This window comes from Malaclemys terrapin, chromosome 1 (assembly GCF_027887155.1).
Source record: "Malaclemys terrapin pileata isolate rMalTer1 chromosome 1, rMalTer1.hap1, whole genome shotgun sequence".
NCBI lineage: Eukaryota > Metazoa > Chordata > Testudines > Emydidae > Malaclemys > Malaclemys terrapin.
The window spans coordinates 248,368,324-248,512,502 of record NC_071505.1 but is presented as its reverse complement, the minus strand read 5'-3'; the positions used below and the strand labels follow the sequence as shown (position 1 = coordinate 248,512,502).

The following is a 144,179-nucleotide window of genomic DNA, read 5'->3' as shown; positions in this document are numbered from 1 at the left end:
AACACATCTAAAAGTCTTTGCAAGATCAGGGCCAAAAAGTGGGAAAGAGACAACTTTTTGAAGAAGGATTTTTCTTATAGTGAAGAAAAGAACAGATTCTTCAGATGAGGATCTGGACAAATATTCTTCTCCAATCAGTCTTTTAAGATTAACTTTCTGATATTTCCTTTTTTTTTTTTTTAACCTTTTATTTCCTGGCACTCTTTCTGCTCCCTCTCTCTCCCATTTATTCAAATAGGAATGGGCCCAAACCAAAAACACAGATTCAAACACTCCCTAACTTTGGAAACATACATCTCTAGATCCAAATAACAATCCTGATTCTTTAAGATGCTGAGCACCTTCAGAAAAGTCCTGAGTGCTCTCAATTCCCATTGACTTCAATGGGACTACTTATGTGCTTAAAGTTATGTATATACTTACATACCTTGCTAAATCAGGCGCTTACTTAATAGCACTACTTACATATTCAAAATTAAACACATAAGTTCTTAGGGCCTCACCATATGCAAACATATGTTATTTTAGTGGTAATAAATTGTTCTTCTGGTTTTGTTATTTATGAGGTGGCTTTCATATGACAGACTAGCAAACCTGATGCATAACCCTGACCAGATTGTAAACTAGAGTTGTCAGGCACAGTCTAGTACAGACTTCATCTATCAACATGTAATGAGTCTATAGTGTACAATAAACATGGAAACAGTTTGTAGATGTCTGTGGACTAGATGAAGAAAATAAATGGTAATCGGTCCTTGTTTCAGTACTCAGATATCTTAACTTTGCACCCTGTAGTGAATTAGAAATTCAAACAAACTTCAAAAGAAAATATATATTCCCGGAGCTAAGGCATATGTCTGCCTGGGGGCAATAATGTTTGAAGACAGAATACACCATAGAGTAGCAGAAATTGTGTCAGAAACACCTACACCTTTGAAGGCAATATCAGATTTCCGCATTTAGTTGTTAATACAAACAATAATGTTGTTGCTTGGAATATAAAGGAGAAGGGTAATAACATTTAAAATAACTTAGAGAGACAGACAAGGAGCAACATAAGATAAGGTGACTGCAATTCCATAGAATGGAGGGGTGTATACATGAATAACGAATGTATACTCAGTCATAAATTACAAAATACTGATAAGGAACTGAAGTAGTTGTGGATATAATTAAAGTTTTCTTCATAGTGCATTCATTTATCCTGCTAGCAAAAGAGATGCAAAATCTTGCCTAGATTATAAACTAGACTTTTCCAGGCACAATCTAAAATTATTATTCCCTTAAGAAGTACTTGAGAAGAACAAAAAGGTATTGTCCGTAATACCAATTATTGCTTTACATAATTTTATTGTTGGTTTCTAACATTTTATTAGGAACATAAATAAACAATCTTGAAGGTTTTTCTACAGATATAGAGTAGAAGTAGATGTTGATGATGTAGATGTACGAGAGAAAAGGTGGGGTAAGGTCTAACCTGAAGAAGAGCCCTGTGTAAGATCAAAAGGATGTCTTTTGGACCAACTGAAGTTGATCCAATAAAAGATATTATCTCACCCGCCTTGTTTCCCTAATATCCTGGGACCAACATGGCTAAAACAAGAACACCGCATACATAGAACGTCAAACAGTTATTGTTAGATGAAAGGTATAAGAAACATCATTACTATTTCAATGGAAATAACAAATATAGCCTCATAAATACTTATAAAGTATACAAAGAGAAAATTTTAATAATTTAAAACTCAAACCTACCACATTTACTTTGGCTACCAATGGAAAGTGGCCTAACAGGAATACCTACATTGAGTTTTTCAGTTTTGCTGGTACTCAGGCAAAGCAGTAACAGGCATATAAGTAGATCATTGAAAGATACAGAATTACATGCACATATTATTTAAGGAGAATTTTAAAGTGTCTTTGAAGGAGGAAAGTTACATCCTTGAAATTCTGATGTTAGCTCAAAAGCATAGCCCCCTTGACAGTGTTGGGTTTTAATTTTTATATAATAAGAGTGGGACTATTGTAATGAGTCTTCTGGCAGAGGCAATGTGCTTCTGCCTGTCAGAGAAGATCAGTGCTTCTGGGAAGTTTTCAGTGTCACAGCTAGCAGTGGCAAAAGTGGAGTCCATATTGATCTAATTTTTATGCTGATCTTAACACAGTATTTGAATTCTATCCAGCACTGGATTGGGAATCCAATAATGTATAAACTATTTCCTGGATAACATCAGTTATTTTAATTAAGAATCCATCCAAATATGTCATCACTTAGATCACCATTTGTTTGTACAACATACTTTTTACAATAATATTTCTTCAAAGTAAATCACGTTAGAACAAGCTTTTCCATGCTTGACTGAACAGTTTTGATTACTCAAAATAAGCAAGACTCGATGTTTAGTCAATAGTATAAGAAAAATAGGATCATATGTACTGCAGTGAATTGTAGGATGGGTGAACATTCGTAGGTCTGATTTGCACAAGTGAGTTCTCACTGGCGTCAGTTGGAGTGGTGGAAGCTCAGCACCTCTGAAAATCAGGTTTTGAGTGTCCATCCACACTAAGAAAATGATCCTCTGCTAACAACGGTTGTCTGCAATAGGTTCTTCCTGACCCATCTCCCCAAACTGTTGTTGAAAACCAACTGCTACAAAACTATGTTCAGCATCATTATGGAAAGCATGAATGAGACTTAGACCTCGTCTACCTAAAAAGTTAGATTGACCCACACCCCTGAGCAACATAGTTAAGCCAATCTAACCCCTAGTGTAGACAGTGCTAGATGAACAGAAGAATTCTTCTATCAACCTAGCTACCACCTTCCAGGGAGATGGATTACCACCTCCCGGGGAGATGGATTACCAACAGTGACAGGAGAACCCCTCCTGTCAGTGTAGGTAATGTTTACACTGTAGCATTTCAAGTGTAGACAAGCCCTAGGGGAACATTCTCTCAAACACATTTTCTCTAATTGTGTTGAAAATGGTTTGGTCCACTTACACTAGCAGTTGAACAGCTTTCAAGGCCACTTGAGGAGAAGTAGAAATGGATCCTTTCCCTAGTGTAGTACACGGGGGCAGTCCTTTAGCTGAGGCATGTCACTGAAGTTCTTTCTACTTGAGCTGGTGAAAATTAAAGATCCTATGGGACTTTTCAAAGAGTATGGGAAAAACCCCAGTGCCTTGGCCAATGTTCCCTCTCCCAGTAAAAAGAGATCCATATCTAAGGCTCCAATTCACCAAGCATTCCTTTTCAGGTCTGCGCTTAAGCATGTTCTTTCGTGCTTACCTGAATATGGGCCTAAGGATGTGTTGAATGTATGGGCACTCCATTTGCCCACAGTTACTGCACTGACAGCATGTAATTCATTCAGCACCTTGGGATATGAGACAATATGTAAAACTATTGTACAAATTTCTCCTGTTAAGATTATATTACTCAGATGTTTAAAATGTTTTCCTTTTCCACTCATGTTTCAGAGGTATTTAGAGTACACTTTCACTGTCTCGCATGTGTATACAGGTTGTTTACCTGCATGACAGTTCTGCATTGGCTAAGCACCCATCTGCCAGACTTGCCTTTATTTTAAATCATATTTTTCCAATCCACTTCTCGATGTATCACTTTACCTAGAGTGCCTGGAGATGCTTTCTCAAAAGGAGTACATCAGTAATATTGCTACAGGCTATTGACTGGGCAGCAGGAACAGCATATGCAGAATTCAATTTTTTAAAATAATTTTGATGGGTAATATCAGTGTTAATTTTTAAGCATTTTTATTTTTATCCATGAACATTTTCAAAGTTGTACAAAATTATGGGTTTTAAGCATTTTAGATTTTTATCTATTTGAATGTTCACAGTCATGGGAATTATAGGGAGGGTCGGACAATTATTTAATGACAATAAACGTTGAGAATCAAAATGTTAAAGCTTTATAAACCATCAAAACAAATTGTCAGTATCACATGTCAAAATATACAAAGTAAATATCTTTAAATCAACATATCACAAATGTTTTTAAGATTCATTCACTAGTCCATATGTAACAAGCCTAGTTCAAAGTTGACTTTAACACTAATAAATTCTCAAGCAGTACTTTTCTTTCTTTGCCTACCTTTAAATTTTGATTATCAATGAAAATATTGTTTTGTTGATTTGTGTGTGTCTGGTGAAATTGATATTTACTGATAAAAATCAAATCCTTCCAAGCCTATATATACTGTACACAGAGGAAGTCAGCCTTTCATAGGAATTAATTGCAGTACCTCTTTGATTAACTTAGCCTTTGCTGGCAAAATCCTAGTATTTTGAATGTGTTCTAATAATTGAGGGCTTACATCTATTTTAAACTAGTATAGAACTGCCAATTAAGCAATTTACTGATCATTTGCATCCTACAAACACACAAGTAAAGCTAGGTACATGTTGGATTTTGGCTTCAGTGGGACTACTTATGAGGGTTATGTTAAGCATGTGCAGAAGTGTTTGCAGAATAGGGGCCTTGTTTTACATAGAATGCAGATCACTAATGGGGTAGCAATTGTGAGGATGCTCAAAAATATATCTAGCAACCAAATTTCTTGTAAGCTATTTTTACTTTATCTGTTAATCTTGCACAATCAAAGTTTATATTTTTTAATTACTGGATTTTTCATGTTAATTCGAACAGTTGGAGACAACGACCCAAAAGAAGGAAATTCACTAAAAAGATGTAATGAGACTACTTGTAAATAATTGAAATCTCTTATCAATTAGTAAATAAAAAGGAGTTTAACTATGTGATATTAACTGCTGGAGAATTATTTGTTCTGTGAATCCATGACTTCCAGAGATCTCTGTGACATTCTCTGCTTCAGCCCCAGGGGCTGTGGTACTCTGGAGCTGGCAGCCAGCAGGGCCCTGGCAGGGTTCCAGTGACAGGGGGCCCCCTGCAAGGTTCCAGTGACAGGTGACAGACTCCGGTTCCAGCAACGGGTTACAGCCTCACGTGGGGGTGTGGGGGAGCGGGGACACATGCCTCAGGCGAGCGGCTGGGGGTGTTCTGTTTTCTTTTTGGGAAATATGGTCACCCTGCAGCTCCCAACTGCTGTGGGCAGAGGGGGAACCCCACAGTTTCCAGCCACCATGGTGGCAGGGGAAAGCATGGAGACGCAGCAGCAAAAGTCACAGACAGGTCACAGGCTTCCGTGAATTTTTGTTTATTGCCTGTGACCTGTCTGTGACTTTTACTAAAAATAACCATGACAGAATCTTAGTCTTATTTATGATATCCACAAACATTTATGAAATATTAGGTTTAAATTTTAGCAAACACAGTTAGTCTATTTTAAAAACTTACAGTTCATAAACCATTACTAATTTATCTTAGTTTTAATTTTCACATAGTAACATTAGAACACAAAACAACCCCCCATAGGATAGGAGATATTTTCTCTCATGCCAGTCAGACTGATAACAACATGTCAGCATGCGTTCTCATACCTGAGGTTTTAGTACATTATAATAGGATGAAATACAAGTCAGCTATTTAACACTTAGAGAGACTAAACAGACTTAATCAAGAACAAAACTACTTAAGTCTACAGGCTGACTTGCATTTAACTGAGATTCCATCATACATTCTTAAACTAAGACCAAACTGCACAGTAATGCTGCCGTTCATCTTTCAAAGCACAGCTGTGAACTCTTCCATTACCAGACTATCACATATCCATTTCGTCCATTTGGATTCATTTGGCAAGCTGCTTTACTTTCAGGATTGCATAATGATGTTTTCAGCCTTCTCCTGGATCAAATGACAACAAAAATCCTTGTAAAATTTCAGAGGAATATAAAGAAACAGACCAAGCAGAAATAGTGGCCTAAATTATCTGTATTGCCCTCACCTTCCCACCTTTTTGTTTTGCGGGAAACAGGGTTTGCCACAGAAACTGCTTCTGAGGAGACTGGATCAAACCGGTCTGGACTCAAACTTTCACGACACAGAAGGCATAAAAGGGCTGCACACCCTGTCAGCGGGGCTGTTTGTCTGCAAGGCAGCCAGTGACTGTCATGTTTGCGCAGGCATCGAAGACTCCCTTCACCATCTTACCTGATCTATCCCACTGATCCGGGTATCTTCCACCTGAATCCACTTACCTTATTCCTGGTTCCAGTGATTCCCAACACCAGCGGTCTCCTGGTTCCTGGTTCCAACGCAGTGAAGGTCCTGAGCTCCTCCAGTCCCCGGTAACCACTGGGTGTACAGTTGCAGTTGCAGGTCCCTATGAACCCAAGCAACATAGGGCTTGTCTATACTTACCGCGCTGGTTCGGCGGCAGGCAATCGAACTTCTGGGTTCGATTTATCGCGTCTAGTCTGGACGCGATAAATCGAACTCAGAAGTGCTCCCCGTCGACTCCGGTAATCCTGCTCGCCGCGAGGAGTATGCGGAGTCGACGGGGGAGCCTGCCTGCCGGGTCTGGACGGGGGTAAGTTCGAACTAAGGTATGTCGACTTCAGCTACGTTATTCACGTAGCTGAAGTTGCGTACCTTAGTTCGATTTGGGGGTTTAGTGTAGACCAAGCCATAGAGATTATTACTTAACACCCGCAGCTGATCCCACTCGAGATCCATCCTTCGAGATACAGTACAGTTCTAGGGTACCTTGGTTTAGTTTGTTTTGTTAGAAGTGTAAATTTCCAAAGGTTGTATTGGGGACTGGGCTTCAGGCCCATCTTTGGGCAACCACATTGCTATTTTATGGTTTTAACCTGTTTTATTCTCTCCCCCCACCCTTCTTCTGACATTGTTATTAACCGTTTTAATAAATTTCCTGTTTGTTTTGGAAGAATTTCCCTCTCTAGTCTTCTGTTACCTACCTGGTGGTCGGTGGGAAGATTTTAGTTAACTTACTCGCAAGTATCAGAGGGGTAGCCGTGTTAGTCTGAATCTGTAAAAAGCAACAGAGGGTCCTGTGGCACCTTTGAGACTAACAGAAGTATTGGGAGCATAAGCTTTCGTGGGTAAGAACCTCACTTCTTTTTGCATCTGAAGAAGTGAGGTTCTTACCCACGAAAACTTATGCTCCCAATACTTCTGTTAGTTTCAAAGGTGCCACAGGACCCTCTGTTGCTTTTTACTCGCAAGGTGATTAGATACTGGTATTGCCAGTCAAAGAACCTGGCCCTGTTACCTGAGACCATATAACAAGGCATGCCAGCTTTCCACCCATTGAAGATATTTTTACAGCAAGGGAATGCCCAATTGGGAATATGTAACTAATTTCCACTGCCCAAGTGCTGGCCAGAGAATCTGGCCCAGCATTCAAACCACGTAAGGAAAGAAGGATGGTTTTGTGGGTAAAACACTAGGCTGGGATTCAAGATATTTCAGTTGAATAGCCACCTCTGTCACAGACTTCCTGTGTGAATTGGAGCATATTATTTAATCCCTCAGTTTCTATTAAATCTGTGATTAAAATTAGTTTAATAGTACTTGCTTTGCTTATATTGTGAAGTCTTCAGGGTCAGGATTGTCTCTATGTGTTTGTGGAGTGACTAGGACAATGGGGCCTTGCACACTGTTGGGGTCTCTAAGCACTAATGGAATAGAAACGATTTTAAAAAAGAATGGTGGTAATGTATAGGCAGGTCCAGCAACAACATTAATCTAACAGAATATTAGATGAAAATATTACTAGTGACAAAGAAGTCTGAATAAGTCAATATTGCCACCTTGAAAGACTTGAAGAACTCTTTTCTGGCCACATTTTCTCGAACAAGGGAGTGATAGAGAACTGAATATTTGTAAAACAGGCATCAGCTACAATTGCATTATCAGTTTTATGTATGTTTCCATTACAAATGCTGCTGCCTGTTATTTTGGAACTGCCTCCCACTTGCTACACACCCAATGCTCTCCCTCTCTCCACTGAAATCTCTTCTTAAAATACATTTCTTCTCTTAAACCTTTCAGGGATGACCTCTTTCTTTAACACCTCATGCGCATACCATCACTCAGAGTATCAGCTGTGTCTAAACAGTCTGGTCTGTGCTTAAACTAAACTACATTATTTGGGAAAGGGCCACATTTCCTTATATCTGTATAGACCAAGCACAGAGTTAGGGCTCAATAAATAATAAAAGTGTGAGCACTGGCTTGCAAGCAACACCAAATTCACAGTGACAAAGGCCTGGTATTGAGGATAATTTAGAGGACAGATTTGTTTGGCTCAGTGATTTTTTTACTGTCCTGCTATTGCTTATTCCTTTTATTTCTTTTTTCAGCTCACTGACTTTTGGAGAAGTATCTCTCTCTCAAAATAATCTGACATGACTAGGCCACATCTTTGAGAATAGCTGCAGAAGATGCTTGTACATTAGTCTAATGGATGCTAGTTCTTTTATGATATTTCTCAAAGTGGTGGATTTGGAAAAAAGAAATAGACACAGTATAATGTTGGTTTATCATACTTTAGTTAGCTGTAACTCCTGATAAAGTCAAGTTAGATTATGTCTCCCAAGATTGTACTATGCTCTTGGATGATAATGCCAGCTGGCTTTGAGTACTGACTGGCTTTAAAGGATCACACTTTAACTAGCATAGCCCATTTAGAGCTGGCCAGCCTTCAAAGCCAGCTGGTGTTCTCACTGCATTCCGAAGTTGAGAACTCTGAGTGCAATCATTTTAGGCCTTCCCACTGGTTCCCTCATCATCTGAAACTCCATTTATCCAAAAGTTTTGGGCATCCACTAAAACTTTTGGATAAATAAGGCTGTACAGTAGTTCAGATCCAAAGGACATTATACCAGTTGCGGTAGCAGTCAAATTTTGGTGCTTAAACAGTTGACTGTTCCTTTATACATTTTTTGCTCACCTAAACAAAAAGGTGTCTGATATAATGACCCCTCTTGTACATTGGGTGCTTCTTAAACAAGTCCCAAGATTTTCTCTCTGCATCTGCTTCTTTGTAATGTGTGCTTGTAAATTATAGATAAATAATTCATTGGCAATATGTTTAAAACTTCTGACATATTCGTTTTTCACACGTTAACTGTCCAGATTGTTCAGGTTCAGAAAATGCTTCTTTTCCACATTTTGATTGTTTCACACCTAGCTACTATACCCACACCAAATCATTTCTGTTTACCTTCTCTCCCCCAATATATTTTTCTACAGTCATGAAGAGAGCTGGACAAATATAACAAAAAAGGATATACGACTATTCTCTCCATTTAAAGCTCTTTGTCCTAATAATGATAGTTGTGTTAAATGTCCTTCTCATTGTATTGATTTATCTATTTGTTTGAGGGCTTGTCTGCAAAAATAAAGAATTAAAAAAAAAAACAAAAAGTATTTGTGATGCCATTTACTCACTTCCCATATATATATTTACAAGCATATTTTTGTATGCAGTGTCATGAGTACTACTGCAAATATTCATGGGAATGCATATTGGCAGGGATATTCACACTGAAAATGTTTGCTTGGCCTTCTTGAAATGTCTTTGTTGGTTTATGGGTTGGAAGGTCATGCAGTTAGGGAACAGAACAATACAAAGTAACTTAAATGACCAAGTAAGTGACTGGCAAATATTGAATTCTCCTGGTGCCTAGCCCATGAGCAATCAACAGGCTGAAATTTCTTCACACAGAATATTTGCCAAAATGTTGCAAATAGAAAACACGTTTATAAAAATCATTTTCTGATTGCAGAAACTTTGGAAACCTGAAAAGGGCAAATAATATTAATTGTAAATTGTTCACACAACTCCTAACTACAGCTGTTATAGCTTGCATCTTCAAAAGTGACTAATGATTTTGAGTGCTGCAGGTTTTTGGTGCCCAACTTGAGATGCCTTAAAGGGGCCTGATTTCCAGAAAATGTTGCAATCAGAAATTACTGCACACCCACCTCTGAAAAATCAGCCCTCTTTAAGGTGTCTCCAGATGGGCAACCAACAACTGAAACACCCAAAATAAGTAGTCACTTTTTGAAAATGTAAGGCACTATTAATGAAATCCTGACCTATTAAAGTCAATGGCAAAACTGCCATTGACTTCAATGGGGCTAGGATTTCACCAACTCTTTAATGAATACATTTTACACAACTGTTATAGGAGACTTACAAAATATATCTCTTTCTCAAATGTAATATTTTAACTGGCACATTAGCTTTCTTGTGACATTTCAACATGCTCCATTGCCTCAAATTCAGAACTCCGTTCTTTGGACTGTATATCTTCTTCACAAGATTAAACTAAGCCACATGTATCTTAGTATATTAATAGGAAATATCTTCCCCTCATGGAAACCCTTCACTGAGGTAGGTAATTTCTATTTTTAGTTGAACTATCTCGTACAGGTGTTTAGTTTCAGATTTGTAACATAGTAGACTTTAAGCAACCACCAACTTTCTGAGTATGTCACTGAGTGACAACAAAATAGCATTTAGTTCAGCATATATTAGATTCAATTTTAGGTTTCTAAAATGCTGCCAATTTCATGTGTGTGTATATACTTTTTTGTTTTTTGTTTTATACTAAACAAACACAACAAAAGAAGAATCCACATTCTTCAGAAAGAAGGTAATATCAGTCTAATGATCCCAACCTTCATGCCTCAGGCAAAAGCCTGGGAAAAGAGATTCTGTTCTATTCTCTTCAGGTTCTTTTACTATTCCCATCACCCTGGTATCGGAGTGCCTTCCAGAATTGCATTAACTGATGTGACTAGGATCTGTCACACGTTCTTCTTTCTTTTCCCTTCCCTTTGTATCTTATGTCTAATGTGTTACATGTTTTATTGTTGAAGACAAAGTCACAGAAATGCACTTTGCAGTATAAACAGAATGCAACAAGATCTTTGGTGGTTCTTAGTTCCTGTAGGAGCTCCTGTGGGAGTTTACTCTTGGACTAGCACCGACTAAACTCTGTCTCTGGCATACATGATCTTTTCCTTGGAGTAAGCTCCACAATGCTTGAGAAGTGGAGTTGTTGATCATGGTCATTGTCCTTGATCAATCTTTTAGGTAACCATTTAGGTTTGGGCCATCTTTATCTTGAAGATAAAGACTGAGGCCTTAAATTTGACTTGATATTCTCTGGGAAGTGAATGTTGTGAATGGAGGACAGGTTTGATGTGCTCATGGTAACCATGCTGCACAATGCTAGTATTCCTGCAGTCCAGTTGGAAGGTGATGAAAACATGTATAATTTAGGCCAGGTAGAATAGTTACTGTGTGAAAGCTCAGCATCAACAGAACATCCAATAGTACTCCTAAACTACTGACTCAACAGACCAGTTGTGGATGTGTATTCTCAACCAAAAGAGACTACACTGTAGCTGCAGACTCCTCAATCCTTTGTCCACTGACACAACCTCAATCATGCTTGGGTTCAGATTTGACTAGTGGTTCTCCATCTACGCATTGGTCTTGGCCAAGCACAGGGTGAGCTTGAAGACAGTGCATCTAATCATGACATTAACGCTTGATAAGCAAGTACTAAGTCCCCCTTTTATGGTGTTTTTAATTTTTTTTTCATGGATGGGGAGTGAGACAGGGCCAAGTTCATTCCTGGTGTAATTTCATTGCAGTAGAACTACAGCAGGGATGAATAGACTCAAGAACAAATTCATCTTTGATGTAACCCCACTGGCTTTAGTGGAATTGCACTAGGGATGAATTTGGCCCAGTGAATTTAACAAAGGTGAAGAAACAGTTTGTGGACATGTCTATTCTGCAATCTCACAGGAGTATGACTGTCAACACATAGTTCATTAAATACCATAGACAGAATACAATAAAAGGAACAAGTCCTTGAGGAACATCCTTTCTAACAGTCCCGGTGATGTCAATCAAAAGTCCTCTTTCAAACTGTTATTATTTATAGAGAGTACCTAGGCCACTGCCTTGAGGAGCTTACACACTAGACAAAACAAAACTGAAAAAAACAAACAAAAAACCCACGATATTAACTTCAAATGACAATAGGGAGTATGGAGACATCAGTGATTAGATCACCCGCAGAAAATATTGCAAAAGAAATTGACTACTAAAGTGCATCTGAGGCTTGGTCTACACTACCCCCCCTAATTCGAACTAAGGTACGCAACTTCAGCTACGTGAATAACGTAGCTGAAGTCGAAGTACCTTAGTTCGAACTTACCTTGGTCCACACGCGGCAGGCAGGCTCCCCCGTCGACTCCGCGGTACTCCTCTCGCCGAGCTGGAGTACCGCAGTCGACGGCAAGCACTTCCGGGTTCGACTTATCGCGTCCAGACTAGACGCGATAAGTCGAACCCAGAACTTCGATTTCCAGCCGTCGAACTAGCTGGTAAGTGTAGCCAAGGCCTAAGGGAGTAAGCCCAGCAGTCTTCAACATGTAGAGGTTGACATGGAAAAAGGCAAAGCCAAAAGTGAGGGGAGAAGACAAAGGGTGAAATCCTTTCTCCAATGAAGTCAATGGCAAAACTTCCATTGACTTTAATGGGCCAGGATTTCATCCATAGGGAGCAGTAACGAGCAAGAATATGGAGAAGTTTAAGGAGAAAGAGGTAGTTAATTTTGATCATCCTAGGACAAGATAATGATCATAATACCAAACATAAGTTTCAAATATCCAATTTTGGAAAGAGTAGTACATGGATCATTTTGGGTTCTATTCCTGCAACCCTCATTCAGATGTCTAAGGGCTGCAGGAGCAGGGCTTTATGTTGCTGTCACTGTGCCTCAGAGCTGAGGATGCCAAATTCAGGACAAACTGCTGAGAAATAGGGCAGTCACACTCCAAAATGGTGGTTCTTCTTCGAGTGCTTGCTCATATCCATTCCATTAGGTGTGTGCGCGCCGCGTGCACGATCGTCGGAAGATTTTCTACCCTAGCAACACCGGCGGGTCGGCTGTGGAGCCCCCTAGAGTGGCGCCTTCATGGCGCTGAATATATACCCCAGCCGACCCGGCGCCCCCTCAGTTCCTTCTTACCGCCCCTGACGGTCGTTGGAACTGTGGAGCGCGGCATAGCTGTTCTCCACTCTCCCTAGCTTAGTTAGTTATTCGCAGTTGTAGTTATAGTTATAGTTCTAGTGTTTGTAGTTTAATAGTTAAATAGTTTTTAAAGTTGTTAGATTTGTTATAATAGTCCAGGGGACTAAGGGGGTCGTCGCCCCCTTTCTCCCCCGGCCGCGGGCCCGGGCTCATGCCCAGAGCTCCCGGCTTCAAGCAGTGCGCCTCCTGCGCTAAACCTATGCCCACGAGCGACCCGCACGACTCCTGTCTGAAGTGCCTGGGAGAGTCCCACCAAACAGATAAGTGCAAGATCTGTAAGGCCTTCAGACCAAGGACCAAGAAAGAGCGGGACTTTCGGCTCCGGCAACTCCTGATGGAGGCGGCACTTAGCCCGGACACTCCTTCTACGAGCCAGGCCCCGGCACCTAGCGCCTCGGTGCGCAGTGCCCCAGCAGCACCGGCAATGCCGACAACGCGGGCGGTGTCGGACAAACCTCCCCGGCACCAGACCTCGTCGGCACCGCAGCAGGCACCTCGACGCCGGTCCTTATCCCCGGGGCATAAAAAAGCCCATAAGACGGGGACCTCTGTGCCGAAGACGCCGGCTCCCCCAGTGCCGGGGGTAGAGCCGAGTGCGCCGGTGGAGCACCGGAAACAGGTGCCTCCAGCACTGTCGACTCCGGCACCGAGGCCGTTGAGTCCGGTGCAGATAGCGTCTCCACCGAGACCGGCGGTAATACAACTCCCGTCGACTCCGGAGACCTTCGTGGCGGCGAGAGACTTGATAGCTCTCACGGAGCCGGCACCGCCTCAACCACTGGCACCGACGGCACCGTTGACCCGCCCGGTCCAGTCAAGGGGGAAACCTGCCTTGATGCGCCCTCCATCACAAGGGCTGGAACCTCGGCACCGGTCCAGGTCCAGAAGCAGGTCCCCACGCCGCTCGCAGTCCCGGCACCGAATATCACCTCGGCACCGGTCGTACTCGCGGCCAAGATCTTCGTCGCGGCACCGTTCTACGTCTCGGCACCGCTATGATCGTCGGCACCGATCAACGTTGAGACGTAGTTCTCGGCACCGCTACGGTCGACGCTCGACGTCGAGAGGCCGCTCCCGGCACCGGGCATACTCCAGGTCCTCGTCGAGGTCCAGATCCGGCTCCCGGCACCGACGAGGTCATCGGCACCGATCGCGGTCCCGGCACCGTTCGCCGGCACCACGCAGAGATAGATCATCTCCGGACCGGTACCGTGCGGCACCACAGCCCACGGGGATCGTTTCATCTCTCTCGGCACCGCCATGGCCGTCAAGATCGGTGTCTCGCTCCTCGGAGGACCTGTCGAGATCGGCATACCCCCCTCAAGGGCAAGCCGAGGAACGGAACTTGGGCCATTGGCAGGAGATGGCAGAGGACCACTCTCATGGACCATCTCACTGGTCATTTTGGACCCCGTGGGCGTACCACCAGGAGCAAGGGGCTCCAATACCATCGACCTCTCGCTCGGGTCACTCGGTTAGAAGGGCCCCAGAATCCACCATCTCTCGGCCTCCGCCAGGGGGCATGGAGGCTTCCGTGTCCACGCCACCTGACACCATAGACCCAAGTACAGGTGATGCTCCGGCCCAAGAGCAGGGGGATCAGGACCCCCCCTTGGATCCAGTACCACCGGAGGCATCTTCCTCCTCCTCTCCGGATGAGGCAGTGGCGGGCACTTCATGTACGGGTCCCCCTCCGATAGATCTTCGGGCTCACCAGGATCTCCTGCGTAGGATGGCCCGTAATATGGACCTGCAGGCGGAGGAGATAGTGGAAGTACAGGACCCTATCGTGATCATCCTCGGAGCGGATGCCCCATCGAGGGTGGCGCTACCCCTGATCCGCACGATACAAACCAATGCGGATACGATATGGCAAACTCCTGCCTCTATCCCACCCACAGCGAGAGGGGTGGAAAGGAAGTACTTTGTCCCGTCTAAGGACTACGGGTACTTGTATACCCACCCCCAACCGTGTTCACTGGTGGTGGCATCAGTGAACGCACGAGAGCGCCACGGCCAGCAGGCTGCAGCGCCTAAATCAAAAGAGGCTAAGCGGCTCGATTTGTTTGGCCGTAAGGTTTACTCAGCCGGAGGGCTGCAACTTAGAGCGGCGAACCAACAGGCGCTACTGAGCCGTTACAATTTTAACTCCTGGAACTCTATGGGGAAGTTTAAGGAGTTGATTCCCCAAGAGTCCAGGGAGGAGTTTGGAGCCATGGTAGAGGAGGGTAAGAAGGTGGCTCGGACCTCCTTGCAGGCCTCCTTGGACATAGCAGACTCAGCTGCGAGGACCCTGGCTTCGGCTATCGCTATGCGGAGGATCTCCTGGCTTCAAGTTTCGTGTTTGCCTCCGGAGCTGCAGCAAACCCTACAGGATCTGCCCTTTGAGGGACATGGATTGTTCTCGGACAAGACGGACTCTCGCCTGCAGAGCCTCAAGGACTCGAGAACAATCATGCGCTCCCTGGGGATGCATGTTGTGGGCCCTCAGCGCAGACCATTTAGGCCGCAGCCTCAGCGCTTCTACCCACCCCCCCGCCTCGTCAGAGACAGGACTCGACCCGGAGGCGAGGGCGAGGTGGTAGAAGAAGGTGGACCGGCCCTCAACCCGGCCAAAACCAAGGGCCACCTAGACCACCTTCAGGCCCCAGGCAGAACTTTTGAAGGTGCGGTCGAGGACGGCGCCCCAGTCATCCCCCAGGATCCAGCCCCCTCCTTCCGGGATCGCCTCTCCCACTTCCACCGTGCTTGGTCCCTTATAACTTCGGACCGCTGGGTCCTCCGCACGGTGGAGAAGGGATACGCTATCCAGTTTTCTTCTATCCCCCCCTCCCACTCCCCTTCCCCGTCCCTCTTCAGGGACCCTTCTCACGAGCAACTTCTTATACAGGAGGTTTCTACGCTCCTGGCCATGGGGGCCATAGAGGAGGTTCCGATAGAGTTAAGGGGCAGAGGATTTTATTCCCGTTACTTCCTGATCCCCAAGTCCAAAGGAGGTCTGCGGCCCATCTTGGACTTGCGCGGACTCAACAAATTCGTAGTAAAGTTGAAGTTCCGCATGATCTCTTTGGGGGCCATTATCCCTTCCCTCGATCCTTGAGACTGGTTCGCCGCCCTCGACATGAAAGACGCATACTTTCACATCTCAATTTACCCACCTCACAGACGCTTCCTGCGATTCGTGGTAAACACGGTGCACTACCAATTTGCAGTCCTTCCTTTCGGCCTATCCTCGGCCCCAAGAGTGTTCACGAAATGTATGGCTGTCGTGGCAGCGTACCTTCGTCGGCAGGAGATACAGGTGTTCCCGTACCTAGACGACTGGCTGGTACGCGGTCGCACCAAAGAGCAAGTTCAAGCTCACGTCCACAGAATAGTGCACACATTCAACGAGTTGGGCATCCTACTCAACAAGGACAAATCCACTCTAGAACCTACCCAGAGAATAGATTTCATCGGCGCAGTTCTAGACTCCAGACGTGCACAAGCCATCCTGCCAGACAACCGCTTTGGCACCATCACGAGCCTCATTCAAGGGCTACAGGCCTTCCCAACTACCACGGTGAGGTCGTGCCTTACCCTGCTGGGTCACATGGCTTCCTGCACGTACGTAACCAGGCATGCCAGACTTCGGCTTCGCCCACTCCAGACCTGGGTGTCATCAATATACCGTCCACATCGGGACAGCCTGAACATGGTGGTCACGGTCCCGAACTCGGTCCTGACCTCCCTCACCTGGTGGCTAGATCACAATGTGGTCTGCGAAGGGATGCCATTTCACGCCCCACAACCCTCTCTGCATCTGGTCACAGACGCTTCATCTCTGGGTTGGGGCGCCCATCTCAACGAACACCATACCCAGGGCCTGTGGACTGCACCCCAGTTAGCCCTGCACATCAATGTTCGGGAGCTGATGGCGGTGCGCCTGGCGTGCCAGGCATTTCTCAATCAACTACGTGGCCGTTGTGTGTTAGTTCTCATCGACAACACCACGGCCATGTTTTACATCAACAAGCAAGGAGGAGCACGTTCGTCAGTTCTATGCCAAGAGGCCATTCGCCTGTGGGACTTCTGCATCGCCCACTCAATCCATCTCACGGCATCGTTCCTCCCTGGAGTCCAGAACACTCTAGCGGACCGACTCAGCAGGTCCTTCCAGACACACGAGTGGTCTATCCGTCCGGACATCATACATTCCATCTTCCGGAGGTGGGGGTTTCCCCAGATAGACCTGTTTGCATCTCGAGACAACAGGAAGTGCCACGTGTTCTGCTCCCTACAAGGTCGAGCTCCGGGCTCCCTCTCGGATGCGTTTCTCCTTCCCTGGAAAGACCACCTGTTTTATGCCTTCCCTCCGTTTCCTCTGGTCCACAAGGTACTGCTAAAATTGCGCAGAGACCAGGCACAGGTAATTCTGATCGCTCCAGCGTGGCCGAGACAACATTGGTACACCACACTGTTGGAACTCTCGGTTCAAACACCGATCCCGCTTCCATTATGTCCGGATCTCATTTCTCAGGACCACGGTCGGCTGCGTCACCCCGACCTGCAATCACTCCACCTCACAGCGTGGCTGCTCCATGGTTCACCCAGGCAGAGCGGCAATGCTCGCACTCTGTCCAACAGATTCTGCTGAGCAGTAGGAAGCCCTCAACACGGACCACGTACCTGGCCAAGTGGAAACGGTTCTCATGTTGGTGCGAACAACGAGCCACGCCCCCGTTGCAGGCACCTATTCCTCTCATTTTGGAATATCTCCTCTCCCTAAAACAGCAAGGGTTGGCGATATCTTCAGTCAAAGTTCACCTGGCTGCTATATCAGCCTTTCACCCAGGGGAATTCGCGTCCTCGGTATTCTCTAACCCGATGGTCGTTAGATTCCTCAAGGGCTTAGACCGGACGTACCCACAACAGCGTCAGCCCGTCCCGACGTGGGACCTTAATCTGGTTCTCTCCAGACTCACAGGTCCTCCATTTGAACCACTAGCCACCTGTTCACTTTTGTATCTATCCTGGAAGACAGCCTTTCTCGTAGCCATTACCTCAGCAAGGCGCGTTTCTGAACTCAGGGCGCTTACATCCGAGCCCCCTTATACAGTTTTCCATAAGGATAAAGTGCAGCTTCGTCCACATCCTGCCTTTCTCCCTAAGGTGGTTTCTCTATTTCATATCAACCAGGACATATTTCTCCCGGTCTTTTATCCCAAACCACATGCCACTCGCCAGGATCAACGTTTGCATTCCCTGGACGTACGAAGGGCCCTGGCCTTCTATATTGACCGCACAAAGCACTTTAGAAAGACGACGCAACTCTTCGTTGCAGTGGCCGACCGAATGAAAGGCTCACCGGTCTCCTCACAACGCCTATCCTCCTGGATTACGTCTTGCATCCGGACTTGCTATGACCTGGCAGGCGTCTCAGCACCGCACCTCACCGCTCACTCCACGAGGGCCCAAGCCTCCTCGACTGCTTTCCTGGCACATGTTCCGATACAGGACATTTGTAGAGCGGCGGTTTGGTCATCAGTCCACACGTTTACAGCTCACTATGCACTAGTGCAGCAGTCCAGAGACGATGCTGCATTCGGGTCAGCGGTTTTGCACACAGCAATGTCTCACTCCGACCCCACCACCTAAGTTGGGCTTGGGAGTCACCTAATGGAATGGATATGAGCAAGCACTCGAAGAAGAAAAGACGGTTACTCACCGTTGTAACTGTTGTTCTTCGAGATGTGTTGCTCATATCCATTCCAAACCCGCCCCCCGTCCCCACTGTCGGAGTAGCCGGCAAGAAGGAACTGAGGGGGCGCCGGGTCGGCTGGGGTATATATTCAGCGCCATGAAGGCGCCACTCTAGGGGGCTCCACAGCCGACCCGCCGGTGTTGCTAGGGTAGAAAATCTTCCGACGATCGTGCACGCGGCGCGCACACACCTAATGGAATGGATATGAGCAACACATCTCGAAGAACAACAGTTACAACGGTGAGTAACCGTCTTTTATTCTTCCATAAAATATACCAAACCAGTAACACTGGTAACATCAAATATAAGGTCCTTCTAATCCCAAGAGATCAGCCACCGCCAGGTCAATATGTAACTCAGATCTTACCCAATAATCACACTGTTGCTAATCCTTTAGTCTCTAATATCTAAAGGTTTATTTATAAAAGAAAAGAATAAGGAGAGAGTTAAAATGGTTAAGGAAATCATATACAGAGATCAAAACAAGAAAGAGGCAAAATGGGGATGCTTCCAGGGTCCTTTATACCTTTTCCCATGTGGAGGGGACTCTCTCAGTCTTAGTTTATGGAAAATTATAGGCAGAAGATGGAGTCCAAGGTCACATGAGCTAGTCACATGCCCTTGCATGTTTTGATAACTCATAGGAGCATCCATTTCTCATATTCTGGCTAAAATGTCCATAGGAAGGCTAACGGGGACAAGCTTCATCTATGGCCCATTGTGTTCTTTAGTAGGCCATCAGCTTGAATGGGCCATTCACAGTGTGCTGGCTACACTGGATGTAAACTACCTTGTGGACACATAACTTGCCACATAACCTCAGCCATGCAGAACACAACGCCATCTACAGCCTCAGAAACAACCCTGACATCATAAACAAAAAGGCTGACAAAGGAGGTGCTGTCGTCATCATGAATAAATTGGAATATGACCAGGAGGCTGCTAGACAGCTCTCTAACACCACATTCTACAGGCCATTATCCTCTGATCCCACTGAGGATTACCTAAATAAACTACACCATCTGCTAAAAAAACTCCCTGACAAAGCACAGGAACAAATCTGTACAGACACATGCCTAGAACCCCGACCAGGGGTATTCTATTTGCTACCCAAGATCCATAAACCTGGATATCCTGGACGCCCCATCATCTCAGGCATTGGCACCCTAACATCAGGCTTGTCTGGTTATGTAGACTCTCTCCTCAGACCCTACGCTACCAGCACTCCCAGCTATCTTCGAGACACCACTGACTTCCTGAGGAAACTACAATCCATCGGTGATCTTCCAGAAAACACCATCCTGGCCACTATGGACGTAGAAGCCCTCTACACCAATATTCCACACAAAGATGGACTACAAGCTATCAGGAACAGTATCCCTGATAATGTCACAGCTAACCTGGTGGCTGAACTTCGTGATTTTGTCCTCACCCACAACTATTTCACATTTGGGGACAATATATACCTTCAAGTCAGCGGCACTGCTATGGGTACCCGCATGGCCCCACAATATGCCAACATTTTTATGACTGACTTAGAACAACGCTTCCTTAGCTCTCGTCCCCTAACGCCCCTACTCTACTTGCGCTACATTGATGACATCTTCATCATCTGGACCCATGGAAAAGAAGCCCTTGAGGAATTTCACCATGATTTCAATAATTTCCATCCCACCATCAACCTCAGCCTAGATCAATCCACACAAGCGGTCCATTTCCTGGACACTACTGTGCTAATAAGCGATGGTCACATAAATACCACCCTATACCAGAAACCTACTGACCGCTACACTTACCTACATGCCTCCAGCTTCCATCCAGGACACACCACACGATCCATTGTCTACAGCCAAGCTCTAAGATATAACCGCATTTGCTCCAATCCCTCGGATAGAGACAAGCACCTACAAGATCTCTATCAAGCATTCTTAAAACTACAATACCCACCTGCTGAAGTGAAAAAACAGATTGACAGAGCCAGACGAGTACCTAGAAGTCACCTCCTACAAGACAGGCCCAACAAAGAAAATAACAGAACACCACTAGCTGTCACCTTCAGCCCCCAACTAAAACCTCTCCAGCGCATCATCAGAGATCTACAACCTATCCTGAAAGATGATCCTTTACTCTCACAGATCTTGGGAGACAGACCTGTCCTCGCTTACAGACAACCCCCCAACCTAAAGCAAATACTCACCAGCAACCACACATCACTGAACAAAACCACTAACCCAGGAACCTATCCTTGTAACAAACCCCGATGCCAACTCTGTCCACATATCTATTCAAGTGACATCATCATAGGACCTAATCACATCAGCCATACCATCAGGGGCTCGTTCACCTGCACATCTACCAATGTGATATATGTCATCATGTGCCAGCAATGCCCCTCTGCCATGTACATTGGCCAAACCGGATAGTCTCTACGCAAAAGAATTAATGGACACAAATCTGACATCAGGAATCAAAATACTCAAAAACCAGTGGGAGAACACTTTAACCTGTCTGGTCATTCAGTGACAGACCTGCGGGTGGCTATATTACAACAGAAAAACTTCAAAAACAGACTCCAACTGAGCTAGAACTGATATGCAAACTAGACACAATCAACTCCGGTTTGAATAAGGACTGGGAATGGCTGAGCCATTACAAACATTGAATCTATCTCCCCTGGTAAGTATTCTCACACTTCTTATCAAACTGTCTGTACTGGGCTAGCTTGATTATCACTTCAAAAGTTTTTTTTTTCTCTTAATTAATTGGCCTCTCAGAGTTGGTAAGACAACTCCCACCTGTTTATGCTCTCTGTATGTGTGTATATATATCTCCTCAATATATGTTCCATTCTATATGCATCCGAAGAAGTGGGCTGTAGTCCACGAAAGCTTATGCTCTAATAAATTTGTTAGTCTCTAAGGTGCCACAAGTACTCCTGTTCTTCTTTTTGCGGATACAGACTAACACGGCTGCTACTCTGATACCTTGTGGATGTTACTCCACGAGCAAACACATTTGAAATACTGCTATATAGTCAATATTCATAACTTTAGAAGATACATGCATATGAACAGGAGAATCATCTTTGATAGTTTGCAACTTTTCCATTGTTTCCTTACATGACATACTTTGTACAAGGTTTGTTGCAATTGTCTAGCAGTGGCAATATTAATGATATAAATGGCCATATTCCAAACATACAGCATCACAGTTGCTGTTTATTGTTCTATCCTTTTTTTGTATAGTGCACAGAACTGAAGCACTGTATAGTTCTGTAGCTTAGGAGACGATTCTGTCATCTTAATTACATAAAATAATTCTTTACTCCATGAGTAGTTTCATTAAAGTTGATGGGACTATTCACAGAATAAAATATTATTCAGTCAGTGTAAGGTAGGTAGAATATGGCCTTTAGTGAGCAAACTGTCTGCTACATAGAATGCACAGAATAGATTACTTCAGAAGTGCAACAGCTGATTTGATGGTTTGAAAGCTCTGTATGATAAATCTTATGAAAGAAAAAACAGGCTTGCCATAATCAAAGACACACAGTGAATCTCCTTTCAACAGTGCCAAGGAGTCACATAGGTTACATTTTTAATTTTGTTTAGGGAAGGCTTTATAAAGAAGTTTCACCGTTGTTTATGTTTATAACCTGTTATATGAAAACAATTGATTGGCAAAGAGTACAGAGAAGATTACTGGCTCCACATGAAGTGTAGATAAGGATATATGAACATTGTTATAACCCTGATTTCAGGCCCCTAATTTCTGTCCTGGATTCAATGGACTTAGGAGAGTTGGCCAGTCGTAGGATTTTAATTGGTCACAAATCCGCAGCAGATGACTTTTTGTAGAAGCATACCTCTGGTAGTATAAGAAGTTACAAAAACAATCATTCAACAATTGGAGGATTTTGATATATTTTCCTTTATTTATTTAAAACAAAACAAAAATCACAATGGTTGTCAATATGTATGTCTTGGAAAATCAGAACTGTATTGAGTTAATTAAAAATCTGTAGTTTAAATTCAAGGCACAATATCCCAGAATTGAAAGGGTTAATAACACATAGTAAAAGGCACCTTACTGTAATAGTTTTAAGGTCAATAATACACACTTGTAGAGTAGTATTCTCTAGTCCTTACAGCATCACATCCTTATAACAAAACTGCAAGCATTCGAAGGGGGGTAGGTTTAGCGGATAAAATAAAAAAAGAACAAGTTAAAAATCACTTAGAAAAGTTAGATGCCTGCAAGTCACCCGGGCCTGATGAAATGCATCCTAGAATACTCAAGGAGCTAATAGAGGAGGTATCTGAGCCTCTAGCTATTATCTTTGGAAAGTCATGGGAGACGGGAGAGATTCCAGAAGACTGGAAAAGGGCAAATATAGTGCCCATCTATAAAAAGGGAAATAAAAACAACCCAGGAAACTACAGACCAGTTAGTTTAACTTCTGTGCCAGGGAAGATAATGGAGCAAGTAATTAAGGAAATCATCTGCAAACACTTGGAAGGTGGTAAGGTGATAGGGAACAACCAGCATGGATTTGTGAAGAACAAATCATGTCAAACCAATCTGATAGCTTTCTTTGATAGGATAACGAGCCTTGTGGATAAGGGTGAAGCTGTGGATGTGGTATACCTAGACTTTAGTAAGGCATTTGATACAGTCTCACATGGTATTCTTATTGATAAACTAGGCAAATACAATTTAGATGGGGCTACTATAAGGTGGGTGCATAACTGGCTGGATAATCGTACTCAGAGAGTTGTTATTAATGGTTCCCAATCCTGCTGGAAAGGCGTAATGAGTGGGGTACCGCAGGGGTCTGTTTTGGGACCGGCTCTGTTCAATATCTTCATCAACGACTTAGATATTGGCATAGAAAGTACGCTTATTAAGTTTGCGGATGATACCAAACTGGGAGGGATTGCAACTGCTTTGGAGGACAGGGTCATAATTCAAAATGATCTGGACAAATTGGAGAAATGGTCTGAGTTAAACAGGATGAAGTTTAACAAAGACAAATGCAAAGTGCTCCACTTAGGAAGGAACAATCAGTTTCACACATACAGAATGGGAAGAGACTGTCTAGGAAGGAGTACGGCAGAAAGGGATCTAGGGGTTATAGTGGACCACAAGCTAAATATGAGTCAACAGTTTGATGCTGTTGCAAAAAAAGCAAACATGATCCTGGGATGTATTAACAGGTGTGTTGTGAGCAAGACACGAGAAGTCATTCTTCCGCTCTACTCTGCTCTGGTTAGGCCTCAGCTGGAGTATTGTGTCCAGTTCTGGGCGCCGCATTTTAAAAAAAATGTGGAGAAATTGGAAAGGGTCCAGAGAAGAGCAACAAGAATGATTAAAGGTCTTGAGAACATGACCTATGAAGGAAGGCTGAAAGAATTGGGTTTGTTTAGTTTGGAAAAGAGAAGACTGAGAGGGGACATGATAGCAGTTTTCAGGTATCTAAAAGGGTGTCATAAGGAGGAGGAAGAAAACTTGTTCACCTTAGCCTCTAAGGATAGAACCAGAAGCAATGGGTTTAAACTGCAGCAAGGGAGGTCTAGGTTGGACATTAGGAAAAAGTTCCTAACTGTCAGGGTGGTTAAACACTGGAATAAATTGCCTAGGGAGGTTGGGGAATCTCCATCTCTGGAGATATTTAAGAGTAGGTTAGATAAATGTCTATCAGGGATGGTCTAGATAGTATTTGGTCCTGCCATGCGGGCAGGGGACTGGACTCGATGACCTCTCGAGGTCCCTTCCAGTCCTAGAATCTATGAATCTATGAATCTATGAAAATAAAACTATCATATGATAAAAGTGAGAATTTTGTATTTGTGCTGTCATCATGCTAGCTGTTCATTAAAAACACCATCAGATTTTATACTTTATGAGGATACTTCCAGTTCTGCAATTTTGTCTCCTCCAACCACCAGTTTTGCCTAAAATATACTTTGCTACAATATGATGGAGGATGACTTCCAGATCTTTTTTTAATACCTTCTCAGCACCTTGCCTTTGAAAAACAAGTAAATAAACCCAGCAAGCATTACTGCATCACCAACAATAAACAATGTTTGATCTCCCTCTGCTGGCTCTGAAGCAGCAGTTCACTAAGCAAACACTTTCCAGAGATGTACTGATATCATGAATGGGGCCTGTGCATAAATTAGAAAATAAACGTAAAGGGCCATGTTCATTTCAACTCTATTATAAATAAAGGGAAAAAATAAAAGCAATATCAAATGAAAAGTGATAAAATGGCTTAAAAATTACAAGTTTTGTTGAAGGTTTTTCAAACACCTGAAAGTAAAAAAATGTAACAAAATGGTTCATAAATTAAATTTTAAATATTTTTGTATCAAATCCAATGTAATGATTCTCAATAATTTTGAATAATGAACATAGCACAAGAACTAGAAGTTACCCAATATAATTAATAGGCAGCAGGTTTAAAACAAACAAAAGAAAGTACTTCTTCACACAACACACAGTCAACCTGTGGATTTTTTTGCCAGGGGATGTTATGAAGGCTAAAATTATTACAGGGTTCAAAAAAGAACTAGAAGAGTTCATGGAGGATAGGTCCATCAATGGCTATTAGCTAGGATGAGCAAGGATACAACACCATGATCTGAGTGTCCCTAGTCTCTGTTCGCCAGAAGCTGGGAGTGGATGACATGGGATGGAACACTCGATAATTACCCTATTTTGTTGATTCCCCCTGAAGCGTCTGGTATTATCCACTGTTGGAAGACAGGATACTGGACTAGATGGACCATTGGTCTGACCCAGTATGGCCATTCTTATCTTCTTATGTAAAATTAATTACAATAATAAAAATATTTAGTACAGAAACTCCCCAAGATAACAACCTCTCAAAACAGCAACAATGTGAGAGAATGACCTTTGAAAATAATGTATTTTAAAAATCTTGGCCTCCTAGGAAATGTATATTTATATCAGTTTCCCAGTCACAAATCTAACATTCTGGAGATCTACTACTGTTGTAGCAGATGCATTGTTTAATGACCCAAATGATTTCAGCAGTAGAGTTTCAAGAGACAGAATGGCGATAGTCTTCTCTGAACTTAGTAGAAAAAGTAGTCCACCAGCCTCACTACTTAGATCCATCTTGATAGATACTTTCCAAAGCCAGTAATAATGGTTGCAGTAATTTTAAGACAACAATCAGGGATCGCTCCTGAAAAAGCCAGAGGGTTTTGCCAGGTTGGACTAATTTGAACTTCCCAGTGTATCTTCTATTTTTTTCCAAGATGTTCAGTCCCTTAAGACTCTTGCTGGAAAAAAAAGTAAAAAGATGTTAAATTTATGGTTTTTTTAATGTCTTTTGAAGATTCTGCAGCTCATACTAGTGCTAGTTGGAGTAGATGGCTTCTGCGGTGTGTATAGGAGAGATTAGGGTTACACAGGAGAGCTGTTACCCTTCCCTTTATAGTTATGACAAGGTCTAATAATAATATTTGGCACTTTTGTAATTCACTGTCCAACATGTGTTTTGTGCCCTCCTCTGGTGGATTTTTAGAGGGTAACTGTATAGCTACCAGCTAAGGGAATTATATCTTGAACTCAAGTAGTAGAAGCTCATGCTTTTAAGTCTGGATGGCTCGGGTTCAATCTTTGGTGACTAGCTATGATGGAGGTTGCTACACTTATAATCCCTTTAATCAGAGGTTCTGAATATGCTTTGTTGTAGGCAGAGCTAGCCTATAGTTAAGCAACCGAAAATTTAGAATGGGAAGTGTTGAAATGTTGGGAAGCCTTATAATTTTGCCAGTCTGGAATGAACATCCCATCTGAGGGATGGGGGCAGGGATAGAGGAGAGTGAGGCCTGGTCTACACTACGAGTTTAGGTCGAATTTAGCAGCGTTAACTCGAATTAAGTCTGGACATGTTCACACGGCTAAGTCCCTTTTTTCGACTTAAAGGGCCCTTTAAACCGGTTTCTTTACTCCACCTCCGACGAGGGGATTAGCAATAAAATCGGCCTTTGCGGGTCGGAATTGGGGTAGTGTGGACGCAATTCGACGTTATTGGCCTCCGGGAGCTATCCCACAGTGCTTCATTGTGACCGCTCTGGACAGCACTCTCAACTCAGATGCAATGACCAGGTAGCCAGGAAAAGCCCCTCGAACGTTTGAATTTCATTTCCTGTTTGCCCAGCGTGGAGAGCACAGGTGACCATGCAGACCTCATCAGCACAGGTAACCGTGATGGAGTCCCAGGATAGCAAAAGAGCTCCATCATGGACCGAATGGGAGGTACGGGATCTGCTTGCCATATGGGGAGATGAATCAGTGCTAGCTGAACTCTGTAGCAGTAAACGAAATGGCAAAATATTAGAAAAGGTCTCCAAGGCCATGAAGGACAGAGGCCATAACAGGGATGCACAGCAGTGCTGCGTGAAAATTAAGGAGCTAAGGCAAGCCTACCACAAAGCCAGAGAGGCAAAAGGAAGGTCCGGGGCAGAGCCGCAAACATGCCGCTTCTACATGGAGCTGCATGCCATGCTAGCGGGTGCAGCCACCACTATCCCAACCGTGTGCTTTGACTCCTTCAATGGAGAAACACACAGGGAAGTGGGTTCGGGGTACGAGGAAGATGGGGATGAAGATAATGTAGATAGCTCACAACAGCACGGAAGCGGAGAAACCTGTTTCCCCCACAGCCAGGATATGTTTATCACCCTGGACCTGGAACCAGTAACCCCCGAACTCACCCAAGGCATGCTCCCAGACCCTGAGGGCACACAGGGGACCTCTGGTGAGTGTACCTTTGTAAATATTATACATGGTTTAAAAGCAAGCGTGTTTAATGATTAATGATTAATTTGCCCTGGCAATCGCGGCCAGTACAGCTACTGGAAAAGTCTGTTAACGTGTATGGGGATGGAGCAGAAATCCTCCAGGGACATCTCCAGAAAGCTCTCCTTCATGTACTCCCAAAGCCGTTGCAAAAGGTTTCTGGGGAGGGCTGCCTTATCCCGTCTGCCATGGTAGGACACTTTACCACGCCAGGCCAGTAGCACGTAGTCTGGAATCATTGCATAATAAAGCATGGCAGCGTATGGTCCCGGTGTTTGCTGGCATGCAGACAACATCCATTCCTTATCGCTCTTTGTTATCCTCAGGAGAGTGATATCATTCACGGTCACCTGGTTGAAATGGGGCGATTTTATTAAGGGGACATTCAGAGGTGCCCGTTCCTGCTCTGCTGAACGGAAATGTTCCCCGCTGTTAGCCATGCGGTGGGGAGGAGGGGTGAAGTGATCATCCCCGAGAATTGGGTGTGTGTGGGGGGGAGGGGGGTTAGTTGGGTTTGTGCTGCATATTAACCCGGAAACCGCAGCCCCTCCTTTTACATTGCAAACCCATTTTAAATGGCCAACCCAACGGGTGCTTGGTATGGGGAATGAGGGCACTACTGTTAGAAACCATTCCCACATGTAAGAAAGTTAAAAAAGCCAAAAGACTGTGGCTTACCATGGCTGCCTGCAAGCCAAAATCTGTTGCCTGGCACTGCGTGAGTGATCTCTCACACCAAACCGGCAGGCCCTCAATATAAGAGGAAAAATGCGACCTTGTAACGAAAGCACATGTGCTGTGTAATGTGAACAGCAAAATTTAACGTGAAAGAATGTACCCATTGTTCTCTAAAATGTCTTTTTTAACCACCTCTCCCTTCTCCTCCACCAGTTGCAAATGTTTCTCCTTCACAGAGGCTAGTGAAGATTAGAAGGAGAAAACGGCGGACTCGGGATGATATGTTCTTGGAGCTCCAGATGTCCTCCCACGCTGACAGAGCACAGCAGAATGCGTGGAGGCAGTCAATGTCAGACTACAGAAAAGCACAATGTGAACGAGAGGAGAGGTGGCGGGCTGAATCGCGGGCTGAACAGAGCAAGTGGCGGGCTGAAGAGGATAGGTGGTGTCAGCTTGCAGACAGAAGGCAAAAGTCGATGCTCCGGCTGCTGAAGCATCAAACTGATATGCTCCAGCGTATGGTTGAGCTGCAGGAAAGGCAGCAGGAGCAGAGACTGCCGCTAGAGCCCCTGTGTAACCAACAGCCCTCCTCCCCAAGTTCCATAGCCTCCTCACCCAGACGCCCAAGAACACGGTGGGGGGCCTCCGGCCACCCAGTCACTCCACCCCAGATGATTGCCTGAGCATCAGAAGGCTGGCCTTCAATAAGAGTTAAAGTTTTAAACTGCAGTGTGTCCTTTTCCTTCCCTCCTCCCCCACCCATCATGGGCTACCTTGGCAATTATCCCCCTAGTTGTGAAATGAATTAATAAAGAATGCATGAATGTGAAGTAACAATGAATTTATTGCCTCTGCAAGCGGTGCTCGAGGGGGGGAGAGGAGGGGGAGTGGTTGGTTTACAGGGAAGTAGAATGAACCGGGTGGCGGGGGGCGGAGGGTTCATCAAGGAGAAACAAACAGAAGTTTCACACCGTAGCCTGGCCAGTCACAAAACTCGTTTTCAAAGCTTCTCTGATGTGCACCGCGCCCGGCTGTGCTCTTCTAACCGCCCTGGTGTCTGGCTGCGCGTAATCAGCGGCCAGGCTATTTGCCTCAACCTCCCACCCCGCCATAAATGTCTCCCCCTTACTCTCACAGATATTGTGGAGAGCACAGCAAGCAGCAATAACAATGGGGATATTCTTTTCGCTGAGGTCTGAGCGAGTCAGTAAGCTGTGCCAGCGCGCTTTTAAACGTCCAAATGCACATTCCACCACCATTCGGCACTTGCTCAGCCTGTAGTTGAACAGGTCCTGACTACTCCAAATTGATTCCCGACTGACCGGTAGCTGTCTGGCGTTGCAAGCTTCCACAGGGCTATCGCCACTCTCTTCTCAACTGTGAGGGCTGCTCTGATCCTGGTATTCTGGCGCTTCAGGCCAGGGGAAAGCAAGTCACAAAGTTCCATGAAAGTGCCCTTGCGCATGCGAAAGTTTCGCAGCCACTGGGAATCGTCCCACACCTGCAACACGATGCAGTCCCACCAGTCTGTGCTTGTTTCCCGGGCCCAGAATCGGCGTTCCACGGCATGAACCTGCCCCAGTAACACCATGATTTGCACATTGCTGGGGCCTGTGCCTTGTGAGAGGTCTTTGTCCATGTTAATTTCCTCATCACTCTCGTCGCCGCGCTGCAATCGCCTCCTCGTCTGGTCCTGGTTTGCTTTGGCATGTCCTGGCTCTGCATATACTCCAGGACAATGCGCGTGGTGTTCATAGTGCTCATAATTGCCGCGGTGATCTGAGCGGGCTCCATGATCCCAGTGCTATGGCGTCTGGTCTGAAAAAAGACATGAAACTAGTATCTGACGGACGGAAGGAGGGAGGGAGGGGCAAGTGATGACATGGCGAACAGGTACAGGGAATTAAAATCAACAAAGGTGGCTGTGCATCAGGGAGAAACACAAACAACTGTCACACAGAATGGCCCCCCCAAAGATTGAACTCAAAACCCTGAGTTTAGCAGGCCGCTGATTTCATGGAGGGAGGGGGAAGCAAATGAATACAGAACAAATCTATTTTTTACATCTTAAGCTGGCAGCCAACGGTGCAGCATGACTGATAGCCCTCGGCATCTTCTGGGTGCTTGGTAGAAAATACTGGGCGCTTGGCAGAAAATAGTGTACTAAGACTGATTGCCATCATCGTCAAGATGGTTCGATAGGACTGAGCATGTCTGCCCAGGTGTCCATGATTGAACTGCAATATGACGACGATGGATATCAGTCTTAATACACCATCTACTGCCAAAAGGCAAGGGGCTGCTGCTGTGTAGCAATGCAGCCCCACGTCTGCCAGCACCCAGATCGCCGATGAAGGCTACCAGTCATACTGCACCGTCTTCTGCCAAAAGGCAATTAGTTAGCTGCTGCTGTGTAGCAATGCAGTACCACGTCTGCCGGCACCCAGAGGACATATGGTGACGGTGAGCTGAGCTGAGCGGGCTCCATGGTTGGTGTGGTATGTTGTCTGCACAGGTAACCCAGGTAAAAAGACGTGAATCGATTGTCTGCCGTTGCTCTGACGGAGGGGGAGGGGCCTGACAACATGTACCCAGAACCCCCCGCGACACTGTTTTGCATCATTCAGTCATTGGGATCTCAACCCAGAATTCCAATGGGCGGCGGAGACTGCGGGAACTGTGGGATAGCTACCCACAGTGCAATGCTCCGGAAGTCGACGCTAGCCTCGGTACTGTGGACGCGGTCCGCCGACTTAATGCACTTAGAGCATTTTATGTGGGGACACACACAATCAGCTGTATACAACCGATTTCTATAAAACCGACTTCCATAAATTCGACCTAATTTCGTAGTGTAGACATACCCTGAGACAGGACCAGGAAACTGGGATAAGGAATCCAGAGTGGTAGTGGGGGGCAGTTGAAATCAGATGAGGAGCTGGGGTGGGTTAGACAGCAATAGGATAGACACAGACTGGAGGGGATGGGGAAGAAGGGTCTTTGACTACTAGAGACCACTCCATTCAGGAGCCTGGAATAGACCCAGGATTCCTGAGTTTCACAGTTCCTCTTCTGTCAGCAGATATCTGTGAAACCCAATGGCAAAAAAAGTGGAGCATCCCCCTATAGAGCTGATCTATCACATATAGGATGACAACCTACTGCGTCTGCCATCACTTACTCCATTAGCTCAAGTGGCAGAAGTCTGTGCAGTGGATCTAAACGTTCATCGGCAGGGTTGGAGCCATGCGAGTTTCACGATGATTCCACATGACAGAATTTCTGGGGCAGTTCAGTTTTGATTTTTACAAAAAAACCTGGGGAAATGCATACAGAAGTAGGGTGACCAGATGCTTAAATAGGGGAATCTCAAGCAGGAGTAGAGAAGTTATTTTATCTCTGTATTTGGCACTGGTGCAACCACTGCTGGAATACTGTGTCCAGTTCTGGGGTGCACAATTTAAGAAGGATATTGATAAATTGGAGAGTGTTCAGGGAAAAGAGTCACAAGACTGATTAAAGGATTATAAAACATGCCTTATAATGATCGAATCAAGGACCTCAATCTATTTAGCTTAACAAAAAGAAGATTAAGAAGTGACTTGGTTATAAACTGTAAGTATCTACATGGGGAACAAATAGTTAATAATGGGCACTTCAGTCTACCAGAGAAAGGTAGAGCATGAGCCAACGGTTGGAAGTTGCAGCTAGACAAATTCAGACTGGATAGAAGGCATACCTTTTCAATGGTGAGAGTAATTAATGAATAAGAATATACTAAGGGTCATGGTGTTTGTCTAAAAGCTTTGTCTAAAATCTATCCTCTAGGAATTATTTTGGGAAAGTTCTATGTCTGTGCTATACAAGCAGTGAGACCAGGTGATCACTGGCTCCCTTCTAGCTTTATAATCTCAGAACTAGATATATCAATTCACATGCAAAATTCTCATTGAATTCAATAGGTGTCCTTGCCCTGTGGCTTGTGGTGCAGGCTGCGGCAGGGGTGGTACAACCCGTCTCACAGCTTCCTAGGGCCGCCCCCCCATGGCTCTGTGCACCTGTGTCTGTCATTGTCGTCCTCGCCCCTCCCCACACCCCGCTCGCTCAATGTGTCCTGATCTTTCAGTCTTGCGATCTGGGCACCCTAGGCTCTGGGCAGCTAGACCCCAGCCGCAGCGCGTGACACCAATGAAATTCAACCGCCCCTGCCGTTCTCCCCCTGAGTGGCCCGCGAACCGCCACACGCCGGCTCCCACTCGGATCCCTCACTGTCGCCCCGCCCCGCCCCTCTGCAATCCCAGCGCCCTCTCTTTCCTCGCGAGGTTTTTATATTCTCGCGACATTTCAGGGCCGCCATCTTACCTGTTCGTGTTGCGGCTACGGGGGAGGGGCAGGGGCCGCGCGTTTGGGAGCCACGATCCGTCCGTGGGTACTTCGTTTGCCCGGGATTTTCCCCGTGTGGTCGGGATCTTCGGGGCTGTTGCGCCGGGCTCCCCGGGGAGGCTGCGGCGAGAGCGGGGGCCCGCAGAGCGCGGCCCGCCGGGTTCCGAGCCCTCCGCGGCGTCGGGCCCCTGTCCCGTCCCCGGGGATCTAGACAGAGCCGGGCAGGCAGTTCGGGCGAGGGGCGCGGAGGAGCCGGGACCCGGCCTGCGGGCGGGGCGAAACCGCCGCTGCTGCTGCCAGGGAGGCGGGGGGCCCGGGCCGCTCTGGATGGTGGCGAAAATGATCATAGAAAACTTCGAGGCGCTGAAATCCTGGCTCAGTAAAACCTTGGAGCCCATGTGAGTAACCGGGGTTACCCCTCCCCCGGGACACCGCCCCCCCCCATAGAGCCCGTGTGAGTAACCGGGGTAATCCTCTTCCCCCCCCTCTCCCCGGGACACCGCTCTCTCTAGAGCCTGTGTGAGTAACTGGGGTAACCCCCTGGGATAATACCCTTCCTTTCTCCTCAGAGCCTGTGAGAGTAACCAGGGTGACATCCTCTCTATAACAGTCCATGGGGGTAACTGGGTAAACCCTGCAGCACTCCGCATCCCTCCCATATAGAGCCTGTGGGAATTACTGGGATAAACCTTCTAAAACACCCACCCCCCCGCTGAGCCTCTGTGCTTTGACAAATGCTCATCGGGTTTTAAGGGCTCTAAGTATAAGAGATGTGGGCTGAAAGCTCTTAGATGGAGGATAATTCTTTAGCAGGACATGTAGTTGTGTACCACAGGCAGCAACTTAAGTGAAGAAAATAATTAGAAATGTATCACCAGAGTTAAGATTTGTTATTTTTATTTTTGAGTTGTTTTTCAGGAAGCTTAATTTTTAATTTAGGATTGGTTAAAAACTAGCTTTGAGTTATTTTGTGTGTGAACATTTCTAAAAAAGGGGCAAAAGGCTTTGCTGGAGAAATGGTGCATAATTATAGTATGAGGCACTGTATTATATTTCTTATATGCACATAGAGGGAATTGCTGGAAGTCCTCTGAGGACTAGTGGCACTCAAGTGGGGCTACTCTATGTCCACAACACACATGTAGTCGTAGTAGCAGCTGCTGAATTGTGCTACCTCAAGCTTTAGCCTGTGCTTCTTGACAAACCATCCAACTGGTACTGAAATTACCACCACATGGTAATTAAGAGGTTATGTGTATGGAAAGAACTCAAGTTAAAGGCAATCAAGTTATAATTCAAGTTAATTTTGCGATGAAGACACACTCTTAGATAGACCTACAGGACTATCTAGTTATCCCAAAACTGTGGAGCTGCCAATTCAGATGGTGCAAACGAGTTTTAGAGTCATCCTAGCCGCCAAAAAAAAAAAAAAAAAAAAAACACCCATCCCTCATAGCCCTGGGCTGTGTTGTAGGCAATATGAAGGTGGAACTCTTAGGACATGTCTACACTACAGACTTGTGTCAGTATAACTACGCTGCTCAGGGGTGTGAAAAATCCACACCCACTTCTCCCGTCAACATAGCTACCACTTCTCATGGTGGTGGATCAACTACGCTTACAGGAGAAGCTCTCCATCAGGGTAGCACATCTTCACTTAAACACTGCCCGTACAAGTGAAAGTGACCCAATAAAAGAAATATTTTTATTAAAGCTAATGCTAAAATCATATAATACACAGGTTGAGAAAAGAGTGTCTGTGCATCTGGATATAGTGCTTGGATTATCCACAAATACAAAGGACTTCCAGCAATTCCCTCTGTGTGCCCAGAAAGGACAGAAGTTCTCCCACAATTCCCTGGGGAAGAATTCATAGTGCCTCTCAGCTTATTGCAGTGCAAAGAATGTACCATGGAATATCCTCCTAGAAGTCTTAGTGTCACACATGAATGAGTGTAGTGCCAGTGTGTACACAGCAGCTCCAGTGTTGTTTCCCCGGTGTGGCTGCTCTCACTCAAACTGGACTAATGAGGGGATTAACTTGGACATAGATAAATGGAGCTAACTATAGTGCAAACATACCCTGTGGTTAATGCAGCCTGTCTCCACCTGCTTATGAACTACAGCACCTCCTGGTCTTTGTAATGGAAATACTGTGTCCCCGTCCCTGGCATATCTCCTACACAGGGCTTGCTTGCAAAGGGGCCTTCAGAAGACAACCTTAGGTCAGACATTTGCAGTTCCTGTGGTTGGAGAGTCTCCTCCCTGGCCATATCTCTGGCTTTTAAAGCCCCTTTGTGCCACTCCAACCTATTCATTTTTTGTAAAGGGGCTGAAGTGTAGGCGAGGATATCATCATTAGTGTTTAACATCCACTAGAACCAAGTTCTGGTTTAGCAAAGGTCTAAGCAATTTTTATAGCATAAATATGCCGTGTTTTAATTACCTTCTTGTAAATCAAAATTAATTGAAATCTTCTGTTGGCGCATTGACTTTCCTCCGTACATGGTTTAAGACTCCCAGATATTTAATTTTTTTTTCTTTTGGTTTTGGATCTTTGTGCAGGCTTACTTGGGTTGCTAGTTCAGATTTATAGAAAAAGTTTACTGTTCAAAATGTGAATTAAAGTAGAGTTTATATGCCATAAGGGCATAGCCTCATAAAAATGGAAAGTGTTCCTTTCACTGTGCTATGGGATTATGATATTGTAACTACTTACTACAAAGAGAATAAAAAACAAATTGTTTAAACACCATTCCTAACTAATATATAATACTTTTATTTACAACATTTCATGGCAAAGAATCTGTCAAAGCACTCTGACCATTCATTATTAGTTTCTAAAGTCTTTCCTTATTTCCATTATTTTACTGTCGTCCAATTCTATCTTGCTAGCTTTTCTCAATTAACTGTACTCAAATTCTTGCTCAGTCCCAACTCTTTTGTAAATTTGTAAATTAGGTGAGTGCTGTGGTCTGCCCCACTCTGTTGCTTAATAGAATTAGCAAGCCAACTGTTTAATGACCGTTAAGGTTGTGGCAGAATACCACCCAAAACATTAAAAGATTGGACAATCTTAAATTGAAAGACTTGTGCATCCTTTCTACCTTTGTATTACTACTATGCTAATAATTAACATTATCATCTAACTTTAAAATGCCTCGAAGCTTTCGTTTCAATCTCTGATAGATACCGAAAAGCGGTATGTACCCCAACTTCATCAAACTTGCATTGTAACACAGGGGTCGGCAACCTTTCAGAAGTGGTGTGCCAAGTCTTCATTTGTTCACTCTAATTTAAGGTTTCGCATGCCGTAATACATTTTAACGTTTTTAGAAGGTCTCTTTCTATAAGTCTATAATATATAACTGAACTATTGTTGTATGTAAAGTAAATAAGGTTTTTAAAATGTTTAAGAAGCTTCATTTAAAATTAAATTAAAATGCAGAGCCCCCCGTACCGGTGGCCAGGACCCAGGCGGGCAGTGTGAGTGCCACTGAAAATCAGCATTCATGCATGCCTACCCCTGTTCTAATGTAAACAGTGAATTTATATCAATACTCGCAACAGATCAGCACATCTGACTGTCTCAAGGCTTGTCTATACTTGCCTCTGTAGTGCTTCAGTGTAGGTAATCCACCAGATTATCTACACTGGCGGTAGCCAGATCGGCAGAGGAGTTTGTCTGTTGACCTAATGCTGGCACGGGGCCTTAGGTTGTCTTAACTATATTGCTCAAGTTGTGGATTTTTCACACTGTTGAGTGACGTAGCACTTTTTAGTGTAGACCAGGCCTCATACCCTGTAACGTTGGAAAATTACTCTACATTAACGCTGGACTTTACTGGAGTGTGTCATGCTGCAGTCTTAACTTCCATTAAACATAGTTTTTGTTTGTTAATTTCCCGGTTTTATATACCTCTTTTGTGCACCTCAGTGGACAGCTCTCTAGAATCAGGAAAAAGGGAGCTGTACCTACTTGGGAATCAGGGAGAAACTGCTGAAGCTACTGCTCGTTTCCCCTCCTAAAGAGTGAGAGTGGCTGTGAAGTGATTTAATAAATTCTTTGTTTATAACACTTCATTTCCATTTAAAAGTTTACTGAAAGTGAGCACAACAAGAACAGCCCTGCACTTGAGCATTGACAACATAACTTGTCAATTGGAGGGAACCTTTGTGAAGGAATCTATCATTGCTCTTATCCCAAAACACACTCATGGATATCTGGAAATTGGATACAACTAAGAGTGGTTGCAGCAGCAGGTTGGGTGGTCCTGCATTACACCAGCAGGTCTACCAATATGCCACCGCCCCCACACTTTTCCAGTATGATGCATACCTCTCTTACATTCCAAGATACCAATGTGGGACATCTGCAGGTGTCATCTTGGCTGAAACTGGGGTTTGAAACCATGATCGCCAAAGATAAAAGCATGCATCTTTACAGTGTGTTAGAGCCAGACTCTTAAGCTGAGAGCCACCACAGGAGTCTCATCCTCCGTGGACTGGGCACAGAGTGGTATGCATAACACATACTCTGATAAGTGAGCCACTTTGTAGACCAGCCACTGTGGGAAGATTGACACACGTTTCTAGTGTGTTACACAAATATTTAGCATTTAGCAGTAGAATATTGCTGATCAGGAACCCCAGATTGTATCATTGGCTCTGGGAAAGTGTAGGACTTACAGTGGTTATAGAGGTAGGTTAACTGAAACTGCTTTAGTGACTTTGAAAGAAAATCTGGTGCATTGGGATAAGATTGGCTTTTTCATGTGAGAGACCTGGGTTCTTATGTAACCTCTTTGATGCGGTATGAATCAGCATTCATGTCACGCTCCCCATCAGTTCCTGGCCTGGGTCAAGGAAACTAACGATCCATCCAGCAGACCAATCCTGATCACGGGCCACCTTGTGGTACGTTGCGCCTACGCTAAGAAGACTAATTTAAAAAATAATGGGGACTGTTCAGGAGCTGTTCCTTTTTTTTTCCTGAGTTGAGGTTCTTGACCATAGTCAATAATAAAGAGAGTGAATTGCATTGGAATGTTTAAAAAATTACCTTTATAGTACAGGGGTATTTGGTGAAGGAATCCGTCGGTCTCTTCCCCTACTTTCCTAAGTGAATGACAGTGTTCGTGCTGTGTTGACAAAAGAAAATTAGGTTCAGTTTGGCAGATGTTTTCCATGGTGGCTAAAAAGCTTAATATTTTGTAAACAAACATTACTTATGTATAACTAATTCTAGGAGTTGGCACAAGGAGCAACAGTGTGGCCTGGTGGTCAGGTCCCAGAATGTTAGATTTCTTGCAGAAGGTACAAGAAAAGTGAGATAATCCAGTGAAAAATTGCCCCAAGAGGTGGCTTTCAAAGTCCTATTATTCTTGCTGTATCAATTTGTTTTTTATCAAAGCATCATACATTTAAACAGTATCCAAAGTTTATATTCTGGTTTTAGTTTTTGCCATTTCCATGAGATCTTAACAAAACGAAGGTTGAGCACTCCTGTTAAAAATGAACTTTGTACCACCTACTGATGCACCTTAATAACAGGTTTCCCTAAGTGCTTCAAGAACAAAATCAGGTAGATGAAGTTAAGGGGAAAATGAGGGTGCTGAAATTTTGACCAACAGATGAAAACTATTGATGTTCATATATTCAAATCTTGAGCAAATCTGAGATTACATTAGGTATGAATAATTTAATGAAGTGATGATCTATAGTACTCACAGGCTGTGGAATTCAGAGGTGTTGACAGTTCTGTGAGGTTAAAGGCTGATGGTGACCCAATACCCCTTTCCTTTACAGGTAGCAGCTGCAGTCTGAGCTGGGAACTGAGAAAACATTCTTTCCATCTAAATGTTTCAGGCTTTTCTTCATGTAATGACTTAAATAGTAGCTTAAATGTTTCAGCTTAATATGTACATTGGCAGTTTCTACGCCCTTGCCTCCCTCCATGCTTTGCCAGGTTAGAAAAAATTTGCTTGAGAAATAAAGTTACAAAGGAATTAGAACAATGCATTGTTCATTCTGTGCAAGTACAGAATTAATCTCCCCTACAGACTTTTTTTTACCCCTGCAGAAAATAGATTCTGCTGTGGAGGTGCTGCAATTACACCTTTCACCCACCAGGGGCTTCTGTGGCACCAGAAGAAAGGGGGTAGCAGGCTAAGGGTTGGAGCAGGCAGCTATGAAAAGGGAGGGAGCAGATGCTGCTTTCCTCACAGCACCTTGTTCGCAGGACCAGGTGAGGGTGTGTGTGTGTGTGGAGGGGAATGGACAGAGTGGGACACATGGGGCTGGTGGTGTGTGTGTGTGTGTGTCACCTAGACTGGGGTTCAAAAGGGCTAGTGGGAGGGGACAGAGAGGGGCAGAGGAGCTAGTGGGGTGACAGCTTTGAGCCAGGGCCTGAATGGGAGTGCAAAGACACATAGGGATGGGGAGAAGGAAGGGTGCAGGGACACACAGGGACAGGAGTAGATGTGCTTGACTGAATGGGAGAGGCTAGAGGGTCAGCCAGGATCTGCATGGGGGAGACTCTCCAGCTCCGTAACAATCCCCTGCTCAAGCCTCCTCCCCTCCCCCCAAAAAACCAAACAAACCTGTTCTATACTTCTTCCACCCACACCCAACCATCTTCCAGGTTCACTCCCAGGCTCCTTCCAGACAATTACTTCACTCTCCCTCAGCTCCTCCTTTACCCCTGACTCCCCAAAGCCTTTGCACTGCTTCTGAATACAGAATACTTTTCTGTATTGTAGTTTAAATGAATTATTACTCAGAGTTGTGTATTAATATGCTTAGTAAAGAATCTATTTGTCAAAAATCATTTCCTGAATCTTTTTTGTAGTCTGTATTGTTACAGAGATAGCTGCTGAAAGCTATTTTGAAATAAATTATCAAAATAATTGAAACTGGTGTGATTCTATTGTATTATTTTGACAAAATATGCAGAATTTTAAAATATTGAGCACATTTTTTAAATTTTTTTGGCACAGAATTCCCCCAGGAGTAGTTACTGTCTGTAACAACTTTAAACGTTCATCAACTGTATCCCCTTTTGTTGTAATAGTATAATCTAGACTTGGCATAACTGTTTTAATGGATGCATGTTTCATAGAATTATAGAAATTTGGGCTGGAAGGGACCTCAAGAGGTCATTATTCCAGCCACCTTCATTGAGGCAGGACCAAGTATACCTAGACCATCCCTGGCAGGTGTCCAACCTGTTCTTAAATCTCCAATGACGGGATTCTACAGCCTCCTTTATAAGCCTATTCCAGTGCTTAACTATCTTTATTGTTAGAAATTTTTCCTAATATCTAATCTAAATCTCCCTTGCTGCAGATTAAAGTGATTACTTCTTGTCCTATCATCTGTGGAGGTGGAGAACAATTGATCGCCGTCTTCTTTATAACAGTCCTTAATATATTTGAAGACTCTTATTAGTCTCACCTCAGTTTTCTTTTTTCAAGACTAAACATGCCCATTTTTATTAAATGAATCTCTATAACAGAACCATTTATCGCTCTTGACCCTTCCTGCGTCCTGGCCAGTCCTCTCTAATCCCTGAATTGTTTCCCTCACACCTTGCCTTAAGAATGCATTAAAGGGGCTCAACAGTCTGGTGGTCTTCCTATGGGGTCTTGGTGCCTACATATCATAGTTTGTTTGCTGTGGGGCTTAGATTCCTGAAAGTTTGCAGTTTGCTGTATCCGGTCCAACAGAGGTTGCCAGACATGTTGGTCCCTTTCTGATGTATTCATTTTAAAATCAAGATTGGATATCCTTATAAAAGTTTTGTTTTAGTTCAGTGTTTCTCAACCTTTTTAGGTTTGAGATAGGGATGTAAGAGTTTAACCGGTTAACCTATAAGCTTGATGTTTATTGGTTTCTGGTAACGATTAAACTCCGCCCAGGGTCTCCCACCTCCAGTTGCCAGTTATGACTCACCAGTTGAGAAACCATGGTCTAGTTCAACCACAGATTATTGGATTCAGGGCAAGAATTATTGGGAAAAGCTTTGCTGACCTGTTCTACAAGAGATCGGACTAGATGATCATAGTGCTCCCTTCTGGCCTTGAAATTTTTATATCTGAGAACCTGTATTTGTGTTTTGGTGAACTAAGGCAGGATCATTTGAATTCTGTGGCATGTTGAGTCCAAAATTTGTGGTAAGAGTCTGGATTCTGTAACAGTTTGTTAAAAATTGAGTATTAGTGAAAGTAATATGAACATGAATAATGCAGTCCAGTGTCCTGTATTTTGATAACTGAATTTATTTCACATTTTCCCCAAATTTTTAGTTTTTGGTATGCTGCAGCAAGTTCTGTACTAGCAGTATTTAACTGCAATGTAGGAACTATCAGAGGAAACCTGGAGATTTTGGTAAATGGGTAAAGGACAGATAAGGCTTTTGTCACCTGGAAGGGCAGAGGAAGCATTTTGGTATTGTGGTTAAACTGTTACTTGGATGCTTCTGAAATGATTAGCAGTGAAATAGTTAAGTGCTAACATTAAATAGTCCTTTTTAGGTTTCAGAGTTCACAGTCTAGTGAAATCAATGGAACAGTTATATCTTTTAGAGCTATTGCTCCATGCTGTCTGCAGACTTGGGGAGAGATTACTGCATGGTTTATGCTTGGTTCAAATTTTCAAAGTAACTTAGCTTTGTTACCCATAAGGGCTAGAAATACAATTTAAAAAAAAAATTAAATTTTAGGCCTGGTCTACACTAGAAACTTTTGCCAATATAGCAGTATTGGTTAGGGGTGATGGTGGTGGTGTTATTTTGGCAACATTTCTATACAGGTAAAATCCCTTAGTGTAGATGCAGTAATTCTAACATAAAAGTGCTTTCACTGGTATAGTTTATTTCACTTGCAGTATATGTTCTGGCAAAAGAACTTTCTTGCTGGAATAAGCTTTCTCTCTACTAGGAAGGTTTGCTGGTTGTCTGACAGAGTGGGCTGGCACCTGAAAAGGGGAGCAAGGTCCAGGGCACCTGTAACAGATTACCTGCTGGCTATTTCATGTCTTGAACAGTACTGCCAAAACCAAGTATTCAAAAACAGTGGGGTCAGGTCCCCAAAAATCATGGCTAAATTAATTTTTTTTAAACGTTGGGCTTGTTATTTACCTTTGGTTTCTGAGTCTTTAGGGTACACTTGAGACACATTTTTCAGCTTTTCACTGCCACCATGAGAGCTAGAAAGTTACTTAAAAAAAATAAAAATTGAAGCCGAGATGTTCACATTATGTCTTTGCTCCGGGAGCTGGAGCTTTAAGAAGAAAAAATATCTCAAGAATTGCAATAAAATTTTCAGGAAGTCAGAGGCAGCAGAGCTTTTAAGCCTCTTAGACTGAACATAAGAATGGCCATACTGGGCCAGACCAAAGGTCCATCCAGCCCAGTATCCTGTCTACCGACAGTGGCCAATTCCAGGTGTCCCAGAGGGAGTGAACCTAACAGGTAATGATCAAGTGATCTTTCTCCTGCCATCCATATCCACCCGCTGACAAACAGAGTCTAGGGACACCATTCCTTACCCATCCTGGCTAATAGCCATTAATGGACTTAACCGCCATGAATTTATCTAGTTCTCTTTTAAACCCTGTTATAGTCCTAGCCTTCACAACCTCCTCAGGCAGGGAGTTCCACAGGTTGACTGTGCGCTGTGAAGAAGAACTTCCTTTTATTTGTTTTAAACCTGCTGCCCATGAATTTCATCTGGTGGCTCCTAGTTCTTATATTATGGGAACACGTAAATAACTTTTCCTTATTCATTTTCTCCACACCACTCATGATTTTATATACCTCTATCATATCCCCCCTTAGTCTCCTCTTTTCCAAGCTGAAAAGTCCTAGCCTCTTTAATCTCTCCTCATATGGAACCCGTTCCAAACCCCTAATCATTTTAGTTGCCCTTCTCTGAACCTTTTCTAATGCCAATATATCTTTTTTGAGATGAGGACACCACATCTGTATGCAGCATTCAAGATGTGGGCGTACCATGGATTTATATAAAGGCAATAAGATATTCTCCGTCTTATTCTCTATTCCTTTTTCATTGATTCCTAACATCCTGTTTGCTTTTTTGATTGCTGCTGCACACTGCGTGGATGTCTTCAGAGAACTATCCACAATGACTCCCAAGATCTCTTTCCTGATTAGTTATAGCTAAATTAGCCCCCATCTTATTATATGTATAGTTGGGGTTATTTTTTCCAATGTGTGCATTACTTTACATTTATCCACATTAAATTTCATTTGCCATTTTGTTGCCCAACCACTTAGTTTTGTGAGATCTTTTAACTATCTTGAGCAGTTTAGTATCATCTGCAAACTTTGCCACCTCACTGTTTACCACTTTTTCCAGATCGTTTATGAATAAGTTGAATAGGATTGGTCCTAGGACTGACCCTTGGGGAACACCACTAGTTACCCCTCTCCATTCTGAAAATTTACCATTTATTCCTACCCTTTGTTCCCTGTCTTTTAACCAGCTCCTCAGTCCATGAAAGGATCTTCCCTCTTATCCCATGACAACTTAATTTACATAAGAGCCTTTGGTGAGAGACCTTGTCAAAGGCTTTCTGGAAATCTAAGTACACTATGTCCACTGGATCGTCCTTGTCCACATGTTTGTTGACCCCTTCAAAGAACTCTAATAGATTAGTAAGACATGATTTCCCTTTACAGAAACCATGTTGACTTTTGCTCAACCATTTATGTTCTTCTGTGTGTCTGACAATTTTATTCTTTACTATTGTTTCAATTAATTTGCTCGGTACTGACGTTAGATTTACTGGTCTGTAATTGCCGGGATCACCTCTAGAGCCCTTTTTAAATATTGGTGTTACATTAGCTATCTTCCAGTCATTGGGTACAGAAGCTGATTTAAAGGACAGGGTACAAACCATAGTTAATAGTTCCACAGTTTCACATTTGTGTTCTTTCAGAACTCTTGGTTGAATGCCATCTGGTCCCCGTGACTTGTTACTGTTTAGTTTATCAATTAATTCCAAAACCTCCTCTAGTGACACTTCAGTCTGTGACAAATCTGAGGAATTGTCACACCTACAAAGGATGGCTCAGGTTTGGGAATCTCCCTAACATTGTCAGCCGTGAAGACTGAAGCAAAGAATTCATTTAGTTTCTCCGCAATTACTTTATCATCTTTTAAGTGCTCCTTTTGTATCTCGATCGTCCAGGGGCCCCACTGGTTGTTTAGCAGGCTTCCTGCTTTTGATGTACTTAAAAAACACTGAGGGTAGGTCTACACTACCCGGTAGTTCGGCGGCAAGCAAATCGAACTTCTGGGTTCGACTTATTGCGTCTTGTCTGGACGAGATAAGTCGAACCCGGAAGTGCTCGCCGTCGACTGCGGTACTCCAGCTCGGCGAGAGGAGTACCGCGAAGTCGACGGGGGAGCCTGCCTGCCGCGTCTGGACCGAGGTAAGTTCGAACTAAGGTACTTCGAACTTCAGCTACGTTATTCACGTAGCTGAAGTTGCGTACCTTAGTTCGAATTGGGGGGTTAGTGTAGACCAGGCCTGAGTTTCTAGTTTTGCTCTTTTCCCCTTTAAGCTTCTTCTTTTTGGTGCATGTGTATTTTGTTTATTTAAATAAAACCAAGAAAATTTCATAAACAAAACCAATAAAAAAGTTGCGTAGTGAAAAACTTAAGTCAGCAATATAACAGTTAATTGGGAGTGTAGTCGTAACACTCCTTATGTATGTACAGTACATTACATTCTAATTATGTGAATCATATACAATTTCTTATAGATTGTTTTGCGTCCTAAAACATGTTCTTGTATTTTAAAAAAATATGTAAGAATTGCCATATTGGGTCAGACCGGTAGCCCAATATCGTATCTTCCAGCAGTGGCTGGTACCAGATGGTTCAGAGGGATTGAACAGAATGGCAATTATTGAGTGAGCCACCCCTTGTCATCCAGTCCCAGCTTCTGGCATTCAAGAGGGGACACCCAGACTCTGGGGTTGTGACCCTGACCATCTTGGGTAATAGCCATTGATGGACCCATCTTCTATGAACTTATCTAATCTTTTTTTGAACCCAGTTATAGTTTTGGCCTTCACAGCATTCCCTGGCAATTAGTTTCACAGGTTGACTGTGTTGTGTGAAGAAGTACTTCCTTATGTTTGTTTTAAACCTATTGCCTATTAATTTCATTGGGGACCCATTTTTTGTGTGTTTTGTGATGAGGTAAATAGCACTTTCCTATTCACTTTCTTCACACCGTGATTTTATAGATCTATATCATATCCCCCATTAGTTGTCTCTTTTCCAAGCTGAACAGTCTGTCTTTTTAGTCTCTCCTTGTATGGAAGCTGTTCCATACTCCTAATATTTTTTGTTGCCTTTCCCTGTTTTCCAATTCTAATGTATCTTTTTTGATATGGGGTGACCACATCTGCACGCAGTATTCAAGATGTGGCCATACCATGGATTTATATAGAGGCAATAGGATATTTTCTGTCTTATGATCTATCCCTTTCTTAATGATTCCCAGCCTTCTGTTAGCTTTCTTGACTGCCGCTGCACATTGAGTGGATGTTTTCAGAGAACTATCCACAATGACTCCAAGATCTCTTTCTTGAGTGGTAACAGCTAATTTAGACCCCCCATCATTTTATATATATAGTTGGGATTACGTTTTCCAATGTGAATTACTTTGCATTTTGTTACCGACTTATGAGAGGACCTTCCTTTTTATCCCATGACTGCTTAATTTACTTAAGAGCTTTTGTTGAGGGACCTCGTCTAAGGTTTTCTGGAAGTCCAAGTACCCTACATTGACTGGGTCGCCCTTGTCCACCTGCTTGTTGACACCTTCAGAGAATTGTAATAGATTAGTGAGGCATGATTTCCCTTTACAGAAGCTGTGTTGACTCTCTCACAATCTACTGGATTTGTGAAGAACAAATCATGTCAAACCAATCTGATAGCTTTCTTTGATAGGATAACGAGCCTTGTGGATAAGGGTGAAGCGGTGGATGTGGTATACCTAGACTTTAGTAAGGCATTTGATACGGTCTCTCATGATATTCTTATCGATAAACTAGGCAAATACAAATTAGATGGGGCTACTATAAGGTGGGTGCATAACTGGCTGGATAACCGTACTCAGAGAGTTGTTATTAATGGTTCCCAATCCTGCTGGAAAGGCGTAACGAGTGGGGTTCCGCAGGGGTCTGTTTTGGGACCGGCTCTGTTCAATATCTTCATCAACGACTTAGATATTGGCATAGAAAGTACGCTTATTAAGTTTGCGGATGATACCAAACTGGGAGGGATTGCAACTACTTTGGAGGACAGGGTCATAATTCAAAATGATCTGGACAAATTGGAGAAATGGTCTGAGTTAAACAGGATGAAGTTTAACAAAGACAAATGCAAAGTGCTCCACTTAGGAAGGAACAATCAGTTTCACACATACAGAATGGGAAAAGACTGTCTAGGAAGGAGTACGGCAGAAAGGGATCTAGGGGTTATAGTGGACCACAAGCTAAATATGAGTCAACAGTGTGATGCTGTTGCAAAAAAAGCAAACATGATTCTGGGATGCATTAACAGGTGTGTTGTGAGCAAGACACGAGAAGTCATTCTTCCGCTCTACTCTGCTCTGGTTAGGCCTCAGCTGGAGTATTGTGTCCAGTTCTGGGCGCCGCATTTTAAAAAAGATGTGGAGAAATTGGAAAGGGTCCAAAGAAGAGCAACAAGAATGATTAAAGGTCTTGAGAACATGACCTATGAAGGAAGGCTGAAAGAATTGGGTTTGTTTAGTTTGGAAAAGAGAAGACTGAGAGGGGACATGATAGCAGTTTTCAGGTATCTAAAAGGGTGTCATAAGGAGGAGGGAGAGAACTTGTTCACCTTAGCCTCTAAGGATAGAACCAGAAACAATGGGTTTAAACTGCAGCAAGGGAGGTGTAGGTTGGACATTAGGAAAAAGTTCCTAACTGTCAGGGTGGTTAAACACTGGAACAAATTGCCTAGGGAGGTTGTGGAATCTCCGTCTCTGGAGATATTTAAGAGTAGGTTAGATAAATGTCTATCAGGGATGGTCTAGACAGTATTTGGTCCTGCCATGCGGGCAGGGGACTGGACTCGATGACCTCTCGAGGTCCCTTCCAGTCCTATAATCTATGAATCTATGAATCTACTCTGATAATTCTCCTCTTTACTATTGTTTCAACCAGTTGCATGGCACAGAAGTTAGGCTTACCAGCCTGTACTTGCCAGGATCGCCTCTGGAGCCTTTTTAAAAAAATCAATGTTACATTGAGTATCCACCAGTCATCTGGTACAGAGGCTGTTTTAAGGAACAGGTTACATACCACTGTCAGTAGTTTTGCAATTTCATATTTGAGTTCTGGGTCTGGGTGACTTATTACTGATTAATTTATCGGTTTGTTCCAAAACCACCTCTATTGATACCTCAGTCTGGGACAGTTCCTCAGCTTTATCTCCTAAAAAGAAAGGCTTAGATCTGGGAATCTTCCCTCACATCCTCTGCAGTGGATGTGAGGATCCAAAAAATTAACGTCTCCACAATGTTCTTGTCTTCCTTGAGTGGTCCTTTAGCAACTCGATTTTTCAGTGGCCCCACTGATTGTTTGGCAGGCTTTCTGCTTCTGATATACTTTAAAAAAAAGTGCCATTGGTTTTTGTGTCTTTTGCTAGTTGCTCTTCAAATTTTAACTGCTAAGTCACTCACTTTATATGCCATTTTTGGAAAAATGTCTGTCTTGTAAAACTAAAAATATAAAAATTAAAGTTATTTCATCTTCTCTAATTCTATGTAAAAATGTTGTAACTTTATTAAGACTAGTGAGGATAGGTACTATTAAAGATTTTTTTAAAAATATTGTGGTGTGTTCCATATAATCGCTAGACAGTTATTTCTCTTAGGAGTAACTGGCATACACCTTTTGAAGAGGGAGGGACAAAAATCTTGCTTATATGTGAAGTGACATTATTAAAATTGCATTAAGGAACATTAAAATATTAATCTTGCAAAGTCAAGCACTCCAAAGGTAGGAAATACTAGAATTAAGAGTGCTTAGGGAAACTGCATCTCCACCACTAGACTCCTCATTTGTGTTAGGCCCACAAAGATCAGTTCTCCCTTTGGCCCTATTCAACATATGGATGCAGCCACTAGGTGAACTGGTCAGGTGATGTGGACTCAAGTGTCAGCAATGTGCAGATGAGATACAGTTCTACTTATTTCTCACCATTACTCCTGAGGGCATTCTGCCCTAAAAAATTTAAAATTCTGCACACAATATTTTAAAATTCTGCAAATTTTATTTGTCAAATAAATGTGCAGGCTCCAGCATGGCATTGGGGAACATAGGATACTGGCTGCACAGAGGTGGGAGGTTACTGTGCAGCTCCCCCCTCCCAGGACATGGACTCATTGGTGAGGCTGCACCCAACCCTGACACAGCGCAAGTACTATGCCTGCCCCAGAAACACCCCAGAGCCCTGCCCCTCCATGCTAGGTGTACCAGGTGTGGGCAAGCAGGCTCAGCAAAGCAGCATCCAAATGTGGGGGGAATCCAGATGTGGGTTGAGAGGGTTCTGTGTGGGGCAGTCTGGGTGTAGGCAGTTCAGTGGGGGATTTGGGTGCGGGGGGATCTGCATGCACAGGGGCTTGTTGGGGAGGTTCTGGGTGCAACGGTAATGGACTTTGCAGGGGGATCCACATGAAGGTTGTTGGAGCTCAGTGGGAGGGGTCTGAGTGTGGGTGGGGATAGAGCTCAGCAGGGGGGGTCTGGATGTGGGGGGCTCAGTGGGTGGTCCAGATGCTGGGGGAGCAGGGCTCAGTAGGGTTGGGATCCAGGTGCAGCTGTTTGGAGCTCAGTAGTGTGGGGATTTCCAAAGGGGTCTGCACCGCTGTTTGAAACTTTTTAGGTGTCCGCAAATGAAAAAAAGGTTGAAAACCACTGCTGTACTGTATACATGTTTCCTCTTGGTGAAAGGATGAGAGAGCAAACAATAAATCACAGATGTTAGTCAACTCACTTAATATAATACTGGACAATGCTCGTATCCTACAGTGATGTGTGGTATAAGAACCTACATATCTTAGAGTCTTAATTCAGCCCCATTGTGCGTATGCATTATGATAGCCTTACCCAATGTCATATAGAAAGTTTATGGTCAAGCCTGGAAAACTATTAAACTATCCCAAATGCCAAGCCAGATGTTTAACACAAGGGCATCTCTTCTTAATCACTGTCTATCCATTGAATGAAGACGAGTTCTGTAGGACAAATAGTATGTGATAATGTAAATTAAGACTGCATCATTGTGCATATGCATTGAGGGTACTGAATAACATTTGCAGGAGCATCTTTAATTTTTGCATTTCCCAATTTTTGAGTGCTTGATCATGTAACTCTAGCATCATTATTTTAGCTTAAGCTTTATGTATTTCCTTGTTTTTTTTTTAAAAATTAAAAAAACAAAACACAGATTTCATCATGTGGAACCATATTGACATCCCTTCCTCCACAGGTCATCCCTCCTGCCAAATTTCAAGTCCCTGCTCTAAAACATGGGGGCCCTAGAACATCTCAAAGAAACAGCTGAAAGAATTTTTTTAATACTGACAATTTATTTTTCTCTAACCTCCTTCTTGGAAACAGATTAGCTGGGTTTGTGGTTTTTTTTTTTTTTTTTTTTTTTTTTTTTTTTTTTTTGCTGAGTCTTTAAAATATGTATATAAAATCCACCTGATATAGAGACTTGGCTGGGCTGGACATCGTGTGCGGATATCACAAGCTGGGAGGAGCAAGCCACCAACTGACCCCACTGGCACCACATCCTCCCAGCAGGCAGTGACCTGCTTTGAGGAGAAGTGTCCTGCCCTCGAAGCTGAAAAGAGAGAAGGCAGGAAAAAGAAAGAACTTTCTCCCAGCAGGCAGCTGGCTGACCAGGAAATGTCTGTACCTACAGTGGGCGGATCTGTGTTTTCCAGGATTGAACTCCTGAGTTATCTCAGGACCCATATGTAAATCTGTGGTAGAGATCATTCTCAAATTGAGGGATCGCTGCTGCTGCTGATCTACACTGGAGGTTAGGTCAGCTTACCAACATTGCTCGGGGTGTGGATCTTTCAACGTAGCTGTGTCAATCTAACATATTTAGTATAGACCTGGCCTTTGAGTGCTTTACTTGAAGGCCTGAACTTTTATCCTTTGTAGCCTTTGCATTAATGTTTTTGATTATTTTTGGCTCAGTGCTTCAATGCTTTTCCTTGAAAACTCCCCCCCCCCCCCCCCCCCCGCCCCCTTCCCGGCATTTTGAGCTTTCATTGAAACTTGAACACCTCATTTCTCCCATGTGTTGGTGCACTTGCCTTTATGTAGTAATGGTGTATGAACACTGTTTACAGGGGTTTTGAAAACAGAGTTTTAGCCAACTTAGTCTGTTACCAAATACATGACAAAATAAGACTAGCTAAAGTGCTAGAAAATATAGGGTAGGGGTTCTCAAATGTATGTATAATGTAGATAATTTTAATACAGTCTTGTGGTGCCCCATTCTACCCATTTGTGATTATGCAGATCATCTCTCTTCCCATTCACTATTTGACTTTCCCTATGGCAACTTCAGGAATTCCTACATGAAAAAGTAGGGGAGTTTATTGTGTTTTTAGTTTCTTTTAAGGCCATTTAGCAGCTGGAAAAAGATCTGGTACAATGTTAACTGACTAACTGTGCACATTGCTACCAAGAGCTTTATGGTCTACAGTTTGAGAACCTCTGCTCTAGGGAACAATCCTCCTTTGGCAATGTGATGGAACTAAAGGATGTTAGAATACAAAGAATCTCTCCTGCTTTAACTTGCTATTCAAGACAACATTTCTGTCTTCCTTACATTTGAAGAGGAGTGAATAGAACTTTTTTCACAGTGCCATTACTTAATTGACCCAAGATCTCAGTTAGGTGGGAGGTGTTCTCTCTGTAGCATTTTTAGCCCTTTTGGTAAAGGGATCAAGAATAGGATACTAAATATCAAGGGTGAAATCCTGGCACTATTGAAGTCAATGGCAAAATTTCCTTTAACTTCAATAGCATCCATATTTCACCCCCCAAAATTAACCTTTACTTGTCATTACAATTCATGTTGCCTTCCTAATTATGCTATTACTATTTTTCACTTTAGTAACACTTCAACACTGATATCTAGATGGCAACAGGTCCAAAATAATGTTTGTGGTCAATGCTGAGGGGCAGTCTGTGTTTTGTAGAGCAGGTAGAAATAGCAGCTATAGTTAATATCCACATATCGCAGAAAAGTTTACATTAATCAGGTGTAAATTATTATCTCCTGCTGTAATCTTATGTTTTGAGATGAACTGCAACATGGTTATTAATATTTGTTGTCTACTGTGCATCGGTACAAACGTGGCAGAGATGTAAATTAAATTAAATTAAATTAATGGAGATATCCCATCTCCTAGAACTGGAAGGGACCTTGAAAGGTCATCGAGTCCAGCCCCCTGCCTTCACTAGGAGGACCATGTACTGATTTTGCCCCAGATCCCTAAGTGGCCCCCTCAAGGATTGAACTCACAACCCTGGGTTTAGCAGACCAATGCTCAAACCACTGAGCTACCCCTCCCCCCCACTTCATTTTTCTGTGAAGGAGGTTAAATGATAGTATCTTCTTGTGTAGCGTAGGTAGATGAAGATGAATTGCTAATATCCAAAAGATTAGATATTTTAAGATAACTTTGGTGGGGTTTTTTGTGGCCCAATCTTATCATTTCCTATTGAAATTGATTGGAAGTTTAATTGACTTTAATAGCAGCAGAATTGAGTCCTAGATGTGTGTATTGTGCCAGGTTCGGGCAGTCTTGAGTTTTTCATTACTGAATTCTATATTTTTATCAATTATTTACAGATGTGATGCAGATCCATCAGCCCTAGCTAAATACGTTCTTGCCTTGGTAAAGAAGGATAAAAGTGAGAAAGAGCTTAAGGCATTATGTGTTGATCAGCTGGATGTATTTCTTCAAAAGGGTAAGAAGTCTTCGCTGTGACTATAAATCGCTGTGATTTGCTTTGCTTATTGATGTTTGTGTACTCAGCTTAATTTAGGATTAATTGCTATTTATCTTTTTTATGAGCCTTTGTTAAGTGCAGTTAATTCAGTTGCATGAAGAAAATAATTTATGAAATTTAACAAAAAACAGCAGTATTGTATGATATCAGTATAATATATATCCTGGGTACAGTTTAAATTTTCCACCAATTATGTAAATAAGGACACTAAAGTTTTTTATCATAATAGATATACTGGAACTGAATATATATTTGGGAGTGTGAAATATATGTCCCTTTACCTTCCTCCCAAAATTAAACTTGAGATAAGCTTGAGCGCATACATCACTAATTTTAGGGTAAATTGAGGTAAGGTTGTAGTAATTAAAACAGTTTGGAAATACAAGAAAGTCATTACGTTTAAATTTAAAAGAAACACAAACATTTTTGATTATGGCAGTGCCTTATAAGACATTCAAATAACCTTAATTCTGTTCCTTCTCAGGACATGACTACAGAGGGCAACTCTGAGACAATCTTACCCACCCATTTCAGTTCTTTTAATTTGTCCAAGTTTTCATCCTTTGTACACTTATGTGCCAACCTTTTAGCCTCCGTTAAAGTCTCTCCTTAAACCAGACTTCTGTTTACCCATTCTTTTGTCAGTATGCTGTATGAGTTAGAAGGTAAGATCTTTGGGGTAGGGACTACGTCTTCCTCTTTGGTATACAATATGAGGGCATATTGTACTTACTGTACAATTAACAATAAGCCTTCTATTATTGCTTCCAAGTAGGCTTGTTGATCACTAAGATTACATCATTTTGGGGATCATATTTCCATTGTGTGTTTGGCAGCGTAAGCACACTACCTACTCCCCCTCTTATTACGAAAATACTTCTGATTTGGAAAAAAAATAGCAGGAATACAAGGCTAGCTGTGTTAGTTGACAAGTCATCTTTAAAACTCCATTCCAAAATGTTTGTACCATGAACCATCTTACATGGAGACGGACTTCAGTGATTGTATACTTGCTAACATTTGGTAATAATTTCACCATGTTGACTCATAAACTTCAATGTTATGATCACCTAGTCTGGCGACCTGCACATTGCAGGCCACAGAACCTCACCCACTTCTGAAATGAACTCCTAACCTCTGGCTGAGTTACTGAAGTCCTCAAATCATGGTTTAAAGACTCCAAGTTACAGAGAATTCACCAATTACACTAGTTTAAACCTGCAAGTTTGACCTGTGCCCCATGCTGCCGAGGAAGGCAAAAAACCACCAGGGTCTCTGCCACTCTGACCTTGGGGAAAATTCCTTCCTGACCCCAAATATGGCTGTCAGTTTGAATCTGAGCATGTGGGCAAGACCCGCCAGACAGATACCTGAGAGAGAATTCTCTGTAGTAACTCAGAGCCCTCCACATCTAGTGTTCCGTCTCCAGCAGTTCGGGATTTTTGTTACTGACAGTCAGCAGTGGGCCACATGCCACTGTAGACAATCTCATCATTCCCCTCCATAAACTTATCAAGCTCAGTCTTGAAGCCAGTTAAGTTTTTTGTTCCCTTCCCCCCCCGCCTCCAAACTTCATTCCTCTGATGGCTTGTCTAATTTCAAGCCTAAACTTGTTGATGTCCAGTTTATAGAAGTTAGTTCTTGTGTCCACATTGGCACCTAACTTAAATAACTCCTCTCCTTCCCTGGTATTTATCCCTCTGATGTATTTATAGAGAGCAATCATATCTTCCCTCAGCCTTCTTTTGGTCGGGCTAAACAAACCAAGCTCTTTGAGTCTCCTTTCGTAAGGTAGGTTTTCCATTCCTTGGATCATCCTAGTAGCCCTTCTCTGCACCTGTTCCAGTTTGAATTCATCTTTCTTAAACATGGGAAATCATAGTTGCACACAGTATTCCAGATGAGGTCTCACCAGTGCCTTGTATAGCGGTACTAACACTTCCATGTCTCTACTGGAAATACCTCACCTGATGCATCCTCAGACCGTATTAGCCTTTTTCATAGCCTCGTCACTTTGACAGCTTATAGTCATCCTGTGATTAACCAATACACCACCACCTCTCTTACTTTCGACTGATAAGTCCCTAGCTTTTAGCAAAAATTCTTGTTGTTAGTCCCTAAATGCATGACCTTGCACTTTGCATTATTAAACTTCATCCCATTTCTATTACGCCAGTTTACAAATCATCCAGATCTTCTTGTAAGATATTCCTTCCCGCAGCCCCCATTGGCCTGGAATGGCGAACCGTGGCCAGTTGGAGCTGCGATTGGACGAACTTGCGGACACTGTAGGTAAACAAAACATCCTGGCCCGCCAGCGCTTTTCCCTGATGCGCCACATGCCAAAGGTTGCTGATCCCTGACATAGACCTACCTTTGACTAGTGATGGCATGATTTGCTGACCTTCCTCCTGTTCTTTGTGGCTGCAAGTCTTCTTATCTTTTATTCTCCCTTATAAACTTCTGCAGGTCATCCTGTATCCTCCCGTGGCTCTGAATTCTGGGTATCTCCATTGGCTCTTCCTTTTTTCTTACAGGACTAGCCATTCTACTCTTCTTCCTTGCCCTCCTTCCTTCAGTTGCAGCCTGCTGTGCCCCTCCTTCATTATCCAACTCAGCAAACCTGTTCCTGAGCTCTATTTCTCTTTCACTAACTGATATTTTCCTTTGCCTGTTTCTTGTTGTCACATGCTTCCACTGACCAATTTCCTCACCCAGTAGTCTCCCCTCTGAGTTTTTCAGTCCAGTTTGCACATGCTAGTCGTGACTTTTCCTCTTGCCTTTGCTCCATCATTACTCAAAACCCCTTCAAAACTCAATCATACTTTCCACCTGCGTTTCCAAGCCTCGAGTCTTCTCTTCCATGAGCTCTATCAAGCAGCACTTCATACAAACGAAGCTTTTTTCAGGTACCTGCTCTAGGCTCATGTACATTCTGCAGCTTCCACATCCAATCATATTCATTGTCTCTTCCATGGCTTCAGTCACTACCACTGCTGCCACTGTACCTTTCATAGCCTTCCTTACTAAATTCCTGCCAAGGGGGAAAAATAAAAACCATCAAAGACCAAAACAAAATTAGAACACCACATACACCTCATTCCCAAACTCCCACTCAGACTCCCCTGTTTACAGATCTGTTTGCTGCTCCTGAGCCACTGGCTGACTGTTTAGTTGCCTTTATAAGCCCCCTAACCATGGAAGCCCCGCCCCTAATCAGGGCTCTGCTTCTCTCACAGCACACTGCCCCCTACTAGCCTTGACAAAATGAACAACGGGGGTGGGAGGGGGAGACATACACACAAAGCAGAAAAAGACACTACACCCACAAAAAACTCACTCACTGCCCCTAAAGACCAGAAGCTTGTTTCCTCCCTTCTCCAACAGAACTACCATTCAAACTCCCCTATTTACAGCTCTATTTGCTACACCTGTGTCGCTGATCTTAAACCAGTTGTATTAAAGATCCACTTTTTAAAGTCTTTAATCGGAGTAAATGCCCTGGTGAAAAAAATCATCTCTAAATGTTTTGCAGTGCCTTATTTAAAGTACCATGTGTATCTATGGTCCTATTAAAATCATATTTATGATCTTGATTCTATTTTCTTTGCCCCTTGGTTGTCCAGGAATGGAAGATATCCAAAACTGATCTTTAAATACATTTGCACTGCCTAAATTGTTCAGAATTTTAGAGTAATTTGTTTTCTAGCAATTAAATGCAGGGGAAAAAAGCAGTCTGCTACATAAATTATCTCCATTTAAGTTAAATAACTTTCAACAATGCAGTTTATACTGTTATGAAACAATTCCTGGTGAGCTATATATTTGGAAGATTAATCAGTATCCATTATTTTCATTGCCAATAAAAGCATAATACACCTCACCCCTGATATAACGCTGTCCTTGGGAGCCAAAAAATCTTACCGCATTATAGGTAAAACCGCGTTATATCGAACTTGCTTTTATCTGCTGGAGTGCGCAGCCCCGCCCCCCTGGAGCACTGCTTTACCGCGTTATATCCAAATTCGTGTTATATCGGGTCGCGTTATATCGGGGTAGAGGTGTACTTCTAACTAGTATTCAGTGGTTTGTAAATGTAAGCAAAGGGGAAGAGTTGCATTATATTTAAATGGACTGCAGAGGGTTGAAATAGCCAGCTATTAGAGGAATTCATTCATGAATTCTTGGTATCTTTGTTTTTCCCTTAATCTTTAGAGACCCAGATATTTGTTGAAAAACTTTTTGATGCTGTGAATACAAAGAGCTATCTACCTCCGCCAGAGCAGCCATCGTCAGGAAGCCTAAAAGTTGAATTTTTTCAACACCAAGAAAAAGACATAAAAAAGGAAGAGGTAAGAATTTAAATCATACTTTGCAGTGCAGTCTCTATCCCTGAACCTGTAGCAGTTTTACAAGATACTTCCACGCTCCTTCTCCTTATCAGTTTCTTATCAACAACTTCCCCTTCTCAGTGCCTATTGGTGCTGCAGGAAGAGGAGCCTGAGCAGTAGCATTGTGATATCAAAGGTAGGTCAGCCAGTCATCACTAGACCTGTGCTAATTGGTTTTTTGGTTTGCTGTTAATTCCCTAATGAAACCAAAATTCATTTTGGGTTGACCTGAAAATGAATTTTTTAAAAACTTATAGCAAGTAACACACACAAAAAAATTGTTTTGACCTGGAACAAAACCTTAAGCTCTAACACTCGTGCCTGCCTTGGTGTCTCTCCCTTTGACAGTACCCATTTTATAACAGTTATGACTAGGCAAAACTTTGCTACTCCTGAGTCAGACATAGTGTGGACACAGTGAAAGGGCAGATCTCCTAAACCTGTTCAATATAAGCTTCTGATCTGAAATATTTCCTGCTATTCCAGTCCCAAACCCTGTGCCTCCCAACTCTGTCCAACCACCTCAATCCTGATCTGCAGTGTTATTTCTGGACTCATTTCAAGAAATGGGATTGAAGTATGGAGATAAAATGGATGGAGTGTCACAATGTTCCGCTAAATGGGCATTGTGGGAGTCAGGCTTTTCTGGTTTCTAGTGTTCCAGTTTCCAGCTGTCATCAAAATAATAGGGTTCTCCTATTGATGCTCAGAACATTCCCTGAAATTTTGGAATAGATTGGGCACAGTCTTAAAAAGTTATCATGTTTCAGAGATGCCATCGAGTTGAGTGTTAGGCCTCTCTTCACTTAGCCAAAACTGAATTTCAGATTCTTTTATTCTAGTTATGTCTGTTTAAAAAAGCTCTATGTGTTGTGCTTATCTTGGATTTCCTGTTTACACTTTAAAATCCAGATAATTAAAGAGGAAGAGAGAGAAAAAAAGTTTTCTAGAAGACTAAATCACAGTCCTCCTCAGTCAAGCTCTCGGTACCGAGAAACTAGGTAATTATAAACTTAGTTTGACTCTTGCATTATATCAAAAACCAATTATGTTGGCTTAAATTTTGAAAGGTTTTTTCTTTTGCAGTGCTGACATATCAAATGTTTTATTTTTCTGTAGTGATGTGCTTCTAAATGTTAATAGAGTACTTGTGAAGCAAGCACTTTTGTGGATTGCTTTTTTTATATGCAAACTTGAGATAAGTACAGTTTACAAGTAACAATGAAGACTGTATTCAGATTTTTATTAACTAAAAATCATCAGAACTCAATTTAAGAAATGTTTACAAAGCAGAGTTAAGTGTAAATGGTTGGTTATATTACAACATATAACCCATCTAATTTTGAAATGTAATCTGAATACTTTGTTTAATACAGCACTATCATTCTCTTCAGTATCTCTCAGTTGTGATTCTGTTACCTTGGTGAAAATGCCCTACTGGGAAAATAAGTCCTGGCACAAAAGCAATATTTTACCCACATTTTCTTGATATGGTGGTAGGCTTTTATACAACAAAAAATTACACAATCAGATGATTGAACAGGTCTTTTTGGAAGAAAGGAGGACTGATAGTTAAAGATTTCATACTCTGTTAGAGGCATGCATTCAAAATGAATCAGAACTGCACAAAAGTCAGTAACAAATGTAGCATCAGCTTCAGATGTGTATGTGCCAGTATTCTCTAGAAACAGGGCTTTTTAATACCTGCACTTATTACAGGTTTACATTACAGTGCAGAACATTTCAATGTTTCATTTTCCTGTTTTAAGCACTTACAAATACTGGAAAAATTCTGTTCTTCGAGTATGATTTTTGATGAGATTTTAGTAGCCCTTACAAGATTTGAGTTTACATTTTAAATTATCTTTTCAAAATGTTCTTATTTCTAAGTAACAATTAACTCCCCAAATATTTAGAAGCCGCGAGGAAAGAAAAAAAGATGAACGTTCTCGCAAGAGAGATTATGATCGTAACCCCCCTAGAAGGGATTCATATAGAGACAGGTACAACAGAAGAAGAGGGCGGAGTCGGAGCTACAGCAGGAGTCGAAGCAGAAGTTGGAGTAAGGAACGATTGCGGGACCGGGATAGGGACAGGACCCGGAGCAGAAGTAGAAGCAGAACACGAAGCAGAGGTAGGTGTTTGTTAGTCTTTAAAAATATGGGTTGATGATCAGTATGAAAAACAATATTTATCTTGAAGTACAACAGCTCTTTACTTAATAAACTTATCTACAAGACTGTAGGTCAAAATGTTAAAACTTGGGTGCCTAAAGATAGATTTCATAATCTTATTTTAGGCACCAAGAATCCTGATTTTTTTTCAGAGCTCTGATGTGTGTCAAGTGAATGAGAGCTAGAGGTGTTCAGCACCTTTGAAATTCAAGTTACTTTTATTTATGTGCCTAAATGGATTTAGGAACCTAATTTTTAGGCACTAGGTTTGGGAATTTTGGCCAGAGCACAGGTGCCCATTTTTCTGGGGGCCCCCAAATTGGCCAGGGCCCCTGTGTTAATCTGTCGGGACTAGCAGCTAGGAGCCTCCAGCTGAGGTGCTCCCAGCATCTTGGACCCACCTCCGTCTCTGGGAATCTCCTCTAGCTTCAGGAAGCTTGGTGGCTGCTGCCTTCAGATCTGGGCTCTGAAGGCAGCACAGAAGTGAGGGTGGCAATCCTGTGTCATCCCCCTGCCCCCCAACAACAACTTTCAACACCCACTTCCCCCCTCCCCATTAATCCCATCTTGGGTTGGGACCCCCACGGTTACAGCACTCTGAAATGTCAGATGTAAATGTCTGAAATCGTAAAATTGACTAATTTTAAAACCCTCTGGCCGTGAAATTGACCAAAATGGTCCGTGAATTTGTTAGGGCCCTATGCTTTATAAAGCTCTACGTGAAGTTCTACCTTACAGTATTTGCGCATAAAACTCCCACTCCAACTGACCATTAAATTCTCGATTTAATGGTGTGTATCCTCATCACTTTATATAATGATCTTAGATCTAAAGCACCTAACAAGGTGCTTTGATAACTTTAATATTTTTTCTGATTGATAATTCCTTGCAAGTTTGAAAGTACTATGTGTTTACTTTCCATATTTATTTTCTCTAGCATCATATACAGGTTAGAGTTGCTCACGAGTGCTGGACTGTGGTGGTGCATTTATTCCCTGACTACAAAAGTACATTGAAATTGTTCCCTCCCTCTTTCTTCCTCTTCTCCCCCTCACCCCAAGGGTGGGGAAGAAAGAAACAGTATATAAAGAATTGTATGCATTTTACAGACACATACAAATCCAACAGTTGGTCTAATTTTGGAGCTTACAATCTTTGACATTTTGTTACTTTTAAACAAGTATATTATTTTCTTACAGAAAGAGATTTGGGAAAGCCAAAATATGATTTGGATAGAACAGATCCATTAGAAAACAATTATACTCCAGTTCCGTCTGTAACAAACATTTCATCTGGTCATTACCCTGTCCCTACGCTGAGTAGCACTATTACAGTTATTGCTCCTACTCATCATGGTAATAACACTACTGAAAGTTGGTCAGAGTTCCATGAAGAACAGTTGGAGCACAACTCCTATGGAAGACCTCCACTGCCAAAGAAACGCTGCAGAGACTATGATGGTAAGTTCAGATACTTAAACATATATGCCACAATAGTGGCCAGTCACTGATGTTATTTTGTCCTTCCAAGCTGCATTGCCCCCTTCTTTTAGCACTTCCACCCCAAAAGCAGTCTCCTTCTACATCTCATTTTCAATCTTTTTTTCTAGCAAAATTCTTAAAAGCTAAACTTACCTTTATAATCACTTATCTTTAACCAACCTCATTGATTGTTTCCAGCATAGTTTCTGTCCCTGTCACATTACTGGCATTGCTCTTTTACATGAACTTATGGGTGGTGATCTCTTGTTTTACCTTAGTTCTCTTACTCCGTATCACCCTCAAACCTAGTTCTGTATTTAATAGTCTTGAGCATAATCACCACCTTATGGCATGATCCTGTTCACGGAACTCTTGGACATTTTGTGCTCTTGGTTTTACTCTTACTTATCAGCTTAATTTTTTCACTGGCAGTGACCTTCTCGAACCTCACATTTTAGGCTCTTCTTCTCAGTGCACCACTCTACTGTCTTTTTTTAAAACTTACTGAGTGCTGTGTTTATACAGGGAGTACTTGAAATCTATATCTTCTACACTATTGAATCATTTTGCAGGCTTTCTGCCTGTATCAAACCATGTTTCTGCCACAGTTGGCATTTGTCTCAGTGAGTCAGATTGATCCAAAGCAGATACCCTCTTAACCAGTAAGAATTGCATTTTTAGCCAGAGTTCCACTAGTCCCAGCTATTTTCTCATGTCAGATCTCACATTGGCAATAGCTGTTGAGGATGTAGGTCAGGTTTACACTTAAAACTTTTCCCGATATAGTAATGTCTGTTATAGGTGTGATTCTGTTTTGCAACATTTTTATATTGGCAAAAGCCTTAGTGTAGATGCAGTTATCCTGGCAAAGAAGTGCTTTTGTAACTCTAAACTGCTTCTAAACTAGGAGGGTTCGTCAGTGTAGCTTTCTAGTGTGGACTATGCCCTAGAAGTTTGATTTGATCCCCTACTCAACATCCACATTTCTCAGGTGCATGAATTTGTGTACTTTCATTTCTGAGGTATCATCTTCATCAGTTGCGCTCGCTGAAACCTATTTTTTTCTCTTTTCATTTTCTATGGTCACCTAGATATCACTTTACAAAGTTCAGTCTTCTGAAAATATAGTAGATTCTAGCCTAATCATTGTCTGAAAACTATCCTTAAAATCATCCTGTATTTTGTCAATTTCAAAACTTGATATAAGATCTCAGTCTCAGAATCTTCCTTGGAGTTGTCTGATCTAATGCTTGTTACCTAGATTTCTCTCTCCTCCTTCAGTCGTTATATTGTTCTGCTATACTGCCCTTACCACCTGGAACAGCTTTTCTTCCTCTTTGAATCTAATTGACACCCTTATTAACTTTTCCAGACACATTTCTTCTCCCAAGTCTAACTACTTTAGTAAAACAGTGAAATCCTACTAACTGAGTTTTCCAGTTTCTGTTCTATCATTCTCCCTGAAACTAGGCCGGGCACTGTATCCTTTTATACCCTTCTCTGGTAATGATAAAGATGGAGAAGAATTAAAGCTTGTATCTCTTATTTTACCTGTGGATATTACCTGTTTTAGCAGGTGTTCCTATAATACTTATGGAAAATATTGCTAGACCCAGTAACATTGTACCTACCAGTAAAAAGAGAAGAAAATTACTTTAACTGTACTTATTAAAAAAACAAACAAACTACTATTTTATTACTCTCTTGCATGTACATTGTAAAGTGCAACAAAGAATGTTGATACTTTTGGATAAATATTGCAGTACAGAAATATTTTTATACTTGGACTGTTGACTAGTGTTGAGTAGTCAATAATTAGATACTAAATATTTTCAAAAGGAGATGTTTTGTCAATACCAGTTTCTTCTGCACTTAGCTAAAAAAAAAAAAAAAAAAAAAAAACCCACGAAGTTTGCATTGAACTTGCTGATGATGGAAAAATCCATGATTATACTTGAAAAATTTGGAACTTGCTCATTCCTCACACAATTTCATAACATCCAGGTTCCCCTCTTTTGCCTCTTTGTTAGAAATTGGCTCTTTCTCAAACATAGCCTATTTGTAAATAGAGTAGGTAGAAGTCATGCTAAATGACCAGATGTTCACTTCCTAATTTTTAAGTAATCTATATTGTTATGCAAAGGTCTTACCTTTCTAACTGCTACATTATGTGCAGAATATTTATATCTGCTTAAAGATCAAACATCAGCTGTTAAATGCTATTAACATTTAATTGTGCTTTTCATTTCTCAGAAAAGGGTTTCTGTATGAGAGGAGACATGTGTCCCTTTGATCATGGAAGTGACCCAGTAGTTGTAGAAGATGTGAATCTTCCTGGCATCCTGCCTTTTCCAGCACAGCCTCCTGTTGTTGAAGGACCACCTCCGCCTGGACTTCCTCCCCCGCCACCAATTTTAAGTCCTCCACCTGTTAATCTTAGACCACCAGTGCCACCTCCAGGCCCTTTACCACCTAGTCTTCCACCTGTTACAGGTAAAAAAAAAAAATAAAAAAAAACCTCTTAAGATTTAAAATACCTTTATGTTGCTTGAATTGTATTCAGTATTGAATAGATTAAAATGGCCTTTAGTAGCTTTTTTTCCTAAAATGCTTTTAGGACTCTGGTTTGCACATCTTAACCTGTGAGTCTTGCAGTATGTGTGTTAATATTGGTAAAATGGATTCTCTTCGTGGCAAACTGTTTTAATTTCAAAATGGCTCTAATGATACTATCTCTGAAACATTTGATCTCCAAAGCTCAAGTGGCCAGCTTCTGAGAAAACATTAGTATCCACAACACATGGAGCTAACTCCTTTGAACTATCAAAGTTAAAGGAACACAAGCAACTTCAAAAATTAAACTTTTTGTCTGAAAAATGTTGAACCTATTTTTTCTAGGGATGCCCAACATTATAGAATAGGAAAGGGAGAGGGGGGAAGTGTGCATTTGGAAGTGCTTTGGCTGAGATTTTCAAAGCTGCCTAAGATTTTGATGCCTGTTTCTCTTTAATTTTAGTGGGAATTGGTTTTGTGACTTTCCCTCTGTTGATGAATAAGAGAAAAACAACGAAGTACAAATCACAGTAATTTGGTAGAACTATTCAAGAACAATTAGTACCTGAAATTATTTTAAACTCTTAAAATGTCTCAAATTTTAAATTGATGGTGTAATTTTTAATGATTCCACTTTTTTCAAAGATACCTTTTTTGATGAGTGTCTCTTTGCCAGATCCAATTTTTAATACTAAAAATGAATGGATGGGCCAACATCATGTTACAACCATCCTCACTGGCACCTTAAACTGTTAGAATCCACCTAGCAGAGAAAAGAATGTGAATAGTTTAATAAACTTTCAAATTTTGTCCCTCTGCAAGTGTTCATAAGGCCAAACATTCATTGCCAACCCAGTATTTCTTCATGTACTGAATCTTCCTAACATTATGTTGTATAAAAGAGAGAAAAGACAAATTAGATCTTACAAATTCAGTAAAATAAAGCTTCTGTAGTCTGTATGGAACATAACAATTTGACTAGTCAAAAATTATTTTGACAGATATGAGGTACTGATTGCAGTTAAGGTTACTATATGCAATTCAATAGAATGTTTGAATTGTTCTTAACCCCTTCTTTCAAACATATTTCTTTGCAGATGTAGTTGGGACTTTAGATAGCTGAGTCCATTGTCAAGCAGATAAAAATATGAATGCAATATTTTTCCTTATTTCTGGTTTGACAGGACCACCTCCTCCACTTCCACCTTTACAACCTGCTGGCATGGATGCTCCTCCAAACTCAGCAACCAGTTCCGTTCCTACTGTTGTTACAACTGGTATTCATCACCAGCCACCTCCTGCTCCACCCTCTCTCTTTGCAACAGGTGTAGTACTGAATCTTCGGCCACAATCAGAAATAACTTTCTAAATTTACTGCATTCAGTGTTTGCAAAATAGAATAACGTTCATTGTTAATATAATTGTATGGTGATGCTAGACATTATACTTTTGTTTGGGAGGATAGGTTCTTACCTCTGAAGATCACGTGACATCAATTTGAAACCCCTGCTTTTTATGTTAACTCTGTCCAGAAACTTTGCATTCAGGTTGTCAGGGTGGGAAGAATTTTTTAAATCTATTTTAATCTATTTTACAAAATTTTGACTTGGCTATTTGCTAGAGTGCTATAATTATACAATTAACTGTTCCATTTCTCATATTAATCTTAGCAAGCATTAAGCCATTGAGAACTTGGATTTTTATATCTGCAGATAATTTTAACTAAACAATTTCTTTATTACCAGAAACATATGACACAGATGCCTATAATCCTGAAGCTCCAAGTATAACGAACACTTCAAGGCCCATGTACAGACACAGAGTGCATGCCCAAAGGCCTAATTTGATAGGACTTACATCAGGTGATATGGATCTGCCCCCCAGAGGTATTGCAAAATATTTTCTTACTAGTATTCTTGTGTCAATACAAGTAGTGGTCACTAATTAGAGTTCTAATGTTAGAAATCATAGCAATATTATAAAGCTCCTTCTGTTTTTCTACTAAAAAACAGTTTATAAATAGGTCAACTGTGAATAATCTAGACTTCAGTGTTACTGATCCATTATTTTGAAGGTTCAAGAAAGCTAGTACAGTGAAACCTATTAAGATAATGTAGAGGTTTCAAATTTTTTGGCTGTTATAAGTGTTCGCTTAATACATCATGAGACAAATTCAGATAATTTTCTGGCATTTTACAACAAATAAAACAAGTAAACTATTATGTACCTGGCCACACATAGGAATGCATAGTCCTAGCCCTAAAGATCTTACAGTCCAATAAGACAAGGGAATACAGAGAATGGGAGGTGATGGATACAATCCAAATTTAGATCTGTACATTTGGGGTGGGGTTGGGTTGGGGATTTCCAGTCTGGCTCCTCTTCCATAGTTGCAAGTTCCACTCCCTCGCTAGTGCCTAGTTTTTTGGTGCTCAGTAGTGCCCCATTTACCATTAGCCCCTTCTCCAGTCATCTGCTACCTCATGATGTAATATAGGCTCCTACAAAAATATTGGCTGGATCAGAGCAGTGCACAAAATGCTGTGAACAGGATGGGTCCAGTCTGTGGCAGATGCCTTCTGCCTCACTTAGCTTTCGTACAAAAATTTCTCTAATAGAGGCAATATAGATGAGATTAGGTTCTTTATGATACAGTGATAAACCTAGATTAGGAGGAAACTTCCTGTATGGGCAGGATGAAATCTTACTTTAATTGTCAGTATGGGAATTAAACAGAGTGCTGGATTAGTTGAGATCACTAGTTTGAACAAATACAGCAGTTATGATGTTCTAAAAATCAAAAGGAATCTTGCAATATCAGGGTGAAGTCAGTTAATAGTTTCGAACAACAAAAGTCTTACTACAACAAAATGCACAGAAAATATAAATGAAAAATTAATGCAGTCTCCCATTTACATACAGAAAAACCTCAGAATAAAAATAGTATGAGGATAGTGGTGGATTCTGAGTCCAGGAAGAGATCAATTGGCGCAGGGGATGGAGGAATTCCTACAAAGAAGGCTTGGTTTGACAAGTGAGTGCTCGTCATTAAAACTATGTTTAGTTCAATAGTGCTGTTGAACTTTAGGGGAGTTCTTGTTTCCTGTTCTGAAATGAACTGGCTGGAATGTTCTTGGGCCTCTGAGGTAACCACATATTCGGTAGGCCCTTGAGCTTACACAGGTGGCGTAGAGGGTCATATATCTTAAAAATTAGGTGATTTAACATGACTCATGTTAGAGGGATGAGACACTAAGTGTGATAACCCAGCATTTCAGTTTTCATTTTATTTCCTTCAAGAATAACTGGCCTTTTAAAGGTGAGATAAAGTTGAGAAGTCTGAAAACTTACCTGCCAACTGGGATGCTCTTATTTACGTATGTGATTTACATATCTAATTGATTAATATTGTTTTGACTTCAATATTGACTTGGGATGACAGGAGTGTATTAGTGTCCGATTCTTCATACATCAGTCAGGATTTTGATTTTACAAACTTGGGAGTTAAAGAATTAGACTAAAATATTTTGCATCTAGCCAACGATTCAATTTTTTTAAACCATTTGTTGCTTAAAAGTCTATAAAATGTCTTGAATTCTGGCTGACTTGATTTTTAATTTTATTGCAGGCAAAACTTTAACAGAACAAACAATCCTGGTTTCCAGAAGAAGGTGCAATTTGGAAACGAGAATACGAAGCTTGAATTGAGGAAAGTTCCTCCAGAACTTAACAATATCAGCAAACTTAACGAGCACTTCAGCAAATTTGGAAACTTAGTCAATTTACAGGTAAAAGCCACAAAATTCAGTGTTCTGTGATCACTTCTTGTATTAAAGGGATTCACAAATGGGAAGAAAGTAAGTGTGGGCTCTTTTTTTTTTTTTTTTGCTGCTTTATAATTAATGAAGGCCTGAAAGCTTTTGCATTTTTTGCTGCCTATTTTTTTTTACTTTCAAATTATTATTAATATAAAGTCTTGTCTTTTGTTTTTGATGGAAATCTCTTTGAAAGTTCACAGATCTAAAATGAGAGCTTCCTCAGTCCTTAAATGAAGGTTTCAGCGGTTTATGTTTTAACTAAGATCTTCCCCACAGCTATTTTGTCTGGCACTTACGATAAATAATTTAAAACACTTAAAACCAATCTGACCAAACATTTCTTACCCTCCTCAACTGTTCAAGTTTCATACATGTCATAATCCAGCTATTTTCCGAACTTTCCACAGTTATTCAGGATAAACAGGGAGTATACAAGACCTGGATTTCTCAACTTCCATAATTAAGTTATGGTTTCTTCTTGACATTGGCACCTACAGAGGACTGGTAGACTTTTTAACCAACCATGTTTAAAAATTGAAAATTGAAAATGGACTATAGATATGTGATGAATATTCAAGTACTGTCACATCAATTGCTGCTTAGAAATATACATGTTAAGTATCAATCTTAACTTTGCTCTTGTACCCAATCTCAAAAACTAGATCAGAGATGCTTACTGTTGCCCTCCACCATGTTTGACTGCACATCCAATGCCTGGTACACAGACCATCCTCCGGTTAACCTGAGTTGCCAGATGTTTATATGTACAGAAGTACTTGTGGCATCTTAGAGACTAACAAATTTATTAGAGCATAAGCTTTCATGGGCTATAGCCCACTTCTTTGGATGTACAGACACTCCCTTTCCCCATCTTCACATTGTGAAGAGACCACAACATACTGTATCTTTTTATACACTAGTACCATTTAGAAAAAATATTCTGCATGCACCTGTCTACTATGAGGACAGCCTAGTCTACCCTCTCCATCCTCCCTATACATACAGGAAACTCCACTATAACATGCAGCTGCCTTTACCCTAACTCTCTCTTCCTTAAATCTTATACATCAGAGTACCATAGTTTAAGCAAGTAGTATGATTCAGCAAGATTAATAACCAAAGTCTTTTTGGCTGCCCATGTTACTCCTGGAGGCTTTGGCTTTTATTCTTCAAGGTGTGCAAAATGTATTTATTACTAAGAACTAAAATCAAACTGGTCTTATCTAGCGAGACATCAAAACCAGGTAGAGATTGAGTTTCCACATAATTCCTTTAGTGACTGTGTATAGAATCTTCCTTACTCTGAGGTAACCTCCCCTCAGCCTTCCCAGTGGCAACGCTTTGTTTTGTACATTTATTTAAAACTGTGTGAAATATTAGGGTATTTGACCATTTAGCAACCTTCTCTCAGTTTTGTTCAGTTTTTTTTAAACAATCTTTGGTATGCATACATTTACTTCAGCTTTCAGGTAAAGTTGCTTCTTGACATTAAGGATGTTTATCTGTTGATTTCCTTGTGTCTTTAAAAACATTGGGCCGGAGTAGAGTTCCGAACTTCTGCAATGTCCACATCTCTCCTTGGTCTGCAGTATGTAGGAGCTCTGAATAGTTGCTGGGTCCCTAACTTCTCCTTTCCATGTGGCGCTTAGAAACTCTTATGTACATGCTTTGCTGGCTTTGTCTGGAGTCTGGAAGCTTGTACAGTTCTTCAGGTTTTCTCAGGAGCCTGAATTCCACCATCATTACAAGGATTCCACTTCTCCTTGCCCTGTATAGAATTTATAAAATATAGCTAGGCCTAATGCACATCATTATGCTGGACAAGACACACTTTAAAACTATTTTTTTTTTTTAAATTGGCCTATGCATTACATTTTAACTATGTTTAGTTGTATGAATTTTTTCCAAATAAGCTGTTTTTAGCTAGACAGCAAAAACTTCTAACATTTCAAAATGTAACTTTAAACTAACTAATGTAAATTGTTTGACCTATTAATTGCTTTCTTATTTCAGTGACTTAGACTTATAAAATCTCCTATGCCTAGTGGCACATAAGGCAACCCAGTATTCCCCCTCTTGTCTGTCCAGCGCAAGATGTTTGATTCCATTGTAAGTTGTCTCCATGATGGCAGCATCATTTCTGATTTGTCTTATATTAGTCATTCTTTGTCCTGCATGCTCTCTTTTCCCTCCAGGTGGAATCCAATGTAAGACTTATGTTGTATTTCTGCCACAGGGTAGCCTGATGACATGGCCAAGTCACCACTGTCTTTATTGAGAAGGCAGCCTACTGACATATGCAGCACAGCACTTCCACTTTGGTTTCACAGTCTCTCCGATAAATTCCCAAGATTCTTCTTAAATAAAGCTGGTGGAATATATTCAGCTTTCTGTTGTGTACTTTCACTATCTGCCATGTGTTTGAGGCATACTGTAGTGTCAAAAGGACAGTAAATTTGTACAATATCATTTTAATGTGTAGATGTGTCGTCTTACTCTCCAGATGTTTGACAGACGAGAAAATGATCCGCTACTTTACCAGTTCTTGCCTTCACTTCTTTAGTGAGCTGGCCATTAGCAGATATTGTACTTCCAAGATAGAAAAAAGTCATCAACTCGTCTCCATCAGTCACGCATCCACCAGCATTGACAGTGTTCTCTCTTATCTCCGTGGTCGTGGTCTTGGTCTTCTGCATACTGAATGAAGTCCCACTTTAGCAGCTTCTGCTTTTATGCTCATTAACCATTCTTTTTATTCCATACAAATTTGTATCTAATATGACTATATAATCTGTAAAACCTGAGTCTTGCAGCTTATCTCTCATCCAAACAATACCAGTGTCCTTGGCAGCAGCTGTTGCTCTTTTCATCACAAAGTCTACGACATTGCACAGGAGAAACAGGGATAGTATGCAACCTTGCTATCAGTAACTAATTTAAACCATTCTGTCTCCATTTATCACACAAAGCTTTTACCAAATTAATGATCTTTGCTGGAATTACGTAGTGTTGCAGTATCCTCTAGAGGGCTTTTCTGTGGACATCAAATGCTTTAATAAAATCAAAAGTTTAAAATCTTCTGGTATTCTAAGTCTTTCTCAATAGCTGTTCTCAAGGTGAAAATCTGGTCTGAACTCAACCTACCAGATTGAAATGTAGCCTGTCCCTGAGTACTTTTCAACAGCAGTTTTCATCCTATTCAAAATGGTAGTGCAAAACAGTTCTTCGGATGCTGATAGGACTGTCACCTCTCCACAGTTATCACAAATAAGCCAGGCCCCCTTTTAAAGGATTTTATAGATGACATATCTTCTCCAGTCTTCAGAACAGATCTCCTTTTCCCAAACTATTCTATACAACCTATACATGTAATTCACCATAATTTTCTCACCTGCTTTTAACATTTAATCATCTATCTTATCATAACCTGATGTTTTACCACTCTTCAGCTCGTTTATGACCTCAGTTACTTCCTCAAAGGCAATTACTTCTAGTGATATAAGTAAGTCTGCTATTTCTTCACTTCTCTGAGGGTATGTTTTCACTACCCGCTGGATCGGCGGGTAGCAGTCCGATCTATCGGGGATCCATTTATCGCGTCTCATCTAGACGCAATAAATTGATCCCCGAACGTGCTCCCCATCGACTCCGGAACGGCACCAGAGCGAGAGGCGGAAGTGGAGTTGACGGGGGAGCCGCGGCCGTCGATCCTGCACTCTGAGGACCCAAGGTAAATCGATCTAAGCTACGTCGACTTCAGCTACGAGAATAGCGTAGCTGAAGTTGCGTATCTTAGATCAATTCCCCTCCCCCTCCCCCCTCGTAGACCAGCCCTGAGTGTGTTAGTGGTTCTATCTGGGTGGGCACAACCTGGAAATATTCCATTCATTGGGTTCACAATCCTTCCTCTCCAATTAAAATTGTACCATCTCGAGCTTTCATGATGCCACAACAGTTTGAGAATTGTGATGTTGGTTGTTTAGCTATTAGAAAAAGATTTTTAGAATACCCTGCCTTGTACACCACTTTGGCTTCTTTTGCTTCATTTTCCATCCATTTTCTTCTCTGTTCTGGCTGATCTTTTAACTTTCTTGTCTCCGTCTGCATGCTCTTATTGCAGGATAGCTCTTTTACTGCTGTCTCATTTGTGTTGAATTCTCTTCTTTAGTTCTTTCATCTCTTAAACTAGCTTCCATGTGTTTGTTTGGAGCCATTCTGCTTTCTTCGACCTTCTCATGTCCACTGTAGTCGTGGCTGCATCCACACTTGATTCTTTGAAAATTTTTCTGTATAGTTTTCCACACACAGTTTTCTGATTATAAACATAATTATGAAGCTGCTACTGAGTAAACTGTTATGCCAGAAGCGGGAATAATTTCTCTCATCTGTTTGGAAGATACAGGATTTTTTGCTAAGTGTCTGCTCACTGGTCTACATGTTTATGTACACTGTGACCAGTGTACTAGTTTATTTTTATATTACGATGTTGTGTATATATCTTGGGCATTACTAAGCTATATATACCTTAGAAACTTGGAATATTTCAATTCAGTGTGCTGGATATTTCAATTTAAAATGCAAAAAAGCAATCTTGGGAGGCGTGATGGTGGTGAAATTTTAATAATACGTTGGGAAGTTACTAACAAAATTTCTCTTAGGCTTGATTTGTAATTGACTGAAAAGAGTGCAGGCTTGTTATCTTTGGGTGTTCACGCATGCAAATATATATACAAAAAACACATTAAATCAGAGTGCTGATGTATATGAACCCCATACTATTGTGTCCCATAAGCTTAGTTTGTACTTTTTAAAAAACAAAATATATATTTTTTTTCAATAGCAAGAAGCACTAATTTTCAGTAAGGACTATTTGTATATAAAGGTGTCTCGTTTAAAACTGTTGTGTTTTAATTTACAGGTATATAAGTGATCTCATATCTTTTCTTTGTCTCCCTATTTTTAATAACAGCCAAACTGATGTCTGAAAACTGTAATATTAAAAATAAATCTTTTACATTTAAAGTCACGAATACCAAATCCTAACTGCATTTAAATTGGAAGCTTTTGAGTTCCTGAAAATAGTGGCTTAATGGTTATATTGAATGACATGTCCGTTTGAGTATGTGTTGTAGGAACTGCTGTGTAAGTTTGACTTTTCAATATGAAATCTTAGGTTGCCTATCATGGTGATCCAGAAGGTGCCCTTATCCAGTTTGCCACCCACGAAGAAGCAAAGAAAGCTATATCAAGCACAGAAGCAGTATTAAATAATCGCTTTATTAAAGTCTATTGGCATCGAGAAGGCAGTGCTCCACAAATGTCAGCTACCATGCAGAAGGTAAAGAACTTAAGTCTGTGTACTGGAATTTTATCTAAAAGTCGTTAAAATTGGTCATTGTAATTAAATTACTGGAATATAGACAAGACAGTTTAATAGTATAAATTTTAAAAGAACAATAACTAATACTAGTTGTAACTGATTTTATTTAGAAGTTTTATAATAGAGCCTTGCTTTTGTGTCTCAGGCATAAGGTTCAAGAGCAGATTAGCAAAATATGAATTAAGGCTCACATGATGGTTTTACCCAAGTACTATTATGTGACTTGTGGAATATTCCAGTCCATGTCATTTCTGTTCTTCTGAGATAAAGCAGGGATCTAAAGTAGTGTCTGCTCTGCTAAATGACATACTGTATATAGTCGATCATAAGCCGGTTTGTTTATAAGCTGACCCCACCCAAGATGGATAAGTAAAAATGGAAAATTTGTATAACCCGTTCATAAGCCGACCCTATAATTCAGGGGTCAGCAAACTTTGACTCCCAGGCCATCAGGATAAACTGCTGGTGGGCCGAGATGGTTTGTTTACTTCGAGTGTCCACAGGCCCTGAGGTAAACCTAAGTAAACAAAGTGTCCCGGTGCTCTAGCTGCTTACCCTGACGGGTCGGGATAGCAACTGGTGGGGAAATTTTTTGAGGGGGAGAAGCTGGGAGTCAGGGCAGTAACCCCTGGGACCCCCCCCCCCACTCTCCCCATACCATCCCTTCCCAACTTATCTGGGGAGGGCCAGGAGAGGATGTCTCTGGCCCAGCTGGAGCTGTTTTGGCAGCGCAGCCGCAGCCTGCTCCGGTGGGCCAGACCAGGCGGCGCGGCTGCAGCCTGCCAGCACCAGAGCTGCAGCTGCTTTGGAGGCTGGGGGAAGAGCAGTGTGGCCTGAAGCGGAGAGACTCTGGCCCTGCCTCTTCCCTTCTGGCTCTGCTGGCTGTGCTGCCTCTCCTTGTTCCCTCTGTTAGGGGTAGGGGCTGTGTCCCACCTCTCCCTCTATACCCGTTCATAAGCCGACCCCCTTCTCTGGTGCTTCCCTTTTTTACTAAAAAAATTCAGCTTATGAATGAGTATATACGGTAATTGTTTTTAGGTGACAGCCTTTTTCTTGTAGCAAAGCATGAGAAAGGTGGTCGATTTATGCATCTTGTTTTTACGGGAGAATATCTCTGTTCTGCTAAACACCCCCAAGAGACCCTGTTTTCCCTGCCTCCTTTTGTGATGTACGTGCTCACTCCCGTAGGAAAGTGTGGTGGAATGTACTTCTGTACTGAGGTGCTCCTGAAGGAATATAGGAGTGTACACTCTGCTCTGTAGGAAGGGAGTACATCAGAGGTGTGCTTTTAGAGAGCATGGGATTTGGAGGGAAGTGATGGGGGGATAGTTCCCTTTTTATGGACCCCCTGAGTTCCACAGGTATGGGGAGAACTCAAAGTGAGACTTAGGATTCTCCTTAGTGATAACTCACAAGCCTTGTTAGGTTGTTAATCACCAGGTGAGCCAATGTTTGGCTTCATTGGAGGCCTGATAAGCCTAATAAGTATTCTACTAAGCCTTGCAGATTGGGGATGGAGTGTCTGCCAACTAGCCCCTTCTAGGTGGTTATCGGGTCTCAGAAGCTCCCCTCCAACCTGAGATTTCTGTACTCTTTAATCTGGACCATGAACCTCTATATCTTCTGTTTATCTGAATTAATATCTGGTCTTGTATCTTCAATTTCTATGAGAACAAATATTCACTTTTACAAAATTTAGTTTTTTATCCAGATTTCTGATGCCTCTGGATTCTGTGGTAATTTTATCTGTAACTGTGTGTGGTCCACAATTTTTTCCATGTATGAAAAAGGCAGTTTTGAATTAAAAATAAGTGGTTTGTTTTTCAATGACCTGTTGTCTTGTAAATTGTCCTGGCAGCAGCTACTGTCCCACTCAGCCTCCTGTGCTCACAGGGAGAAATTCTACTGATGATAAAGATGTTTTCATTATGGCTCTAAGTAATTCTTATCAAATGCCTGTGAGCATACTCAGAAGCGTTTTTCAGTCTTCTACAACTTGAATTTTTTTTTAATTTTTTTTTGCCAAACCAAGCAGAGATAACAGTTGTCAGTTAGGATGGTGATCGTCACGTGTTTCAAATACCAGCTCGTGCTGCAGCCTAGTTCAAAAAAGTTTTACTAGACTTGCTTGTGCAAGGGGAAGTTCCCCCCCGCCCCCACCTTTTATCCTTCTGTAATCTAAACAGCCGAGTGATGAAAACTGGTATATAAATACCAAGGTCATTATCAAAACTGCAGAGATCTGTCATTGCAGGTGTGTTTTCCCTGTCTTTTAGCAAATAAACAATTGAAGTAGAAGAGGATAATCTAACTTCATGAGAGGCACAAGAAGTATGGCTCTTACTATTTTTTCAATGTCACTTGCCGGTTTTAACAGATCAAAGTTAAGAAAATTGTATTCAGAACGATTAGTGGTGAATAGAAATGTAGCTATTAACAATAGAGAAATAAAACCTAAAAACAGCAGAAAGGACAGGACTCTACAGTGGGCAGGGACATCATCCTTCAGTGTGAATAGCTCTGAGATATATTGAAATAAACTATTCTGAAATACAGAATAAAAATGCATACATTATCCCAAATATGTATGTTAAAAGAAAAATATCTTTATAAAATCAGCACACTTCATGGAGAACAGTTTAAAAAAAGTGTAGAGGGACTCCTTGAAGGAGATACCCCACCCTAGTGACTTCTAGTAGCAAATATCCCAAACTGCCAGTATGAGGCACTAGATGGGGAGGGCTCTGAGTTGCTACAGTGAATTCTCTTCCAGGTGTGTGCCTGGTGGATCTTGTCCACGTGCTCAGGATCTAACTCAGGGATCGGCAACCTTTGGCCCGCGGCCCGCCAAGGTAGCACCCTAGCGGGTCAGGATGGTTTGTTTACCTGCCACGTCTGCAGGTTTGGCTGATCGCGGCTCCCACTGGCCGCAGTTCACCATCCCAGACCAATGGGGGCTGCGGGAAGTGGCGCAGGCCAAGACATGTGCTGGGGGGTAGGGATAGCTCAGTGGTTTGAGCATTTGTCTGCTAAACCCAGGGTTGTGAGTTCAATCCTTGAGGCGCCATTTAGGGATTTGGGGCAAAAATCTGTCTGGGGATTGGTCCTGCTTTGAGCAGGAGGTTGGACTAGATGACCTCCTGAGGTCCCTTTCAACCCTGATATTCTATGATTCTATGCTTCTTTTGGTAGCAAGAATAAAATTTTATAATGGTAGAAAGGAAATACTATAAATTTAAAAGGAGACAGACAGTAACAGCTTCATTGTACCTTTATTGGTCTACATAGGCAGCAACCTATTGTTAGTATGTTAGTGTCTTTGATTTAAACATTTTTTTCTTCTTTTAAAGGTAATACAGCCTTTAGTTCAGCAACCCAGTTTACCAGTAGTGAAGCAGTCGGTCAAAGAGCGACTAGGTCCTGTACCTGCAAGTAATATTGAGCCCGCAGAGGCTCAGAGTGCCAGTACAGAAGTTGCTCAGGTATGTATAGCTTGCCTAGAGAAATGTCTGTGATAAATAGTTTAAAATAGTAATATCTTTCCTCATGATATGTTTGTAATGTTTTCATAGCTCAAAAATGTATGCATAGAGATAATGTAGTTGTAGAGGACACCATATAAAAATATGCATTTGTCACATTAATGTATCTGTCATTTTGTACGAGTAACATTTTGGAGAGTCTTTCTAAATCTAAGGATATTTGGCTAGTTCTATTGTTTGGGTTTGCAACACTGCAGAGGAATAGTTCCTAGATTTTCAATTAAATTTTCAAAAAACTTGAAAACATTTCTATCCATGTTAAATCTTTATTAAAGAAACTAGTTTTTTCAGCATTTTGAAATTAGCTTTTATTTTTTTGATAAAAGCCTAGCTATCTCTCTTGCCTGAGAGTTGCGACATAGTGGTTGGTATGGCGGTGCCTCTGAACTCATTTTGAAGATCAATTTTTAGATGCTGAATTCCTTACTTTTTGTTATATGTTGCTATGTTGGACACAGTAAATCTTGTCACAGCTCTGGGGCATGGATTGAATTTATCGAGCTATTTCTACCTTTCCATTGCTAAAGCATTCAGGCACATCATGAAAAATCATGTTTCACAGAATAATAAAACAATAATATAAAGATTTCTCAACAGAATAATTTGCATATTATCAGGAAAGAAAACCTCCTCTATTAAAATAGGTTAACCAAAAGCTTGACCAAATAAAGCTTTCACCTTTAAATGTCTAATGTTTTGGAGCAAACATAGGTCATCCAATTGATATCCTTTTATTTTGTTGCATATAATCCTATTCTGATTGTACAAATATTTTCTTAATATTTGCATTAAATTGTGAAACAGCTAATACTTGCACAGTGTAGCATTTATTAAGAATTATCACTTTAAACTCTTTTGCTTCAATAGTCACTCATTTATTTTAGGCGGCAAAATATGTGTTAGAAATCAAGATAAATAGGAAACCAAATGTACTTGTCCAGTCCATCTCCTAAAATGTCAGTCCACTGCAGTAAAAGCTGTGGAAACTATTGAGTCCCCTTTCTTGGAATTCATTGTGCCTTCATAGAGCCCCGTTGACTTGCAGGGTTGGAGCCAAACTGTCTGCATGAGCAAAATTTTAAACACATTAGTAAGGCTATGTCTACACTCTACAAGTATGGCTTAGGATGACCTTTCTGTGTTGCATGGGACATGAAATTTTTCACAGCCCTGAGCGACATAGTTAGCCTGATCTAATTTTCAAGTGTTGAGCAGGTCTAGGACAGCTACTTTCTCATTAAATAAGAGAACACAGTCTCTAGCATGTATTCTCATTTTGTACCACATACATGGTACTCATATGTGTGCAGGTTGGAAAAGGATGGGGCATCTAAATGTAAGCACTTTGTTCCCTAATTTGAGTGATAATGCAGAATATTCTTAGCGCAGAAAGAGCTTTCCTAATGAAGATGGGCTATTAGTGTTGCCAACTTCCTTCAGTAACCATTATCTTTGATTTTAACTGTCTCCTCCTTCTGAAGCCACATACTTAGATTCTTGATGGTGATGGTTGTCAGTAATTGCTCCTATTGAACCTGCATTGAAAATGGTCTGAGGCGCTATCCTGTGATAGGTTTTGTCCTGTCTACCTTCACAATTAGACTGTTTGGAGCACTGTTTCAGGGGACCAGGCTAAGAAGTGGCAGAGATAGGTCAGATCCTAGTTCATATGGTGCTTAACTTGTCTGCAGAAGCAGTTAGAATCTTCACCTGCCCAAAATCAACAGATCTAATAGATGTTTCAGGCTTTTGACAGCTCTGCCAGCTCACCAGCAGCATTACGAACAGATGGTCAGCTTGTGGTTTGGAAATGTTTCCAAGAATTTTACGTAATTCCTTAATACAAGGAAACAAAGCACCATAGTACACACTATGATTCCTGAGAGATTTCAAGATGAATTTCTACCTTTAAATACTCTTCAGGTATTGGATCATGTCTATAAATAGACATTTTCAGCATCGGACAATTACTTTAACCCTCTGGGAACTCCAAAAGAGGAAGAAAACCTTAGTTTAGAATTCACAAAATGCGTAAGTCCTGAAAGTGCCTCTTTGCAATTGATATCTGGAAACTGCAGCTTATAATGTTCTGTCTTTAGCAGGGTTTCATTTTAAACTGTGATTTATTTGTAAGTGCCTGCAGAGATACTCCTTGGTCTGCTAGTGTGAAACATACTTTTTCCACAATAAGGCCCCTGATGTTACAGTTGGATGTGTTTGGGCAGATCCTCATGTCATGTCAATTCAGTTTTGGAATCAGTGCCTATCTTACCAGACAGCTCTTATATTCAAGCATCTGATACCATAAATTTGTTAGTCTCTAAGGTGCCACAAGTACTCCTGTTCTTTTTACTTCAAAGCTAGTAATTTTTAGATCTTAAAAATAATCCTCCAGACTTTGCTGAACCCTTTTGTTATAGTCTGCATTCAGCATTGTACAGTTAAAACTTAGTTATACTCTTATACAATTACACAGGATTAGAAAATAATAAATTTTTTCTTCTTATTAGAATGTGACTAAATTATCTGTGAAAGATAGGCTGGGTTTTGTGTCAAAACTTCCTGCTTCAGCAACAGAGAAGGTAAGAAAATGCATGTTGTATTATTCCTTCTGCTCACATTTGTGTATCAGCTGTATCCTTGATACAAAATTAATTTTGTTTGAACTTTGCCCTTACCATAAACATCTAATTGAAACACAATTAACTGCCAAAAATAGTCTCAGAGAAAGTATACAGCAAGTATACTTTGCTTAATGAATGGTTAAATTGCAATTGGAATAAAATGCAACGGGGCATGTACTACTATTTCACATTTTGAACTTCAGATATTGGGTTGTATGCTTTCTACCACCAAAAATTTGTTTGAACTGAAACGCTTTTAGAGGATCTATTCTAGAGCCTAAATTGTTAGCACATTACTTGGTTCAACTTTAATTGCAAATACATTTTAAGTAATATTTAAGTAGTTTAGCTGGTCTCTCCTTTATTGTTAAATGGCTGCTGATTAATCTTTGTTTTTGTGTGTCACGGCAGTAGTAGCCAGAAACTTCAGGAGATAAGACTGGATTTAAGGCGAATATCAACATTTTTTTTCTTTCATTGGTTTCCTGCCTGTTTATGAAGCAGACTGTCCTGAAGGCATTTGTAGATGTACAGTTTGGAGGAGTGTGGAATTTTTTGTAATTTGTTAAAGCAGCATTTCAGCTCATCTCTAATTGGCCCACTAAGGCACTTCTTATGAGCTTTTACAATTGACATTGATAATAACACTTTGAATTATTTTCTACTCTCAACACATCCACTCTAGAAAATACTCTTTTAGTGGAAGGGAGTAGAGGTAATAGTAGAATAAAGTTGTAAAGCCCTTTTTGTGATACATGTCAATTGTAAATCCCTCTTTGTAAGGGATTCATTCTAATTCATTTCTTTCTGCTGTTTCCTTCCTGTCACTTTTTTCTCTTGGTATCATTTTTTTATGGAGTACATGGTTGACCAGTGGATTCACCAGCAATCTGCATGCGGCTTTTAATTTTAACTTTCTCCTAAGTTATAGTGAAGCTATTTAAATGCCCATTATAGAAATGCAGTGGCCTCCTAATGAGGCAAGTAATGTCATACCTTCATTTTTGTGGTATTTATTCAAACATGGATGTGACAATTCCAAAGTAGCCTAACTGGCTAAAGCAGATAGTTGATGTAATGCTGCATTTTTGTTTATCATTTAACTCCAAGCTACTCCGAACATGTTTGTTACTTTAATTTTGATATGGTAATGAATTATAATCAAAGAAGGCAAAAGGTGTCTATATTGTAGAAAAGCCAATGCATTTTGAAGCACTCTTGCTGAAAAAAATCTAAAAACTGACATAATAAAATGATTTTCTCTTATAGGTATTGTCCACGTCTACTGGCTTGACAAAAACTGTATACAATCCTGCTGCTTTGAAGGCAGCACAGAAGTCTTTGCCTGTTGTTTCCACTTCCATTCTAGATTCCAACGAAGCACAGAAGAAAAAACAGGTAAAGTAAATATGCTTCTTTATAAAACGGGCATAGTATATTTAGGAGTTCTGTATTTGATAGAGACAGTGTCAACATATTTCCTCAGAACAGCATAGATGGAACAAGTTAATCAAATTACCCTCACTAATAACAGTGTAGTTGGTGTTGAAAGGACAAAAAAATGCTTTCAGAATTTGTTCCCACGGTTTACTTTTTTCAGTATATTTTCTAGCAATATAAGTATATGATTGACTTAAGATCCTAGAGGAACTCAAAATCTGAAGCATCTTTCATGGAAATAGAATCTCCAGTTTGAGACATAAATTGTCTCTTGGATAATTGTGAGAAGGGAGTACAGAACAACCCTAACTTTATCTTCCAAACCGTTTAGAACTGACCTGCGTTTTTGCTATATTCTGGATTCTTAGTGACCAAGTATATTCTCAACAGAAAAATCCTACAATTTCTTGACTGCACTTCGATCCAGAATTTTTTTTATTTTTAAGTCAAACTGAATTTTGAGGTCCTCATAATTTTACTTTGAGATTATGGAAAATAAAGCAAAAAAGCATGCTAATCTCTGAATGGGTCAGACCATCACAGCTAAAGTTAGGCTTAAAAAATGCTTTCGGTTCCTGTAGTTAACTTTTCTAATTTATGTCAACTAAATATAGAATAAATGTTGTTCTTCAAGTGGTTGCTCATATCCATTCAACTTAGGTGTGTGAGATCACCACATGCACTGGTGCCGGAAGTTTTTTCCCTCAGCAGTATGCGTAGGGGACCAGCTCCGGCACCCCCTGGAGTGACGCGCACATGCTGCGGTATACAGTGCGCTGCCGGCTCCCCCCCACCCTCAGTTCCTTCTTGCCACCACTGACAGTGCTGGAACTGTTGCTGCTTCAGCTAGTGCTGTTGCTTTCTTGTTCGTATTATAGTGTGTATAGTTTTCTGTTAGTGTTAGTAAATCCCTTAGCTATAGTTAGAGACTTCGTAGGTCCTGAACGGGACTTTGCCTTGGGATGGGACATGCCCTGGTCCCCAGGCTTTAAGCCCTGTGATCGCTGCAAGAGACCCATTCCCATTATTGATCGACCCAGCAGCTGTCCGTGTTGCTTGGGCGAAGGGCACATTAATGAATAGTGCAAGATTTGGAAGTCCTTCAAGCCAAGGACTAAGAAGGAGCACGATATTAGTTTAATAATGCTCGTTATGGAGTCGGGCCTCACCCTGGTACCAGAGCAACACTCCGACTCAGCGCCAAGCACCGAGACTTCGGTACACTGGCCAGCACTGGTCCTCATCTGTAGCTCCGACCAAGAACCCCAAGAAGATGGTGCGAGGTTGGTCTCTAGCTTCCCGCAAGGGAAAGAATAAGACTGCGTGCGAGCACGGTTCTGCGCTGGGCAACTCTTCACCCCCGTCGGTATCTTGGGCCCAAGCTCTGGTTGAGCGGTGTAGCCCAGCCTGTTTCCCGCCGGCCACCCCGGATAGTGGCAGAGACCTCAGCCAGCTCCAGGTACCATCCATGCCAGAGGCCCTGCAGGCGGCGCAGGAGATCAAGTACCTCCTGGTGCTTGTGGCTCCTGTGGTTCCCAGTCAGGGGGTAAACCTGCATTTGGACCACCACAGTCCCCACCTCAGCAGCACCGTTACCTGTCACGGGGGACGTCCCGCCAGTGCTCGCCCTCCCGTAGCCACCATGCCTCTGACCGTGAAAGGACCTTGGGCACGGGCAGAGAGGCTCGAGGCAGCTCGCAGGTGTTTGGGTGCAGACCTCTGGAGGTACACGCCCCTGGCAGGAGTACTGGTCCTGGCGTCCTTTATCTCTGCGACCATGGTACCGCTTCAGGGACCCGTTGAGGGATCGACGCTTCCATTTTTCAGACCGTCACCGATCCCCTAGGAGGGCGTCACCATGTGCGGGCGCTTCCCAGCACCGGGCCCATTCCAACGCCCGATACTGCTCCTCATCGTGGTATGGTTTGTCAAGTGCGAGACATAGATCGCCGGCTCCAGGCCGTCGCAGATCCATTGAGGGCGATGGACCCATTATAGCCTCGTCGGGCGACGACGAGGAAGATGCCAGTGCTGTAGGGTCCTCCACAACCATTGGTTGCCCAGTGGCTTGTTGCCCTGCTGCTTCTTGGACCTGAAGGGTCCCCTTGCGCTCGAGGCTTCGTGCACCAGAGGAGGGCAGGAGAGAGAGTCAGCTGGTCTCGGATACGGAGTGGATGGCTTGGAAAGGCTGGGTGAACCCTCAAGGGTTCCATGAGTACCATGGCGCCAGCCACTGGGCCTGAGCCCGTGGGGCCGGTTTTGGTGCCGACAGTGTAGCCAGTATCACTGATACCAGAGCTTGTCCCGCCGTCAGGGAACCTCGCTCCGAACCGGGGCTGGATCCTGAGTGGTCGCTCCCAGACAAACAGGACAGAGCGGAATGGTGGCTCTGCTCTGACTGATGCCGGTCACTCCGCCTGGAGTCCTATCTGGAATGGGGTCTTGGGGACCGGTAGCGCTAAAGCGCACCAGGAACTGTTGAAGAGGGTCGCTGTCAACCTGAGCCTTCAGGCAGAGGAATTAAAGGAGCCCTTGGACTCTTTCTTTGATGTCCTCTGCTCCACAGCACCGGCCAGGGTGGCTTTGCCCCTTCATGAAGGAGTCTCGAAGATCACCAATGCCCTGTCGCAAACTCCTTCCTCCCTGCCCCCCATTTCCAAGAGGGCTGAGCGCAAGTACTTTGTGCCATCCAAAGGCCATAAGTACCTGTACACCCTCCCTGCTCCCAACTCCCTAGTGGTAGAGGCGGTTAACTACAGGGAACAACACGGTGAACCTGAGGCTATGACTTTAACATGTGGCAAGCCATGGCCAAGTTCGAGGGCTCCCTTCCTGAGGCTTCTAGGAAGGAGTTCTGGGCTATTTTGGAGGACGGCATACCTGCAGCCAGGGCGACGATCCAGGCAGTGTCAGATGCGGTGGACACTGCCGCCCGAACCATGGCCTTGGCCGTTGCTATGCGCCGAACGTCCTGGCTGCTCCTCTATGGCTTATCCATGGAGGCTCAGCAGTTGATGCAAGACCTTCCCTTCGATGGGAAGCCCTATTTGCGGAACAGACGGACAATAAGCTCCATGGCCTCAAGGATTACTGCAAAACCCTTAAAACGTTGGGCCTATATGTTCCCAGCCCTGCCCACAAGCAGTGCAAGCCACAGCAGCCTCAGGGCCAGGGAAGCCACCCTCGCCAGGAGCCTCCTCATAAGAAATCCAGAGGCTACAAGTGGCGGCCTAGCCACCAGCCTTCGCAGGCTTCTCAGTCGAGCTCTACTTGCAATAAGCAGGTGGGCAAGCGTCCCCTACCGGACTGTTCCCAGGATCCTTCCTCCCCTATTTTTGCCAACTGCTTTTCTCCTTTCCTTTCTCCGTGGGCATCTATAACATCAGACCGATGGATCCTCAGTATGGTGGTGCGGGGTTACATCCTTCAGTTGCTTCCTTCCCACCCCCTCTCCCGGTCCCTCCTTAGGAACCCTTCTCACGAGAGTCTCCTCGTGCAGGAGGTAGAGGGGTTACTGCAGCTAGGTGCAGTGGAGGTCATTCCTCCAGAGTACAGTACTTTTACGACCTATCCTGGATCTGCGAGACTTGAACCACTTCCTAGCAAAGCTGAAGTTCCACATGGTCTCCCTGGCCTCCATCATTATCTCCCTGGATCCGCAAGACTGGTACGCTGCCCTCGATCTGAAAGATGAGTATTCTCACATCGCCATCTTCAAGGGACACGCACACTTTCTCCGGTTTACTGTAGGTCCAAACCACTATCAGTTTGCGGTTCTCCCGTTTGGCCTAGCGACAGCACTGCAGGTATTTATCAAGTGCATGTTGGTGGTGGCAGCTTACCTCAGACGTTGGGGTGTCCAGATTTACCCATACCTTGATGACTGGCTAGTCAAAGGCAGCTCCAGGTCCCAGGTCCAAAGAGATGTCACGATGCTGTTAGTCACTTGCAGTTGCCTCAGCCTGTTGGTAAACGACAAAAAACCCACTTTAGTTCTGGTACAGAGGATAGAGTTAATCAAAGTGGTGCTCGACTTGACCTACGGCAGGGTGTTCCTGCCACTGGAGAGATTCAGGGCATTGACGGACCTCGTCGCGGAAGTCTGTGTTTCCCCTGACCACAGCCAGAGTTTGCCTGCACCTCCTAGGTCACGTGGCAGTGTGTACATATGCAGTGCGCCACGCCAGGCTCCAGGTGTGACCCCTGCAGCAATGGCTGGCAACAATCTACTCCCAGTCCAGGGACCACCTGGAAAGGTTATTACCATCCCCGCAACGGTGCTTACCTGGCTGGGATGGTGGACCAACCCCAGGAAAATCCTGGAAGGAGTTCCCTTCGTCAGCACTCCTCACTCAGTGGAGTTGGTTTCGGACGCCTTGGATCTCGGCTGGGGGGCGGAGGGCACCTCAGCACTCTCCAGACCCAGGGTATGTGATCCCCAGAGGAAATGATGCTACACATAAACGTCAAAGAGTTCAGGGCAGCGCACAGTCTTCCTACCTCACCTGTCAAGCAGAGTGGTCAGAGTCTTGACGGACAACACAGCTTCAACGTTCTACATCAACAGACAAGGGGGAGCACGATCCTCGGCCCTCTGCCAAGAGGCACTCCGTCTCTGCGACTTCTGCATCGACCATGGAATCCACCTAGAAGTGTGTCAGCTTCCGGGTGCCAAGAACACGCTAGCAAATCACCTAAGCCGGGACTTCTCCTCTCATCCAAGTGGGTGCTCCACCCGGAGATAGCCAGCATGATCTTTCAGAGGCGGGGAACTCCCCAAGTGGATTTGATCACCACTAGGCAGAACAGGAGTGCCACAGGTTTTGCTCCAGACGGGGTCTGGGCAAGGGCTCCCTCTCTGATGCCTTCCTCCCCAGGGTGGTATCTACTTTCCACATGAGTCAGGACATCTTTCTTCCGGTCTTCTGCCCCAAGCCCCATGAGATTAGTGAAGAGAGGCGCCTTCACACTTGGGACGTAAGCTTTGTCCAGTCTGGCTTTCTACCTAGATTGGACAAAGCCTTTCCATAAGTCGACTCAGCTTTTCATTTCTACAGCTGATAGGATGAAGGGCCTCCCGATGTCCACACAGAGGATTTCTAATTGGATCACCTCTTGCATTTGGACTTGCTATGAGTTGGCGGGAGTCCCTCCACTACCGATCGTCAGAGCCCACTCAACCAGAGTGCAGGCATCCTTGGCGACCATCCTGGCACACTTCCCGATCCGGGACATCTGTCACACTACGACATAGTCTTCGGTGCACACGTTCACAGGCCGTTATGCCATCACTCAGCAGGCCAGAGACGATGCTGGGTTCGGCATAGCTGTGTTGCAATCTACATGTCTGTGAATTCCTACCCACCTCCATGGGGTACTGCTTGAGAATCACCTATGTTGAATGGACATGAGCAAGCACTCAAGGAAAAGACAGTTACATTTTTTTGTAAGTGGTGTTCTTTGAGATGTGTCGCTCATGTACATTCCACAGCCCGCCCTCTTTCCCTACTGTCGGAATTTCTGGCAAGAAGGAACTGAGTGGGAGGAACCGGCGGCGCCCTACGTACAACAGCAGGTGTGCGCCACTCCAGGTGGCGCCGGAGCCGGTTCCCTACGGAACCTACTGTATGTCTCCTGTAATATGGTGTCAGATTTTCAAGTAGCCTCTGATATTGGGTCTCCAACATTATACAGCTATAACCTGGCTTTTCAGAAGGCCTGAGCACTTGTAAATTCCAGTGACTTCAGACTTCTTGAATAAGTCTTAAAGATAAAGAGAAGCAAGGAATTTTGCCCTGTTGCTGGTTCACTTTTTCTGCTGCTCTTTACTGTCTGAAGAGATGTATATTTATTATAATACAATACCTGTGAGAAATTCAAGGCTCGTTGGGACTGATGTCAAATGTAGTAGGCTAATTAGGACACCTGGAGCCAATTAAGAAGAAACTGCTAGAATCAATTAAGGCAGGCTAATCAGGGCACCTGGGCTTTAAAAAGGAACTCACTTCAGTGGTGTGAGTGTGAGGAGCTGGGAGCAAGAGGCGCAAGGAGCTGAGAGTGAGAGGGTGTGCTGCTGGAGGACTGAGGAGCACAAGCGTTATCAGACACCAGGAGGAAGGTCCTGTGGTGAGACTAAGGAAGGGGTTTGGAGGAGGCCATGGGGAAGTAGCCCAGGGAGTTGTAGCTATCATGCAGCTGTTACAGGAGGCACTATAGACAGCTGCAGTCCACAGGGCCCTGGGCTGGAACCCGGAGTAGAGGGCGGGCCCGGGTTCCCCCCAAACCTCCCAATTGACCTGGACTGTGGGTTCTTCCAGAGGGGAAGGTCTCTGGGCTGTTCCCCAACCCACATGGTGAATCTCTGAGGCAAGAAAATCCGCCAATAAGCGCAGGACCCATCAAGATAGAGGAGGAACTTTGTCACAGCAGGCAGAAGTCAGGTTGGTCCTTGGGAGGAGACACAAACGTAGCTTAGTATTAATATTAGTGTTTGGTAGCTGTGGACATATTTGCATTCTGTATAAGGTAATTCACCTTGCAGTCTGAGCCCAGCTGTTGGCTGGCTTGGAAATGCTGACTCAGAAATGCAGGTAGATTTTTATGTTCCTTCTTCCCCCTCAACAACTATGTTTGTATAAAATCCCTAAGCTCTTCTTGAAAATATGCTGAATCATGAGCTTCTGCTCCCATTCCGTGCCTGAGAGCAGGAAGTGATTGCTGTCTTTCCAGCAGCAGCAGGAGAAGCTGAATAGAAGCTCTGGCATCTCTTCTGCTCCCTCCTCCAAGTACAGTATTTTAGAAATACAGTAATACAATTCTGCAATGGACAAATTTACATTTCATACTTCTATATTCACGAATATGTGGCAAGATTCCACTTTTAAAACTTAGAGTTATGTTTCTTATAAGTTATACTAGCCAATCATAATAAGGTTACTTTCCAGGTAGGAAGCTTTTGGTGATGTTATCAAAGTTTTTTAAAAACTTCCTATGAACTTTTGATTTTTGTGTCCTGAGACTGTACTATGAAATATAGCTAATCTATTGTAGGACTCAACATATGGTTGCTTCTAGGATACTTTCTTTACATATCTGAACTTTTGCAATAAAATCATGGTTGCATTACAAAGAATACCAAAATTCCTCTGGTAATGTGGTAATAAAATAGACTGCTTTTCACACTGGAGTAGTGATCTGTAAAATGGTTACCCTAGTCCTAGGTAAGTGATAACAAAGTTTGAAGCTTTCCTGGCATCTATTTAACTAAGTCTGGTTATCAGATTTATCACTAACCCTGATGTTTGATGATACATCCCTAAGGATAGCTTTGATTAACCCTCTTTTTGTACATCAGGTGAGCTTATTTCTATTACTAGAATTTATTTTTGTCAGAATTTCTTTTTGTAATCACTTACTAAAGTAGGCAAACTGATTATTCTAGTTTATTCAGTGACAGAAAATTCTCTTGACGAATTCTTGATTCCAAAAATCTTAGGAACTTTCTGTAATTTACTTTTATGCCCCTAGGAAACACTAAGACTTCAACAAGATGTGAGAAAGAAAAAACAGGAGATCTTAGAAAAGCACATTGAAACACAAAAGGTAAAATATTTATATGCTCCGTGATTGGAGCTTTCTGCAGAGATAATAGAAGTAACAGTTGACATTATGAGTTGTAAAATCATTATAATAGTTTGTCATAATCATAAATTGCAATTATTGGTGTGTAAATATATAATACCACTAACTTTTAGTGCTTTTCATCCATAAATCTCAGCGCAAAAGAGGTCAATATCACACAGTGTTCTGACTGCTGGTTCTCATGCTTACCTCATTAGACGGTGTGGGATTCTTTTATCTCTAAGATTTTTGTTAGTGGGGGCCAGTGTTTGAGCTGCCCGTGTTTTCCTTATCATGCACTGCTGATCCCTCAATCTCTAGAACCATCTAACCAGTTCCTTCTTGATTATGTTCAGCAAAGGAATCCCATATGGACTTCCAGCTGTTGCTGCTTCTGACCATCTTGCCAGCCTTGTTCTCTAGGGTATCTTGTTCCTGGTGTCTTTCCTTGCAGTCAGCTCTGTAAAGAGAGAGAGGAAGAAATGCTGTTGTGCTTTTACTGATACCCTGGTTTACTTGTTTTTGAAGTGCCAAGTCTGTCTGCTCTTTTTTTTTTTTGGGGTGCGGTGGGGGGACTGTCTCCAGAATTGTTTTGGCATTTTGTTCCAGTTGCTCGGTATATTGGAGTTCTGTATTCTGTATGCTAAGTTTTTGTTGTTGGCACTTCCATGTTTCTTAGTGCCTTGGGGCATTTTCGTTGATGCTGCTTTTTGTTGGTACTCAAGTGCTCTGGCACTGCTCCTCAGCACTTCGGCACATTTTTCTAATGGTATATTCTTTGTTCAAGAAGGATCATTTTCTTTGCTTCCTTCCTTCAGCTTTGAAAATTTTAGGATAGTGGTTCCAAGATATTAATTAATTAATAAATGGAGATATCCTATCTCCTAGAACTGGAAGGGACCTTGAAAGGTCATCGAGTCCAGCCCCCTGCCTTCACTAGCAGGACCAAGTACTGATTTTGCCCCAGATCCCCAAGTGGCCCCCTCAAGGATTGAACTCACAACACTGGGTTTAGCAGGCCAATGCTCAAACCACTGAGCTATCCCCTGTGCTTGGGGCAAAAAATTCTAATACAGTTTAACCTGATTACTGCATCTTTTACCTCACAATTGATCATGACATGCAAGGATGTCAAGTACGCCTGGAAACTTCACCCCGAGCAGTCTACTTTTGTACAGGTCCCATCAAATACCTCCTACAGGCACTCATGGGAAACATAAATTCAGCCAGTGCCAGGCTTGGAATGCTTTAAAATGAAAGCCTGAGTACAGTCATTTTTGCTAAGCCCTGGGTCTTGATGTTGACACTTCCTGCATTATCACACTTCCCCATGTGATCATTTTCCATTGCTGTTGGGAAGGCTGAAAGGGAGTCTATTTGTAAACCAGGAGTACATCTTTTTTTTTTTTTTAAGCTATATTTCCTGCAGACTAGACACTAGTGATCAAATTGAACTTGTTTTTATCTAAAATAGTTGTTTTCAAATACAGAATCAGTAGATACAAACATGAGTTCTTGAGGTTAAAATTGAAGGTGGTAGAAACTGGCATGTTCATTATGGATGGAACCTTGATCTACAGGAAAACTGAGGTAATAGGATATAAAATCTAAACCCTGACATTCATCAGTGATGCGTATGGCACTACATAGAAACAGACTTAACCCTTGTCTTCCGTATGAAAAAATGGTGTGTTCTTAACTTGAGTTAGCTAACTCAAGTTACAATCCTGGTAAAAATGTAAGCAGTTCGTAGCTTTTACGTGAGTTAGCAGGTTGAGTTAGATTAGTCTTCCCCGTAGTCTTTAACTTGACCTACTATCTCATTTGCAAACTACAAACTGTCTTACCTTCACTAGGATTTTAACTTGACTTAGATAACTCAAGTTAAGAAAACACCTATTTTTGTACTAATGGCATGGCCAAAGACAGTTCCTGCCCCTAAGAGCTGTTGAGATGAGCTGTCAAGGCTGAATCCCTACTCTGTCACTCCGAGTGCAGAAGTGGGGGCCCACAAAGATTTTAAAAATGAATACTTGCCTCTCCAGGCTTGTATTACACTCCCAATGTTACAGCTTTTTTCTGACCTTGGCTTGGTAAACGCTGCCACCACCCAAATGCAAAAAAACCCCTCTGAACCCAGGAAGGAGCACTTGGGAACTTCTCCCTGTGGGTACCCTCAAGCCCTTTCACCCCCCCCCCCCTCCCGGAAGAGCTGAGAAAGCAAACAAAGGAAATTAGCTGTGGCTATCAGCTAATCAAACAACATGCACAGACAACATGCACAAACTTCTTAGAACAGAGGTTCTCAAACTGTGGTCCGCGAGCTCCATTCCGGTGGTCCGCAGATAGTTCCCTCTAAGGTGTGTGTCTGGGTGGCCGCACATGAGAGAATGAAGGCCACCCACCTAATTAGTGGAGCCGTGCAGGCGTGGCTCCTCTAATTAGGTGCCTGGACCCTGGAGAAAGACACACATGTAAGGTGAGGTGGTAGCCCTTGGGGGAACAGAGAGTAGGTGGGAGGAGGCAGTGGGGTAAGAAGAGGAGTGGGGGAATTTGGGATGTGCAGGGCTGCAGCGGCCAGAGAAAGAGGTGACTTTCCCCAGCGCCAGGGCTGCGGCTGCTGGGGAGAGATGGCCCTTCTTCCCAGCCTCAGCTCTGTGGTTGCTGTGGCGGGGGAGAGACCCCACTCCTTCCCAGCGCCAGCTCAGGGGCTGCCGTGGCGGGGGAGAGAAGGCACATCCATCGTATTAGAAAGGTAAAATTACTGATATGAAAATGAGAGTTGTGTGCTTTTATTTGTAGAACAAAAAAAGTTGTTTGTTTATTTTTTTATATATAGCGCTTTTATGGAAAGCGCTTTACAATAGTTAGCTAATGGTACAAACAACATTTGGAAAGATCATTAAGTGGTCCACCGAGACCCTCAGCAATTTTCAAGTGGTCCGTGGAAAAAAAAGTTTGAGAACTACTGTCTTAGAACACCAAAAATCCAATCCAATGGCTCTTTTGGTCAGGTGCTCACTTTTTTTTCTTTATCTGAGGCACTTTTTAACCCCTTACAGGTAAAGCAAGTAGAGAACAGCTACCAAGAGGGATTTTACAGCTAACTGGCTGGCTGGGTGTCCATCAAAGGGAGCTATCCCCCCCACTTTATTCATCACACGAGCACAAGTAAAGATACATAGAACAGTCAGGAGTAGAAGGTGAAAGGCAAAGTCATAATTTAGGTGGGGTAGAATGCCTGAAAAACTTTCTGGTATGTTGAACTCTGTTGCAGAATTTGAATTCCCTCTTAATAAGATTCTCATTAATCATTACAAAAAGTAATAGTTAAATATACCCATTTACCTGAATATAAACTATATAAACAACCATGTTGATCTTGAAAGCCAAGTCTGTTTTTTCTGTTATAGCATTTTAATCAACATATCTAGAAAAACGCACAATTACATCTAGAATATTAGATACATTAATCCTCCCACCTATAATAAAACTGTTTTAAATTGGACAGATGCTGATTTCAAAGTTGGAGAAGAACAAACCCATGATGAAGTCAGAAGACAAAGCAGAAATAATGAAAACACTGGAGACTTTGACTAATAGCATTACCAAGTTAAAGGATGAATTAAAAGGTGTCTCATCTGGAGGTGCTCCTCTGAAAAGCTTGAAAACTAAGGCTCAGGTACTCAATTTCCGTTTGTTTTTTAATAAGTTATACAATTGCATCAGGTGCTGATGCCACTCATTTAAAAAAAATCCCACCACTTTGAGTCTACCAGTAAGTAAGATTATTTTATTTGTTTCCCTCACTGTAAAGGGATGCTATCCAGGTAGCTGTCTGAAATTGTTTTTTAGCTTGTATTGTTACTTGTATACCTAAATTTAGTACATAATCTGAAATATATCAGAAGAAAAATATTTTTTACTTTTTTTTTTTCTTTTCTCTTACCTTTGACAGCACTTAGTTAGTTTCACTGCTTCTCCTGAATAGTCAGTCATGTTCTCCTTTTCATTGTGGGTCTTTCAAGCAGCAATGGTGGGGATGAGAATTTTTTTAAACAAAAGGAAACTCTCACTGTAAGGGTTGGATTTAGAATAAGAAACAAATAACTACTTAAACTTACTAGATTTAAGTTGGTGTCCCTTCATGTTTTGATTGTGTTATACAGTGCTATCAACTAAATTGTCATTTGGGTGGGCCATTATAGTACTGTATTGATCTCTCACTGTGAACTTGTCACATATGCCATACTTTTTAGATTGGAGACAATGTCAGTGTATTCATTGTCAGTCTTTTTAATTCACTGGCCATAATGAGGTTTTCGCTGGGAGAGAATTTTGTCTTCAGTGATTTTTCTCTTTGCTGCTACAGAAGACTAATTACTCCCTTTGGTTGTTTCCAGAGTTAGACTTGATTTGTAAACCTTTGCTTTCTGACCCAATTACATGACCTTTTTATGACCCTGATATTTTGTTGTCTCTAGGACTATCTTCAGTCCCAGATTAGAGTGAATGAACAATTTTAAAAGCCCTGGAAAAGTAACAATATTAAGGAATTAAAATGATCCTCTAAACATGTCATTCTAAACAAATAAATCACACATTTTCTGTTCTACCCTAACAGACACAAAAACATACAGGAAAAAAAAACAGGGAAGGTTTTTTTAAAAAAAATACTTATGGTGTAGTGCAGAGTGTTTTACCAGATACTTCTCTGGAAGACCACAGCCAGTCTTTATCTGTCCCAGTTTGTTCAGAATGCCAGTCCTTTGGAATGTTTTTCTCCCTTCTAAAGTTTTAGTTTTGGGATGCTACTCCAAAGACTTCATGACTTCACCTCAGGCTGGATTCTAGGAAGGGTCATCAGCTTTAAATTTGCAATCATATTTGAGAAAATATAAGGCAGGCTTACTTAATAGGCAGATGATAATGAAAAATAGTAACTATAAAATAATAATTGAGACTGGCAGTTGGACTTGTGCTTCTGTATGACTACTTCCAAAACACATCTTAGTTCTCACCCGAGTTCTTTCTATTAAACTCCTTGAGACTGCTATATTAAGAAAAGGATTAATTTGGTGGCGCTTGTTCTTGGTTAGAAATTGTAGAACAGGGTTTTCCTAATCTTTTTGGAGCTGATGACCCCTTTCAGATCAAGAAATGTTTTATGACCTCCCTTCCCCCAAAACCTCCTACCCCAACCAGAGGATGAACTTTTTCATACCAGAAATAACTGAGGTTTTGGAAAGTGATCTCAGTTATGGAGATAAATTACAAGAATATTTGTCCAATTGAATTGTGTTGCTGATGAAAGATGTTCAATGAAGTTGAATTGCAGAAATAGTCTTAAATATTTTTTGTTAGATGGTTGATACCAGCACTTTTGGGGAATTTTTTTTTTTTGTTACTGCAGCTATAAAACAGTTTGACTAAAGCTTTAGAAAACAGCCAAAATCTACTGAATTCCTGGCTAGAAAATATCCTGTAATATTATAATACACTACACTATAATATAATAACTATATACTATAATATAAAATCTTGTAATATAATATATTTTACTATATTATAATATTCTGACAGTTCTCCTGTAATCCTATTACAGGAGAACTGTCAGTTTGTCTTGTACTGTTTCAGTGAGTTCTGCAAGTAGTTAAGCTAGTCCTACAAGTAGGTCTGAAATAAGATTGGATACTTAATTATCAGTTTCTCATAGTGCTTGACTGGCTCCTCATTTTCCTTGAAGACTGAAACAAGATGAAGCAGCTCAAGAGGACTTATTTCCAAGTTTTTTGCTGAATGTTTTTACTCTGTTTTACATGGACAGAACATTCATATTCCACACCTGAAGCGAGTAGTACAGTTTGTTAGGTGCCCAAAGATATCTGCAAGGTAGGTTAAGCTTTGTCACACAAGACAATTATTGAAGACGTTTGCAAGGAGAGACTGCATCTTGAAGGAAAACATGCACTTCCACTCTTCTCTCAGGGAGAAAAGTTAGCAGTCTGCCTTGTAAGAATGCTGTAATGTGAACAAGGTGGTAGAAGAAACCTGTGTTATCTGAGCAATTGGAGGCGGGGGAAGGGGGAACCAACATTCGTTGTGTAGCCTTAGGTGAAGTTCACTACTTTGACAGCTTCATGAAGGTCTCGGCCACAGGTTTTCAGGCATTTTTTGAACAATTAAAGCTTGGTAGTGTATGAAGTCCTGAAAGCATAATGCATTGCATATATGTGACCAGGCCATTAGTTTTACTTGTTCTTGCCTTGGTGCAATCTAAGCAGATTACAATACACTGCTCCCATTGAATGTGGAAATCTTTGTCTCCTGATATGTCGAGTAATCATTTTCTTCTTGAGGGAGTTGCACGGCTTTACAAAATGACAAGATGACTTGCATCTGAAGAAGTGAGGTTCTTACCCATGAAAGCTTATGCTCCCAATACTTCTGTTAGTCTCAAAGGGGCCACAGGACCCTCTGTGGCTTTACAAAAGAATCTTCAATAGAAGCATCAGCAATATACCTAAGAAACTTCAGAAGTTATGAAACACCAGAGTTTCTGACTAAGGAATTTGAATTGGTAAATAATCACTTTTCATGAGTTTTGAAAGCAGTTGTTTTTGGACATACACAGCCATGTTGCTGATACACCTGCAAAACAATATTTATCAAAAGCACTGTTTTTCAATTTGGTAATCACCGCATGACCTGCAACTTTGGAAACTATTTTCATTATTTGTGCATTTTATTTTTTCTTTGAGGCATGATTTGGAACATCTGGACATGGTCCTCTTCACAAAACCAATCCATGTTTCAAAATCACCCCTTAATCAGAACCAAACTCCAGTGAAGACTGATGTATGCAGCATGAGCATATGAAACTCAGTTGTGCTCTCAGACCTTAGAAATTGCAGCCAATATGTGTGGATTTCAGTTCAGTGACACATTTCATCATGATTTGTGTGCATGGGTACTTGCAGTTGATGCTGTCTATAACATTTTTTTTAATGGTTCATATACTGTGTTCTGGAAGGAAAAGCTACATACACAAAGAGGCTGACTTTTATTAGCAGAGGTGCTAGTAGTCTACTGCGCATACTTGTGTCCTGCCTTAGTCTGCAGTGAACTATCATTTGACGTTCTCACATCACAAAAATATTCTTGTGTTAAAAGAACTAGCCATTAGCGTGTGTATTCATTGTCATTTCAAATGTACTGAATTATGTTTTGCAGAACTTTTTAGATTTTTGGGGATCTTCCCATCACCACACAAGTTGCAACCCATTACTGGGGTAACTCCTGCTTTAAAAGAAGAAACACCAAATTCCATTATCATGGTTGGCTGTTAAATCAGTACTGGAGGCAATGACAACATAAAGTTTTTGGAGACTTCCCGTTATTAAACACTTAGTTTAACCTTCCAGTCTTAACCCCCTAACCTCATGCATTGTTCTTTGGAGGCTGCTCACAATACCCAACATAGTAGCAAGTACTCCTGCTAAGTAACAACAATAATACAGTTTAATAAGCCAAAAATGAAAAGCCCATCATCTAGATTCCCAACCCTTTTCTTCTGTGCTTGGCTCAGGTTTCTGCATTTCTTTTTTCCATGTACAGAAAGAAAGGGGAAACTTTCTGTTGCCTTAAGAGTCATCTAACTCACTTGGAGGCCCTGCTTATTTTTAAAATAGCCAGTCACGACTTCCCACTATTAGCAGTGTTGTTCTGGGCCATCAAAACCTTGGTCATTATCAGCGGAGTGTTTTCCCCATTTAGGAGTAAGGAATGTATAAACTAGTAACTTCACCTTGACAATTTCTTAGATGCAGAAGGAATTACTGGATACTGAGCTTGATTTGTACAAGAAGATGCAGGCTGGTGAAGAAGTGGCTGAACTAAGAAGAAAGTACACAGAACTGCAACTTGAAGTATGTTTGTTTTTTATTCAGTATAGTATATTTTCTTTCATTTAGTATATTTTGCTTAACTTGCATGTTACTTTACAGTGTAATCTGTTGTGCAATTAAAATAGTTGAAAAAAATCTTCTTTTGGTAAGTAGTACACAACCCTTTTCTCTTAGGGTATGTCTACACTACGAAATTAGATCGAATTTATAGAAGCCGGTTTTATAGATATTGGTTTTATACAGTCGATTGTGTGTGTCCCCACATAAAATGCTCTAAGTGCATGAAGTCGGCGGACCGCGTCCACAGGACCGAGGCTAGCGTCGACTTACGGAGCGTTGCACTGTGGGTAGCTATCCCACAGTTCCCGCAGTCTCAGCCGCCCATTGGAATTCTGGGTTGAGATCCCAATGCCTGATGATGCAAAACAGTGTCGCGGGGAATTCTGGATACGTGTCGTCAGGCCCCTCCCCCTCCAGAGCAACGGCAGACAATCGATTCATGCCTTTTCCCTGGGTTACCTGTGCAGACAACATACCACGGCAAGCATGGAGCCCGCTCAGCTCACCGTCACCATATGTCATCTGGGTGCCAGCAGACGTGGTACTGCGTTGCTACACAGCAGCAGCTAATTGCCTTTGGCAGTAGACGGTGCAGTATGACTGGTAGCCATCATCGGCTATCTGGGTGCTGGCAGACGTGGGGCTGCATTACTACAGAGCAGCAGCCCCTTGCCTTTTGGCAGTGGATGAGTTAGTATCTTTCATTTGAATAGCTTCTGTTGTTGGATGAGACAAGCTTTTGAGCTACACAAGGCTCTTCTTCAAATCTGCAAAAAGTAATCAGTGTAGCAGATAAATCCAAGATGGGACAGATTGTTAAGCATAACACGTTGCAGGAGACCAGTTAAAGGACAGTGGGCAATTAACACCTGTGCAGTCATGGGTTGCACATTGGTGTAACGAGTCCTACAACCAGTGTCTCTAAGCCTCTGAATTTTGGTATCTAGCAAAGTTATGAATTTAACTTCCCAGGCTCATCTTGTGATGGTGTTGTGCAGGTTTCGTTTGAGACGAGGACCGAGAGATCCAGTGTAGAGTGATTGCTTTGTGAAAAGTGTTCGCCCACAGATGATAGAGTGTTTTTGTCTTTTATCATTTTTCTGTGAAAGTTTAACTATAGACATCTATATCCAAGAAACCCAGGGATCACCATGCTTACTTCCCTGGATCCAGGAACCACTCCAGACGCCAAAAAATTGTTATCTACAGCCAGGCACTCAGTTACTGCAGCATATGCTCTGAGGAGAAAGCCCAGGATACACATTAACACACTTAAAACTGCCTTCACCAAAGAAGGACAGTCCACCAGAGAAGTAGATCGTATCATGGAACTGGCCACCCAAGTACCTCAATGGAGCTGGCTTCAGTACGGAAAAAACGAAACCCACCAACCACCACACAGTGGAACCCATATGGGATATCATCAAACAATTGTCCGTTTCACTTTAACTGGTCTCCTGCAACATGTTAATGCTTACGTTTAACTATCTGTCCCACCTTGCATTTATCTGTGACACTCTGATTATTTTTTCCAGCCCTGAGGGCAATCTCTTTGTCTCTTGAAAGCTTGTCTGTTCCACCAACAGAAGTTGGTCTAATAAAAGATATTACCTCACTCACCTTGTGTATCTCATATCCTGGGAGCAATGTGGCTATAACAACACTACAAATGTTTGCTCTTAGGGCATTTAGCAGGGATGCTTCACATCTTCAGTCTCTGGACAGTACTCAGAAGTATGCCATTCTGGCTGTTTTCCATTTTGATCATTCAGCTGCTGATGCACTGTAAAGATTTTTAAAGGGTATTGTCACCTGATATTTTATAGATTTGCAGGAGGTAACTTTTGTTAGCATGCATTTTTAAAATTGTGTCTGTAGATGGTGCTGTGGGTGTTTATAAAGAAAGGCTAAAGCTGTCCTTACTTATTCTTTTCTTTAAAGGAACATCAGCACGTTAAAAATAGCCTAATATTAACAAAAGTGTTAAATGTACTAGAGATAAACAATGTTCTTCTCTAATAGTTGTTTTAAAAGGTTGTAGATTAACTCTTGTCCTGAGATTAAAATTCCATTACAAAAACTATATGTAAATAGAATTTGTTCAAGAAATGCGCCATGTACAAAAATATATGCCTGCATTTCTTTTAGAAAGGCTGGTTTGAAAAATAGTCATATCAGCTTTAAAAAAAAAGTCTGATTTTCATATCACTTACTTTTAAGCAATTTTATGTTCCATTCAGGATTACTAATTAATACTTAATTAAAATGCTCTGGAATGTGTAATATTTATTTATTGAATATATTTATAAGATACTGTAATCTTTTCTTTACCATAAGTTTATGTGGCCTAATTGTCTGCAATTAAAAATTAACTGAAAGTTTTGCTGATAGTGTGTGTATCAAGATGGAATATAGCTTGCTCTTTAACTACAGTTGCTGGGCAGTGCTGACAATCGATAACGTGTCTTTCTGTAGTTACACTGAGCAGACCACATGGAAATTGCATACATTTTGAAACAATACATTTTTAAGTGTTAAGGAAAATAAATGTACTTTCATAAATGTACTAGGAGTGTACATAAAAGCTGTGAAAGAAATTTCACATAATTCAAGTGCTTACCAATATGCAAAATACTAGATTTTCAGCAAACTGAAGGAGAAGTTATTATGCTCAACTTGCATCTTGATTACACTGCTCTACAGCCAAAATGCTTCTGAAATAAATGTAGTCAAACTTTACTAATTCTGGGTCACTGAGAACGAAAATGATGCTTAAAATTGTTGATTGGCTCTAGTTGTCAAGATATGCTATTGGGTCAGTATATATGACCCTTGATTTGAGAATGGCGGAGGATAAGTGAGTTATAAAGGGAAGGGATCTCAATTTAAACCAGAAATGACTAAAATACATCTTTGACTGGATCTATGAATAAATCTGACTGGGTTTGGACAGTACTTGCTTTTTAGGCAAAACAATGAATGATGCAATCTGAAGCTGGTATTGCGTCATACATGATATGAATTGCATCATGTTATTCCTAGAAGTCATGGATGATGCAATCATAACAAAGCTTACATCACTCTGCTGAACAAATTACCCTATATCAGCTCTAGAAATCGTACAGTGTCATGCTCTCTTATTTGTCAGCGTTTGATTTTGCAAAGGGACACATTTCTGTTTAGCCAAAGTGAGCAGAGATGCCTCGTACTTGTGTGAACAGTGCAGATAACTTCTGCTATGTTTGTGGTGAAGTGACTTTTGCATCACAAAAGCGCAGTATAACCACTATGGTTAAGAAAGCCTATCACCTTTATTTTGGCTGCAAAATTGGAGATCAGGACAAGAGGTGGGCCCCACACATATGCTGCAACATTTGTGCAACAAATCTTGGCCAGTGGTTGAACAGGAAAAGGAAATCTATGCCTTTTGCAGTGCCAATGATTTGGAGAGAGCCAACAGATCATACCAGCAATTGTTACTTCTGCATGGTGTCTCCAGTTGGGAAAGGTGTGTCAAAGAAGAAAAAGTGGACTGTGCATTATCCAAACATTCCATCAGCTATACGTCCAATACCCCACGGAGAAGGACTGCCGGTTCCTGGTGCACCAGAATCATTCTCACTTGAGTCAGATGAAGAGGAAGAGGATGAAACTTCTGGTCCTGAACCATCAATGTCACAGGACCCACATTTTCTCCCATCCTCCTCCTCTGAACCACACCTCATAACACAAGGTGAACTGAATGACCTTGTCAGGGATTTGGAACTACCCAAGAGTAAGGCAGAGCTGTTGGGCTCCAGACTACAGCAGTGGAATCTCCTGGCAGTTGATGTTACGGTTTCCATGTTCCGTGACCGTCAAAAGGATCTTGTCCCATTCTTCTTCATGGAAGGTGATCTTGTAGCCTGCAACAACATCGATGGTGTGATGGCAGCCCTCAACATCGTTCACGATCCAGATGAGTGGAGACTGTTCATTGATTCATCAAAGACGAGTCTTAAGGCTGTTTTACTGCATAATGGCAATGTTTTGCCATCAATTCCAGTTGGTCATGCAGTCCATATGATGGAAACCTATGACAACATGAAAGAACTTTTGAGGTGCATAAACTATGACCAACATCAATGGCAGCTTTGTGGCGATTTGAAGGTTGTTGCTCTCTTGCTTGGTCTGCAGACTGTGGATACACAAAGTACTGCTGTTTTCTTTGCGAATGGGATAGTCGTGCAAGAGATTCCCACTACATCAAGAAAGATTGGGCACTCCGACAGTCATTGGAGCCTGGGAGGAAAAGTGTTCAGCATCCACCACTTGTTGAATCAAGGAAGATTTTGTTACCACCCTTACACATCAAGCTGGGTCTGATGAAGAACTTTGTCAAGGCCATTGACAAAACACAAGCAGCTTTCAAGTACCTCCGTGGAAAATTTCCAAGGTTAAGTGAAGCTAAGATAAAGGTAGGTGTCTTTGTTGGTCCTCAGATTCGTGAACTTCTTCGAGATGATGCATTAGACCATGCACTGCGTGGCAAGGAAAAGACGGCATGGAAAGCCTTCCAGTTAGTGGCAATACATTTTCTCGGAAACAACAAGGCAGACAACTACAGGTTGTTGGTGGAAAACCTCCTCAAGGCATACAAAAGCCTTGGTTGCAACATGTCACTAAAGATACATTTTTTTGCACTCTCATCTAGATTTTTTTCCACCGAACTGCGGAGCAGTGAGCGACGAGCACGGCGAGCGATTTCACCAGGACATTGCAACAATGGAGAAACGCTATCAGGGCAAATGGAGCCCATCAATGCTTGCAGACTACTGCTGGACAGTGACAAGAGATACTCCATTTAATGAATACAAGAGACAAGCCAAGAAGCGCCGAGTAGACACTGAATAGGACTAAATTGTGTACATAAGTTTTTTTGCCTTTTGTTTCATAATCAATTTTATTTATATAACCCTTTTGCTGATTTTTAAAGTGTTACATAAACAGGACAGGTGAAATATTATCATGTAAAGCAACCATAAACACATGAAAAGACCTAGGTTTACAATTTATGATTACAACTCTACTCTCTACACAATATACATAGACATAAAATGTAAAAACTTAAATATCTTAGAAACAGTAGCCAATCAGTTGTTTTAATTGTCATATTTGAATTCAGCTCATCAAAATACATAATAAATAGCACATTTTATCTCTGAAGCAGACGACTTCTCAAAAATTGTAGACCAGTGTTATTACTTCCTTGCTGGCTAACATATGCTTTCCTATTGGTGCTCTCGCACTGTGTAAACTATTTCTGGCAATTCCCTTTTGTTAAAATAATTTCTATAACCAAAAAGAAAATTGGCATTTGTAGGCCTCTTTTTAACTAATGCTGAGACAATACTGTTAATTCCTTACAGCATTTTTCTTTTCCAAATGGCCTTGTAATGCCTTGATGATAGGTTGTAAAACGTATACTTCTGAAATACTTATTGCAGCAAAAATACTGTCACTTTTATTTACATTTCATATGAGAGATATGTGTGGATCTTGTACTGCAAGATTTTGAGAGGCTTTTCATATAAATTTCAACAGGGAGGTAGTCTTGGGGAACAAAAATTATTTGCAATCTATAAAAAGAAACTTTCCCAAATAAGTTGGCTTGAGGGCAGACCTCTGGCATGGGAAATATCATCTTGACCATTTAAAAATTGGGAAAGTTAAAAGCTACGTGAAAACAGGTTCTTATAATACAAAGTGTCAAGCCACCTTCACTGTTTACAGTGCAACCAGCTGCATCTATAATAAGTTTCTAAATTGCAGAGACCAGTAAGATACACATTATATCAAATATGTGCCTGTATGCTTAATTACATGGCCACATAACTGTTGAATCCAAATATTTGGAGTAGATCACAAGCATGATGATTGGAATTTCTGGAAAAGAAAACTACATGTTTTGGTGTCTCAATCAGTATGAGTGGTTCTGAAGTCTTTCCTCCTTCAGGCAGAAGGAGGATATTTTGTGCAGTTTACAGTATTCCAATATTATATGAGGAAACAAGGATTCACATTGCCTTCCTTGCTCAGCAGTAATATTTTAGGACTGGTGTATTAAGTTCAGATTTATCTGATAGCCCTCAAGTTGTCAGAGAAAGGCATTCTTATAGCCTGAGTCACAAGCGGCGTTGTGATCCCTAAAAGACTTGGTAGTATAGTCTCTATTCAGAAAGTGGAGTGATTGGTAAAGAGACTGGTGTTTCAAGGACCACTCAACGTATATCCTGTTCATGGCTTAAGTGAAGAGGGATTCAGATTTCCTGAAGGATGTCTTCCTGTTTGATTTGATTCAGGACTTTCTATAAAGTTTATCTTCCATTATCCCTGTTTCCACAAAGTCTGCAAGATGCCTGAAGCAATGGCTATGTCTACTTCTGCGTTTGTATAGTGCCTAGTAAAATGGGGCTCCAGTGCTGATCAGGATCCTCTGGGTTCTACTGAAATATAAATATTAACAATGAGAGATACTTTACTGGATTCCCTCTGTGTATCAGTTCTGGTATTCAGATTTTCTGGGCCTGTCATCAGTCTCTAATTCTTCCTGTATTTCTGAATCTTCTGTTTAAGAGTAAGGTCAAATTCTCTGTCATCATTGGGCTGCTTGGATCATGGTACCTTATTAGAAATTAAGGTGTTCTCAGGAAGGGCACAACATATTTTTATGCTCTCAAAAGGCATTTACAAGAAAATGTAGTGTTCTAAAATGAATGAGCTTTTCACTATGGATCTTGGCTGTCAAATTGTCACCTTTTGTCAACATCAATTCCTACATTCTTGAACTGCCAAAAAAAAAAAAAAAAAAAGCCAAGACAGTCTTGCTATTGTTAAGTGCACTTGGCAGCCATTTCTGCTTACCATCCATTAGTACAAAGCTTTTCTGCCTTCAGTCGTTGTAGGATTACAAGATATTTGAAAGCACTGATGTGTATACACTAGCTTCAGAATCTCCTCCATCTCGGGACTTCAGTATGGTGCTTACAAGATTGATCTGTGTAAATTCTTACTCTGGCACCCATCACTGTGCTATGAGTACTTCACAAAATTATAAATTATACACAAATGTATTGTTAATTCTGTCAGTCTCTCCCTTTGTCTCCAGAAATTGGACTCTATTTTGTGGGTTCAGAGAAGAGATTAGTGTTTAATACAGGAAGGCTAAACCAAAGAGTTGTGTGTTGCATTTTAATCTAAAGACAATGGTGTTCATATGGTCAAGACTTCTGGCCCATAGAGTTGTACTTCCCATTTGTAATTTTCTGCGTACATGAGTTTCACCCTTGACATTGATAATTCTGTTGTCTCAGTGGAACACAGCTGTTTTGGGAGGTCATGATCAAATCTCTCCAGACAATGGAGAGATTTGAAGATAAGGACCGGAACTTTGAATTTCACCCTGTCTTCAATGGGGAAGCAACTACGGAGAGTGGAGGACTTTTTCTAGTGTCCTGTGTTTATCTGTAGTTTTTTTAGATTCAAGGTTTCATTCTTAGGTGCAGTGAGTTACACAAATCATGCCTAGAGGCCAGGGGTGAATGAATCATTGTGGCTAAATTTAAAATTGACTGGCGTTGGCATTTGTCTTGATATCCATGAATAGACTAGGAGTACTTGTGGCACCTTAGAGATTAACAAATTTATTAGAGCATAAGCTTTCGTGGACTACAGCCCACTTCTTCGGATGCTTTGAAAGCTTATGCTCTAATAAATTTGTTAGTCTCTAAGGTGCCACAAGTACTCCTGTTCTTTTTGCGGATACAGACTAACACGGCTGCTACTCTGAAACCATGAATAGATTAGGGAATTTTGTATGACTGTGGCTGTTTGGATGTATTGAAATGAGAAATCGAGGTAAACACCAAAGCAGAAGAGTAGGGTGGAGGGTGATGTTATAGCGGTGGCAAGTTTTTTGGAGTCCTTTTTAATCCCATCATCAGTACCTTAATTTAAGCCAATGGCTCTCAAACTTTTTTTTACTGGTGACCCCTTTCACATAGCAAGCCTCGGATTGCGACCTTCCTTATAAATTAAAAACACTTTTTTATACATTTAACACCATTATAAATGCTGGAGGCAAAGCGGGGTCTGGGGTGGAGGTTGACAGCTCGCGACCCCCTATGTAATAACCTCGTGACCCCCCTGAGGGGTCCCGATCCCCAGTTTGAGAACCCCTGATTTAAGCTCTTCTGGATTCAGTTCTAGGCAGTTAAGTCACTTGCTGATTGCAGACAGGCCCTTTCCTTGGAAAACTCGTGTGGAGAGGTGCTTCTTGCATCTTATGTGCATGTGGAGTAGAACTGGATGTCTTCTGCATATTGCTCACATTTTAGTCCCTGCTATTTCATGATCTCCCTTAGTGACTTAAGGACCCACAGATAAGGGTTCTGGAGGCTGGGGAATAGAATCCCCGCTTATTCTCAGGGTGAGTGGCATAAAAGGAGCACATTGCATGGTCAGCTGTATCAAATACTGTAGGTGTCCAGCAAAGAGTTGTCTGACCTATGCCCGTGACCAGGAGATCATTCTGTAGAGTCACCAGTATGCTCTGTTCCATGTCTTGGCCTGACTCCTGATTAACAGGGCTGTAGCATATTGGCCGTATCTAAGACCATGTCTACACTACAAACTCTGGTTGACACAAGTTACATCAGCGTACAGCTACCAAAGTTAGTATGTCACTTGTGTATGTGCATATTTGGCTGCTTGCATCAGCCCTGCATGTACATAAAACTAGGAGTGCTTGTGTCGATGCAAAGAACAGTGCACCATGGGTAGGTAACCCAGTGTGTCACATGCTGCATCTGGATTCACAATGTGGAATAGAAATGAGTCATGTAGTCATCTCTGGGAGCTAGTGGTCAAGTTCCCAGCATGCAACTTTCTCCATCCCATAATGTCATCCATATACCATATTTTTTTTGGATTCCACAAACCTGCATGGCACTTCTCAGTATCCAGTATCTTTGACAAGGAGCATGGAGCCTGCAGAGTTATCAGTTCTCATGAACATTGCAAATACAGAACTCATGCTTCTCCTGTACTTTCAGACCTGCAGAAAATTCTCCAACAATGCGGGGACATGACAATTAAAAACAATTCAAGGCTGTTGTGTTCATGGAGCAGTTATAGATGGAGGTGTGCCACTTCTGTGCCCAAGAAATGAGCATTGACTGGCGGGATCACATTGTAAGACAAGTTCGTGACAATGAGCAGTGACTGCAGAACTTCTGGATGCGAAAGAGATGCATTGACAGTGGAGAAGCAAGTGGCCATCACACTCTGGAACCTTGCAATGTTGATTTCCCACTGACCAGTAGCAAACCATTTTGGAGCTGGAAAATCCACAGTGGTGATCATTGTCATACAAGTGTGTAAGGCCATTAATCGTTTCCCTCAGCAATGTGCAGGACATAATTGATGGATTTTCAGCAACAAGGTTCCCAAACTATGGTAGGGTGATAGATGACATGCACCTCCCTACTTTGGCACCAGCCCACCTTGCCACAGAATACAGCAACAAACTCTCAAGTTTCATTCTTTCTTGCGGTTATCAAAGAATTATGGGGATCTGTGGGATTAGTAAAGAAGCAGTAGATGTTTCAGGGCCAGAATCTCTATGGCTTTCCTTGAGTGGTCAGTGACTCACTAGATTGACTTGCCATGGTCTCTTATTGAGGAGGATTAACTTGTAAGGATTCACTGGCGTTTACTGGGTACTGAAATGGATTACTGTGTGTGATGCTTCTTGTCTGGAGTCAGAGTGGATTCTAATCTTAGTTTTGATATGATAGTAGAAAACCCAAGATGGGGGAATGTTTCATGTTTCCATTTTCGTTGTGTGATCAGCTGTGTGTGTGTAGTTCTTGAGATTGAGCAACCAAGAGTGCAAAATGTGAAGCCATGGTTAAAGACCATTATACTAAAGATGTTGTCACGATAGTAGCTGAGGTGTCCTAGGACAATAAGTCTTGGAAACTTTGTAGATAATTTCATGGAGGATAGGACAATCAATGGCTATTAGCCAGGGTGGGCAGGGATGCAAAACTATGATATGAAGTGTCCCTAGCCTCTGTTTGCCAGAAGATGGGAATGGGCAACATGGGATGGATCACTTAATGGTTACCTGTTCTGTTCTTTCCCTCTGAAGCCTTGGCCGCTGTCAGAAGACCCAGCTGACCCAGGATGGCCATTCTTATGTTCTTGTGTTTTTATGTTCAATGACATACTCTCTCAGCTTCTCTAGGAAACTGGATTAAAAGGCTGCAAACTACTTGTCTCTGGGTTCATGGAATAATTAGAACATCTTGTATTTTGCCCTATTCATCAGGCTGTACACCACTGACATATTTAGAGACAGAAGGCCAGGGGTGAAAGTAATATTAAACACTTACTGGTACGGGGGCCCGACTCTGGGCCCTCAGAAGGGGCGGGGACTCGAGTGGAAGGGGCGGGGCTTGGGGTCAGCCTCCTTCAGCCAGCCTATCCATCCATGCTGCTGGCCTGTGCCACCCCCCGTCGGCAATGACATTAAAGCGCTACCGCACTGTTCTATTCCTAACACTGCTATTTGTTGTGTTTGGGTGAAGGTCACATTAGGGAAAGGTGTGACATCTGTCGTTCCTTTTAAAAGAGGACTCAAACATTGAGAGAGCTTTGTCTGAGGGAGTGCATGATGGACCAGTGTCTGACTCCGAATATATCTGGGGCGATCCCTCCCTTACCAGATCCAGAAAATCTTATTGGCCTACTTAATCTTGGTGAGATGGTCGAGATCACGTACCAGGTGGACTTCTTGCTGTGTTTACTGCAAGAGTTGTCCTTGGGACTCATCTCACCTTACTCTGTGGCCCTATTGGGCACCCTGAGGAGTCCATCAAAAGCGCACTACTTGTCCCATCTCAGCACAGATCTTCTCCACCCCATCCTGCTCCAGGGGCTTCTACGGTTTCTCAGGCCTCTCAACAGCTAGACCTTCCTAGGGTGATGTTGTGGTGGGAGTCTGCTATAGACCACCATCCAGGGGGATGAGGTGGACAAGGCTTTCTTCTGGCAACTAGCAGAAGTTACTAGATCGCAAGCCCTGGTTCTCATGGGAGACTTTAATCACCCTGATATCTGCTGGGAGAGCAATACAGCGGTGCACAGACAATCCAGGAAGTTTTTGGAAAGTGTAGGGGACAGTTTCCTGGTGCAAGTGTTGGAGGAACCAACTAGGGGCAGAGCTCTTCTAGACCTGCTGCTCACAAACTGGGAAGAATTAGTAGGGGAAGCAAAAGTGGATGGGAACCTGGGAGGCAGTGACCATGAGATGGTCGAGTTCAGGATCCTGACACAAGGAAGAAAGGAGAGCAGCAGAATACGAACCCTGGACTTCAGAAAAGCAGACTTTGAGTCTCTCCGGGAACTGATGGGCAGGATCCCCTGGGAGAATAACATGAAGGGGAAAAAGGAGTCCAGGAGAGCTGGCTGTATTTTAAAGAATCCTTATTGAGGTTGCAGGAAAAAAACATCCCAATGTGTAGAAAGAACAGTAAATATGGCAGGCGACCAGCTTGGCTTAACAGTGAAATCCTTGCTGATCTTAAACGCAAAAAAGAAGCTTACAAGAAGTGGAAGATTGGACAGATGACCAGGGGGGAGTATAAAAATATTGCTCAGGCATGCAGGAGTGAAATCAGGAAGGCCAAATCACACTTGGAGTTGCAGCTAGCAAGAGATGTTAAGAGTAACAAGAAGGGTTTCTTCAGGTATATTAGCAACAAGAAGAAAGTCAAGGAAAGTGTGGGCCCCTTACTGAATGAGGGAGGCAACCTAGTAACAGAGGATGTGGAAAAAGCTAATGTACTCAATGATTTTTTTGCCTCTGTCTTCACGAACAAGGTCAGCTCCCAAACTGCTGCACTGGGCAGCACAGTATGGGGAGAAGGTGACCAGCCTTCTGTGGAGAAAGAGGTGGTTCGGAACTATTTAGAAAAACTGAACGAGCACAAGTCCACGGGGCCGGATGCGTTGCATCCAAGGGTGCTAAAGGAGTTGGCGGATGTGATTGCAGAGCTATTGGCCATTATCTTTGAAAACTCATGGCGATCGGGGGAGGTCCCAGATGACTGGAAAAAGGCTAATGTAGTGCTCATCTTTAAAAAAAGGGAAGGAGGAGGATCCGGGGAACTACAGGCCAGTCAGCCTCACCTCAGTCCCTGGAAAAATCATGGAGCAGGTCCTCAAGGAATCAATTCTGAAGCACTTAGAGGAGAGGAAAGCGATCAGGAACAGTCAGCATGGATTCACCAAGGGCAAGTCATGCCTGACTAACCTAATTGCCTTCTATGAGGAGATAACTGGGTCTGTGGATGAGGGGAAAGCAGTGGATGTGTTATTCCTTGACTTTAGCAAAGCTTTTGATACAGTCTCCCACAGTATTCTTACCAGCAAGTTAAAGTAGTATGGGCTGGATGAATGGACTATAAGGCTCAACGGGTAGTAATCAATGGCTCCATGTCTAGTTGGCAGCCGGTTTCAAGTGGAGTGTCCCAGGGATTGGTCCTGGGGCCGGTTTTGTTCAATATGTTCATTAATGATCTGGAGGATGGCGTGGACTGCACTCTCAGCAAGTTTGCAGCTGACACTAAACTGGGAGGAGTGGTAGATACGCTGGAGGGTAGGGACAGGATACAGACAAATTAGAGGATTGGGCCAAAAAAAACCTGATGAGGTTCAACAAGGACAAATGCAGAGTCCTGCACTTAGGACGGAAGAATCCCATGGACTGTTACAGACTAAGGACCGAGTGGCTAGGAAGCAGTTCTGCAGAAGACCTAGGGGTTACAGTGGACGAGAAGCTGGATATGAGTCAACAGTGTGCCCTTGTTGCCAAGAAGGCTATTGGCATTTTGGGCTGTATAAGTTGGGGCAGTGCCAGCAGATCGAGGGACGTGATCGTTCCTCTCTATTCGACATTGGTGAGGCCTCGTCTGGAATACTGTGTCCAGTTTTGGGCCCCACGCTACAAGAAGGATGTGGAAAAATTGGAAAGAATTCAGTGGAGGGCAACAAATATGATTAGGGGGCTGGAGCACAGGACTTATGAGGAGAGGCTGAGGGAACTGGGATTGTTTAGTCTGCAGAAGAGAAGAATGAGGGGGGATTTGATAGCTGCTTTCAACTACCTGAAAGGGGGTTCCAAAGAGGATGATCTAGACTGTTCTCAGTGGTGGCAGATGACAGAACAAGGAGTAATGGTCTCAAGTTGCAGTTGGGGAGGTTTAGGTTGGATATTAGGAAAAACTTTTTCACTAGGAGGGTGGTGAAGCATTGGAATGGGTTACCTAGGGAGGTGGTGGAATCTCCTTCCTTAGAGGTTTTTAAGGTCAGGCTTGACAAAGCCCTGGCTGGGATGATTTAGTTGGGAATTGGTTCTGCTTTGAGCAAGGGGTTGGACTAGATGACCTCCTGAGGTCCCTTCCAACCCTGATATTCTATGATTCCTGAGTTTGTCTTGGTCCAACCTGCAGACTAAAGTTCACGTGGGAATCCATCCCATCAAATAGAAGAGCTGTCTCCTCTTAATACTTTCTCTTCTCCTGATGAGGTACTACTTTGAGTCCTTGTCACCAGCACTAGATGACTTTAAGACTTACCAAGATCTTATGAGAAAGGGTGGAAGCAGCTGTGGGAGTGAAAGCCGAGTTTGTGCTGGAGTCTGTCCTCAAACTCTGTGATATTTTGCAGTCCTCAGGTCCAGACCGAGTAGCCTGCCTATTAATGAGGCACTGTAAGATTTTGCAGGCCCCTTTGGCAGACTGCAGCCACCCTTACCCTGACAACAAACAGATGCTATCAGGTACCTGTTCAGTGTTATGAGCCATTGGGTTCACATCCAACCTTGGGCTTCCTGGTACTCAGCTGCAAATGAATGTTAGTACCAAAGACATTTTCACACTACACCATAAGAAAAAATGCTAACGAAACTAGATTTATTTGGCAGGAAAATATAGTTCTACTCGAATTTACAGTTGCACATTTCTAACTATGAGGCGCTTCTGTCTAAATATGATTATATGTATTGGGACTCCATGAGTAAATTCACCATAAAAAGATTGTTGTGGCTTCAGAACTTGGGCATACGTGCAGAAGTGCAACAGATCATTGAGGACTTGCCCTTTGAGGGATCTCTGGTCTTTTTTGTCAGATAAGAGAGGAGATGAGGCCTGACCTAGCCTCAGGGACTCACTTGCCACACTGTTCACTAGGGATCTACATGCCAGCTCCCTGAAAGAAGCAATACAGACCACAACAACTACTATGACAACCTTTCTACTAACCCATTCTTATTCTGTCAAATAGGGTCTCATATCACAGAGGAGGCATCATTTGCCTCTTAGTCATTGACTAAACAGCAACTAGCAGGATTGAACCAGTCCATTTCACTGCCCACGAGAGAGAAGAAAACCAGTAATATAAGTTCTTCCTTTTTCTTCCCCTCCCTTTGGGGACAGATTCTGCCGTTTTGTGGTGCTTGGATATCCATCACCTCACACCACTGGGTCCTGAGTTCCATGAGGCTGGGGGCTTATGTACACAAACACGTAGTTCAAAGTAAACTTGGTTGTAAATCTACCCCTCACTAGCCTGCTGTGCACTAAGTGTGCCCGTGGCCCCTGCTGCCATGCACTAAAGTTCCATAGAACTTGTTAATCTACTCCTGTTTCAAAACAGAGTAAATTGACGTCACTACAGAGCATTTAGTGTCAGCATCAAGGTCCACACAGGCATGTAGTGCTCAGTAGGCTAGTGCAGGATAGATATATACCCCAGGATTGACCCTTGGGGCACTCCGCTTGATACCGGCTGCCAACTAGACATCGAGCAGTTGATCACTACCTGTTGAGCCCGACAATCTAGCAGGCTTTCTATCCACCTTATAGTCCATTCATCCAATCCATACTTCTTTAACTTGCTGGCAAGAATACTACAGGAAACCTTATCAGAAGTTTTGCTAAAGTCAAGATAAATCATGTCCACCACTTTCCCCATATCCACAGAGCCAGTTATCTCATCATAGAAGGCAATCAGGTTGGTCAGGCATGACTTGCCCTGGGTGAATCCATGTTGACTGTTCCTGATCACCTTCATCTCCTCCAAGTGCTTCAAAATGGATTCTTTGAGGACCTGCTCCATGATTTTGCCGGGAACTGAAGTGAGGCTGACCGGTCTGTAGTTCCCCAGGTTCTCTTTCTTCCCTTTTTAAAATATGGGCACTACATTTGCCTTTTTCCAATCGTCCGGGACCTCCCTGGATCGCCACGAATTTTCAAAGATAATGGCCAATGGCTCTCCAATCACATCAGCCACCTCCCTCAGATGCATTAGATCTGGACCCATGGACTTGTGCACGTCCAGTTTTTCTAAATAGTCCTTAACCTGTTCTTTCACCACTGAGGGCTACTTACCTCCTCCCCATACTGTGCAGTGCAGCAGTCTGGGAGCTGACCTTGTCCGTGAAGACGGAGGCAAAAAGAGCATTGAGTACTTCAGCTTTTTCCACGTCATCCGTCACTATGTTGCCTTCCCTATTCAGTAAGGATCCCACACTTTCACTGATCATCTTCTTGTTGCTAACATACCTGTAGAACCCATTCTTGTTACCCTTCACATCTCTTGCTAGCTGCAACTCCAATTGTGCCTTGGCCTTCCTGATTACACCCTTGCATGCTCTAGCAATATTTTTATACTCCTCCCTAGTCATCTGTCCAAATTTCCACTTCTTGTAAGCTTCCTTTTTGAGTTTAAGCTCACCAAAGATTTCACTGTTAAGCCAAACTGGTCGCCTGCCATATTTGCTGTTCTTTCTGTACATTGGGATGATTTGTTCTTGCGCCTTCAATAAGGCTTCTTCAAAATACATCCAGCTTTCCTGGCTGTATTTTATTTTAATTTAATTATAATATAATTTAATTATAACTGCCAGGGTACTTGCCTCACTGGACAGGTGGAAGAATCCCACTAGTGATTTATAGAGCAGTGCTGCCCTACTCAATTCCTCTTCCATCCATTACTTTGGCTACTGATGCTTCCTTTCTAGGGTAGGGAGCTCATTTAGAGAAGCCTCAAACACAAACTATATGTCAAAGGAAGAATCATCACTCCACATCAGTATGTTGGAGCTATGAGCCATACGCAAAGCCTGTCAAGTCTTTCTACCTTGAATCAAAGACCAAACTATCCAAGCCCTCCAGGACAACATGACACCGATGTTTTATGTCAACAGGCAGGGAAGTGCCATATCCATACCATTATGTCACAAGGCCATCCACCTATATAACTCTTGCATCCAGAATGAAATCACTCTGTCAGCATTTCACCTGGGAGCTCAGAATGTCCTAGCAGACCACCTCAGCAGGACTTTTTGGGAGGATCATGACTGGTCATTGAAGCACAGTATACTCAGATTTTTTTTTTTTTTGTAAGTGTGGGATTATCAGTATGAACCAGTTCGCAACAAGGCAGAACAGAAAGTGCTATCAGTTCTATTTCAGAGCAAGTCTGAGCCCAGGCTCTCTTTTAGATGCTTTCCTCGTTCCCTGGAGGTCAACTCTGATGTATGAGTTTCCTCGAGTACCACTCATACACAAGGTCATACTCAAGCTGTAACAGGATTGGGAGAGATTATACTGATAGCCCATTCTTGATTGAGGCAATATTTTTTCTCAGACCTACACAGACCATTCAACCAACATTAACATTTTGTCCAGGCAGGGAAGGGGACATTCTGTATCCTCATTATGGTCAAGTACTTCACTCAAACCCAGACTGAGTACCTTTAGCTGCTTTCTTTGCTATCCACCCTCCTATAGAAAAGTGTTTGGTATTCTCTAACTCTATGGTGGTTAGATTCTCTAAACAGGTAAACAGAATTTACTCTCCCCTCACCTCTCAGTTAAGCAGCTGGTTCCTCCTTGATACTTGACCCTTGTATTGTCAGCTTTTAATCGGACCTCTGTTTGAGCCTTTAACAACCTGCCCCTTAGCCTACCCGTCAGCCAGTTGCTTTCTTTTTGGCTATTACAAGAAGAGTAGGTAAGCTGCAGGCTTTAATGGTGGGAGACCCCGTACACTGTTTTCTTTAAAGTCTCCATGAGGGCACATCCAAAATTTATTCTGAAAGTGGTGTCCAACTTCCACCTTAATCAGGCTGTCTATTTACTCACCTTTTTCCCCTAAGCCTCATATGCATAAGGACAAGGAAAGGATCCATACATTAGACATCTGATGTGCCCCGTCCTTCTATATAGACAGGACTAAATCATTTAGCTAATCTCCATGTCTTTTTGTGCAGTTATAATGAAAGGGCAGATGTCAGCTCAGAGACTTTGTTACTGGATAACTGTGTATAGCAAGAAGTTATGAGGTAACAAACACTTTAGCTCCTTCAAAGGTGTGAGCTCATTCCACCACAGCTCAAGCAACTTTCTTCGCCTTCTTGAGAGATGTGCCTATAGAAGACATCTGTAAAACGGCAACCTGGACATCAGTGCGTGCTTTTGCCAAGTAGTATGCAATTATTGCTACCTGCAGCACTGACTCGAACTTTGGAAGAACAGTCCTGTAGTCTTTCTTCAAACAGACTCCTTGTTCCACCACCACAGTGGGAGTCACTTAAGAGGAATAGACATATGCAAGCACTCAAAGAAGAAAACATGGTTACTTATCTGTATTATAAGTGTTGTTTGAGATGCATTGCACATGTCTATTTCACTATCTTCCCTTCATCTCTGCTTCACAATGTATTCATCACAATGCCAGCGTGAAGGAACTGAAGGAGTATCAGGGCAGCTCTACCCTTTATACCTTCAGCATGAAGCAGTGCAGGGAGCATGCTCTGCCCTGACAGGTACTGCTACATAGAACTCTGTCTCAAATGCACTGAGCGCGTGCACACACTTAAGTGATTTGCAACACATCTCATATAACAAAGGTAACCGTTTTTTTCAGAATCATAAAGGCATTCACAATGGTTCCTGAGGACAAGTCTGAGAGTTAGTTTACTTGAATTTTGAAGGTGATAGTCTTAAAATGCTTAATTTTATTTGAAACAAAACCTTGGTAGGAATAAGTCTCAAAATTTGACATTAAACAAAGATTGTGATTGGAACATGATTGTATTTTAATTCGGTGAAAATAATGTTTAGATCATATGTGTTGTGGACTGAAGTTATGTTTAAACTTTTTAGGCTGCCAAACGAGGGATTCTTTCTTCTGGTCGTGGTAGAGGAATTAATGCACGAGGTCGGGGTGCATCACGTAGCAGAGGCAGAGGAATACGAGGCCGGGGACGCGGAAGAGGGGTTCCAGTTCATGCAGTTGTGGATCATCGACCGAGGGCACTGGAGATCTCTGCATTCACAGAAAGTGATAGAGAAGATCTTCTTCCTCATTTTGCGGTATGTAGTAACTTCAACATTTTTCCTTCTTGGATTTAGTAGTTTTGTGGTAGTGCAGGGAAAAACTTCCAAGGGGTGATTCTAATCAACTAGAATCCAGTATTTAATTAACCAAGGAGTTCTTAAGTAGGTTCTCTACCTTTAAAAAGAGCTTTCTGTTTCTAAACTATGGAAGGACTTCAAACAAGGTAGGGAAAGGAAAAAAATGAACTTTTACTTAACTCTGGTGGCATTCTTTAGAAACAGCTGAGTAAAGTATTAATATGTGACAGGCAGAAAATAGTCCAGACCAAGGTGCACCAATGCCCGATGCCTCTTCAGTGGCAGGGAACTGAAAAAGTGAGATGTATCAAGACGATCTTGCAAAGTGACTAACACCCCATGCTGTAGAACAGAGGTGGGCAAACTACGGCCCACAGGCCATGTCCGGCCCGCGGGACCGTCCTGCCCGGCCCCGAGCTCCTGGCCCCTCGCTCACTCCGCCCCTCCCCCGCAACCTCCGCTCGCTCACTGCGCCGCCGGCGCAATGCCCTGGACGGCGGGGTTGTGAACTCCTGGGGCAGCGCAGCTGCAGAGCCCGGCCTGACCCGGTGCTCTGTGCTGCGCGGTGGCGACGGTGTAGCCTGGCTCCAGCCAGGCGGTGTGGCTGCAGTGCCACCAGCCACCGGTGCTCCAGGCAGCATGCTAAGGGGGCAAGGAGCAGTGGGGGTTGGATAGAGGGCAGGGGAGTTTGGGGGGAGTGGTCAGGGGGTGGGGGTGTAGATAGGGATCGAGGGGGAGAACAGGAGGTTGAATTGGGGCAAGGGTCCCGGAGTGGGGCAGTCAGGAAGGAGGGGGGGTTGGCAGGGGTAGCGGAGGGGTAGTCAGGGGCAGGGGTTCCGGGGGCAGTCAGGCGACAGGGAGCAGGGGTGGTTGGATGGGGCAGGGGTCCCGGGGGGAGGGGGGGGGACGCTGTCAGGAATGAGAGGCGGGGTTGGATGGGGCAGGAGTCCTGGGGCAGGAGGGGAATTGGGAGGTGGGGGCCGGGACATAATCCCCTCCCCTAACCGGCCCTTCATACAGTTTACGAAACCTGATGCGGCCCTCAGGCCAAAAAGTTTGCCCGTCCCTGCTGTGGAAGGAGAAAAATCATCCAAAGTCACTGCCAAAGAAAAGGAGCATAAGAAAAGGGTGAAAGAATCATAAGTGATGCTAAATTGTTCCTTGTTTGTTTACGTGGGTGTTGTGTACACCAGGGAGAGAATCTGGAAGTAAAATTTTCTATTGTCAATTATTCAGTATCCTTGCATTCTGTTGTTAGAGTGGTGATAGTAGTAAGTCCTTGGGTAAAAATCATGCAGAACAACAACTGGTAATGGACTTTTGCCAGAACTGGAAGAGTATAAGAATTAAAAGAAATCTTGGACCACTCCTCTAAACCACAGAATACCATATTCAAAAGAGATTAACAGACATCTGTGTTGTAACAAAACAGGATAATGTGTAAACAAACTGCCTTTTTGGAGATGCACTTGCTTCAACTTTATTTATGCCTGACAGTCCTGTCTCAGTGAGTTATACCCACTTTTTTGAGTTTGAGAGTAGACCAGAACTGTACAACAACTGCAAGATCTTAGTACCACTCCCAGAAGTCTGTGTGTTCCCAAAATGGCACACAGACAAAGCCAGAATTCCCTTTTCCTAACTTCTTAATTTTAGGGCTGCAGTTCAAAATTTGATACTGGGTTTATATTTGTCAGCAGTCTGTTATATCATCATATAATTTAGTTGGACTGAAAATCAAACAAGAGGCAAAAATTGCCTGATCTATATCTCTTCTCTTCAAGCCTGCAATGAAGGAGAAACCTATTCATTTTGCAGAGTGGATACTGGTGATGTTACAGAGCTCTCAAAAATAAGTTCAGGCTGTGTCACAATCAATTCTCTTGAGATTTAGCACTTGTGGTTCTTACTGGTGGCTGAGAGAGTCCTGCACTGAGATTGTGGAGCAGTCAGTCAGGTCTGCCTTCTGTTTTCCTTTGAACATTCACCACAACAGGAACAGCCAGTGTACCAGGAACAGGAGTCAATTGTGGCCCAAAGCTCTCAAGGTGTGGTTGACTTAGAGGATAAGACACATAATCTTACGTCAATGTTTATTCTTCTATAGCAGTCACATTTCCAGCAGCAGAGTATGCTTATACAAATAGATGTATTGAAATGACTTATTATTATTATTGGGGAACTTATCTAGTTACTATAAGGACATTAATAAGACTCTTCAGCCAACATTACATTTAGATTTTCAGTTAAAACAATATTTTAAACTCCTCTGTTAGGCATTAAAATAAATGTAAATCAGAATTCATAATAATTATACCACTTTTAATGTAAAGAGTTAATTTTCTGGAAAGTTAGACCTCACATTTAACCATATATGTCAAGTCTGAGTATTTGCTGATATTACTGAAGTTGTAATTAAAGTTGACCTCTGAAGCTTTTTTGAGTTTACCTTTTCAACTAATTTATGATCCACGAAGAGCTGCTTTTGCCTTTGCTTTTGACAATCTGTTTTCATCATAGTTTAAATAAATAAATAAATAGTGGCTCTGCCCCCTTCCTCTGAAGAAACCAGAGTGAGAAGAACTTGAGCTCCAACGCTTCTTACGTCAGTGCTATTTGCATAGCAAGCAGATGCAAATAATAATCTCACTTAACTTGCACGCTGCTAGATTGTATTGTTAACATAGCCAAATTGCTGCCTCTTTGTACAGAGAGACTGAGAGGGGGGCAAACTCAGTCTGTAGTCAGTAATTAACATGTCTTTAAACATGGGTTTGGCATGTCACTTTCACAGAAAATAGTTACACAAATTGCAGAAGCAAAGGTGTGTGTTCAAAAACACTGACTTCAAGGCAGAATAAGGGCTGGAAAAAAAGACTTTGGGTTTTTTTTTTTTTGTAAATATCTAGTAGGATTTAAAAACATAACCTCACAGTAGTGCCATTAAAATTTTTTCCCAAAAAACTTTGCAAGGTCACCTTTAAGATTTTGCATTCTACTATGAGGGAGGTTAATGTATTGTGTTCATTGTCTCCTTATCTGGAGACAGAAGGAAGCTCCTTGTGAAGAGGCGGAGTCTGCATCTGTCAGTGGAAATCTGCTGTGTGGGCATAGGTTTATAGTTATGACATCTCCCATAACTTGGCTTTTCCCTGTTTCAGAGGGTTTAATTGTGGATAGTGTTGCATTTAACTAATTTTATCTTCTTAATAAAAGTGTTTGGGGACTTTGCGGGGTTGGGAGGGAATTTTCTCCCACATCAGATTGGCAGTGACTTTGGATGTTTTTTCTCTTTTTGCAGCATGGGGTCTGAGTCACTTGCCAAGATCATCTTGATATATCTCACTTAATCAGTTCTCTGCCATTGCAGAGGCCTCGGGTATTGGTGCACCTTGGGCCCCCTACTATTTTCTACCTGTCACACACAATAGTTTAGTCTCCTGTGGACTATAATACTTTAGTTTAATTTTGGTTGTTGAGTTTAATGCGCAGGCAGTGGGTGCTGGGTTGGTGACCCATGATGACATATGCTTGGAAGGATTCGATTTTTATCTGTAAATGTGGGTAAATGCTGATTTCACCATACATGCACAAACCAATGGGGGAAAAAACCTTCCCTAGATAGTAATAAAAATGTACAAATAGGCAAAGTAAGAAAAATGCTGCTTGAGAATTTGTTTGATTTAAGGATATTTACTTCGTATATTTTGACAAGCCATGTTGACAGTTTGCATTTTAAGGGTTATAATGTTTTGAACCTCAACATCCACTGTCAATAAATAATTTTCTGACCACCACCCCACCTGTCGTTTCCTGCAACTGTGACAATTTAAATTGATAAAAATTGGGGGGAAAAGCTTAAAATGTATGCTTTTGTGCAGCTGACTATTTAAATAGATAAAAATTCAAAAAATATCGTACTTTAAACATAAACATCAATATTATGACACTTATCAACAAATTGATGCAGAGTCCTCTGGCACTTCGTCATGTAGCCTACAAAGTTCTACATCAGTGTTTGTTTTTAGTAGCTTTGCTCTTACAGTGTTTGCAACTATATTTCAGACCAAAATACTTCCAGTTGAGAGAAAATATGGTGAGATCATATTTCTCTTGTACAGTAATTTGAAAAAAGTTTGTCTTGGTTTGTATTAATATGTATATTATATGTATAGTTTAAAATATTTTATGGTCCTCTTCTGTAAAACCCTGAGTGAGCTAGAGCGCAGTTATCTGAGACCACATCTCTCTGCACTCTTAACTACGCAGATGTGATTGTCAGGGATGCTTGAGGTGATGGAGCCCAAGTATGCTCCATAGGGACCAGAGCAGAGCTTTCTTGGTAGAGGACCTTCAGCTCTGGAACTTGCTGTCACTGGAGATGAGACTGAATTTGAGTCTTGTCACCTTTTGGGCACATTGCAAGATTAGTCTTTCTGCAGAGATTTTCCTGACAGACTGATGGAGTCAGTGGCTCTGAAGGAGAAGAGGAGGAGAGCCATGATTCATCCTTATAGTATGCACTAGTAAATTTTTGTAAAGGGAGTCCAAATACTATAGTGTTTAGTGTTTTAAAGTGCATATAAAAATTATATAGTATTTCTCACAAAGACAAGTTAACCATTAAGGTCTCTTCAGTGTGCATCATTTCCAGTTCTATCTAATTTTCAAGTCCATGTGATTTTTTTTTTTTTTTAGGGCTTGTCTACAGCACTGCAACTTTCTTGCTCAGGGGTGTGAAAAAAACACCCCCCTGAGTGCAGCAAGTTTCAGCGCTGTAAAGCACCAGTGTAGACAGGAGCCGTGCCCCTTGTGGAGGTGGGTTTTTTTAGAGTACTGGGAGAGCTGCTCCGCGACCAGGAAAGCCACGTTAAAGCGCTGCCACAGCAGTGCTTTAGCGTTGCCAGTGTAGACTAGCCCTTAGTACAGTATTTGCATAGAAGAGGAATCTTTCAATTAGTTTACATTTTTCTCTTATTGAAAGCAATATGGTGAAATTGAAGATTGCCAGATAGACGACTCTTCTCTCCATGCGGTGATTACTTTTAAGACGAGAGCAGAAGCTGAAGCTGTAAGTATATTCTTCATATTAAAAGTACTTTAAAAGGATATCTCATATTAGCCATACTTAAATTGAACTAAATTTAAATGTAAGAATTAAGTATTATTTCAATTTAAGAATTAAGTATAATTTCAGAACAGTTGAATCTTATGTTGATTGCTTTTGAGTTGATTATCAAAGAGGAATCCGATAAACACACAGGTTTGATTTTAGATTAAATTAGATTACTGAGTAACATACTTTTTTCAAAAAATCTTTCAAACCAGCATATTAACTGAAATCCTTAAGAGGGAGGAAATTCTGAGCTAGTTAAAATTATAAAGTATAGCTTGCATGAGTCAAAGCAAGACATCCCCCCAGTGGTAATTCATGAATGGATGTCTTGCTTTGGCAGGACCCCCCTACAAGTTGATTGTTCCTTATTTTTGCCCATGAGTTACCTCAGTTCCCCATGGCTTGATTGTTTTCCCTCTCGTTGTAGTTTACATCAGAAATGCAGAATCATGAAACAAGTTATTCAAAGGGTTTTCTTTATGTACTTTTTCATGTCCCTTATTTTTATAGAAGTTTGATTTCTTGGGAATTTGTAGGGTATATCAGGTCCTAGAAATGTGTTTTGACTATGTATGTTTAATTTCTCAATTCATCAACATTTCTAACATGATATAGGTTGTGATTACTGAAATTTAATTTTGGAACTAATTCATTATTCTTTGGGTTTAGTATGCAGTTACATTTAATACATCCAAAGCATCAAGTTCACTTTGAGATAAAATTAAAGTGGTTGCTTATGGTATAATGTATCAGTATGAAACTTTCCCTAAATATTACTGCTTTCTAAACATTTAATGAAACTATTAAATGTTAATTTGTTAATTAATTGGGAGGAAGCATGCCAGTGCAGTGCTTTAATAAGTGGGACTCGGGGAAACTTGGGTTCAATTCCCTGCTTTGTCACAAACTTTCTGTTTGACCATGGGCAAGTGGTCTGTGCCTCAGTTCCCCAATGTAAAATGAGGATGACACTTCCTTACCTAATAGGTATTGAAAATAAATACATTAAAGTTTGTGAGGCATTCAGATGCTATAATGTATCCATATAAATACATAGGACAGGTAAGTATGTTAGAATGTATAGGAAACTCACACTTACTCAGAGTAATGATCTATGTATGGTTCCATGTGATGGTATTTAACTTTGTTTTTTTCAAAAATTTAGGAAATTGCCTACAAACTAACTTTAAGTGAAGTCAAGCACTCAAAAATTAGGAAATGCCAGGTTTAACAGTGTCCCTGGATTTAGCCCATTTGGTATATGCAATTTGTGATGTTTGGGGGATCACTCAGACCAGTCCAGGGGCTCTCTTACCATCTGCCGTATAACTTTGTGTGCCTTAATGTTATGCTCTCAAGGTTCAGAACCTTGACACCAGTAGCCAGTTTACAAGCATAAAGGTCTGATCCTGGCTTCCGCCAGCCTAAATACTCATTGCAGGATGACTTCAACAGCCTTTCCAGTCTCAGGTCTCCTCAAATCCATCTACCCCAAGCTCTTAAGTACCAGACACTGACTTTTCCCATTTGGTTTGTCACTCCCAAAGGAATTAAACCTGCATCCCAGTTATTACTTCATTTTGGGGGACACACTACACACCATTTGCACAACAGAGACCTTTTGGGGTAAAAAATAAATAAAAGGTTTGTTTGAGGTAAAAGTCAGAGAGTCAAAGATGAAGTAATAAGGAAAGCAAACACCATACAAGTTACGGAGAAAATAAACATAGATGCAACCTTACACTTACACATTTGAATCCCTTTTAAGACAGGTTACCTATTGCCTTTGCTCAGATTCCCAGTTTATACCATAGCCCTGACGAGGGATCTAGGGTTCATAGACCGCCCCCCACCTTTGAGACTATCCTTCAATTCTGGATATCTTTCACTTCAAATCCCTTTCCTTTCCACAATGTTTGCAGGGGTAGTTTTTTGTTTGGTTGGTTTTAAATTTCTCAGACTATGGTGATTCATAGTGGGGGAAATTCCTTCCTTTCTTAGTTTTCAAGACTGGGGTTTTCTTTTCAGTTGCAAGTTGTTTCAGTGTTTTCCCATTAGTGTAATGGCCCATCACTTGTATTTTTTCCTTGGTTTAAAAGGGACTAGGTGCTTGGAGCTAGCCCCTCCCTGTTGAGAGGTGTTGCTGAATGTTGCAGCACAGATTATGAGCACAGCTTTATATATACATCATTGCGTAAATTCATACCGCAATCTGTGCATACGTATCTCATAATGACCACCAAAGTCAGAACATTACAAGCTTTCATAAAAGACAGGGGGTAGGGATAGCTCAGTGGTTTGCACATTGGCCTGCTAAACCCAGGGTTGTGAGTTCTATCCTTGAGAGAGCCACTTAGGGATCTGGGGCAAAATCAGTACTTGGTCCTGCTAGTGAAGGCAGGGGACTGGACTCAATGACCTTTCAGGGTCCCTTCCAGTTCTATGAGATAGGTATATCTCCATATTTTTATACACAATAACAGTGTGTACAGCCATTTGATTCAATTGCTTATTCTTTGAGATTCAGACTCCTTCTCACCTTGAGGGTAAAAGTAAATATTGAATAGTTATCTATGTATTGAGTGCCATCCAAGCTGTCCACCGAACAAGGCAGGTGTTCTGTGGGGGAAAAAAGCACATCATCGTGTAACTAAAGACTGTATCATAACGCATACTCACAAGGGAGCCAAATTGTTTGCGACCTTAATTTTGGCATTTCATAACTTTTGAGTGCTTGACTTTGCAATGTTAATATTCTTTTAACACAATTTTTATATGTAAGCAATGCAAAGTGTGTATAACGTTAACTGAAGAGAAACTCCACCTATCCAGTAAACGTCATGAAAGAGCCTTTTTCACTGCAAGCTCATATGGCAATATTTTTTCATAATGATGGAGAGAAGACATTTGAACTTATTATGAAATAGGAATATGCTATTACATAGTTTCCCTCCCACATTCTAGTATGATTTGTAAAACTAAATATAGAACTTTCAAAGAAATCAAATTCATTTTATAATTCAAAACATGTTGGATTACAAATTGTTTGGTGCTTGTTAGTAAATCAGATTTTAAGAGTAGTAATTGGTAATGAAGATTAGTTGCAGAACTAGTTGAATCATAAAAGCTTTCTTTGGGGCTTATTCAGAAGAAAATGTAATATTTTACCTTTGGCTGAAAAAAGCTTAAGTTTTATAGTGGTGGACATTTTAGTCTGGAAGGGAGAGGAGGATTCCCTAGCTATAAAATGTTGCATTTTTATGTAGCAGTAATTTCTTCAAAAGATTACAAGTTGTTTCTGAACCTAAATGTCATGTATAAGTACTTATAAAAATTCTAGTTGTGTGACATTGTGATGAGACCATGAACAAAAAACTCCTGAGCTGCATTTTAATAGGCATGGAATCTTTTAAATTTATCATAAATTTATATGTACAGATTTAAAATTTATACCTGGGGACTTTAATATCACACAATTCATGTTCAGATGTCATTGAACATGTAATTGTTTCTACATTTCACATTATGCTGTACTTTCAGATTGTACTATAAATCTTCTGTGACCGTGACAGTTATTTCGAAATGTTGCTAACGCTGATTTATGCTAGTTCATGTTACTTTAATTTGAACATACTATTTCCAAAGCAGCCACTTAATGCATCTGGTACTTAGAAAGGCATGAATATCCCATAAGTTAAAATTTTTACATTTCAATTACAAAGGGTTTGCAGGAAGTGGAACATTTTCCAGTAGAATAAGTTATAATCACAAAGTTTAATTTTTGTTACATTGAATCATTTGTATTTGTGGGATGGTTGGGTTCTTGTAGCAAGTAAATGTATTAAGTGTTTTTTCAATTTGTGTCAATCTTTCAAGGGTGTGAAACACTGATCAGAATTCAGTAAGGTGTTCATGACAGTATGTTATCCATGTCATGAATTGATCCATGACTTGCTAAGTTTATTTTCTTTACTTGCATTTTGATTAATACTGTATTTTTTTATTACTTTTTGTAAACTCTTACCTGAACAGCTATGTAAATGCATTTGATTATCAAGTCCTGAACTATACACTGTAATGGTATATTTAGTAAATCTATTTAATTTTAAGCTGTCCATAATAGCTCATAAATCAGTTTTACAGATGTGTAAAAATCACCTCCTCCTCCCCTCCCCCCCCCCCAGTAAAAGCTTAGTGTCTGTTTACTTTTGGTCTCTGATCAACTGTTGATTATTTTATTTCCCTTTCACAAAGAAATGTGACACTAAGAACTTTCTAACTTGCTTCAGGCTGCTGTTCATGGATCTCGATTCAAAGGACAGGATTTGAAGTTGGCATGGAATAAGCCAGTTATTAATATGTCTGCGGTTGAAACAGAAGAAGCTGAACCAGATGAAGAGGAAGTAAGTTCCTTTTTCTTTTGATTTTCTGGCAAGATGAAAGAATATAGATTTTTTTTTTCTAAAAATAAGTAACGTCTGTTGATTCCCACTCTGTTCCTGTACCATATAGTTTCTGTCACTTGACACTGGGGCATGGATTTGTAGTTCGATGACATAATGTATACTTTCTTGTCTGTGCTACTACTAAGCTTGCCTTCTCCATTCTGCCACTGTGAACCTATTGTTGGTTCAAATCTTCCATCATATCCTATCGGGAGCATTGTATCTCTTTCACAGCAAAGAACAAAACTGTCAAAAATGGTCCATTTAGTAATTGATCAAAACAGGAGTGTCTCATACAAAGGTTGGTGGGGGAGGGGGAGGGGGAGTGCGGTGCAGAACCCAGAGGTCATGTCCAGGGCGATCAATGGAGATAATTGTAATTCCACTGAATTATAAAATAAAGTAGTCTCTTGTAAGTTTCTTTCCATTGGTTTTCCAATGTTTTGATTTTTGTTTTTAAACTGCAACATTATTTTTTTTCCTTCAAATTGAGTCAGTCTCAACATTTCCACCAACTCAGGTATTTTTATCTTGGATATTTCCCATTTCTGTTCTTTAGTATTCTTATATTTTATAATTCAGTGGATTTACAATCACAACTAAAAATGACTAGTTGAGGCTTGACTAATTTCTTTCCTACAGAACTCATTTATTGTGCAGAACTAGAATTTTACCTACTGTAAAGGTGTACCTTTTTTTTTTTATGTTTTTTTACCTACATAGGGACCAATAGCTAGGGTGACCAAATGTCCCGTTTTTATAGGGATCCCGTTTTTGGTGACTTTTGCTTATATAGGCACCTATTACCCCCACCCTCTGTCCTGTTTTTTCACAGTTGCTATCTGGTCACCCTACCAATAGCTAGCTCATTCCTTAACATTAATATGATCTTTTCTCCAGCTCTCCATACTCTAAGCGTAAAGGACTTGTAACTGTCAGTAAACTGTTTCCTAATCTCTTTTCTTCAGTCCAATTGACAGTCTATCACATATCCATACTTCGTGACCCTTCTGCATTATGTACTTCCAGCTCTACACAATTGCTGTGCAGCAGTTTTCACTGTGGTTGTAACAGTTCTTTTCTTCTTAATTCCACATAATTTCCAGGTTCAGTTTTAAATCTAATCCAACTAATCTAGAGGATAAAAAGCACCTTCTTGAGCCAAGTGTTCTGTTTCACGGGCCATAGAACCATTGATGGCAATAAACTTTTTGAGCAGTAAGTCTGCCCAAATGCACGTTGCTTCTGGAACCTAGAGGATAAAAGAGAGATCCTGCTCCCTAGATATCAGGTGGTTCCTTTTTCCATCAACCAGTACAATCACAGAATCAGTTCATGGCCGTTTTTTAGGTTTAGATTCTTTTTTCATAGGCCTAAGACCTTAATAAGAAATATCTCTCAAAGATTCCCCAAGATCTGTTTTTTACAACTTTCTGAGTAAATTGAACTTAAGCTAGGACAGTCTGAGATTGAAGCTGTCATGGCTAGACCTTCTTATAAACTGTTTCATAGTTATAGCCGTACCCAACAGTTTACTATTTTCATTTGATACTAATTCATTTCTCTCTCCTTTTCCAAGAGAAGTCAGATTTACATATCAGATTGCTGTCTCTACATGTACTCATTACTTAAACAGATGAAATCTTTTGAGGTTTAGAAAAAGGGATAGGTCAGGCCACTTCAATTCAGACTGTGCCTTCTTGGAGCCTCCAAAATTGAAATTTGCAAATTGCCACTTAGATTTCAATTTATATTTTAATGAAGCATTGTTTTTTTGATTCTTAAAGCCAGATCAGATGCTTGAATATGGAAAGCAATGCTTCAGTCTTGGTTCTCTGTCTTCCTCCTGAAAGCACTCACTGCTTGCTAGTTTCTTAGTGGGGATCTGCTGAGAAAACTTCTTGAAGGAGAAAAAGTGAAATCTGGAGTTGTCTGGATATATTACCCTGTAGATCAACAGTAATTTTATTCGCTTCTGAGAAAAAGAATAAAGGCAAGTAAAGTAATCTACAATTTATATAGTGAGGGGGTGTAATTGTGTTTACAAACACTGGATCAGAGGCAGGAAATTAATTAATTATCTCTCCTATAGATGGGCTGCAGTCAGTTTCATTCTACAACTCCTGCTGAAAACATCAAGTCTGGAAATTGGGCTCTAGAGAGTGATGTGGGGTTGGGGGAGAACACAAGTTGGGAGCAAAGAAACAGTTTTTTGGATGTGGTGAATGCATTGGTAGAGGGAAAAATCTCTCATAGTCCCAGAGAACCACTGCTTGCCTGGAAAAGGGACCTCTGATGGGGCTTCCTTGAGGGGAAGGAGAAGCTCAGTCTACAGACTTTGATCAAGATAATGAATGGGAATACTGGTCAGGTTTCCTTAATGTAAGGGGAAAAACGGTTAGGGACCAGCTAGCTACATGTTGGCGTTTTCCCTGTGAACGTAATTCACAAACTCTGTGAAACCCTGGTGAATGGGTGAGACTCCCCTTACTTTTCATAGCTGAAAGTGAAGAGGGTGTGATGCAGGATGTTTGTTTCTCTGGAACTGGAACTGAAGCTGTAGCTTGGGAGTTAACTTTTTGTCGATCCTTAGCATTATTCTTTTGATTAGCGTTTTTTTTTTTCCTACTAGCCACTTCGGGTCTGACTTTTGTTTTTGAGTCTTGTTATGGCCATCAGTCCAATGTGGCTCTTGTGGGAGGGAGGGTAGCGGCAGATTTGGATCAAATCTGTTCTTTCATAAGCTCTAGTGGATCATTGCTTTTGTATGCTTCCTAAAATTTTTATACTATTGCTGAAATATTTTCTGCAATTTTACATTCAGTGTCTTCTGTTGTTCATAATTATTTTTCCAATTGGGTGGATCTTTTATAGATTTCCTAATGATCTCCTTACCAGGATTTTGTATGTTCAAGCAATCTTCTTACGTCATTTTTTCCTATCATATTCTTAACCATACAGGCTTATCTTGCCCATTTATCTTGTTTACCTAACCAGATTACATTAATTTACATCCTCTCCAATGATTACTGAAATAGTCCCCTCTTTCCTTCAGTAAATTCCCATACATAATGGATTTCCAATCAAAGTTCCTTAAGAACATTTTGCATTTCTTAAATGTCAGCTTTTGCTTTAAGAGAACTTCTGTATTACTTCTAGCCCATGCACTTGTGAGTATTTGAAATATATACTCTGATCTTAAGTAGACAAATTCTAGAATAGGGGTCGGCAATCTTCGGCACACGGCCCATCAGGGTAATCCGCTGGCGGGCCGTGAGACATTTTGTTTACGTTGACAGTCTGCAGGCACGGCCCTCCTTCTCCCCCCCGAAGCTTCTAGTGGCCGCGGTTCGCCGTTCCTGGCCAATGGAAGCAGTGGGCCACAGGGACGTGCTGGTCACTGCTTCCTGCAGCTCTCATCGGCCAGGAACGGTGAACTGTGGCCATTTGGAGCTGCGAGGGGCTGTCCCTGCGGACGATCAACATGAACAAAACGTCTCGTGGCCCTCCAGTGGATTACCCTGGTGGGCTGCATGCCGAAGGTTGCTGACCCCTAGTCTAGAATAACATTTCAGAAAATACAGTGGTCATCAAATTGCGTGAAAGAGAAATTCCACACTGCTGCTTCCTCTCAGTTTTGGTTTTATCCCAGCCAGTATCAATTTGTTTTCATTGTTTCTATAATAAATGGTTCTGACTTTCATGCATGCTTCTCTTATAAACTGAAAATACCTGACTGCTTTAGTAGTGTCTGTGGACACTCAGTTCACCAAAGTATTTGACTTTTTGTTTACAAGCTCCATTATCCATAACAGATATGGAGAATCTTCCTTTTTGCCTCATGACTCACTTCAGCTCAACTAAGGAAGGGTAGGCTAAACAGGGTCAGGCAGGTTGTGTGTTTGTATGGGCACAAGTAATACCCTAAGAGACAAAGAAGGTGGGCAGATAATTCAGTAGATTGCACTCTTTCCTCAGAGGCAGTACTGAACCAACACCCCAGAATGGCAATAGGCAATAGTTTCCAATAGTCTTAATCTGTTGGCTGATATTTAAATACAGATGAAGGAGATTGTGGAACTGATAAAGATAATTTCTTCCCCTGCCAAGTTCCTGTCAGTCAAAGTTGAAGGACTCTCAGGCAGAGGACAATGGACATCAGCCACTACTGTTATCCTCTTCTGATCTGATGGTGGCCCTCGGAACCGGAGCAGAGGATTGGCTCAGCGCCACAAACTTGGAAACTGACTGATCCGGGAAAATACTACATCGCTCAACGCTGGGCTTGAAAGAGCCTGGAACAGACTTGAGCTTACCATTGGAACTGTAGTAGCAACATCTGTTTTGGAGGGGGTCTGACAAGTGGGATATGGCACTGCTAACAGTGGCTGCCTTCTCCCACAGTGGCTGCTTCTGTTCTCATGCAGCTGGAACTAACATAACTTTAGGTTCCTTGACTTTCCTGACAGGCTCTCTCCAGTGCCTTTGAGGCATTGGTAGCTTTCTCCAAAGGATCAGAAAGCTGCACAGATAGTGATCTGCACAACTTTGAGGTCTCCTTACTTAAGGAAGCTACTGAAGCCAAATCAGTCCTCTTCATTTGCAGAACCTCCGGAACTGGACAGTTTAGTGGCCAGAGCTTCTTTGAGCTACAGTACCTAAAGCCTGGTCTGTCTATTCTTACAAGTTCAGGAAGCTAGTCTGGCAAACGGAGCACCCAGAGGTGAATGTACCTCTCCCAGATATTTCAAAAGCCTCACATGCTTGTCCAACACCCAGAAAACAGCAGGGCACCAAGCAAATCTCAAAACTCAGGTTGTTTTTCTTCTGAGGTTCTGCCATAACACAAGGAACCTACCTTAATAAGTGTATGCACTATCTGTATTATAACACTATCTTGAACTAACTGTACTAGGAATAAACTACTATAAACTATAAATCTAACAAGGCACTTAGAATGCCCCATATCTGAAGGACCAGGGCAGCTAACAACTGTTTTCCACGGTGGTTGGAAGGAACTGAGGTGCTAGAGGGCACAGCGCTGCTCATATAGCCTCCCCCTCAGAACGTTCCCAGACACCGAGGGGAGAGGTAGGATGAAGCACACGTGCACTCCAGCAGGCACTGTTTGGAGAAGGTTCTACCATGAGGTGCCACCAGGCAGCACAGTATCCATACATGGAAATGTGCAGAGCCACTTGAAGAACGAAAGCTTTCAAATATAATTTTTTTTTTTTTTTAAAGGGGGCGGGGGAGGCAAATGAAGTTGAACTTTCTTTATTGCGGAAAACATAAAAATGAGAGACTCTCTGAAGACCAGACAATGCGCATCTCATGTTTTAATAGTTCTTATGATTCTTCAACATATTATACATATCCAAGCTATTATGCTGCCATGAGCCTTAAAACAGTATACTGAAAAATAGTCTAACTCATATGTTCATAGTCACTTTGCCTCTTTACAACCAAAGGTACTTAATCTATCCCATTTGATATTTTTCCTCACGCAAATCAGTGTCTAAAATGAGACATTACACTTCAACAATTTATAATCAAGTTCAAAATTGAACTAGATAGGCATTGTGAATATACCTACACCTAAAAATAATTACTAGGGTGTCTAAAAAGCTTTTCCTTTAAGAATCATGCATTTTTGCAGTTGAGACAAATGTGTTTAACATTAGAGAAAAATTATGGGGAAGGAATGGACATATGTCCCAAACCACCTATTGTCTTTGTTTACCATAAGCTTACTTTCTTTCATTGTTCCTTCATTCTTCAACCCATTCTCTCTGTTTAAGGTGTCTAATTATCCCAAAATCGTTTTTACTTTTTGTAGCACAAGTCTAACTTGACAGACATTTCAATTTCTCTACACTGTTCCAATCACCTTGCCAGAATGCACTTCATATGTAATGTTTTTTGATAAATTATCTATTTAAAGGGAATCTTCAGCTATTTTTTTAAATGAGTTTGATAACAGCAAATAAAGTGAGCATTAAGCATAATGCACTTAGCTGAAGAGAAAAGGTAATTTAAATCTCCTGAAGTTTCTGTTCATGAACTATGCAGATGAAATCACATGAATGTTGCAGAATGGAGCTGCTGTACAGAGGCAAGGTGCCGATTTTTATATTATATTTCACAATATTTTAAAAAGAAAATTGTTAGGGTACAAAATTAAGGATATTAAACAACTTTACAAAGTTACACACTTTTAAAAGTTTAATTTATTTTCAGTGCTATAAGCTAACTCTGCTCTGAAGCAGAGCTTATGGTGGGTGAGGTATCATCTACGTGGGATCTGAAGAAGAGCTTTGTGTAAGCTCGAAAGCCTCTCTCTCTCCTTCCCACGGAAGTTGTTCCAATAAAAGATATTACCTCACCCACCATGTGTCTCTAAAGTTCTGAGACCAACACGGCAGCAACAACACTTGTGTATTTTCAGTACTTGAGACAGATGAGCTTTTGGAAAAATTGAAGGAGACTAGCTCTAGTGTTCGCTCTCTGAGTCTGGGTCTCATGCCCAGGAAGAGACCACCTACTCCATCATTTAGATACCAGAGACAGTATTACTCACAGTTGTCGGTCTTATTTTGCATGTAGCCAGAGGTGTCAGCAGCAGCAATCCCTGTCTTCATTTTAGACTGAGCATAAGGTCTTTCAGATCTAGACCTAAGATGAGGCAACCAGCTCCCTTTTCTTAGTCTTCAGCTAACACCATCCCTCAGATTTGATATGAGGATCAAGAGTTGTTGACCAATCAGTGAGGATCATTCTCCTCTGTTATTCAGAGACAGACTAGCCTGATTTATCAACTGAGGGAGGCTGATTACATTGGATTTATGGTTACTAGACATTGTAGAAAAGGACTATGTCATTCAGTTCATAAAACTGCCCCCTTTCAATTCCACCTACCTTTCCCTTTTCATGGACCCTTTTCATGGGGTGATTTTGCTTACAGAAGTTCACAAGCTGCTCTAGGTAGGAGCTGTTGAAGAAGTACCCAAACATCTTTGGGGACAGGTTTTATTCAAGGTATTTTCTGATACAGAAAAAAGATGGGCTTAAGTCCAATTTTAGACTTAAGAAATGTGAACAAGTACATTCGAAAATTCTCATTTAGGATGTTAACCATGGCATCTACAATTTCCTTAGTTGTGGATTGGTTCACCACTCTTGATTTAAAGGACACACATTTTCATATTGCTGTGTGGCACAGTCATCGAAAATACCTGTGGCTTATGGTGGCAAGGTGCCATGTCCAATATAAGGTGCTCCCGTTCAGCCTGTCAGCAGCACCAAGAGTTTATTTTTTTTTCCCCCAAGTGCCTTTCTATGATAGCAACACATCTGAAAAAACAGGGTATTTGTTTATCTGTATTTGAGCGATTGGCTACTGAAAGTGACTACATGCAGGGTTCTCTTACTCAGTGTTGAGGTTAAAATCTTGCTCTTTTCAGATCTGGGTCTGCTTCTCAGTGTTAAGAAGTTAAATCTGTGCCCAACTCAGAGAATTCCCTTTATAGGTTGCTTACTGGACTCTGAGCTTGTCTACACTTAAAATGCTGCAGTCGCGCAGCAGTGACTTAAGTAATCCGCCTTCCTGGGAGATGGTGGTGGCTGGATCAACGGGGGAATTCTCCCGTTGGCCTAAAGCTGTCTATGCCGGAGTTTCGGTTGGTTTAACTGTGTTATTCAGGGTTGTGGATTTTTCACAACTTGAGTGAGGTTATACAGACCTAATTTTTGAGTGTAGACAACACCTCAATAGCAAGGAAAGATTTTCTTCCAGAAGACAGGTTTTTAAAAATAGAACAAGTGATTTTGTAAATTCAGGCCTGTCAGTATGAGAAGGTGATGGAGGAACAAGTCTTTTCAGGGGTGCTCTGTTCAGTCCTCCTTTGCCTTCATTGACAATAACTTCAGATGCTTCCAACGCTGGATGGGGGAGTCCATATATAGCTCAGTGTACAATCCAAGGTAACTCTGTTTTTCAAGAGAAAAGTTTGCACATCAACATGTTGGAATTAAGGGTCATTCATCTCTCAAGTCATTCCTTCTTCATATACAGGGGAAGGTAGTCTGGGTAGCAATGGACAGTATAACGGCTTTGTCTTACATGACCAAACGAGGGAACTCACTCACTCCAGTTATGTGTTGAAGCAGTTAGGTTATAGGATTGATGCATTTGTCACGAGCACTATCCGGTAGCCCCACATTTAGCAGGGGAAGGCTGTTTGTTAGCAGATCATCTCAGCAGGGATAGCTCCCAGTCTCACAACAGTCCCTGAAGGATCAGGTTGTCATGACATCTTTTCCCATTAGGATCAACCTGAAATAGACTTGCTTGTGACAGAAATCAACAAAAAGCCTTCCTTCTGCATTGGGGAAAGGCCTTTCTGTATACTTTTCTCTCCTTTCCATTGATTCAGAAAGTAGTGAAGATTAGACAGCACAGGGAAAAAATTACATTGATTGCTCCAGCTTGGCCGAGACAGTAGTGGTGCATGGGCCTGCTTCAGCTGTCAGATGGATGGTACATAAATCTTCCTCTGTCTCCAGATATTTTGTCACAGCTGCAAGATGGGATTCTTCATCCAGATCCACAGCGTGGGCCGTCAGATTATGACTACTCTTGAGCAATTATGTTCTTCTTTCGTACAAAATGTACGACTTAACACTAGAAAACTGTCTACGAGGAAGTGTTACTAGTTAAAATGAACTAGATTTGTCTGGATGAAGGGAAAAACTGATTTGCCAGTGGTAGCTTCCCTACCCTTTATTTTGGAATATTTAATGTATTTGAAGACTTAAGTGAACTTTTAAAGGACAATCCTTGACTGCTATTTCAGCTTACCACATTTTGGTCGATGTTAGGTCCCTTTTTGTATGATTCTGTGAAAAGGTTTATGAAGGAGTTTGAGAAGATAACTGATTTTTTAGACCAAGGAGATGCAGTAGATCTAATCTGTCTGGATTTCAGTAAGGCATTCGATACAGTTCCGTATAGAAAATTATTAGTTAAATTGGAGAAGATGGAGATTAATAATTGAAAGGTGGATAAGGAACTGGCTAAAGGGGTAACTACAACAGGTCATACTGAAAGGTGGACTGTCAGACTGTAGGGAGGTTACTAGTGGAGTTCCTCAGGGATCAGTCTTCAGGGTCCAAACTTATTTAACATTTTTATTACTGACCTTCTCACAAAAAGTGGGAGTGGGCTAATAACATTTGCGGATGACACAAAGTTGAGAAAACAATGAGGAGTCCTTGTGACACTTTAGAGACTAACCAATTTATTTGGGCATAAGCTTTCGTGGGGTAAAACCCATTTCATCAGATGCATGGAGTGAACTGATGAAGTGGGTTTTAGCCCATGAAAGCTTATGCCCAAATTAATTGGTTAGTCTCTAAAGTGCCACAAGGACTCCTCGTGGTTTTTGCTGATACAGATTAAAATGCCTACCTCTCTGAAACCTGTCACAAAGTCGGGAGGCATAGCCAGTATGGAGGAGGACCAGAATATTGTACAAGAAGATCTGGACAACCTTGTAAACTGGAGTAATAGAAATGAAATGAAATTTAATAGTGCAAAGTGCAAGGTCATGCATTTAGGGACAAACAACAAGAATTTTTGCTACAAGCTGAGGACTTATCAGTTGGAAGCGAGAGAGGAGGAGAAAGACCTGGTGTACTGGTTGATCACAGGATGACTGTGATGCAGTACCTGGTGTACTGGTTGATCACAGGATCAGTGTGATGCAGCCATGAAAAAGCTAATGCGGTCCAAGGATGCATCAGACGAGGTATTTCCAGTAGAGACAGGGAAGTGTTAATACCATTAAACAAGGGACTGATGAGACCTCATCTGGAATACTATGTGCAATTCTGGTCTCCCATGTTTGAGAAATGAATTCTGGAACAGGTGCAGAGAAGTGCTACTAGGATGATCCGAGGAATGGAAAATCTATCTTATGAGACAAGATTCAAGGAATTTGGCTTGTTTAGCCTAACCAAAAGAAGGCTGAGGGGAAATATGATTGCTCTCTATAAATATATCAGAGGAATAAATACCAAGGAGGGAGAGTTGTTATTTAAGTTAAGTGCCAGTGTGGACACAAGAACTAACTTCTGTAAACTGGCCATACATAAATTTAGGCTAGAAATTAGATGAAGATTTCTTTACACTGTTATAGATGTGAAGTTCTGTAACAGTCTTCCAAGGGGACCAGTGGGGGCAAAAACCTGACTGAATTTGATAAGTTTATGGAGGGGATGGTGTGATAAGATTGCCTACTATGACATGTGACTTTTTGGCAATTGCCAGTAGCAAAAATCCCCAACTGCTGGCGACAGGATACTTGATGGGGAGGGCTCTGAGTTACTACAGAGAATTCTTTTCCAGCTATCTGCCTGGTGGTTCTTGCCCACATGTTCTGGTCTAATTGATTGCCATATTTGGGGACAGGGAGGAATTTTCTCCCCGGTCAGATTGGCTGAAACCTTGGGTGTTTTTCACCTTCCTCTGCAGAATGGGGCCCAGGTGACTTGCAGGTTTAAACTAGGGTAAATGGTGAATTCTCTGTAACTTGAAGTCTTTAAACCATGATTTGAGGACTTCAGTAACTTAGCCAGATGGTAGGGGTGTATTTCAGGAGTCGATAGGTGAGATTCTGTGGCCTGCAAATGTGCAGGTGGTGAGACTAGATGATCACGATGGTCCCTTCTGACATTAAAGTCTGAGTTATATAACATGTATCTTCCTCTACGGGATCCCGTCTATCTTGGGAGCTTAATTTGACCTCATCTACGCCTATGAGATCATTCTTCGAACCATGATGAAATGTTCTTTATTTTACTTATCTATTAATGTGGTCTTCATCACTGATATCACAGCCAGAAGGTGAGTGAGTTGCATGCCCTGATAGCTGAGCTGCCATTTACAAATTTTCACAAAGATAGGGCAGTTCTTAAACTTGCTCCCAGATTTTTATGAAAGTGTCTGAGATCCATTTCAATGAGAGAGTTTCTTTCTGAAACCTCATGCTAATAAATGGGAGTCTGTTACATGCTTTATATACTACATGGGCTCTTGCATACTATTTAGGTAGAACTAAAAGTCTTAGGAGACCATCTAGACCATTCCTTATGCAAATTATCATATGGGTCATAGTGTGTCCACTCAGATGAGTTTCCTGATGAGTTAAACAATGCATTTTGCAGTGTTATGAGTTATCTGAAATTCCTGATCCCTCTGTGCAGTCTCATTCTGCTAGAGCTGTAGCAATATCTTTTTGCATCACTCAAATATGTTCTTATTAGGGAAATTTGCAAGGCTGCCACTTGAAAGTCAGTGCACACTTTCACTAAACATGCTTAATCTTTCTTCTGGAGCACATGCCAAATTTGGCAGAGCAGTGTTGCAATCGTTATTTGATTGAGTCCATTTCTGTGTTTAGGGTTTTTCAGCATTACTTGTGGCACCTTTGAGACTAACAGAAGTACTGGGAGCATAAGCTTTCGTGGGTAAGAACCTCACTTCTTCAGATGCAAGTAATGGAAATCTCCAGAGGCAGGTATATATCAGTGTGGAGATAACGAGGTTAGTTCAGTCAGGGTGGGTGAGGTGCTCTGCTAGCAGAGCACCTCACCCACCCTGACTGAACTAACCTCGTTATCTCCACACTGATATATACCTGCCTCTGGAGATTTCCATTACTTGCATCTGAAGAAGTGAGGTTCTTACCCACGAAAGCTTATGCTCCCAGTACTTCTGTTAGTCTCAAAGGTGCCACAGGACCCTCTGTTACTTTTTACAGATTCAGACTAACACGGCTACCCCTCTGATACTCAGCATTACTTATTACTACTTAGCAGTAGTTTAACATGCAGAGCCATTCAAAAAAGAAATGAAGGTTGGTTACTTGTTACCAGACTTCTACAAGATGAGTCTGCATATTCACAATTCTTGCCCACCTTCCCTTTTTTTTCAGGGTATGTCTACTCTACAATGTAAGCCCAAGGTTAGTAGAATTAGAGTTAGCAGATCCTGGATTTGTTAATTTAGGGTTTGAGTGTTCTACACTCATTGGTAATCCCTGGTTAGGGAATGTTGAACTCTGGGTCCCAACCTGGGGCTCCCATCTCTGCACTACATTATGTAGACCCAAGGTCAGCCACCCGTATCCCAGACTTCCTAGTACCCTCCAAAAAGGTGGCTGCTCTAGCCTTTTGTTCATGGTTTAGTGTGGGAAGACTTGACTGTCCACCAAACTTGACTGTCCAAAGGACAAATAAAGTTGGCCCGTGGGATGTTTTTGGCAGACTGTCATAGCGCGAGTCCAGTGGGTCTTTGTCTACACTGCAAAGCAGAAGGACTTGAACCCTGGAACCCGACTTAACTGAGACGCAACCCCTCCACCCTCATGGGGTCCTGGGACCTTGGGTCTTAGCCCTGGATTAGCGCAATTTGTGTGTAGATAGAAGGGGGGGAGGTAGTCTTGAGTCTGATTTTGAATTCTGGGCTTACATTGCAGTGTAAACATATCCTCAGAGTCCTGTTATGGTTGTCTGGGTTGGTGGTGGAAGGAACTGCGGCAGTAGAGGGTTCAATGCCCCTTATGTAGCCTCACCCTCTCATGATCAGAGACACTGAGAGGTGGAATAAAAGGCGTGGATGACGGGTGCACGTGTGCTTCAGCAGGCACTGCTTTGAGAAGGTTCCATCGTTTGGCACCATCAGGTGATGCAGTACCATAAGTGTGACTATGAAGTCAGCTTGAAGAACTCGGATTAGAAGTAACCTTCATTTTTTCTGTTTCAGATTAAAAAGGGAATGTCCACATATAATCTTTGTCCTCATTAAAGTCTATGTAGCAGAAGTCTACTTTTTGTTTTGATCTTTTACATTTTCTGACTTTTTTGAAATGGAGCCTAACACATTTTTCTTTTGAAGTTTCAGGAAGAATCCTTGGTGGATGACTCATTGCTTCAAGATGATGATGAAGAAGAAGAGGATAATGAATCTCGTTCATGGAGAAGATGATTCAACTGATCAGAGAAAGTGCTGGAACTGTACCTACATTGCATTAGTATTACCTAATGTACTTTTGCTTGTTTGTACTAAAAGGTTTTTTGGTAAATGTGATGAAGTTGAATTTCAGAAATAGACTAAAAAGCAGCTGATCAATCCTGTATTTTGCCAGATTCATGTTTGAGTTGTTTCAGTAAATGATTGCTAAAGACATCTTATTAGGAACATATGCAATGTTTTTATTACATACTTCTCCTGAAAGTTAGAGAATTCTTTGGATTCTTTGTAATTTAATCAATTGGTCAAAAAAAAAAAAAAAAAAGACCAAGAATTGTTATAACATAGATAATTTTTGTTCTATTCCAGATATGGAATGAAAATTTGCATTTAAAAATCTTTGTGAATGTTTTCAGAAATGAATAGATAACAGTACTAAACTGAAGTCTCTAAAGTTATGTATTCATAATATTGCATAGTAGTATGCTTAGGCTTTACTATGTACTAGCCTTTTGTTGGATTTGTGTACGTATTTTACGTATGGGTTTTAATGATACAGTGTATGACTGCTTTGCGTATAAGTCCTTATGACTTTAAGATGTTTAAAAAAATAAAGAAATGGAATGGTCTTTAAAAAAAAAAAAAAAGGAAAAAAAAAAAGAAAAAAAGCAATAACCAAAAAAGCTAAGACAATGGTCCTTGAAAATGGAAAAAAATAAAAAAGGAAAGAAGAAAGACCATTCCAAATGGTGACCCCCCCACCCCCATACTCACAAAAGGAGCTATAATCACTGTCTTTTTTTTTTTTTTTTTTTTACATCAACATCATAAAAAAAACTGATAACTTGAAATGTGAAGTCTCATTTTTAGGTGATATACAATTGTATTTTAGTATATGGTTTTGCTGCATAAAAGCCTTGGAAACATATTTTAAAACTGATAACGTAATTTAACTCAAACTGCTTCAAATAGAATAACATTTAATAAATAAGAAGAGCATTTGTATGCATATACTGTGAACCTACAGAAGAAAACTTGATCCCACAAAGATATATGCACTAAAGAAATGTAACAGAAGAATACATTAAGAAAAGTGAATGGTAGGTATTATAGTCTTAAGAACTTTAAGCCTATATATTAATATATCTCCTTTGTCCTTGCAAAGATTTTTTTTCCCCATTTTAAAACTACATTTGGGAAAACGATCAGTCCATACTATGGTCTGTTCATTTAGTTACTTTTTAAAACTTATAAATGTGAGAAATGCTAATAGAACTGAGAGCTTGCAGAAATACTAAATATGCACTTTTTCACAGGGCACTATGTTCTGCATTGGTTTCATAGGTTTGCAGTTCTTCTCTTCTTAGAAGGGAAAAAACCCTAAGACTTAGCCCTGTAGAAATATAGAAACTCCTATATCCAAAAGAAAGTGTTTCACATTCCATGAAGTAGCATTTTGGCTCCTCCTCAGGTCTCTTGTAGGCATATCAGTTATTGGAGCCTTGTGTAGCCATCAGCCCTCAAATAAATGTAATATAAATCCAATACACCTCTCATCAGACAGGTGCAGAAGTGGTAGTTGGATCTCATAATATTTTTCTCTGTGCACTCTTCATTTAATTGGGAGCAAATTACCACCACCCCTTAAGTCTTTTCTTGGAACATCATTACTCTGCAGGCAGCCTTTTTATTCGTAAAATAAGAGATGAAGGGAAATGGAAGTAGTATCATCCCTGAGGTAAGAGTGTCCCTCTGAGTAGCTTTCTAAATCAGTGGTCTGAAGGGTTTTTTGGTGTTAGTTCTGCAGGCCTGAATCTCCGTTCTTTTTCATAGTGTATGTATGTGTTCTCTCTTTCTCTCTGTGTGTACCCCTTGTTGCAAAAATGTGCTCTATTGTTTTTGTATAGAACTTAGTTTTATATTGAAATGTCATAATTGTCTGTTTGTACGGTAACTTCTAATATTTGTCATAAGGACTTGAACTGTTTATTAGGGAAATTGACTTTTTTACCCTGAATTTCAGGCAAAATAAATTAATTTTAGATCCTGTTTCTCCAGTATTCTAAATGAGCTATTCTGGTTCATTGAGTAAATACAAACTTTTCAACTTTTTATTTTTTAATTATTTAGTACTTCTGAAGGCTGCCAGTTTGAAGGGTGCCAGACTGAAATGTTGGAGACTGAAGATTTGTGTTTTTCCACATATCAGGTACTGCAGATGAGTACTGTGCATGCTCCATAGATTGAGTAGTTTGTTAGGGTGTAGGTTTTTATATGGGTCCATGTTCAAAGAAGCTGAAACTAAGTCACTTCACCTAGGTATCCGATGGTCACAACTTTTGGTGGTTGCTCAGTTGGACTGACTTCAAACTAGTGACACTGCTGTGTGAGATTCCATTTCCTATTAATCCCTTTAGCCATGTGGTCTTCCTATGAAAAACTTAGAATTATGTTCCTCCAAAATTAGGGTGAAAATGAAAAAATCGTTGCTGTCGTGTATTTTGTACTCTTTCTTGTCATATCTCTTCCAGTTACTGAAGAATACCAGGGTCACAATGCTTCAGCTCACTTTCTCACACAAAGAAACAAACACAGCCATTTCCTCCCCCAACTAGAGTTTGTGTTTGGTGCCCAGAGACCCCCCCAGTTATAATAGTAATGATTGAGTTCTGTACAGCATATAGACCCTTCCACAATCTAAACTGGTTTCCCATTTACTTCTGAATCCTTTTCAAGCTGCCCTTTTTGGTTTTTAGACACCTTATGGTTTGCTCCAAACTACATGCCACGTATGTCTGTCATCTTCCTGGTTCCTTCCTATTGCCTAGCACCAGAGTCCTCTATGTCCCTTCACACAGTCTGACCACTGTTGAAAGTCATCGCTTGAAGTCTCTCTCTTGTGGAGCAGCCTTTTTTTTACCTAACAAGCCATACATCTCACAACTTTCATTTCCCTACTGAGTTGATTCTCCTGAATGTGATTCTGCTCATGTATGCATGTGTGCTTAGCTAAATGGCTCTGTTTTGTATCCAACAGTTCTGCAAATGAATTTTGCTAATCTGAAACACCAAGAATGGTTGCCTTGTTTTTTTCCAGAAAACTTTTCGCAACTTCTAAGGAAAAAGGTAATTTTTTTCTTTCTTTAAGATAGTCTTTTGTTAGATGTTGGATGATGAAGGACTTAAGACAGAAAAATGCAAAGCTGTAACTCACTAAAAATGTTGAGTTAAAAGAAAATGATGGGAAAACTATCTAAGTTGTGGGGTAACAGGAAGAGAAAGTCAAAGAAATTGTAACTTGTCTTTGTCTCAAAAGCCATGTAGAAAAGACCTCCAGTGAGAATTTCTTTTAAATAACTCTTAAAGCCAGGGTTATAGAAATTGAGTCATGGGGGGGGCGGGAGGTATAATTAACAAGTGAAAACTTGGTTTAAAGAAACAGGGAGGAAATATAGTTTATGTTGAAGAATGACATTTTGAAATCTTTTCAGTATTTAAACATTTTAAACTTTAACATCTTTCTCCTCTAAGATCTTATATGTACAGCATGAGCAACATCAGAAGAAGCCTCCTTGTACAGATCTGCCAATCTTAACCCTGTTGTGAAGGACCCACTCCTAGAGTTGAAGTGGTAGCTTAATCTTCATAGATTGGCCTTTCGCATCTTTGCTCTGATAGAAAAACAGTAATGCTCCTCTAGTCAGTTTTGATGTTGGTTTTGTAACATGGATATTTGTCCACTAGGCAAAGCACATCAAAACGCCATCAGATACAAAGAATTTTCCTCCTCCATTGATATGGCCCTGATGTGAATCAGTGACCTGGAAATGAAATGTGTCACAGTTTATTACCAGTTCCCTGAACCTTCTAATCCCACTAAGGATCTAATAAAAATTATTCCAAAACCTGTTGTTAATTTGCTTTTTTCTTTATAATTAGCTCACTTGATATCATTGACTGGGATTTTTGGATTTTCTCCTGCTTCGGCCACAAAGTGATCACAGGAACTGGCATAAGTTTCCATCAGTACACCTCATTTGCTGTATTACAGAATTGTCCAGGTGCATTGATTTTTTTTCACCTTCCACCATCAGCTACGGGCCACTGGAGAAGGTAGCATTTTAGATGTAACCTAGTACAGCAGATACTATGTTACTCTTGTTAACCAGTTAAATTACTTGGTTAAAACAAGCACAGGAATTTGAAGTTTCTTCAGAAAAATATTGGAGTTAATTTAGAGATAAGAGATCATTACCCTAATTTTGGTTAATATTTAGCCTCTTGTTTCTTGAGTTGGAATGGTGTTGATTTTTATAGCAAGTGTGCTGCTGCAGTAGCATTCCCATTATCATCTTCACATGCAGCTATTTTATTAAGACAAAGAAAAAAGATTTCTCTTAGAAATTCTTCAGAAGAAATTTCAAGATGAATATGGTTTACTAGCTTTTCTTTGAAAAATCAAACTGATTATCTGATTCTTTGTGGAAATTAGCTCTTTAAGCATTGTGAACCCCTGGTAGGGCTTATGCATGTATCTTCATAGGGTTTTTAATGCGCTCAGAAGGATTGCTGCCTGGATACTACGTTTATTGGTGCTGTATAAGTATTATAGATCAATTGTCAAGCAAACATTTTGCAAATCATTTATCTTTGTATATTTTCCCCAGTAGATAATTGCTTTGAAATTCATGCTGTCTGAGCTTTTAGCATTGTTATTAGATAATCAGAAGTTATTTGAATGTTAATATTGCATTTTTTTCTTTTCTTTGTCCAGATGAGTCAGGATTTCATTTTTCCAGTGGGCTTGTAATGCTGAGAGCCTATAGATGTCTTTGGAACTGCATATTACCTGATCCTGTATTACTTTGTTACTGACATGGTCATATGTTCCCGACTTCCTCCATACTCCAGTAGAGTAATTCAGCTTTTTGCCTTTCTCCGACCAAGGTTGTACAAGATTACATCCTGCAATGTTAGCTGCACAGATGTATGAACAGTATATTACCCTTTCCTATCAGCAGGTGGAGAGACATAAAATTAAGGAAGTCATTCTTCAGACATGATTTCTCTTTTAAGAAGAAAGTATCTATTGCAGCAATTTCCCTCATACTTCAGCCTTTTTGCGACATATATTGGAAAAATGTTTCTCATGAAGTCACTAATAATACTTATTTCATTTATTCAATACATTTTACAAAGACTAATCCTCAGAACACCCCTCTGTTGTAGGTTGCTGACTCGCATGTGAATTTTTATTGGAAGCTTGTCAGCAATTTATTTTCTTATAAAAAGCAGATCTGTTTATATCACCAAATCTATTAAGAAAAAGGGGGACATTAAACTAGAGGTATAACCTCTCTTGAAAAACAATGGTAGGACTAGGTTTAACAGCTCACTTTGAATATTAGATGTGAAATCCACTTCAGTCATTTGGAAGTGGGTTCTTTTCCGGTCTTGGATGAGCATCAAAGCAGTTCCTCTGTTTTATCAATAAATGGTGACTCATGCTTTTCATAGGCTTCCATAGTGCCCTTCTAACTGTAAAGAAAGAAGGAAGTACTGTCAGATTTCTCCAAAATGTTTTCCTAATGATCTTCAGCTAGATGAAAGGTTGCTTTTCTCTGAGGCAAACTAAGCCTTCTCTCTATACAATAATTTGCTCTCTACAATCTATGAAACTTGTTTTATCTCACTAAAGACCACAAATTATTCTTCAATTTATATAGACTTCTATTTAATAGAATTTGGCTCAAATATTTTTTTGTTTTCTGTGTGTGGAAATAGAAGACATTTGACAAATATGTATCTTGATATGCAGTCTATTTGGTTTACATGTAAAAGTCCATATTCTCATGCCAAGAGAATGTATCATCTTAATTCACATTTGCTATAGGTGGGGTACAGAAAAGTGCAGAAATGCCTTAAGGGCACAAGAATTCATCCTGCAGAACTTCTAAGCTCTGCAAGACAGTGCTGTATAAAAGCTGTGAAAGTATCGTTTCCATTACAGCATCCTGTTTTTAACATGGGAAGAATGTCCTTTCAAAGCATTTTGAAGTCTCCTTCCTCTGAGGTTGTGAAACTTTTTTTTGAGTCTCGGATAAGGCAGTGTTTTCTCATTTGAATGCTAGAGGGCACTATGGGTACACAAGTGAAACTGCCAAAAATTGGAAGTAATGTGCTCTCATTTCAAACTTCCTGCTCATACAAATATTTGCAGTTCTTGCAGAAGATAATGTCCATCGCTACCAGGGCAACAGAAATTCTATTTTTGTGAATGGACACTGGTTACACCTGCTTGTATTTAAACACCGATGATCAAATGTGGCCCTACACATTTAAATCTGGATAAGATTGAGAAGCATTCCCGTCTTGCAGGATACCTACTCTTCCCTTCCCCCCCCCCCCCCCCCATTCCTACTCCCCACCCTCTTCCTTTTTATAAATGAATTTATTGTATTTTTCTGAAGAGACCATGATGAAAACTGCAGTAAGATAATAGGTTAGGCAATTGCCTCCAGTTAGTCAAGGCTTTTTGTAAACTAATTATTTAATCTGCTGTAAGCCAGCCCTGGAATTAGGTACATATGCAGTGAATGCAGAACTAAGTCACATCCCAATCAGAAGTACGATCTGTATGTATGTGCAGTTTTGTGGTAGCCATGTTGGTCTCAGGATATTAGTGAATCAAAGTGGATGAGGTGTAATATCTTTCATTGGACCAACTTCTGTTGGTGAGAGAGACAAACTTTTGAGTTTACACAGAGCTCTTCATCAGCTCTGGGGAATGTGCTCAGAACCACAGCTAAATATAAGGTGGAACAGATTGTTCAGTGTAAGTAGTTAATGCACATTTCAAGGGATCATTCCAGGTGAAGTGGCCAGTTAACTCTCTCCAGTCATAGGGGGGAAAGGAGAAAAAGGATGGGGGGAAGGCTGGGAAGGGAGATTATAGATTGTAATAAACCATAAATCCAACGTCTTTATTCAGTCCATAATTTTTAGTGGCTAGCAAAGTTATGAATTTAGGCTCCCTGTCTCATCTTTTGAAGGTGTGTGCAGGTTTCTTTTGAGGATGAGGACTGAGAGGTCACATATACAGTGATTGCTTTGTGAAAAGTATTTATATAAACCACACGGAAGAAACAACAAGCCAGGCTACTGATATAGGTATAAGGGAAATCTCCATCAACATGATCTCAGTTTTGTGGCAGACTGATATTTCTAATGCTTTAGTTTATTCTCTAGCTCCACCTGGTTTCAGGAACCCTACATGCTGGGACTGGTACAAATCAATTTACAGGAACCAATTTTTTGAGTAGATGCAGCCTTGAATTCCACTTAGGGGTGTGCGTGCCCAGTGCACCAGAGCTGGAGAATTTTGCTTAACAGTACTTGTAAGAGGTGGTGCTCATGCATCATGCTCATATACCCTCCTCTGGATATATGAGGTGGTGCCACCTTGACCTCCCCTTAGTTCCTTACCTACTCATGTCTGGAGTTGGAGCTCTCTATAGTTCCTAACCTCACAACCTCTATTCCTTAGTGACTTTTTTTGACCTGTATATAGTTCATTAGTATAGTATTAGTTAAATTTAGCTTAAGTATTTCCCTGGTAATGCCCCCACCAGGGATTAAATATTGTCCATCATGCAGAGGAGTGATCTCCAATAACAATCCCCACATCAAGAGCAGTGTTCGATTTGCAGATCGTTCATGAAATGGATTCAGGTGGTGAGGAATCTTCATCTAAAGTAGCACCTTCTTGAACAGACCATGCTATCTGCTTTGGCACCTGCATAGGACTGGAGGTCACCCTCGGGTTCTGGGAGTGCTGCTGTTTTGTGCTCTGGATCCAGCACCTCTCTGAAGAGATGGAGTTCATTCCCTGTTGCGTGTGCCAAGGAAAAGGTTGCATAAGACCAACTGAGGCCGCCCAGGTTGTGTGGGGACTTGTCTGTCTCCTCCAGAAGGAGTGCAGAATGGAACAATGTGAATGCTGACACACAGGCTGGAGCAAGTCCTGTTAACCACTGCCCCAGTACTGGGGAGAATGGGAGGGGGGCAAAGACCCCGTTTTGTCGATTCTGGTTTCAGCCCTGGGGTGTCCATTAAGTCCAGTACCAATGAGGGCGATGCTAACACTGGCTGTTTCTGTGCCAGGGGTGTATCCGGAGGCAATGGACCTCTGCTTTTCTGTCCTGACCCCTCCCTGGGTCCAGGACTTTTCCAGTGCAGTGTCGTTTGTAGTGCCATTGTCTGGATGGACTGCTGAGCCATC

At 41.7% G+C, this 144,179-nt stretch overlaps 1 protein-coding gene across 1 annotated transcript; it reads left to right on the top strand.

The window, feature by feature from the left end:
• The first annotated feature begins 32,656 nt into the window (after positions 1–32,656).
• RBM26 (RNA binding motif protein 26) lies at positions 32,657–137,942 on the top strand. The gene is made up of 22 exons (XM_054011828.1): positions 32,657–33,074; positions 51,627–51,745; positions 56,003–56,139; positions 57,091–57,179; positions 58,095–58,312; positions 59,552–59,812; positions 62,087–62,326; positions 63,571–63,711; positions 64,132–64,272; positions 65,309–65,420; positions 66,015–66,174; positions 71,378–71,542; positions 74,935–75,066; positions 77,637–77,708; positions 79,020–79,148; positions 86,718–86,792; positions 90,322–90,492; positions 94,634–94,738; positions 113,053–113,262; positions 118,289–118,375; positions 122,710–122,823; positions 135,824–137,942. Exons 1-22 carry the CDS (start codon positions 33,004–33,006, stop codon positions 135,911–135,913), a joined length of 3,039 nt encoding a protein of 1,012 aa, XP_053867803.1. The 5' UTR covers positions 32,657–33,003; the 3' UTR covers positions 135,914–137,942.
• The last annotated feature ends 6,237 nt before the right edge of the window (positions 137,943–144,179 follow it).

What these genes read in the sequence shown, in the direction of transcription:
- RBM26 (XM_054011828.1), top strand. Translation starts at nt 33,004, where the DNA reads ATGGTGGCGAAAATGATCATAGAAAACTTCGAGGCGCTGAAATCCTGG. An exon ending in AAGAAGGCTTGGTTTGACAA is followed by an intron (nt 65,421 to 66,014) that starts GTGAGTGCTCGT and finishes ATTTTATTGCAG; the next exon opens with GCAAAACTTTAACAGAACAA. An exon ending in CCAGTACAGAAGTTGCTCAG is followed by an intron (nt 75,067 to 77,636) that starts GTATGTATAGCT and finishes TCTTCTTATTAG; the next exon opens with AATGTGACTAAATTATCTGT.